The following is a 114,687-nucleotide window of genomic DNA, read 5'->3' on the forward strand; positions in this document are numbered from 1 at the left end:
GTGAATATCTCAGCAGGACTCAGGATAGACAGAGGCCAATGAGTAGAGGGCTGTCCTAAAGACTCTGGACTCTTGGCCCAAAACTGAAAGAGAAGAGGGGAATCCCAAGAGTTGCTGAGATTGAATTTTCCACCAGTCCATATCAGAGTTAAAATTAAGTAGAAAGGAAAAAGAAAAAAAGAAGAAAGAAAGAAAGAAAGAAAGAAAGAAAGAAAGAAAGAAAGAAAGAAAGAAAGAAAGAAAGAAAGAAAGAAAGAAAGAAAGAAAGAAAGAAAGAAAGAAAGAAAGAAAGAAAAGAAAGAAAGAAAGAAAGAAAGAAAGAAAAGGAGGTAAAAGGAAAAAAGGGAGGTAACATTTCTTACATAATTAAGATGTGCGCTGACATTCATTGACATTGTGCTTTATTTACATAGTGATATAGTGATGATATTGTCTTTATACCTCACCAAGAAGGTAGTTTTTTATTCAACATACAGAGCAATCGACCTCAATAATAATAAAGATTTGGTGCCATGACAGAGCATCTACCAGGAACTTTGTCTACATTATTTAATTTTAGCTAATCATCACAACAGCCCTATAATTTTTGTGTTATTATCCCCGTTTTAGAAATGAACATGGCAAGGCTTAGAAAGTTCAAGTAATTTGTCCAAGATCACACATAGAGTAAGTGGGGGAACTGGGATTAGGATCCATGTCCTTCAGGAGCACAGCCTATACCATTTCCCCTAAATCACTCTGTTGCCTGGGATTGTTCATTAGTCAAGACAACACTGCGTCTAGAGATCTTATTGAAAGTTAGGATATTTGGGATTTATTCTGATTCATATTCCTGTTGGGTTCTCAGACATTTCCATAGACTTAGATTCTCATCTTTCTTTTATTTACATTTGTGTCTTCTATTGTGCTAATTCTCTATTTGACCCTGACCACAAACCCATCTCAACTCATGATCTCCTGTCAACACTCTTGGCATCTGACCCCAGGCCCATCCAGGGTTTGCTTTTGTTGTTCTTGCCTGGTGATGAGAATTTACAGAACCCACATTCCACTGTGTGGCCCAGAGGAGACAGTCAGTGCCAAGGCAGCTATTCAGAGAAGGTTGGGATGACCATAGGATGCAGTAATCAGGAAAGTTTCCTGGTTGAGGGAAGTGGAATTGGAAGAGATCATTGAGTAGAAAAGAGAGGGAAGATGTTGTATCTAGGATGGAAAAGGATAAAAACATGAAAATGGGAATGGAGATTTTTAAGTGGACCATACTGGGAGAAATAGGATTGATCATGATAATATTCAGAGATTACTTTGGGTAGCTGTGTTAGGATTAACTGTGGATAATCTGAATGTTTTAAGATTTAAACTTACCTGGCAATGTTGTACCAGACCTTCCCCACATTCCCCTCACCCCTCTAGTCCCTAGCAACCATCATTCCATTCTCTGTCTCCTTAAATTTGATTATTCTAGGAACATCATATAAATGGAATCATATAGTACTCCTTTTTGTGACTGGCTTATTTCTCTTAGCATAATGTCCTCGAGGTTCACATGTGTTGCAGTATGTGCCAGGATTTCCTTCCTTTTAAAGGCTGAATAATATTCCAATGTATGTAAAGAACATGTTTTGTTTATTCATTCATCTGATGGTATTCACTTGGTTGCTTGTGAATAATGCTGCTATGAACATGAGTATACAAATATCTCTTCAAGTCCTTGTTTTCAGTTCCTTTGGGTATACACTCGGAAGTGGAATTACTGTGTCATGTGGTGATTTTATTTTTAATTTTTCGAAGAACCTCCATACTGATTTCCAAAGCAGGTGCACCATTTTCAATTCCCACCAACAATGCACACGAATTTCAGTTTTTTTTCACAGTTACGCCAGCACTTGTTATTTCCTGGTTTTTGAAAGTAGCTACTCTAATGGGTAGGAGGAGGTATCTCTGTGGTTTTGATTTGCATTTCCCTGATGATTAGAGATGCTGAGCATCTTTTCATATGCTTATTGGCCATACGTATATCTTCTTTGGAGAATTCCTTTTCAAGACCTTTGCCCATTTTTTAATCAAGTTGTTTTATTGTTGAGTTTTAAGAGTTCTTTATATATTCTGGATATTAACCCCTTATTAGATATAAAATTTTAAAATGTTTACTCCCATACTGTAGGCTTATCTTTCACTCTGCTGGTTGTGTCATTCGATCCACAGAAGTTTTACATTTTTTTTTAAGATTTTATTTATTAGTGAGAGACATGGAGAGAGAGGCAGAGACATAGACAGAGGGAGAAGCAGGCTCCCTGCAGAGAGCCCGATGTGGGACTTGATCCCAGGACCCCAAGATCAAGTGCTGAGCTGAAGGCAGATGCTCAACCATGGAGCCACCCAGGTGTCCCAAGTTTTACACTTAATGTAGTGTACACAGTACACTTAATGTAGTCCAGTGTATCTATTTTTTCTTTTGTTGCCTATGCATATCCAACAAATCTTTGCCAAATCTAATGTCATGAAGTTGCACCTTGTTAATTTAAAAAGAAATAAATAATCTTTCTGAGGTTTAACTTATATATCATAAAATTCATCCATCACAAGTTCAGTGATCTCTTTTAAACTTATATGCTTGTTCAACCATCATCACCACAATTCAGTTATAGAACCTTTTCACCACTTTGAAATCAACCCTCATGCCAGTTTATACTCAATCCCTGGTCCCATCCTCTGCCCCAGGCAACCACTGATCTACTTTCTGCCTTTATAGATTTTCTAGCACCTTACTAAATTATAAAAGCTAGTTTCAAATGGTCTTTGAAAATAAACTAGCATTTCATAGAATTTAGGGGGAGAGGGAGAGGAGTATCTCACATCATCCTCCATCACACTCCGTATGCTTTTTACACATTCCTTTTCACTGATTTGCCATTTTACTCTCTGCCTTTATTTTTACTTTAATCTCTGTCAAAAGCAAATTTGAAAATTGGTCTTGTTAGGAAGTGGCACACTTAAAATATGTTATTAGAATGTTATTTAGTCCCTAGAGTGTATCTCCTGTCACTGAATCTAATTTCGTTCTAAAATAAGGCATGACATTTCCACTAAGGCACCCAGGTGAGTTATATGCCTGTCCTAATCAACAGCCACCTGTCATGATCCAAACAGGTTTCTAGGTTGTTTATATTCTCTCTTCCTCCCTCCCCAACCCAAGACTGAATCTCTTATCTTCAGTTCTGATCACATGTACTCTGCTCATGCTACCACCTGTACCAGGTGGAATTCAGAAGCCTCAGTTGTTATTTAAACATGCTGTCCTGGAATTCCTCGAGGCTCTGGTATGTGGAGGCCCACACCAGTGTTATTTTCACGTTGAGTTCCTTCTAAAACAAGTTATTCACACACATGGACATGCACATGCACACACTCTTACAGTGTGAAGAAGAAAAAGCAAAAGTTAAAAAAATATAGGAAGTTGTTCTGGTTTAGTTTTGATGAGCAAATAACCTCTCTGATACCAAGTCAAAATCAGAAAAGCCTGGTTAAAAGGAAAAGGACGTAGAACATTAGAGACAGATTTTAAGTCCAACTTCCTGATTCAATGAGGTCAAATTCTGAGCTATGGGTTCTTTTTTTTTTTTTTTTTTTTTTTTTTTAAGCTCAATTTCAGATTAGGAGCTTTGTGTTAGGCTAGTCCATGCGACATGTAGATACTCTCATGAGTTTCAATGGAGGATGATGCCTTTAATAGAGTGAAACCACTTAATTTTAGTGTTGGGGGAATAGGATTAGGACTTGAATCATACCATGTCACAGCAAGATAACAGTGTGGGAGGGTATTATTACAGGTAGAGTTATGTTTGTGGCTTCAGGAGGTACCCATATCGTCTGTGTATATTCAATTCAAAGAAAGCTAAGTAGGGAATAAATGCCTATGTCTAGAGACCAAGGGGTCTCCAGAAAAAGAAAATCTTCAAACCCCAAACCCTAATGATTTGTACCACTATTTAATAGTCCTGAGATCAGTGAACAGGGAAGGCTCCCAAGGACGTTCTCCCAAAGGGGGGATTTATGCTAAGAGAGAAGAACATTGGGCTAGTGGTCTGGTCTGACATTATTACCTACATAATCCCCAGAAGAGTTCTGGACACAGTATATAACTGAAATAAACAATCTCTCCTGGCCTAAGTCTCCAGCACTATGCATAGGCTTTTATGAGCAGCTATGCTTGTTAATATAATAGCAAGCAGTCTCATTGAGTTACCAGGCATAAAATGATATGGAGCAATCATAGCCAAGTATAACACTACAGGGAGACTTCTCTACCTCCCTCCCCTGTACGCTGGTCCTGAGAAGTTACTGCCAAACGATCAGAATGAGGATATCGGGGACCATAAAAGGCTGCTTGTTTTCAACAGAACCCTATGAGATTGGCTTCTTCAGTTGGCTCTCTGGGAAGCCGTTGGCAGTGAGTTTGGCAATGTTTTCTCTCTGGACTGTCTACCCGGACATTTTCTTTGCAATAGCTGAAAAATAAATTATAAAGGTTAAAACATTATGACATAGATTTTTATCTTTAGGTCATATCTAAAGATGAAATCCTCTTGCTATGCAAGAAGAGAATTAACAAAAATATGCTCTATGTGTCCTTGATATAGCAGAGCAACCTGCAGGTGATAATTTAACTTGCATTAGAATTTTTATTCTATATGAAAAAGTCTCCCATCCTTGAAGCAGATGGAATAAAAAGTATTTTATCCCTGTTTCCAAGAAAGAGCAGTGGACAGATTCCTGTGTTTCTAAGACCCAAGTCCTTAATGGTCCTTTAAACTACTGTAGGAAGGAAAAGAAGGTACCATTTAGAAAGGAGGAGAAGGCACATTTTAGGAAGATAAAGCAGGAAAGAAGCCTATATCCTGAGAGGATTCTAAGATTCAAAAAAACAATAGTGATTGTTATTTCAAAGACAGGAAGATGCCTACCTGTGCTTTGGTCAGGTAAAGGACTGTGTGGGAGAATGGCTCTGCAGGCTCTTAAAAATAATGTCAGCATCATTTGGCAATCTTGGGGTCTTTGCAAAGGGTTTTGAATGATCTGAGAGCAAGCATCTTATCCTTTGGTGCCACCCTTACTCAAGCCCCCTACTGCTCACCAGGAAACTGCATAAACATATTTTGCAAATGTCTGAAGCAGCAGAAGCAGACGTACAGTGGAAAACTGGTGGTCCTAGCAGAGCCTAGACAGGAAGGATAGCGGTGGACAGGTATTCATCAAGGCCTCTGGTCACTGAAGTGTGGGATTCTAGCAGACAATGTGTTGTTGCTTAAGCCCCTGGGGATGATCCAGGAAAAAGGATTGGGAAATGTCTTAGTCTGTTTGGGCTGCTGTAACAAAAATATCAACTGGCTGGCTGATAAATAACAGAAATTTATTTCTCACAATTCTGAAGTCTGGGAAGTCCAAGATCAAGGTGCCAGCATATTCAGTCTCTAATGAGGATGCTTTTCCAGATTTAGTGTTTTCACTGTGTCTTCACATGGTGGAAGGGGTAAGCGAGCTCTTGAGAGGATCTCTTTTATAAGGGCATTAGTCCCATTCATGAGGGCTCCACCCTTATGATCTAAGCACCTTTCAAAGGCTCCACCTCCTAAGGTCAATACATTGGTCATTAGATTTCAACATATGAATAGGGGAAGTGAGTATTCACAAACATTCAATCTATAGCAGGAATGCAGAAGTGTGATACTGGATCTCCCTCAATTCTGGCAGGTGGGGCCTACAGCCAGTTGTGTTTCAATCTGAAAAGCATAATGCCCATCATAGGCCATGAAGTACTTCATACCTGTTACATAAACCAAAATGGTCAGATTTGAGGTTTCACAAATATATTAGAATTTATTTAATCGATTCTTGGTTCAGTCAGCATCTAATTAGGAGAAACACAAATAAATGCAAAGGCTCTCCGTGCTCTCAACAAGCTACTATAGCTGACTACCCTGGGGCTGGTACTTACTACAATAAAATGAGGTAAAATCTACCATGAGATATTAAAAGCGAGCTATAGGAGCAGAGCATAGTGGAGCTCTTACTCAGCCCTGGGAAGTCTGGAGGGTTTCCAAAAGGAGGCGACATTTGATTTGAGACTTGATGCATGGGAAGGAGTTGCTGTCTTCTCCCAACGCCAATCCTTTAATGGAGACACCACCAGCCAACACAACTTCCCATCAGGAACATGTCTGTGGAATTCTGTTCTACTGAACCAGAAAATCAACAGCTGGGTTTCCTCTTTCCCAGGTCTCTAACCTCCACTTGACTCCATTTACTGGAACTTCACCCCCAAGCAGCTGCTCAGCAGTCACCTTGACCCCTATACCTTCCTGTCTCCATTCCCCCCCCCCCCCCCCCCCCCCCCGTGGAACCATGCTGGTTCACTCTCTTGGGCCTCTTGACCAAATCAGAGTGGAAGGGTGCTACCAAAAGTTGTTAGGTAGATAAAGAAAACTGGTAGGAAATATTCATGTGTCTATGACATTCCTAGACTTCATTCATTTAACTCTTTCTTATTATGGCCTCTCAACAGGCTATAATTTAGCTTAACTCATATTCACTCAATAGCCTTGCTAAATACTTCACATAGTGTCTTAGTCCATTTGAGCTGCTATAACAAAAATACCATAGACTAAGTGTTTCAAACAATGAGCATTTCTTTCTCACAGTTCTGGAAGCCCTAGCAGATTCAGCCTCTGGTGAGGGTACACCTCCACATTGCAGATTGCTGACTTTTCACTGTGTCTTCACATAGCAAGAACTTAGTGGGGGATCTTTTTTCTAAGGGCATGAATCCCATTCATGAGGATTTCACCTTCATGACCCAATCACCTCCCAAAGGCCCCACTTCCTAATATCATCACCTTGTGAACTATGAGTTTGACATCTGAATCTGGGGAAAGAGACATTGAGTCCACAATAGGCAGTGAAAGAGCGAAAAGATGGGGCTATCAGGTGATAGTGGCTTAGAACATGAGCTCTGAAGCTAGGTTTAGGCTTACATTCTAGTTTCTCCAACAAATTCTCAGGTTTTCCCCAACCTGCTGCCTCCAGATGAGGAGAATGGGTCATTATGCCACTGTTTAGGAGCTACTATTTCTAATGACAATGTGGTAAATCCCTCACATGTATAAGGGTGAAAGATATATTCAGAAATGCTAAAATTATTTATGTAAAGGGCCTAGTACATTCTTGGCACATTGTAAGCATAAATAAATGGCTGACTTAGAGACATGAAATATAAATAGAAAATGTGTCATTGTGGTAGCTATTCTCTCCTGCCTGGGATTTACAGGCATGGGTACTCACATGAGTACTGTACATGTGCTAAAGTTGGTGACAGCTCTATCCCCACAAAACTCTTGGCTAAAATATCAATTAGTGATTTCTCATTCCCTAAACCATTCCAAATCGAATACACTTGCAAAAGAAATTATTTTTTCTCTACTTTCCATTCTAAATTCCCAGGTAATTAATTTTCACTATGGACCTGCCACAAGTAGCCATCTGTTTAAAGAAAAGATAGAGTTCTTTAGTCATGAGCTTAGAGCTCAGTCCACATCAGAGGTGGTTATTGTGAATTTCTCTCTAAAATATTCAAACTGAGCATACATGGAATTAAAATTGGTTTCACTCAAAAACAAAACCTTTATAGGATCGTAGACTATAAACACAAGAAGTGTATGCCTGCTATTTTATGCCTTCCCCACAAATTGCTTCCATCCATGCCTCAAGTGCCAGTGTGTTTTCATGAATTTAAGTTCTAACTGGCAACACAGAGCAGCTGGGGATAAAAGTTGGGTTGTGAGGGGAGGGGGCATTTTGACATCTGCGGCACCTCATAGAAGCTGTGAGACTTGCATTCGAGACCAGCTTCCTGACATATAAGAAGCTAATGAGTGACCAGATTTTCTGCCCAGTGAAGGAGTAGACATCAAGTTCTAAGGTTTTCTCCTTCAACGAATACAAAAAGCAGAACTTCCATAGTTGGGCTAAGGTTGACAGAGGAAAAAAAGAACTACTACAGGCAAATATAACTTGATTAATAGAAGAAAAACTGCAATTTAATGAAGAAGAATTAGGGAGAACTTTGGCAATGTCACTGGTACTATTTCAGAAACCAGGGTTGCTCCCAGATGACAAACATTTTGAATGGATGTAACTATTGAGGTGTAAAATTGTAGATTTGTTTTGGCCAGAAAAGGCAGAGGAGGTATCTCATTTAACACAATTTGTGGTATGAAGGTGGGTTCTTTGTATCTCAAGAAATAAAAAAGGAAAAAAATAAAAATAAAGAAATAGAAAAGAACTTTAAGTAATTGAGGCAGAATTTTTTCCTAAGGAGAGTGATTTATTGTTTTGACATGAAGTGAACAAAGTCGGTATCAAACCCTCTTGACCCCAGGAAAACTGCCATTTCCAAACATACCAACACTGCAAAGGGCACCCACTATTTACATAACAGTCAATAAAATTCAATGCAATCTGTAATGACAAAATAATTTCTCCAGGAACAGAAGCAAACAGCATCAAGGGTGTCAGCTAACTTCCTATGAAAGGTACTATAAAAAGCAAGTTTAATCAGTAATATCTTTAGTATTTAAATAGCCAGAACTAAAGAAAGACAACACTGATGTTGACAAATGTAAAATATATAAACAAGTATGTAACAATATGGGATAAATATTCATACAAAAGTGCATGGAGAGGAGTTATTATAATTCAAGGCCTTCTACCAAGCCTTCAGCAGATGAGGGAAGTTCAGTCAAAGGGAAGTTCAGGCAGCGATAAAACCTAATACACTCTCATAGGAAGGTTGAACCCATATATCATTGTCTAAATCAAGGGCTTCTAAACTTTTTAATCACATGAACCTATGAATAATACAAAATTTAAACACATGTATATTACATATACATGTATATATTTTAGATATTATATATACAAAGGCATATACTTAAATATATAAATATGTGAACATCATGTGCATATGCTATTGTACTAACATATTGTATATATACATAATAAAACATACACAAAATAGAAATTATAAAACAATGAGATAAAGATAACATAAATAATAGTTTATTTTACTTTATTTTATTTATTAATTTAGAAGAAAGTCTTTTTGTTCTCACTCTTAAAAGTCATTAATATCACTAAAGTAGGCAATGTGATTTGATAAATTTGGTTATTTTTTTTAAATCTTGGTTATTTGTGATTCAAACCAATTTTATATACATTATTTCTGTAGTTGATTTTAATGACTATCATAGCTAAAAAGTTAATTTCCAATTATAGAAGGATTTGAAAAGAAAATGGACCTAATTATCTTGCCTACTAAGTCATGGCACTCATTTTTTAACCCAAGCCACCAATTATGCAAAAATTTTGTTTAAATTTGACACAGTATTCAACTAGAATGAGGTCTATAGTGATAGGGGAAGTAAATCCATATTCAGTATAATCTTCTGATCATTTCAAAGTTCATCAGAATTTATGAATTAACCTTTTATTTCTTTGGCTGTTGAAGAACTGGTTCTATAGTTTTAAGAGAAATATTGACTCTACCATTTTTCCCCCACTATTAAGCAGTGCATGAATTATTATCTTCGATCTCAGATGTTTTTGCAGGAATCTTTCTATCCATTCGTCCATTTTATGAAGTAGATAATGAAATGTCTAAATCCACTTAATCAAGTACATGCACACTTCAGTGTGTATGATTACACTGAAATCAAGCAAGAGAGATAGTGATAGCCAGTCCTTTGGGACTGATTAACTACTGCTACTCTTCCCTTAAGAAATCTCAAATACCTGTCTGTACATTTGTGCAAGGACTGGTGCCAATCTGTATATTAAATATCAGTGAAGCTTAATTTCTTTTCTCTATATATTAATTTGAAGTCATAAATTACAATCTTTTTTTCCACACACCAATGAATGGTCTTGTTCACACCCTAATGAGCATGTCCTCCACTTTGAAATGAATGTCTTTTTGTAAAGAACTTGTCTCTTCTCTCCCTAAAAGGGTAGGTAAATGTGTGCTTTATGATCCATGAGCTAATTCTGGGTGTGGGGTTATAGGTTAACAATTGCTAACACTTCTGGTGACTTCAGATCGCTGTGTTAATTTCTTTTTTGTGGAAAGTGCAGCTGAAAATGTCATCATTCATTATTTCGATAGATACTTATTGAGATTCTATTATCTTCCCACTTTCAAATTTTATATAAAACAATCTGAATATTTTAGAACCAAAATTAATAATCTCTAAATAATCTAGACCAGAGATCAGAAACTTTTTCTGGAAAGGACAAGATGGTAAGTATTTATGGCTTTGTTTTCCATATTTGTGGTTGTCGCTGCAAATATTCAATTCTGCCATTTCATTGTAGCATGAAAGCAGCCATAAACAATATGTAAAAGAATGTGCATGGCTGTTATCCAATAAAACTTTATTTATAAAAAAAAGGGTAGCAGGAAAGATTTGGTTTGTGGACCAGTCTGTCAACCCCACATCTCAACAATTGCTTCATTCATCCTCTGATTTGACTATGGTGATATGATTCTATGTAATTTTACATATCTGACTTTTGAGACATGCAATATTCTTTTACTTGAATAAATGAGAAATTTTAGGAAAGCTAGTCATTTTCTTGATGCATATTGAGATGCTTACTTTACTTTACTTTTTTCTGATACCCTTTGTAATTTTTTGTTTGTTTGTTTGTTTCCAGATGCACTAACCAAATGATTTGGTCCCTTATTCTTTACCAAATAGAATTAAATTGACTTAGATCTAGACTGCACCATCTGGCCCAAAAGAACAAAGGTCTCCTTAAATAGTAGCTGCTGGCTAGAATCTCCAAGATGGAGTTTGGTTTTATTTGTAGATAGATGTCTTTAGTATAGATGTCAAATGCTAGAGGCAGGAAAAGAAGAATGTGACTTGCCAAGAAGGTTAACTTTCATTGTAATAAGTAAAAAGCTGCCTAGTGATAACTGCCATGTGCTACAATAGCAGTCATCACTTCAAATTCAGTGTGTCCTGTCCTTTATGACATGTTCAGCCTCAATACCTACCCAGGCTCCCAAACTTGAGTGTCCAGAATTTTCCCTTGGATGTTGGTTAAAATACAATTGTCCATAGGACTTCAGGAGTTGGGTCCATCTGTCACCAAGTGCTTCCAGTGATTGTGACATGGCCAGTTAGAAGAAAACATACATGGTAAAGAACACAAGGTGAATTCACTAAGGTCTAAATACTCCCTTACAAGGCTGGTGTGAAGATCAGTGAAAATATATCTGTAGCTCCTGAATCAGACCTTAGTACAGGCTCAGTAGATCTAAATAATTTCATAATTATTATTACAATATAATTTATATTGTGATATGACTATTATTGTGTGCATAGAGTTATGAAAACTGGAAGCATGGGTTTTGTTTTAAGGGTTTTTTTTTTATGGTGAAAAAATTTATATTTAGATTTAGCCGCTGGACTCGGCTTAGATGATCCCAATTTTGTGGGCAATATCCAAAGCATCAGAGTCAGAAGCCAGTCAAACATTTGTCGTCCTCTCTCCATCAGGCCTGATCGGGTTGTTGATCTTGGCTACATCAATGTCCTAGGGCTTCTTCACAGCCTCTTTGATCTGGTGCTTGTTGGTCTTGACATCTACAAGGAATACAAGTGTGTTGTTGTCTCTTATTTTCTTCATGGCTGACTTGACAGTCAGGGGGAAACTGATGATGGCATAGTGGTCAGGCTTATTTCTCCTGGGGGTGCTCTTTAGATGATATTTGGGCTGCCTTGAAAGACGCAGTGTGTCTTGCGTCTTTGGAATGCAGGTGATGTGTGGATCTTCTTCTTTTTTTTTTTTTTACTTTTTGTGACTGTGGATGCCTTTCAGCGCACCGTTCTCTTGGCTTTCAAAACCTCTGCTTTGGCTTCAGCTTTGGGAGGGGCAGGGGCTTCCTTCTTCCCCCTTAGTGCCATCATCATGAAAGGCATTGGAAAGTGGAAGCATTTAAACAACAATTAAGTGAGAAGGGAAGAAAGGGACTTTTAAGTCTTCAATACCAAATATGGATGTAGTATGAGAGGGTCAGAAACTGTAAAGAGTTAACAACAACAACAAAAAGTCATAACTGCTGAATCATCAGGTAATCATTAAACCAAACTAGAGACAAGTAATGAAGGAAAGAGGAAAAAAAGGCCTTAATGGCTATTTGCTCTCATGTCACAAAACTGAAGCAAAGACCTGTTTATTATCTGGTTCATCTGGGTCTTGGCCATAGTTCTCTGACTCTTTTTGCCTGAATAAACCTGAATTCAAGGCAATAAAATCAAGAAAGCAGTGGGACTCGGGGAAAAAGGAGATTAGCAAACTGTAGCTGAAGACAGAGAGCCTTTCCAGTCTAAAGAGATCATTGCTCACCTCAATAAATCCCCAGATATTGGTTGTTTGGCCATTTGCTTTGCCCTCGGGCAGAGAATACTGTGGCTTACTTTCTGGCCAGTCCTGGTTCTTCCATTCATTCCTTCATTCATTCAATCAATATTTAATGAGCCTCAACAGTATGCCAGGCACTGTTCTAGGCACTGGGTACAGAAAGGAACAAAGCTATAGATAAAGAACCTCCCTGGTAGAACTTGTATTCTAGCACAGAAAAGCAAGAAAAACCAGATGTGATGACTGAGTAAAAGTAGGATATAAAAGGGGATGTGGGATCCCTGGGTGGCGCAGCGGTTTAGCGCCTGTCTTTGGCCCAGGGCGCGATCTTGGAGACTCGGGATCGAATCCCACGTCGGGCTCCCGGTGCATGGAGCCTGCTTCTCCCTCTGCCTGTGTCTCTGCCTCTCTCTCTCTCTCTCTCTCTCTGTGCCTATCATAAAAAAAAAAAAAAAAAAAAAAGGGGGATGTAAGCAGGGTAAAGGAGAGGGTGGGATGTGAGGGGTGGTCAAGGTCAGCTTCCCTGGGAAAGAAAAACCTCAACAAAGACATGAAGGCAATGAGGGCCAGCAGCCATAGTGATAGAGCAGTCTTCGAAGAGAGAACGAGATCTTAGGACAGGAGACTGCCCAACTTCTAAAAAAAAAAAAAAAATGGCAAAGAAGCCATGGAGCTGGAGGACAGCGAAAGCAAAGAGATAATTGATAGGGACCCCAATCACTGTAGAGCCTTGCAGCCCATTTATTATAAGAACTTTGGCCTTTGCTCTTAGAGAAATGAGCAGCTTTGCATGGTTTTGAGCACAGGAATGACGTGATCTCATTTAGGCTTTAACAGGCTCACCCTAGCTGCTGTGTTAAGAGTAAACTATAGGAGAGGAAGCGTAGCTCATACCTGCAGTGATCATGGGGCATAGTTCATTACCTCTGGCAACCGCGCTTTACACAGAGGGAACATTTCACTCGGGAGCAGCTGCTGCCCATGCTAATCCCCTCTTGAGCTTGATCACTGACCCTTAACTGAAGGTTCTGACTTGCTACTCAGTTTTGACCTCTGGCCACCATGCAATCTAATTACATGGTCCCAGCCATCCTACTGTTCTCTCAAATTTGCTTCAGCATCCCCCTGAAAAGTTGCACAAGGTTCAATCTTTTTCATCCAACAACTTCTAGAGCTCATTACTACATTAAAAATCAATTGGTAATTAGAAGCACTTGAAACCTACTTTAAGGATAATAAATGTCATATCTTTAGTTTTCTACTATATGCCGGGTGCTGTGCTGTATGGATATGATTAGTTCATCGTCTCAACCCAGTGAGCTAGTGTGTTATTGTAATGTCTCAGTGGTAGAAAATATGCCTTGAAGACATTAAATACTTAGTAAGAACAGGAGGCAGACTTCAATCCCAGAAAATGGTTCGACTACCCTATAATACATAATTAGCTTTGAGATAAATATATCTCAAAAGCCTGGAAAAGAAAAGTGCTCTGCTGGCTCTTATTCACATTATTCATTAATTTAATATATTCTGTTAATATTGAGAGAACAAAGGAAACTTGGAAATTTGAACCTGGTCCTGACCTCAACATGACAGGAGTAAATGTTGTCTAATTGGACACAGTCCAGACTGGTAGTCACTGGGTTAATAAAAAATTTTTTTAAAAAATGAAATGAAATGAAATGAAATGAAAGCTAAAGTGAGGAAAGATAAGAAATTATACATGCATACCTAAATAATTTTGCTTCAATCATTTCCTTGTCCATTCATCAGTCTTCTGTTGTGTAACATTGTCTTACAGTCTGATTGGAGTGCTGTTACTTTCTTGCATAAAGCATCAACTTTAATCTCCAGTTTCAGCTTCTTTCAGATGAAATTTAAAAATAAATCCAGCTGCAAAGAAACATGAAAATCGACTTCTCTAGATATTTATGAGCATTTTCTAATATTTTATAACGTCTTATTATATTACACAACTCCCCCCCGGCCCTCCCCGCCCCCACCCCATAGATTCTATCCAGAGCACTTGTTTTAGGTCTCATGGAAAGAGCTCTCTTTCTTTTCTCACTCATATTTCTTTGTTTTTCATACTATGTGATAAATTATGTAATTTCAAGAACAAACACAAGTGGCATAAACAGATTTGGAAACAAATTTAGCTGACTCTTGGTGCACATAAAACTCTGATGGGGGCAGATATGCATGGATGCGCTAGAACAGTCCTTTTGGCTCCCAGTACTCTGCGATGGGCATCTTCCAGCATTTTGTACCGAGGGAATGGAGAGCATGGTTACTAAACGGACATTGATAAACTGAGCATCTACGGTGTAGCTTATCGATGTCTGGTAATAAAATCTTATTGGGAATTGGAGAACATAGAAACTGTAAAAAGCATTGAGAAAAAGTAGTTAGCATAATCCAATCATTTAACAGCTGAGAAAATCCAGACCTTGGGAATATCTTCCCAAAACCACTTTGTTAGCAGGAAGCAGAATAGATTTGATATTTCTGTTCATCCCTCCCCACATTGAATGTTTCATTTTGTCACTACTTGAGAAAGTTGCTGAAATGGCTGAATTTCTTCTTTGCTCTAGTCCTCTGTTTTTCAAATAATATGCAAAGAAAAAATTCTCTCACCTGAGACTAATATTTTTATTATCACAAATATTAGAAATATTCTACCTTGAGGTTTGCAATTAAAAATAGACTAGTCTTTTTTTGTGTGTGAATTTTCATTGCCAATGGCATACATTTTTTTTTTTTGAGATTTCAATGTCAAACACAGTATTAGTTTTTGTCTCTTCCAAACATGGAAATTGAGAACCGACTTTTTCATCCCAATGAATTCACAGCAACTCACATTTGAACATTGGTCAGCAACTAGAAAATAACTTGAAATGGGAGAAAAGGGGGGCTGAAATACTAGAAAGACTGAATAAATAAACAAGAAACCAACCGTGCAGCTGACTTTTCCAGATATTTTGCCAAGATGCCTAGGGTCATTGGTAAATGGTTCTCATATAATACCATAAAAAATATCTAACCATAGAAATGTATCAGAAATTGTAGTTATTTACTTTGCAGAAAGTTACAAGGCTTGTACGATGCATGCTCATGTATATTTACAAAAATGGGTCAAATATAATATAATAAAAGTCTAAAAAAAGGAACTCGGTAATTAGAACCAGATTCCATATTCCCATATTTTTAAAATGTATTTTCTTTCTGTTAGAAAAACATCTATAAGGAATCGATTTGGCATAAATAAGTGTGTATCCTTATGAACTCCACCTTCAGACTCGGCCCCAACCTTCCAGTAATAACCAGCTGTTTAGTGCTAAGCCTCATGGTTACTTCCCCCAAAGAGAAATGGTGGGTGCTTACAGTCACCTGTGGGGGAGTACTGGTCCTCCCTTCTTGCTGGGAATCCTCACCTGCCTAGGTAGGATCAGACCGTCACTGACTTGGGAGTCACCTGGGTAGTTGTTCTAATTTACTCCAAAGTTTCCGTGATACTAGACTCCACTGGTTCTTTTTTTTTTTTTTTTTAAGATTTATTTATGATAGACAGTGAGAGAGAGAGAAAGAGAGAGAGAGAGAGAGAGAGAGGCAGAGACACAGGAGGAGGGAGAAGCAGGCTCCATGCCAGGAGCCCGACGTGGGACTTGATCCCGGGACTCCAGGATCAGGCCCTGGGCCAAAGGCAGGAGCTAAACTGCTGAGCCACCCAGGGATCCCCTCCACTGGTTCTTTTCAGACCTCTCTGACTTTCTCTGTTCCCTTACAGATATATTTCTTTCATTTTGTCATTAAATCTTGGCATTCCCCACAGTTTCAGACTTGGCCCAGGGTTCTTCCTTGTCACCCACTCTCTTAAATGATTTCATTCCTGAGAGTGTCTTGACTATTATGCCCTAGGGACTCCCAGATCCGTGCATCCAGCACACTTCTCCCTGGCAAATGAGAACCATGTCAAGCCTCCTTGAACGGCCTCCTTGAATGGGCTCTATCCAAAAGCCTTTGGACATTTCAAATTCCACCTAAGGAAAACTGAACATGGGATTTTTTTTCCTCCTGCAACTCTTCTGTATCCTGTGTTCTTTCTCACTCCTAGAAAAATCAATTACTCAATTCAGAAACTTCTGAGAAATTTCTAGAAATAGAAAATTTCTTTAATTGGACTTTTACCATTTAATTTGGATTTTTACTAGGAGTGTAATTGCAGACTCTTAAGATGACACTAGTTTTATTTAAATTAATAAATTATTGTACTGAACAGGATGACTAAAAGTACACTAATGAATTTAATCCATGAATAGCTTTCCCTAAGCACTACATTACCACTATCACCACCACCACCACCACCACCATGAGCTCTCCATCATCCCTAGTTTTTTTCTTCCAACTAAAGCTTGCAGCAGTGGTCATAATTATGTGTTGAAAATTCCTAATTTGGGTAATCTTGTTAATGCACAGCTACACAAATGCAGCCAATACCACAGAGTACGTGTGCCTATCTAAGAATACAAAAACCAAACAACTGAGTATATAGGTACATATTTATATTTTCATTCTCCAGAACTGAAAAATAAGAAAAGAGGGAAAGGCCAAGGAGAGTTCCAAAAATAAAAAAGGGATCAGGAAGGGAAAAAGGTGAAAAAGTACTGATACATTTTCCACTTACTCTAATTAAATCTAATCACAGCTGACAACTAACTATTGTGTTGTGGGTTTGTAAAGTCAGCTCAAAGACTCCTTTCCTGATTAAATCAAGTACAAGCAGTACAAAAGTCACTAATGATAAAGCAAGCCCCATTAGACTGTTAAAATATAACAAGGATCTTCTTTCACAAATCAGTGTATTTCTATTTAGTCAGAGCCTACCACTCTGAAAATACGTCAGTAATCATTCTTCTGTCTTTCTTGATCTTTTGCTACTTTCTCCAGGGCCTGCAGTCAACTGTGGAGGTGGAACAATGAGGTCTTTCATGTGAAAGAAAAAAAGAAAGCTCCCTGTGTGCAATGCTCTCTCTCCTTTTCTGTGTCCTGTGAACATACTAAAAGAAACAAAAGGGAAGGATCAACACTCTTTCCAGTGGTCAAAAGATATTTTGGAAATAAAGGAAGAAATCCTTGAGAATGGCTTTGTGTCTGTCTGTCTTCCAGTTGACTGTCACTGATGGTATGTGTGAAAGCTTTTCAGTGTCAGAAATCCAAGTCCAGAGAAGAAAAGTGAAACACAGACTTGGGTTTTCTCCTGAAAAGCAGTGAATGACATTTGCTAAGACGACCGAGAGCCCTCGACATTATAGAGGGGAAAAATGCTGGCATCAATGAGATTTTGAATGCTTAGGCAGACAAACATAGACAACCTCCCAAACTTGATCTTACTTATTGCTTTTACAAAATAATTTTATAAGAGGTGCAGTGAGATCCTGGAACTTACATTTAACTTCAGGGTCAGGAGAGAAGCCAAGTAAAATAGAGGGACCTTTGAAAGATTAGAGCTTACAATGAGTTAAGATCTCAGCTGTTCCATGTTCTTCAGAGGAAAGTAAAACCAAAGCCAGACTATGTAGAAGGAGAGCTAGTGTGACCCAAATATCTAATCTCTATGTTGCCTCTAGTGCATAAACTACTCAACAGGCAAAGGACTCAGGAGTCCTTATCTCTGTCACTTTTTAAAAGTACATTACCCTCACTAAATATTTTAGTTTGTTGGGTCTTGCTTTAACATAGTGTTCAAAATTTTAAAATAGTATTCCTTTGTACAACTAAAGAGGTCTAGTGGAATTTTTTCATCATTAACTCATTTTATCCTCACTTCAGCAAGGGTTGGTATTGTGCCCATTATTGATCAGCCAGGAGAAGTGGTATCAATTTGGTTTTGTAAATGGAAAGTCAGAGCAATGGGGAAGCTGAGAGGACTAAGCAAGACTCTGATAGTTTGGAGGTGGTAGTACAGCTAGGACTAAAACCCAGTTCTCAGAGTGTCCAGCATCATGTTAACACATGAATAAATTATATTGAAATAATGTAGAAAGCTACGTTTTATAAGAGGCGGTTTTAAATCAATGTAAGTCATCATAACCCAAAGCAAAAGCAGTTGTCTAAGGATGTTCAACCACATAATCAATATTCAGCCAAGTGTGTTTGGAATGGAAGACAAATGCTGCATGAACGAGTATTCATTGATAAAGAATTATTTACATCTTCATCAATTTTAACTGAGGACTATATTGAGAAAGCAAGGACCTCTGATGAATTCCATTCCCCCAACACTTTAAGTGTTAAAAGCTAATACCAGTTTTAATATTGTTGATTTACAAGCCATAATAAATTTGTTGGACTGCTCTTCCCTGGAGGCTTGTTTAGATGTGACACCAAAGGAACTAATCATAAAGATTCTCTTTGTTCTGAAACTAGTTGGGAAAGCAGAAAGTCACTACAAAGATAAATACATTTGAAGCATGGTGTATATTTTTAGTATTAGAGTTCAATCAACTAAAGAGCACAAGACAATGGAGATTTTCCAGGTTGTATATATTTTAATTTTGCTAATATCTATCAAGTAGTTAGTATCCAGAATGCACCATATCAAGGGGAGAGAAAGTTATCAACTGGATTTCGGAAAAGATGTACAGTGAATTGAACACAAGAATCTAACTTTTCTCTCACTAGAAACCCCTGTAAAATCAAGTAAAGAAAGGGATAGATAGATAGATGATAGATAGATAGATAGATAGATAGATAGATAGATAGATAGATAGTTTTTAAAGGTATATATCCAAGGATAAATGGAGATGATACAACAGCACAATTTTAGAAAGTCAGGAAAGCAGACAGATGAGTGTTAACCATAGGGCCATGTAGGCCCAAGAAGGCCAAAACTAACCAGCAATGAGAAAAGCTAAAAACTGACCCAATCTCCATTTCAAAAAACATAAGTCTCAGAGATTAGCAGCATCAGATACCTCTGGACGTGGGCATTAAGGGGAAGTAAATAAAGAGCCAAAAGAAGAAAGATTGGTTGGAGGCTGTAATGAATCAATATATATCTGTCTCTAGATTCTTTTGGCTATTCCATGGATCTGAGCTATTCTCCTTGCCCACCAACAAGAAGATCAGAAAGGTTAAAACAGAGTCTCTGCTCTGGAGAAAGCCAAGCATAATTGAGGATGTGAGTGGTATTGTGAAAATGCACAGATTAAATGAATAACTACCTGGCTACCAGCTTGCTAGATGATAGGCCTTACACTTCAGGGAGAATATTGGATGATACTTCTCTACATATCAACCAAGTGGAAAGATTTAACATGAGTTTCATGGGTTCCTCCAACAAGAGTCCAGACAAATTACAGGGAAACTAAGTATTCACAGGACCCACTCATGCCCTCAGAGATTCCAGAGATTCCAATCAGGAAATCAGATTCCCCCACTCTGAATCAGGAGCAGTCAAGCAAAGATTACCAGAAATCAGAGGAAAAAAAAATAGTATGGAACACAGAAATGAAAATGAACAGAATGAAAGCCTTGCAGAAAACATGCCAAGTGAAGAGAATTTCAAAAAAGTCTCATTTATGTCCCCAGAGAGGATTTTCATAGATGCAGACTGCTACCAGCTAACTAGCAACAATGAAAAAAGAATAAGATGATATAAAAAAGAATTCTGGGGCACCTAGGTGGCTCAGTCAGTTGAATGACTCCTGATTTCAGCTCAGGTCATGATCTTGTAAGTCATGAGATTGAGAGTGAGCTTAGCATTGGGTTCTGCACTCAGCGGGGAGTCTGCTTGAAATTCTCTCCCTCTTCCCCTCCCCCAATTCATGTGAACTGTGGATGCATCTCTATGCACATGCTGTCTCTTAAATAAATAAATAGTAAATAACAATTCTGAGGGCAAAAAGAACTTCTGGAAAATAAAATTTGATAGCAGTGGGGAAAAAGTCAATAGAAGTTTTGAAAAGAACTGATAAGGAAATCTTCAAGAACATTTTGAGGCCAAGAGGTCCCAGAATGAATGCAGAATGTGACAGAACAATCTAACTGTATTCTAAATATATAGAAACAATCTCATCCAAGGGAAATAAGGAGCAAAGATGCTGACCTTAGTAGCACTGCAAACAAATGGAGTCTGTAAGACTAAAGGCAAAAGGAACTACACATAGCACTGAACACTAGTTGATAAAATTGTTTCCCTTAGGGTGCCCGCTAACAATCATGATACTGTGATACATATATACTGGAACTGAACAACCCGGTAGGTGGATGGGGGATTTGAGGAGCCAGTTTTCTCACTGTTGGAGTGGGAATTTACAGAAAAATGAAGGAAAGAGGCTAGAATGATCCACCTGGTAATGGATTAGAGTTGGAGACATCAGCATGAACTCATGTTTGGGTTAATATACATGCAGATGTTACTTATAGAAATATTTATAGATGCATGTATATATAGGAGTTGGTATACACACATTTTCTTGCTATGCCAGCTAAGAGAGCCAAAAGCAATAATATTCCAGTAGCAACACACAGATTTTGGTTCCCAATACCATTCTCCAGTAAAAGGAACCGGGTATCCTCAGAGAAATGTCTAATTCTAGGGTTGGGATGAGAAATATACAAAGTAAACCAGAAACATCTTACAGTGATGGAAAGTAAGGAAATGCTCAAAAATAATAAACACATATATATACACATATGTACAATATTGGAGGTAAACAAAGGAGTCAACCAAAACCTCTGAATAGCCAAAGCCAGAACAATCTGAGCAATAAAATAAAAAAGTATTTGATTCTAGCCCAAAGTATAAAATAAGTATTCGAGTTCATACTGTTATAAATAAATAACTGAATAAATAAATAAGAGAGAAGAGAATCTCCGATGCAGAAAAATTCCAAATAATTTATGTAGCTACTCTACCCTCAATGAGATGGAGCATAACTCCAATTAAGTGTGAGCTGTGCATACTGACACCTTTTGAAAGAGTACAGTATGGAGAAGGAATAAAATAGTAACTTTACAGTACATAAACATAAGAAATACTATCTCAGATGAACAAAGTTAACACTAAAAGTGATGTCATGTTAATAGTATATACCCTTGATATGATGTCATGAAAGTGGCACTTTAGTTCTGTGCCTCTTCCCAGAAACCCATAACCCCAATCTAATCATGAGAAAAACATCAGACAAATCCCAGCTGAGGGACATTCTACAAAATACTTGATAAGTACTCTTCAACACTGTTGAGAACATCAAAAACAAGAAAAGTTTAAGAAGCTTTCCCAGCCAAGAGGACCCTAAGGAGACATGACTGCTAAATAGAATGTGATATCCAGATGGGATCCTAAAACAGAAAAATGACATCAGATAAAGAAAGACCAAGGAGATCTGAAAAAAAAATATGGACTTAACTTATTATGAATATACCAATATAACTTCATTAATTATAATAAAGGTGCCATATTAACATACAATGTTTAATAGGGGAAACGACGTGCAGAGCCCATGTACTTTTTATATAATATTTTTAATTTTTCCATTAATCTAAAATTATTTTAAAATTAAAAGTCTATTAAAGTATTTTTCAAATTGCAAGATTAAGTAATAAACTATTTCAAAAAATAGAAAAAAATACAGAGATAGGAAACATGAGAGAAAAATAATAAGAGCCCTGAGAAGTTCTAGACATAATGTCCAGTGTTCAACAAATGGTGTTTCAGAAAGAGGGAAGAGAAAATAGAGTTAATAATTATCAAACTGAAAATAGAAGAAAATTTTCCAGTACCAGTGAGACTTCAGATTGAAAAGGCCCATTATGTATGTAGTATACTATATGGAGGGAAATAAAACTTAGATTCATTTACATAATTTTAAAATATCAGAACATGAAAGTTAAAAGGTAAGATTCTACAAGCTTCCATGAAGAGATAGATAAATAAAATAGGTTACTTATAATGAAAAGATAATTTGATTGATAACAATTTCACTGAACACTAGAAAAAAAAATCCTCAAGTAAAATTTTTAATCCTAGAATTTTTAACCTAACCAAACTACTAATAAATGTAAGAGCAACTTAGAAAGTTTATCTCACATGTACCCTTTCTTAGATATTAACTTCTGGGTATGTTCTATAAAATGAATTAATCAACCAAAAAGGACGAAGTCAGTAGATCTTGGACAGGGTAGATTCAACATTGGGAAGTAATGAATGAAAATCTTGGGACAACAGGTTTGCAGCCATTCTAAATAGCAACTAGCCCATGTTGGAACAGGAGGATTCCAGGAGGAAATATTCAAGAAAAGAGAAATCCATGTATTGGTAAAAAGCAGACAGTGAAAGTAAAAGAAAGGCAGTTAGAAACCCTAGGAAAAGCAAAAAAATCTAAACAAGAAAGCAAATATATTTAAATAGACCATGAACAATATTCACATAATTGTCACAATGCGAGCACTATTTACTGGCATTTATCCTTTAAAATCGATCAACAAAGCACAGAGACTTAATTACAATCCCAAAAGAGAAAGCAAATGTTATCAACCTTAATCATATAAAAGATATGGGTGACAACAGTTAGAAAGTTAAAGGAGTGAGGAGAGCTAAAGAGAAGAGTATGTATGATAATGGCCCAATCTTTCAGAGCAGAAAATTAAGAGATGGTACATACAATGGATAGAAAAAAAGTAAAATATTTATTTACTCATTAAACTTACGAAGTTAACCAATAGAGGAATTAAAAAGAGGCACAATTGTTTGGGAAGCAGAGATGGGATGGTAATGTAAGTACACTAAATCTTTTCCCTTTATATAGGAACACAAATAATCTTTAAAACTTACAAATCAGGAAATAACAGTATAAACATACTTTCAGACAAATTGAGATGATACCAAAATAATTAAAATCCAAAACTGTTAAGAATCAGATACACTTTTCTCTAGGGGATGAGACTCAGGGTAGGGAGGCATAAGGCTGTTGTTCTTTGGTATTATTTGAGATTTTTAGCCAGCAAGTGCAAACATTACTCTAATAAAGATAAGAGTTCTTATTAATGACTAAGATGTCATTCCTGCTGTGAGGATTCCGGTACAGAAAACTGGTAACTAAAATGTAAGGGAAAGAGGGAATAACAAAAGGAGAGGATGGAGAGAGGTGACAAAATATTTATTGAGGGTCTACCTTGTGCCTGTCCATTCTGCTGGATTATTTACATTATCTTATTTCAACCTTCTGCCTTTCCAGTGACTTCCCCTTTTTTCCTCTGAACGATGGAGGCTTGAAAAGGTAGGCAATTTATTCAAGATCACAGAGCTTCATGCGTGAGAGCCCGGAATCAAACCCAGGTCTATCAAAGTCTAAACAGATGTACTTTCTCTTTTAGGAGGCGGTCACCTAAAGGCAAGGGATGTTTGGATATCAGTAAGATTTCTAAGATAAAAGCTGCCTTCCTGCCAGAGGAAGTTATAGCCAAGGGCAGGCAAGTTAACCCACAGATCTAGGATACAGCAGGACAAGGCAGGCTCCAGCCCCTGGGTGAGGCCTTCTCCAGAGAAGCAGACTGCTGAGAGCCTCTTTCTGATGTCCGTGTCCTATCTCACACATTCAAAACTTTTAATATCTGGAGAGATGAATGATTCATCTGAACCCATCCCAGGAGTCGTGAAATGTTTCCCTTTGTTGGAGCTAGACACAAGATCAACTAGGAAGAGAGATGGCATCCTGCAGATCCCTACCACAGCCAACCCTTCCGTCTCCCCATTCTACTGCCCTGCCTCCCACGTAGGAGACTTGGGGCAAGGCTAATTTGGTCACATTATTTCTCAGTGGGACCCTCCCTCAGAAATCTTTTTAGGCATTTTTGGCCATTGCATTATTCTTTTCGTTGAAACATTCTGTTAAAACTTCTCATCACCTCCTGAAACTCTCAATCCCCTTTCCTCTTTCTCCTCCTCTCCTCTTTTTGCCCTCTCTTTTCTCTTCCTCCTCCTCCTTCTTTCTCTTCCTCTTCTTCTTCCTCTTTTCTCTCTCTCTCTTTCTCTCTCTCTCACACACAGCTGGTAATCATGCCTACTATTTCTCCAGGAAACACAGACCACTGCTCTCATAAATCCAACCAACACTCACCCATTCTTCCTTTCCTCCCATGTCAGAAGCCTACCCCTCCTCTCAGGCAAAGCTAACGCCTCTACTTTCACTTCTTGTCCTGTTTTTCTGGAATCTGTGTCATCTCTCTCAATCTCTGTTTTCTACTCCTCCTTCTCCAAGAGCACCTTTCCCTTACCTGAAAACATAGCTAAGCTTCCCCCACCAACCTTCCTTTCTTCCCAGTGGCATTCCTTCCTCCACAGACATTTGTGGAGCACCTACCAGGAACCCAACACTGCACCAGTGAAGAATACTTTCGGGCATGAGGCAGGCCTGGCTCCACAGAGCTTACAATCTAGTGGAGGAGGAGATGATAAGTGAACGGTAAATATAACATTACAAATTTCCTAGGAAGGAAACAAATAGGGTGCAGTGAGAGAAAATAAATGGGGGGTGGAGTGCCCATCAAGTCAGGGTACCCAGGAAAGGGCTCTTCTATCACTTCCATGACTGGACTTCAGGCTATCACCTTTAGCCTGGCTTCTAAGGAACCCTTAAACAAGTTCCCTGCTTACAAATTCCACCTTTTGGTTCTTTTCAGATGTTGCTACTGTAGTTGAGTTTCTAAAGCAGATCAAATCTTGTCGGTCCTCTACTGAAGCCTGCAGTGGTTTCTCAATACCTGTAAGCCCTGATGCTTGACCCCAACGTTTAAAAATGCCTGAGTGGTTAAGAAGAGTCTGTGAGATCATGATATAAACAGACCAGTGCTGTGAGGAACGCTTTGTACTGACTTCCCTCTCCAGAGCTCCCGTGGCCTCATTCGTTTTGCCAATCTCTGTTTTAGTTGTTCTGTTGGAGCAGCCATCCAATGGAAAGCTAGAGCAGTGGCATTCTCCTTCATAATCCCTGAGAGCTCCTAAGAAGAGGTTGGGCTATGGAATCTGCAAAGGGGAGAAGGAAGTGACTAAGACTTTGGAAAAAGGAAGGGTGACCCAGAGCAAAGAAAGAGGGCCTAGGAGATGAGCAGCAGGAAAGAGTTGTTAGGGTGGGCTCCGGGACAGACACAGTACAGCCGCCTCTCTTAGCCTCCTACTTCAGGCTATGGCAGGAGACCAGGTTTTAGCGTTCTTCCTTAAACTTCTATTTGGAAAACTAGTCCATTAAAACAAAATAAAACTAAATTTGTTGAATTTCTCATTTGGGCAAGTGAGTTTCTGGGAATTGGCCATTGCGTGGATTTGCTTCAAGAGTCTAGGGGAATTTGACAGTCGGCTTGTCTGACTGATTCTGCCACAGGGAAGTGAGTTATGTGGGTCAAGTTTAATGCCATGGGCAGAGGAGCTTCTACCCTGCTTCCTTTTTAGTGTTCGGGAAGATATTGTGTCATCGGTTGCTTCGGCATCAGCGTGTGGATAGCAGAGGGTGGGCCTAAATTTAGCTCTCCCAAGCTGCCCCAGAAAGGGAGTATGGAACTCAGTTGAAGGCTTGACTGGGAGCTTGTTGGCAGCTCTCTTGATGAAGCAGATGAGGTAACCAGCCAGTGGTGGACCAGAGCTGGCTCACTGGGCAGAGAGCTCACTGTTGCATTGTCAGAAATTTCAAATCAGTTGCTGAACACAGAAGTTATTAAAAATTAAATTGTTCGACCTTACAATTAAATAGGTCCTATTAAACATAAAGGTAATGCAATATTCAAAACGATCACTCCATAGTTATTTTGCTGCATCTTACTATTATCTTGCTCTTGAGATTATTTACTATTTACTATTACTATTGTATCTGTATGGCAGGTCTCTCCCCAACTCCGCATTCGTCGACATCATCTTAGTAGCTTGATATGCCAAGGTATTTAAACTATAGAAGTCTGCAAATACTACCACTCAGGGCCCCTCCCACCCAAGACTAACTGCTAATTGTTTTTGCAACACACCATTGCCTGTGGTCCACACCGCAGGGTAGACTGCCTGCAAGAGAAACTAGAGCAGTCCCGCCGGACCTGTGCATTGCCAAGAAGGCAGGACCAAGTCAACAAGAACGGAGATGGTCCATGAGTTACACCAGCTACAGGCTTTAGACTCAGACACCAGCAGAACACCCTGGAGTAGCACCAGTCCGCCTCAGTGATCCCCATGCAGGAAGCAGCCCAGACCAGCCATGACGTGGCAGAGATCAGCAAGCATCCAGAGGACACCAAAGACCCCCAACCGCCCTCTGCCACCATGGGATCACCTAAGTTTCACCTTCAGATGCCATCTTGGAAAGAAAGAGGGGAAAAAGCAGAAATCTGAAAAACTGAGCACTTTATCCAACAGAGACAAAGAATTTACCTAAAGGAATGCTTTTCTTTATAGAATTGAAGGAAATTCATCTGGTGGGACTGAAATTGTCCTTAGCCCCTAGGCTGGCCAACTTGGGCAGAGGTGATGGAGGGAGGGTGCTCTTTGGTGAAGACAGACCAGTTAGAGAGGAAAGGAGCTATGCTTTGTTGTTTTTGTACGTGTAAGAACAATGTATGTGAATTCATCCTTGCTGCCATGGTGATATTGAGCTTTTATTAAGCAGTAAGTACACTTGGTATCATCCATATGCAGATGAAGAAATGAAGGCTCAGAAATGAAGGCTCATGTAACTTACACAGCATCACACAGCTAGGACACAGAAGGAGACAGGCCTTGAAAGCAAGGTTGGTATGGCTACAGAGATTGAGTCCTTCTGTCCTACTGTCTGTCATCAGCCCTTGCTCTGGCCCTTCTGTCTGTGTACATACTGCCTCATGACTGGGGCAGACCAGGGAGGGGGGCTTCCTCATGGGAAAGCATCTGGAATAGACAGCCTGGAAACCAAGGCAAGTCAGGAAAGTTATTACTTGAGCAGCGGACCATCAAGACTTTGGGGCCTAGGATAAGAAATGAAACATTATTGGAAAGGAAATTGAGGTCTGGAGGTGAGTGCACCCATCATGAGGAAGGTAAGTGGGCTACAGAGCTGGCAGCTACCAGAGCTGGGGAGCAAGTAATGATGAAGGTATGGAGCAGAGAGCCCGGGTGGAGCCAAATCCAGAAACACTGACCAATCAGTCCGTTCATGCAGGCCCAGCTCATCTGGCTGCCAGAGCAGTGGCCGCCTCATGCAAGAGCCAAACCCAGCATGCAACCAGCTTTTCTCCAAAGTGTGATGATTACTCATGCACTCCCTCCCACTGCCCTGCATGCCCCAGGAGTGCTTTCTCCAGCCGCCTCTTATTTGTTTTGAAAAGTGAGTATTTTTATTAGTCTATCAAAGTAATTCATGCAGATAATTTTAGAAATGGACATAATACAGAAGGGCTTATAAGAACAAGCAGCCGTCACCTGGCCCACCCCCTCCCCCTTCCAAGTTCCAATTCTCCACACTTTGCACTCGACCTCTGTAAACTTCCAGATGCCTCATGCCCTCCCCTAGCTCTCATGGAACAGCACAAGCTGGAACCTGTCCCAAGATTCCTCCCCTGGTTTTATTATCTCAGCAAGAGTGGGAGGAGCCAAACATAAAGGCCCCGAGATATAGAGCTTTGGGGAAAACAAATAGACGGAGGTCCAGAGCAGGCGCAGAAGGGAAGGGAGGGGACCTCCCAGGCCTCTTTTGTCTCACTGATTTCCATGGGCGGATGGATGGTTTCTCCCCATTGTCTGGTGCATATTGTGTATTTTTTTCAGCTCCAGGGAATGAGTCAGCATCTCCCTCCTCCTTTACTTCCCATCCACTTCTACAGCAGCTCTCTAGAACAACCTCACTGACTCCCTTTAACATGAAGAACTTCAAACACCAGTTGAATCCAAAGGCACATTTTTGCATCCTGGGAGAAGTTTGTTCTGGGGCCTGGTGCTGTAAAAACTTAAGAATTCCTTTGTCTGCTGTCCTTAAGGACATCATCCGCGCATTCACTCATTCACCAGACATTTGCTAAGCATCCGCTCTGGGTCAGGAACGCGTGCAGCACGATGGACACAGTTTCGTGTGAACTCTGTACCCTCATCTTGCTGTGAACCTAGAGGGAAAGACAGATGAGGAGTGGTGAGAGGGCTCATGAAAACAAGGTGTATGGAAGCATCTGGAAAGACACTGCCCTGCTGACTGAGAAGTTGGGGACAGCTTTCCAGATAGGGGAATCTGAAGTGAGATTTAAAGGCCAAATCTGAGTTACAGGATCTGCAGAAGGCATTGAGAGCCTATAGGGATGCTGAGTGTGGTTGGAGCAATCTTCCTGTGATCAGGACCCAAAATAGCTTATGGATATTCAGAATATCTGAACAAGGTCTGGTTCCTGGATCAAGAGCCTAAATCCTGATTTTTAGACAATGGCACCTGCTCCCAAATTTGGGAATGTTCAGATTTTGCCTGTTACAAACCAGTTCCCCAGTTCACACCCACGTCTCCCCTCAGCTGCATAAGCAACCCTGTAACAGCAGCCAGCCCTCTCTTGGTTCTTCGGGTCTCCTTGGACTTCTGGTTCAGTTTCCTGCTTCTGGAGGCTCATATCCAATATTTGTCGTTCAGATGCTTCCTTTCTTAGCACTCTAAGGCCCTGGGAGAGGAAGTAAAGGGCTTCTAAGCTGCATTCCCACTGTTGCAAGAAAAATATATGAAGGACGAAGCATGTAGGACTCTAGGACACATGGAAGTCCCCCAGAATTCCAGCCAGTCTCCCCCTGAAATTCCACTTTGGTATTTCATCCCTTTGTCTAAATACTTTGGTAGCTATTAAGCTGAGACTCATCCCAGAAGAATAATATTTGACGTATATCAGTTCCAAACTTTTTTATTTTGATGGAAAAGGGACATCATAACACAGGACAATAGAAAAGTGTACATCATTGAAGAGAGGAAACCATTCCAGTCTGAAAGGCTGAAAGATTGAAATGTCACAACTTTACCCAGGATTAGACCTGCCTTTCAAGAGAGAGAAGAGAAAAGAGATGGGAATAGAAGCAGGGGAAAGAGGAGATCACAAAGGCAATGGAAGGAAGGAGCTAAAGGGAAGAGCAGGAATCTGAGCAGGAAGAGAGAGAAATAACATGACACAACCAGGACCACATAAACCAGGACAATTTTTATGGGAAATGTATATTAAAATAAGTACTGAAAGGGGAGAAAGAAGACAAGAGAACAAAGTATGGGTCATACCACACTTGGTCCATAGAGAATCATTTTGGCTTTGGCTGGTTTAAAATAAAGACCAGCCAAAGACCAATCAAATGCACCATTTTCTGCTGTCTCCCACACACACCTCTCAGCCAACCCACAGCCTAAGCACGGCCACTCCAGGAGAGGACAGACTTGTAACTTCCTGAACTTGTTACATGGAGGACAGTTGAGTCCTATTCCTTGTCACAGATAAAATTAAGTCCCCTTTTCAATTTTTGCAAATTCCTTCCGAATCCTTTTGAAATTACTCCTCCACCCCCCACCCCGCCTCATTTTCTCAAGGGAAACAGTCAACTGAACAGGAAGTCCAACTGTTCTTCATGTGGAACAGAAAAGGATATGGTAACTCTGAGAAAAGAAATCATTGCAGAATTAACTCACAGTGTGAAAAATTCTATATGCAAACACATGCGTTCACATGCACACACACACACACACACACACACATTCACACACACATCACCTCTGGGAACCTTGATCTTGAAAACAGTATTTCATTATCTATCCACTAAAAAGACAAATCCCGGGTGCCTGCATGGTTCAGTCAGTTAAGTCGTTGGCTCTTGATTTGAGTTTAGGTCATGATCTCAGGGTCCTAAGACTGAGCCCTGAGTCAGGCTCCACACTCAGAGGTGAGTCTGCTTGAGGTTCTCTCTCTCCCTCTCTCCCCCCTCCCCACTACTCATGCTTGCAGCCATGCTCTCTCGCTCTCTCTCAAAATAAACAAACAAATCTTTAAAGAAAAATGACAAATCCAGTTTTAGGCTAGATGAGGATACAAATTTTCAAAATATCTGTTGGGTACACATTGATGGCCCTTCTCTGCAGATCTCATCAATATAGTGCCCAACAGGGAATTGTAGCTTAGTATTATAGAGATCAACCCACTGGTGAGGAAAAGGTCTGTTCAGATTGTTCACCCAGCATTCAGAAGTTAATCTTTCCAATTCACAAAAAGTGTCAGGGGGGAATGTTCTAGCCATGTGTTTCTCCTGACAAAAATAGAGAAGAAAATAATGCTGTGCCCCAGGAGTTTAGAATAAAGCTGATAAGAACACATTCAGGAATTTTTGAAACACCACTAGGGAGTACTTACAGATTTAATTGTAGGTAGTAAATTTGGAAAGCCATGTTGCCCTGAAACCATTATTTATTTTTCTCTGTAAGCTTTGGAAAGCATTGATTTGGAAATATGGATTTATTTGCCCATAGAGTCTTTTGGAAAACATGTTCTGGTTCTTTTCATGGTCCCAGCCTATCTTTCTGGCTTTATATGGGAGTTAATTTCTTTTTAGCATTATATTCATTTCCTCATCTATAGTATATACAAGGTTCAACTACATCTCTCCAGAGTTTTGTAAATATTCCTACCGAGGCTTTCTGGAGAAGGAAGAACTTTAACTCCTTCCAGAGAAGGCTGATTAGTAAGAAGGACTATGGATCAGTTTAGCAAGAAATAGGTGTTTTCCTTAGACCAAAAGGGAACTAGTTTAACAACAACATGTTAAGGTGTGCATTGAAGAGAACTCTTTTGAGAGATACAATGCCTAACAAATTCTGACACTGACTACTAAGGAATACTTATTGCAGGAGATGTTAAAAAAATTATATTACCATTTTTAAAAATTATTTAAATAGTAAAAAGCTTATAATGATAAAAGTCATAAACTGCACTAGGAAAAAAAGCCACACTGAAGCCATTTCTATCAGAGAAATTTATTGCAAAAATACATAAGAATGGAGGCTCCAATGAGAAATCACTCATTAGCTACATGGCCAGTCCAGGTCCTAGCTCTTCTGATTCTGGTATGTGACTGGCTTCCAGGAGCTTAGGAGGAGTAACTCAATGTGCCAGACTACAAACCAAATGTAAATGCTTCATCTTCTTTTGTTCAATTAACAAAACATTTTTAATTTCCCCAGAAGGAATATGGGTGAATTTTCTAGCACTTGATATGAAGTGACCTTGTTAGTTAGAGAACAGGCAAATATGTCTCCATGTAACAAACCACTTTCCTCCTTGTACAGACTCCTTAGTTAAATTCACTGTCACCTGGAACTGTGGCCTTGATTAAGACACAATGCTTTATCAGTTATATCGGATTCTACAGGAGAGAAATGATTAGAGTCATCTTTCTTTAAAGGTTACTTTGCCATCATAATTGAAAAAGAAAAAAGTAGCAAAAAGGAAAGATATATGCAACACAAGTATAAAGTATTAATGTCCTTAATGTAAAAAGTGCTCTAATAAAAATGCAACTGGAAAAATGGTTTTGGGGGGAGGGGGGGGTCTACCCAGCATGTGAATGCCTGTCTAATGCAGACAAGTATTAATGGTATATAAGCTACCACTTTTTACTAAGAAGCCAGAGCGACCAAAGAATACTCCCTTATCCTACTGGTCACTATAGTTCAGGCATGTGGACCTAAGCTCAATCGATCAGGTGCTTGCTTGTACCAGGGACTCTGAATCTTGAGAATGATGCAAAGACAAGGAGGCAAATGGAGAATTTATTCACAGTAGTATCAAGAGTCCCAAGGTAGTGACATTGAGTTGTACAGATTTCAATAACAGCATATTAACTATCCTGTCCTATGGCATTAGATTTATTGCATTCTACTGCCTGGCTCTCCTTTACCAAGCCTGGTTCTCCAACTTTCTTACTGATCCTCCAAGGTCCTCCATATCCTTCCAGCAAAATCCATTCCTATCTAGGCTAACCAGAGTTAACTATTTTTTTTTAAGTTTTATTTATTTAAGTAATCTTTATACCAAATGTGGGGCTCAGACTCACGACCCCAAAATCAAGAGTTGCACACTCCTTGGACTGAGCTGGCCAGGCACCCCAAACCAGAATTGACTTTTGCAGCTTGCAGCTAAAGATCCCTGACAGAGGAAATGAATAGACAGTTCCCAAGTGAAGCAACATATTGGGAAATTAACATAGAGAAAGATATTCAACTTCACTAATGATCAAGGAATAGTAAATAAAGAACAAAATACACCTTTTCACTGGATTAGCAGTGATTAAAAGAATTGTTGGCAAAGGTGTAGAGAAACAAGCCATTTAATAAACCATTAATATGAACGAGCTTATATGTTGATGCAACTTTTCCAGAAGGCATACTGGAAATGTGCACCAATATTTAAGTATGTATACTCTTTGATCAGCAATTTCACAAATAGTAATTTACCTTAAAGAGATAATTAATTGGCCCATGGCACAGCATTAAATGTTTTCATGACTGCAATGTTTACAATTGGAAAATGGAAACAATCTAACCATTCATCCACAGACAAATTGTTAAATTATGATCAATCTTTTTAAAAGAATATTATTTAGCAGTTAAAAAGTCCAGGTTATATCTATATTTACTGAGAAATATCTTCAAAGCTTTTATGGAAGTGAAGAAAGTTTTCGGAGGCATAAATATTGTGTAATTTCATTTTTTAAAAGTATTTTTCGGCCTAATATGATAGGTAGAATTAGAATTCTAAGAAGTGCCCCAGGACCTCTGCCCTGGCTCTTATACCTGTGATCATGTTACATTACGTGGAAAAAGGGATTTCACTGATGTAATTAAGATTACTTATCAGTTGACTTTGAACTATTCGAAAGGAGATTATCCAGTTGGGCCTGACCTAATCACATGAATTCTTGAATAATACAGCTAATGGCAGAAGGAGAACTCCAAAAATCAAAACTCAGGATGGACTTACTGGCTTAAAGATAGAGGAGACCACATGGAAAGGACCTGATGTCACCTCTAAAAGCTGAGAATGACCCCCAGCCAATGGCTAACAAGGAAACTAGGACCTCAGTCTTACAGTCTTATAACTTCAAGGAAATAAATCATGCCAACAATCCAAAAGAGCTTGGAAGTGGATTTTTCCCTAAAACCTCCAGATAAGATATATATATATATATATATATATATATATATATATATATATATATATCCCCAAGGCTCATGCATCATAGCAGAGTGAGACCCTGAACAATTGGCTCTAATAACATAATCTATACATTATTGAAGTTATTGTTGCCTCTGGACAATGAGATTTTTGAGGGGTGACATTTAGTTTACTTTTTAAACCAATCATTCGTGCTTGTTTTTTCTTCACAAGTATAATCAGAGGAAAATATTTTAATATATGGACAACATAGAACCATGTGATGACCTGGAAGCCACTTGCCTCTCTCTATAGACTTCTCCTGCAGCCTACACAAGAGGAGTTCCTTCCCACTCCAACATGAGAGAAAGTAAGGTTTTCGGTCACTGTCGTTTTGTCTTTTGTTTGTTTTTCTCTAACCCACAACCAGAAAGAATTTCAAGTGTAGAAGAGGACAGGTCTTAGAAGCAAGAAAACTGGGTTCAAATGCAATATTGGCAATCACTATGTCTTTCTAGATGTGTTTCCTCATTTGGGAAAGAAGATACAATAATACCTTATGGAAGGCTGTTGCAAAGATAACCATAACAATGCCTGTGAAAAATATAGCATCATACCAGATGGATAATAAGAGCCAACATATATGGAGTGTTTAGAATTACTCAGCACCTGCCTGGGTGGCTCAGTCAGTTAACTGTCCAACTCTTGGTTTCAGCTCAGGTCATGATCCCATGCCATGGGTCATAGGATCCAGCCCCACATAGGGCCCCATACTCAGTGGGGAGTCTGCTTGAGATTCTTTCTCTCTCTCTCCCTCTCCCTCCACCCCTCCTTCTATTCACGTGTTCTTTCTCTCTCTCTAAAAGAAAGAAGAAAAAGAAGGAAGGAAGGAAGGAAGGAAGGAAGGAAGGAAGGAAGGAAGGAAAGAAGGAAGGAAGGAAGGAGAAGGAAGAAAGAAAGAAAGAAAGAAAGAAAGAAAGAAAGAAAGAAAGAAAGAAAGAAAGAAAGAAAGAAGAAAGAGAAAGAAAGAAAGAAGAAAGAAAGAAAGAAAGAAAGAAAGAAAGAAAGAAAGAAAGAAAGAAAGAAAGAAAGAATTTGCCAACACCATTCTGTGTGCTTTACATGCCTGCTACTGAATCAGAAGCCAAGTTTTAACAGGATCCCCAGGTGACTTGTGTGCATATTCAAGTTTGAAAACTACAGCTCTGTTATTTAATGTTCACATTCATCCTAGGAAGAAGATGCCACATCATTCCCGCTTTACAGACAGGATAAAGTGCCCAAGGTTAGTGAGACACAACCTGATTCCAGACCATCCAGATCCAGAGCTCACAAGCTTAACCATTCTACTGTACTGCCTCTCACACCAAGGGTCTCACCAAAGAAGCTGAATTTCATTGTTAATAACAGAGCCCTTCCTGTTGCCCTCAGCACTGCAGTCTCTGTGTAGAGAGGGCCTGGACCTCATCTCCCAGTTGCAAAGAAGAAAATGAAAGAAAATAACATTTTTAAGCCCTTGCAGTGCTGAGCCAAAATAGATTTAGAACAAGTCCTTGTAATTTCTTCGTCTTTCTGTTTTTCTCTTACCATTTATTATTACCAAATGTAGTCTCCCATGTTAGCATTGGGCTAAATATCTACATCCACAGTGCTTTTCTTCTTACCAAAAGGTCCCACCCAGAGGGAGACAGTTACTGTTGATGGGAACTCCATGCTCAGTGAAATGCACCTCATATTTGGTACATATTCAGTTTGTAAGTAAAGTCAAAGGTGGATAAGATGTATTTAATTTTAACTGCGGACCCAAGGTAGTGATATTTTAAATCTTTGGTTGTTAATGATACCTAACACTTGAATGTCATCTCACATATTGGTTTTTGTATGGACTAAGTACCACAATCCTGACAACCCTAACTACAGATATATTCTGGTCTTACAGATAGGAAAGTGAGGCATCGTTAGTAGGTGAGAGAATTGAGGCCTGAACTTGTGCTTGGGGCACATCCAAATCCAACATGTGTATTGCCATAAAACAGTTACCTTTAATCATTGTCTGTTAAAGTCCAGTCCCAATAATATAACCAATTGGCAGAAGACCGGCATGAATCGCCGAATTCTGAACTTCAATTCTGTTTAAAGAAGCATGGGTTTATTTTAAGTAATATGAGAATAATATGCCCTATGGTCGAGGCTTAACTATTTTCCCTACTGTTATTTTTATATTATTAATTTGCATGCCTCTTTTGTAGATTATGCAGCAAAATGGCATTCATAAAAGCAGCTGGCACACGGGAGAAATGGGATAGGACCTATTTTAAAAGAAACACAAACACTTTAGCCCCAGCGTTTGTCCAATCCATCAAAAATTCTATTTCTCAAATTAAATACAATGAAATCCTTTTAGACATTGTTTCAGAGGTCAAAACAAAACAAAACAAACAAAACAAAACCTTGTGTGTGCTAAATGGGCTAATAGGGCTCTGCTGCATTTGGCTGCCTGTGACTATGTCCCCTTTTTGTCAGTGCATGATAGCAGCAGAGATACAAATTAGTGACATTAACGATGAGGATCTACCATATTCTTTATTCCTTTTGTTAATACCAATATCTTTTCAGATCTATAGGAAAAAAAAATTATTTGCCCCCAAATGGTAACGTCTCTTATCATCATATGCTGTCTCAGTGCTTTCTTGAGCACACAGGGACTTGAGTCTCAGGTGTGCACTTTAGCACTCAATATAGCTTTACTTTGTTTTGTTTTTAAGATTTCACTTATTTATTTGAAAGAGAAAGAGCAGGAGCAGGGGAGGGGCAGAGGAAGAAGCAGACTCCCCGCTGAGCATGGAGCCTATGTTGTGGGGCTCTGATGTGGGGCTTGATCCTAGGACCCTGGGATCATGACCTGAGCAGAAGTGAGATGCTTAACCAACTGAGCCTACCTAGGCACCCCTCAATATAGTTTTTTAAGCAAGTTTCATCCCTATGATGGAGACTCGAGCAGAAAATATTTTCTTTCCACACAAAAATTTCTCAAATTGGAATTTCTAAAGATTCCAAACTCTCTTTCTCAGAAGTAAAAAGAAGTCTAGCATTGAAGGTTGAATACTGCATAATATGTACATAGAAATAATGAGGTTAAGGATCTTTCTGTGTCTTGTTGTGCAGGCTGTCATCCTGCTGGGAGGCATGGGTGTGCCTCACCTTAGGGAGGAGCAAAGCCTAATGAATGTCCCCTTCTCTGTTGTGAAAGGCATGCCATACTTCTTCCACATTGCCAGGGTGGTGCCCCTCCTTTTGCCAACTGGGCATACATGAGAATAGCTATTTCTGAAAGGCCTCTCCAGGATAATGGCTCTCTGTTGCTATGTGGACATGGGAGGAGCACACCCTTCTTTTTCTAGTGGATGGAGAGTAGGTTGCAAAAAGAGAAAATCCCACATATGAGCACACCCTTCTTTTTCTCGTGGATGGAGAGTAGGTTGCAAAAAGAGAAAATCCATGTGCTCTAGTAAGTGCTGTCCATGACAGCTGTTCTTCTCTGCATGCTAATTTCAAAGGTTGCTGATCATCACATAAGGCATGTTCTTATTTACCCATCTCAGTAAGTTCAGCATAGAAAAATTGGGGAGGAAGAACACCGACCAGTATAGAGAAGAATCATAAGAACAAACAAACTACCAAGGGCTCACTCTGGACCAGGCTTTATAAATGCTAATAATAGTAATAATAATAATAATAATAATAGTGACTAGCATCTGTTATGCACATATCATGCACTAGTCACTGTGATGAGTGCTTTCTGAGTATGAACTTTTTTAACTATCACAAGAGAGAGGCTAAGAAGCATGCTCCACATCATACCACCCATCAGTAGCAAGGGGTGGGACTTGAATCCAGACAGGTGGTTCCAGAGCCTGTGCTCATAACCCCTCTAACATTGTCTCATGGAATCCTTACGACATGCCCCACGATTGTTATAACCCCATTATAATCCTCATTAAAAAAAAAAAAAAGACAGACTATATCTTAGAAAGGTAAAGTGTCTTCTTTAGGATTACTGAACTGGTAAATGTGATGACCTGGGACTTAATGACAGGCCCAAATGACACCAAGTTTCAGTTCATTAACCACTTGACAGTTTCATCAGAGAGCTTAAAAATTAAAATGTTAGACTCTATGGCCACATTTGGTGATCTGTGCATCGTGGTTAGAGGCAGAATGTCACAGGGAGGAAAGCTCTCTGGACGTCATTGCCAGTAGTCAGAAAAGTCTAGTGATGACAACTCGTTGTCTTCTATGCAAAAGCTTCACCACTAGGCTTCTTAGAGAGCTAGCAAACAGGTGATCAGAAGAAGAGCTTGCCATTTAGAACCAATGTCTGGCATCTAGTAAACACTGTCATTTATTCCAGATATCTAGTGTTCTCAGCCTTTATCAGAAATCTTTGCAGAGTGTGGGCAGGGAGACAGGGCATACAAACAGCAACACACCTGAATCAAAGCCAACTATTACAAATACAAAGAAAATATCTATGCTACAATGGGTCTTTGTAGAAAGGCCAAGAGATTCAACAGTAACTCCTCCAAAAACCTTGTTCTAGATGAAGGAAAATTAGAAGAGGAAAAAAAAATGGTGGGAAGAAAATTTACTATGAATAGTTAAATTATGGGTGGTTTTATCCTTCTACTGTCTAATATTATCTTTGACTTTCTGTTTTTTTAATAATAATCATATACTACTTTTAAAATAAAAAGTAAATGCTTAAACTTTAAAGAAAGTAGCTGGTTGTAACTTTAAGATGGGAAAAAAAGTCCAGTGATGTAATGGAATTTTTTACTTATCAACGTGGCGCCCTAAAGGGAGTTGCTCAGAGATGCCTAAATTATTCCTAAAGTACATAAATGCTCACTTGGTTATTCGTTTCTAAATAGGCCATGCTTAGATCCACAATGGAGGTCTTCACATGGTTGCCTACCATAGTTTTGCTGGGAAAAGAGAGATGGCGATCCTACTAAAGAGTAGGATTAGAAAACAGAGAGGCTATTTCTTATCCTTAAAATGAAAGCAATAGGGTGAGTCTCTATTATTAGGTCACCTCACCTGGCCTCTTCCATTTAAAAAGCTCCTCCTAGGAGCCACTCAAGCGAACATCATCCGGTGATTTTGGTTTAATTCTTATCCTTAGAGAAAAAATGTGATGAATAACTAGTGATAGTTCTCTGAATTATGCTCCATTCCAAATCATTTTCTTCATTTAATTATCTAATAAATTCACCTAATCATCGGATATTTCACAAAAAGTATTCATCTCTTGGGGCACCTGGGTTGTTTAGTGGGTTAAGCATCACTCTTGGTTTCCACTCAGATCATGATCTCACGATTGGCTCAGGTCATGATCTCATACTCGCATGGGGCTCTGTGCTCAGCATGGAGTCTGCTTGTTTGCCTCTCATCCCTCTGCTCCTCCAACTTGCTCTAGCGCTTTCTCTCTCTCTTTCTCTCTCTCTCAAATAAATAAATCTTTTTTAAAAAGTATTCATTTCTCCAAATTTTTATATACATTCCATTTCAGATGAAAATTTGTGGCATACTATTCATGTTACATATTTCCAAATATCAATCTGAACTCTAAAATCTATTGGTTTAAGTATTTCAGGTCAAACTAAGTATAAACAGAATGTTAAAAAAATATGTTTAAAAAATGAAACTTCCCAAGTTTTCTTATTTGTTATGCATTATATGTCTCACTTAAGGTGAATAATAATAATACACTGGAAATGATGAAACTGGAAAGCAGGCCAAATCTTAACCTGAATAAATCTTCCTTATCAATACACACACACACACACACACACACACACACACACACATACACCCAGATGGACAACTAAAATATTAGTTTGCTAGAGCAATCATAACAAAATATCACAAACTGGGTGGCTTAAACAACAGAAATTTAGTTTTCTTTCTTTTTTTTTAAAAGATTTTACTTATTTATTCATGAGAGATAGAGAAAGAAGCAGAGACACAGGCAGAGGGAAGAGCAGACTCCCTGCAGGGAGCCTGATGCAGGACTCAATCCCAGGACCCTGGGATCACGCCCTGAGCCACAGGCAGACACTCAACCACTGAGCCACCCAGGTGCCCCAGAAATTTGTTTTTCCACAGTCCTGAAGGCTAGAAGTTCAAGATTAAGGTGTCATCAAGTTTTGTTTCTTCTTAGGCCTCTATCCTTAGTTTATATGTGACTACTTTCTGTGTTTGTCCTCACATGATCTTTCCTCTACATTTGCACATTCGTGATCTTTCCACATGTCCTAATATCGTCCTCTCTTAAGGACACAGTCAGATTAGGGCCCACCCTTGGGACCTCACCGTAATTTAATTACCTCTTTAAGGGCTGTGTCTCCAAGTATAGTCACATTCTGACGTACCAGAAGTTAGAGTTTCAACATATGATGAGGGAACAGGGGGAGCCACAATTTAGCCCATGTCATCTGGGAAAGAGAAAACCCACAGTCTTATCCCCATTGTTGAGCCAGTGAGAATTATGACCTATTCACATTCTCCATAATAAAGTAATACTGTGATTACTTAAAAGAATGGTTTTTTAACCTTGTCACTATTGATATTTTGGTCTAAATAATTATTTCTTATGGGCAGTTGTCCCTAGCCTGTAGAACATTGTAGAACATACAGCAGCATGAATGAAATGAATGTGAGAGGATAAATGACTTGCTGAATGGATGATGTAGCTGGTAATTTATAAATCTAAGAGGGCATCCCAAGTCTGTGTTCTACTAATAGGATCAGAATAACACTGTCATACACATACACATACACAAAAATCTTACACACTGACACAATACTTACAAAAAGACCAAGATCTCTCTCCCTGTGAGGACCACACATCTACAATGTAGTTGTCATTTTACAGTTATGAAAAGCTGGATGGCTTAGGGTTGATAGTTGAATAAACAGGGCTGAAATCCCAACTCTGCTATCAATTAGCTGTGTTTTGGGCAAGAAACATGCAAGCCTTTGCTTCCTCACCTGTATAATGTGTACCTCATGGAGGCAAATGTAAGGATTTAACGAGACAGTATATGTTAACTTCTTAGCAAAATGCCTGGCGCATAGGAAAAGCTCAATATAGATGTGCTATTATTTATGTGTCAAGGCAAATAATCCAACAAAACACAATTGCTATGATGTTTCTATACAACCAAGTAACTGCTGTATTAATTTCCTAGGGCTCCCATAGCAAAATACCATAAACTGGATACCTTAAAACAACGTAAAGTTATTGTCTCACAGTTCTGGAGGCCAGAAGTCCAAAAATAAGCTGTCAGCAGGGCCATGCTCCCTTTGAGACACTAAACAGAATCCTTCCTAGCCTCCTCCTAGTTTCTGATGACAGCTATCAATCCATGGTGTTCCTTGGCTTACAGCCGCATCACTCTGATCTCTGCCCATGTCTTAAAACAACATTCTCTTCTGTGTGCCTCTGTGTCCACATTTTCCTCATCTTATAAGGACACCCTGACCCAGGATGGTATCATCTTAACTGACTAAACCTGCAATAACCCTGTTTTCAAATAAAATCACATTCTAAAAGTACTGGGTGTTAGGATCTCACAACTGAACCCATAACACTGGGCCATATTTCTTAGGTCATATTACTTAGAGTCCTGTTCTTCTAATGTCTTTCAGACAGATTTAACGAACACATATTAGTGTTCACTGTGTGCCATTCACAGTTATAAACACTGAGTATATTTCAGTAAACAAATAGGCAGAGACCTCTGGTCTTTTGAGGATCAAATATTTCCTTTTTAGTTTAATTATCTATAAATACATATAATATTTGGGATTATGGGGCTAATAGTCTATGTTAGGCACTGTTGTACATGCGTTACGTTTTTAGATCATCAGAAAAATCCTATGGGGTAGATATTAATGAGATCCCTATTTTACTGAGGCAAGGGTACTTAAACGAGTTGACCAAAGTTCACACAGCTAGTAAGAGGAGCAAAAGTACAATACAAACCAACCAGACTGGCTCAGAGCCCAGGCTCATAAACACTGTACCATACTACAGCCTTTACAGATAAGACACTGACAGACTGGGAAGCACATGCTGAGATTTCTCCATTCTTATTCCCATGATATTAAATATTCTTTAAATACCATGATTTTGCATAGTATCTTCTAACCCACAAAAATCTAACCCTTTATCATCAGGCTTGTATATAAGTAAGCATTCTTGAAATGTTAGGTATAAATCAAATGCTGATAAGTTAAATCATATATCATGCTGGACAAACACATTTTTATAGATAATTTCACTTCATTTTCACATAACCTTTTGTTGCCAATTCGTTCTAATTCTTAAATTCATTTGTTGACAGATACATGACAGATAAATGACAAAATTATGGATAATCCCTCCATAACATTTCTCTCGCCCCCCTCCCCCAACGGCTGAAATACACTAAGAACAATTGCTATTTAAAAGAACTACTAAGAGAATGTTTTTGAAATAAGAGTAAACAGACTTTAAATTAGATATTCTTCTCTGGTATCAGGATCTCAAATGCAGTATTAGCTGAGATTAACAGCATTTATAGCTGCATTAGTTATAGAGAAAAATCTGTCCTAGTAAAGTCAATTACCTCAGGTCCCATACCAAGGCCATGCTGAGGAGTGAGAACAAAAATAGCCCATGGGTACTTTTTAAACATATTTGTGGAAAAATATGACTGTGGAGGGCAAAAACCACCCCACGCCCTGATCCCTGAGACTCCACAAGCTTGGCAACACTCTTCTAACTGTAATTAATTTTATACACTACTTAGAATGATTCAGTTCCCCATTTATGAGAGGAGTGGGAGCCAGAAGATTAGGAAATCTCTATTGTTTTTTTTTTTCTTCTTCTTCTTTGCAAAATTTAGGGAAAGAACCTCATTGGCAAAACTGTTCACATTGGAAGGGCTCCTTCACTCAGCCTCCCACAACACAATGGCTGGCAGCTTGGAACAACATGAAGAAACCCTGGTGGGGAAACCCTGGAAACCCTGCTTTAGGGGAACTTGGAAGGAGCAGACAAGGGACTCTCGTTTTGGTCCTAGTGGCATAATGATACTGAGAATTCTCATAACAGGCTAAAGGATCACACACATGGGGATCAATAAGAAACCTTCTCTACTCTTTATCTCTAAACCCCACTTCCCCATTCTGATAGGAAGATCCTAAGGGTTCAAAACCTTGCTTTCTTTCCTTTATATGCCCAGGGAGTGCCTACATGGGGTGGCGAATGGAACATTACTAAAATCTTCAGGCCAAATTACTAAGATAGCTACAGGCTACATACGTGAATATAATAGAATTCATATAGTATAATAGAACATCCAAAAAATATAAAATGCTAGGCAAAACGCAAAAAGCTCATAGGGGTTTGTAAGTAACATAGGAAAATAGTTGTCATGAAGTGGAAAGAATATCAGCCTGGGCAATTAACAAGTATTTGAATCTTGGAGTCAGCAATTCACCAGTTGTGGGATCTTGGCAAATCCCTTAACCTTTGAGCTAGACTGTCTTCATCATCATATTGTGAAAGGCCCTGAAGAGGGATATATAAAAAAATTAAAACATAAAGCTTTGTCCTCTAAGTAGTTTCTGATTTGAAAGCAGAAATGGCATATAGATGTAAAGTGATAAAGATACAAATAAACAGGAATATGGTGATTGATATGCAGGTATAATAACTATACTTATTGGATTATTTTGAGAAATAAATGCAACAATGTGTGTGGGAGTGCCTAATAAGTCATAAAACAGGTTTTATAGTTTATAGATTTCATGCTATAGCCCCATTTCCAGTAGGCCTGTTTTCTATTTTTGTTGCATGATTTGACTAAAACATTTGTGGTGTCATTCCAATAACAGGTAGTGTTGGAGGAGCCACACTCAATATACATGATTCCCAAGGTGAACTGGGTAAGTACTCCTGTGCTCCTGAGGAGGACTAAGTGCCTCTCTCTTCTCCTGCCTTCCACCTGGAACTGTTACCTCCATACACAAGAACATAGTATATTATCTGGTAAATATACACCACCACCACCTATGGAGTAAAAATCTCTTCCTTCTTGTCAAAGAAAACAAGTTCAAAATCTATGTTTGAAATACTTTTTCCTTGATCAGTTTCACCATAAAGTCTCTTCCATCCCCATTTTTAGTTTTTGGTTTTTTTGTCACCTAGACCACAAAGAGTTTATAGACTAAATGCTCTGAGTTTGAGCTTATAAAACTTGTGGAATATTAACAAGGGAAGGTTCTCACATAACAAACATCACAGATGTGATGAAATGGAGTTCTTCTAAAAGAACTATATATGACCACAGCATGAGTTTTCTTTCTTCAAGTTATATGAGACTGTTTTAAATTTAATTCACTTTTCCTAAGCAAGCATAATGATGTGTTGGATACACAGTGTGAATCCATGAAATTTCAAAAGACCCAGTAGCAGTTGGGCAGAAAAGTGAGTATGAGAGGGTTAATGGGCATTTCAGCCCACAGCTTTTGAGGATATAAACAGGGGATCACTTTGTTTGATCTTATAATGGAAGAGCAGGGGAAAGCCTAATTGTGGAGGGTAAATTCTGTGCCTTAAATAACCATATAACAACAATCTGTGTCAGTACGTGGCATGCAGAAACCAGATTAATTTTGGAACACAGCATGGTAGAAAAGAATCCATTAATTCTCAAGACTCTTAAGCCACCAAAGACTGCTGACACCACTTTTTCTGTGCTGTGATCCTGCCCCCCTGTTGAGAAGCAGTAAATAAATGCCAGCTAGTTAAGCATTGCAGATGAAGTTTGTGGATGAGAACGAGGAGCTAGTATTAAGAGCAAAGAGTCCACAGTTCAATGGCTCTGACTCCTGGTGGGTATTTCAACCATAATTCTGTATTCAGGTAGCTGACAAGAATAATAAGAGTCATTTCAGCTCTGAGGCTTGGTATTCCACTCATAAGTATAATAAATAAGTTGAATGACAGAACCATCTGTAAGACTGACATCTCTATGAAACAAAAATCCAAACCAACCTAAAAAGTTGGCCACTAAAGGGCATTAAGGTCTTGCCTAAAATTTATATAAATAAGGCACAGACTTCACACATAAAAGAAAGGACATCAATATTCAACAAGATTTGGAATGAGTGAGTACATGATGTCCATTGAGGACAAATATTTAGGTCAGGTCACACACACTGAGTATATCTTCCTTTCATGATTAATTAACCCTACAAAACAAGCAACTATAAAATTTCAGTAGCAAACAAACTGTAAAGCACTTATTTTTTACTCAGGCACCTGTTGGGATCCAACTGATATAAGCTGGGCTCTAAGCTTTGGATCTGTCTAGGGCTGGTCTGTCCAGGATCAGTTTCTCATTTCTCTCTTGGACTAGCACAGGCACATTTCAAGCCTTTGCTTACGTCATATCTGCTAACAACTCACTAGTCCAAGTAAGTCATATGACCAAATCTAAAGCCAAGAGTCAGGGAAATCGACTTTGCCCACCATAAGGCCCCAGCAAGGGTATGAATGTATAATTCCTCTGGCAAAGGAAATGAAGAATTGCAACCAATCATTTTGTCTATAACACCATGGATGTCACAAGGAGAAATGGGTGATTTATATCAGGAAACCACTACACTAAAATAAGAAGAACTTTTGATCCTCAGAGCTGGAAAGAACCTCAGTCTAACACCCTCACTTCACAGATGAGGAAATAGAGGTCTCAAAAGAGGAAGTTCTCCCCACACTCATGTAACTGGTTAGTGGTCTACGCAGGTTGGGCCAATTCACGTTCCAATGCACAGCAGCAGATCACACCAGCGGAAGGGGAGGAGCCTTTGTTCTCAAGCCAAAGGGCATCAGTTCCAGTAACAGAGCTTTCCTAAACGTGGTGTATTCTTTATAAAAGTGAAATGTTTCACTGGAACACAAAAGCCCTCGGGCCTCCCGGAAATTTCTATCAAGAATGTGATATTGTATTCATTCAAACAACTGCCAAACTCACATTTTGTATAGCCAGCTATAATGCCTAATTTAAAAAAAATAATCATGTCATCCTGTATGTACTCTGTAATCTTTTTACCCTTCCCCAAAATGGAGCCAGAAGTACCATAAGTCATTGCCAAAGTTATTCTAGTTTGTTATTCCACTACCAGCCAAAGTGTCCTTACAAGTGTCTAGCGCTTCACCCTTCACCTCACGGAACCCACACCAGGAGCCTGACCATCTCTTTCAAGGTCCTCCCACATGACACCCCAAATCAACCCATGTCCCCTTTTTTCTCTACATAGTTTTTTTACCACCACCTCTTCCTCTCCTACTGGTTTGAGATCAGTGATTTGTCCTAATGGTTTAACACCAGGGCCTCACCAGGGCCATGCCAAAGTCAGTGTGCTGAGTGAATGTAGATCTAGTCTTTCCTGTGTAGAACCAAATCCTCTGAACTAAGAGGACAAATAATAAGCAACTCACATAAATGGACACAAAGGGCTGTCACATTTAGAAAATAAAATCCTGCATTTCTCCTACAAGTAGGAAGAGGAGGTTGGGATGTAGCAGGAGACTGTTCCAAAAATCCCTCAGATATTCAAATATTTACAGGTTTGTCCATCAGGAGAAAGAAAAGTCTTAACTGGTAGAGCTCCAGAAAACAGAACTAGGACAGGTAGGTGAAGCTAGGAAGAGAAATTACGTATGCTCAAAATATGGAATAACTGGGTAACAATTAGAGCTATCTAAAAATGGACTAGGCTGCCTCATGTGGCACCAAGTTCCAGGTCACCAATAGCGTCTGAGGAGAAGCAAAGTGACAACTTGTCAGGGAGGGCATTCAGGGGATTCTTTCTGGAGATGGGGGCTGAGAGGCAGTGATGTTAGGAGCTGCTTTCAAGTCCAGGATCCTGATTCCCACCCTCTCACTTCTCTCAGCCTCAGTGAGGCCTCCTGGGAAGTGGTAGTGGTGAAGTTGTTAAGAGGGGCTGGGGCAAGAAAACTTGAGTTCGAATCTCACCTCCAGCACTTACTAGCTAAGTGCCCTGGAGTGAACCACTTAACCTTTCTGAGTCGCCACTTCCTCACCTGTAAAGTGGAGTTTTCTGCTTCTGCTGGTTAGGAGGGATCAAGGAGATGTTACATGGGAAGTGCTTCAAATAGTGCCTGGCAAAGACTAAGTGCTCATCAAATATTAACTTATATGATGATTATGATGACTTAAAGTAGGAGAAAATTAGAGGAGCCAGAGGCCTACCAGAAAGGACACCATGATGATTTGACTACCATCTCCAGCCACAACAGGGTGAACACAGAGGTAAAGGTGGTGTAGACAGGCAAAGGGTAAAGGATCCACCGTGACAGACCCATTAGCATGCAGGGCTGCATGGTCAATGTCATGAAACAACCATGAGGTTTAGATGCCTTTCCCTTTTTGATAGCACTTGTTGATTTATTGCCAAGACTGGAATTCCCCCCATCCTCTGGCACCACCATTATGTTCTCTACTGTCAGTTTGACCAAACCTCCCTGGAAGTATATCCAGCTGCCCATCTCATCCTTCATCTGTACCCCAGACATAGAAACAGTGTATTCACTGGGGCAGAGCAGGAAGAGAAATTTCCAAGAGCTACTGGCAAATGACAAGGAATAAAGGAAACTATATCCAGTGGATTATTTTTGAGACACTTCTTGGTGGTGAGCACACTGGACACCTCTCTGTGAGCCCTCTTGCCCCACATTTACTATTTCATCCCACTGAGCTTTCTGGAGCAACATGTCCTCCTGTTGTCCCAGCCCCAAACCCCTCAGCTTTGAACGGCTCATTTCCCACATGTTCAGCCCACAGCCCCAGCCTGACCTCTCCAATCATATCAATTATGCACTCCACTGCTATGCTGGGCCGACTTGTTCAACAATGTTTAGGTCTGAGCTCCTCGGGGAAAGGACCTTGTCATTTCTACTTTCACTTTGCAAGGTGTCACGTGTATGCCCAGCACTGCATAAACAGTAAGAGCAGGTTAAAGGTGGATTTTCTATGTGTTCAAGTTATTAAATGAAAAATGGTAACTTCTGTTTCTGATTTTAATGCTCTCACCTGCTAACACTCACTTTTATTTTCATATTTGTGGAGACAGGAAATATCTTAGTTTAGTTTAGATCTACTCTACTGTTCTTTTGAGAGGAGAATGGGCTGCCCTTAAGAGTTTAAATTTCAACACCAGATCAGCATGCAAAAGCTTCAAAAGCCTATTTTTCCCTCCAGTAATAATTGACTAACTATACAGTGTTTTTTCTTTACCTCCACATAGTACAAATCTGATCAATGTTTGTTGAATGAGTAAACAAGCAAGAGTCAACGAGGACTCATGGCAAGACTAGGAGAAAAGCTGATTTGGTGATGGTTTTCCCATTTTACCACCAAGGTAAACATTTACCACTGGTAAGTGTCACGGTCATGATCTTAAATCCAGATCTCTTGACTCCAAGTCCTAGCCCAATTTCTTTGATAATTACTTCCCCACATCAGTATTTCCCAAACATCAGTGATTTGCATACCAGATTCAAGATTTTGCCAGGCCTACACATTGTCTGTACAATAGTTTGCTTTGCATTTATTTATCATCTGTACAGTTTATTTTACATTTTCCTTTAACTTAATTCATTTTGATGTATATAACACTAGACAACTGTATTTTTTTTTTAATGTTTGTCCATGTGTACCTCGTATCGGCATACAAATGCTGACATAGAGTCCCTGCCTACTTCAGAACTTGGACCATCTCCCCCTATGGCACCAACCTTACCTTTATAAACCCACACATAACTCTCAGACTTGAAAGCAACTGTCTGTAGCCATTCCACCCTAAATGTTCTCAATCTCGTCTGAAAACAGCTCAGATAAGAAAGAAGAAGTTTCTTTCATGCTTCTGTCACTTTCAAGGCCTTCTGTGAGGCATCTTCCCCTTTGTTGGGCCTTGGAAAGACCAAACAAGCCCTGACATAAGGCTCCCTTTATTAACTGAGAAAAGGAAAAGTATAGTATTTGTGGTTGTGGCTGCTGGGGCTACCTAAGAGCCAGGAGCCAGGCAGTGGGAAGCTCTTCCATCTATCAGGAGAGCTAGCAGTGGGCATTTGAACCATTTACACTTCTCAAAGACTGTCCACATTCTCCCTCTCTCCAACCCTTGTTCCTTGTCATTCTCACTGCACCTTCTCTAGATAAGGTCTTTATCCACTCATGCTTCGGTCCTTGTAAGAGCGTCTTAACTGGTGAACTGCTATTCCAATCTCTTGCTTCTGTCACTTTGTCCACACACCCCAGTTTTCTGCAAGCTACTTTGAGATCACTCCCCTACTCACAGCCTCTCAGTGACCACTTCTCCCAGCCTTATCCCATCTACCCCTTGCTGCTGTTCAAAAGAACATAATTAAAACCCTGGTAAATCAGGGAAAGAGAAGCTCCACAATTTTCCTGCTCATAGTTGGAGTGTAACACACATCTGGGATCTCTTACCCATTCTGCTTAATGGGTAAGCTCAATCTTAGTGATGATTCCAAGAAAGTAAGATTGTTTGTTTTTTTTTTTTTTAAGATTTTCTTTATTTATTCATGAGAGACACAGAGAGAGAGAGAGAGAGAGAGAGAGGCAGAGGGAGCAGCAGGCTCCATGCAGGGAGCCCAACATGGGACTAGATCCCAGGTCTCCAAGATCAGGCCCTGGGCTGAAGGCGGTGCTAAACCCCTGAACCACCTGGGCTGCCTGCCCATAAGACTGTATTTAATAGATAGTTAACTGCCTCAAGTGTGTCCAAGATAGACATTCAGCTGGTTTGTCCCAAAATGCCATTGCTTGTTGTTAGAACATTGAAATATGTCTCCAATAGTTGTTAAATAGCCACTACTCCTAGCCTCCAGGTCTCTTCCCACTGTTCCAGTGGACCTGTCCCATTGTGTACTTATATTCCATTGTGTCCCATTGTGGATCTGTCCCCTGTGCAGTGAAAGCACGGGACAGGGTCCTCACTACTTTTCCCAAACTGTGTCCAGCATCTATTCCAGTAGGTCTGAACCTGAGCCCAACGGGTTAAATATTTTGAATATCACTATTATGGGCTGGATTATCTCCCCAAAACTCACATATTGAAGTCCTAACTCCCAGTACCTCAGAATGTGACTGTTGAGGGAGATATTAAATTACTTATTATTAAATTATAATTTAAAAGGTAATTAAATAAAATTAGGTCTTGTGAATGGGCCCTACTCCAGTATGACTGGTGTCATTATAAGAAAAGGAGACTAAGTCACACACACACACACACACACACACACACACACACACACAGAGAGGAAAGACCATGTGAGGATACAGATAGCTATCTACATGACAAGGGCAGAGGTCTCAGAAGAGAGCAAACCTGCTAACACCTTGATCTCAGACTTCTGGTCTCTAGGACCATAAGAAAATAAATTTATTTTATTTAAGTCACCCAGTCTGTGACACTTAGTGATGGCAGCCCTATTAGCAAATGAACATAATCACCTTTGATCATAATTACAATTGATGAGGTAAGAACTAAAATTTGGAAGCTGGAATCAGAGGTGGAGAGGCCACCACTGATTTCCCAGGATGATTTATTATGCACACTTCAGTGCAACATTCTCAATATGGAATTCTTAGTACAGAATTTTTAGGAAAAAAGAAGGCCTTGAAGCCATAGCTGACTATGATATTGATCTTATAATCTAGGAATTATTTGACATTCACATTTATCTACCTCCCATAATAGAAATAACAACGGTGGATCTCCTCAATTTTATTAGACAGGATTTTTCTCTCTTCCTTTTCCATATTCCTCTGATAACAGTTTATGAACTATTGTTATACTGCTAACATTCCAAAAAAAATATTTTATGTTCCCCTTGTTGGGGCAATTTCAGATAAGGATGAAGTCAGAAGTCACTTTTTGATAATTCTTAATGATATTACTTGTCTCAATTATAGTCTTAATAATAGTTTTATTAGACTTTTCAAACAAATCAATTATTCTCACAAACAGGAATATATTGAAGCAGGAGCTTTGGCATCAAGATGAACTTACATTCAAGGGCTACCTTCGCCCTTGGTCATCTGGGCCTGGATGTATTACCTAACCTCTTCAGGTCTTATCTTTATCATCCATAAAAACATCCTTTGGTATTCATTCAATACCTATGTACTGAGCAATTCATATGTCCCAAGCCTGTATTTGGGGGTAGGGGGTAGGTATACAATGGCGAACAAGACATACAATCTTCCAGGGAAACAAACATCAAGCAAATAATTATACAAGTGATAATTTAATTGAAATTGACACAAATGCTACGAAGGACAATGTAATGAACAAGTATTGAATGAGGATGACATGGCAACTGATCTAGTTGGATGGAGGATGGTAGGGAGGACAGAGAATTCTTTCTAATGAAAGTGACTTTTAGGATGAAATTTGAAGACTAGAGAAATTGGTCAGACAAGAAAGGTGGGAAAGGAAAGAAAGATTGATAACACAAGCAAAGACCTTTTCATTAGAAAGGAACATATATACGTATATGGAATACCGAAAGAACATCAACATGGTAGAGAAAGAGGGGTTTCAGAGGACACTGAAGACATAGGTGGGACATATGTGACGGCTTTGCTAAGGAATTAAGAGTTCATTCTAAGGTCAATGAAAAGCCATTGGTGAATTTTAATCAGGAGCAAGACAAGAAGAAGCTTAAATCTAGGAATCTCATATACCTCAAGACAATGTATGTACAGTGCTTTGCTATTAATTTTATAACAACTTCCAAGTTGTTTATTAGCATTCTCATTTATAGCTGAAGAGTGACTTAGTCAAGGAGTCCATACATGTTTCTTCTGATCTGAAAAAAGAAAAGAGAAAAGAAAGAAAGAAAGAAAGAAAGAAAGAAAGAAAGAAAGAAAGAAGAAAGAAAGAAAGAAAGAAAGAAAGAAAGAAAGAAAGAAAGAAGAAAGAAAGAAAGAAAGAAAGAAAGAAAGAAAGAAAGAAAGAAAGAAAGGAGAGAGAGAGGGAGGGAGGAAGGAAGAAGGGTGGGGAGTAAAGTGGCTCTAGGCAACCAGAGCCAATATTTTTGTTCCTCATTTTATAGACAAAAGAAATTAACAGGTCACAGAAATTAACAAACTTGCCCTAAGCCACAAAACTAAGAAGTGGCAGCTCTAGGTCTCCAACACAGGGAAAAAGTTAAAAGGCTCTAAGAGGTAAGGAAGAGGAGGGGCAAAAAACCATTTTCCTGACTTTATTGAGTATCTACTCTGTGCTAAATGCTTTAACTATGCTATTTAATCCTCAAAACAATCCAGAAAAGAGAGTATAGGTATGTTCTCTATCGAGGTGAGAAAACTGAGTGAGAGATTATATGTCCATGCCAGGATTTGAACACAAGTCTTCTGGATCCTGTTTTGGTGAATTTGCCATTACATTGCATACTCCTTTTGGGATGAGGCAAAGGGTCTATGGTCAATAACCAAATTCCAAAAACTGTTATCTTCATCACGGATGGCAGGAGGAGGGGTGATAAATAATAAATGCATTACCTTAAACCACTGAATAAATCTCCTTTTCTTAAGGTTCCTCTGGGGAAAGGCAAGATATATTATAGAAGGAAAGTCTACTTCCTTTATGATTTATAATCCCAGCTTGATTGGGGAATCTTCTCTAACTCAGACTGAAAAAGATTAATCAATAGCGAGAGAGAGAGAGAGAGAGAGAGAGAGATAAATTTCAGAATCCTGCTGAGAACCCCATCTTACTTCTTTTAAAATCCTATTTACTTTTTACTTTACTGGATGCTAAGCTTACAATTAAGAGCAGGGTTTAGTTACAGTATGTGCAGTAATATGTAAAATGGTTTAAATTACAGCCTGAGGACTCTGACTGCCTGGGTTCAGACTGCCACCCATTCCACTTTGGACACTGTGTCCCCTTTCAGAACAGCTATTTCACAGAGTTATTGGAAGAATTAAGTGAAATAATGTATCCTTAGTATAAAGTAAGCATGGTTATTACAATGTTACCAAATATGGAATTTTTATAGGATTATTTTCTTTCTGTTTTTAGAAGCTATAGCTAAAGTAGGACTCTTCAAAAATTAATTATATCAAGATCACAGCAGTCAGTGTATTGCTCTGAAATCTGCAGGTGGAAATTAGTTGCAAATAAACTCTTGATCTTATCTTTGTAAGTTATTTGATAATACTAAAATAAAAGTCCCAATGAGATTCCCTTAATGATATTGGAAATACATACCCTGAACAACAGAACAAAATCACTAGAGTCTTTAGTGCTTTTGACAAGACATCTGCTTGCAAAATTTCTAAACTATCTTTACCTCTAGTTCTAATAACATGGCCTGATTTTTTTTTTTTTTTAGTTTTTATTTATTTATTTGACAGAGAGAGAACATAAGCAGGGGGAGCAGCAGAGGGAGAAGCGTGTTTCCCACTGAGCAGGGAGCCCAATATGGGGCTCGATCCCAGGACCCTGAGTTCATGACCTGAGCCAAAGGCAGATGCTTAACCAACTGAGCCACCCAGAGGCCTCAATTATGGACTGAATTTTGACATACTTGAATTTGTTGAAATATTAAGTGCTCAACCCTACCTGTCTGATCCTTCGTATCTGTATTAGTTTTCTGTGGCTGCTGTATCAGATTACTACAAATTTAATGGCTTGAAACAACATAAATTTAATATCTTACAGATCTCTAGGTCAGAAGTCTGAAATGGGTCTTTCTGGGTGAAAATGGCCATCTGAGTTCCTTTCTAGAGGATCTGGGGAGAATCTACTTCCTTGCCTTTTCCAGATTCTACAGCTGCCCACCCTTTTTTTTTTTTTTTTTTTTTTTTTTTTTTTTTTTTTTTTTTAGATCATGGTCCCCTTCCTTTGTCTCCAAGGGCAGCAATAATGGGTCAAGTTCTTTTTACAACCTGTCTTGGTCAGTACAGGTGCTACAGTGAAATACTACAGGTTGAATGGCTTAACAGTATATGTTTATTTGCTCCCCAGTTCTGGAGATTGGAAATTCCAGATCAGAGTACCAGCATGGATGGGTGAGAGCTCTTTTTCTGACTTGTAGACAACCATCTTCTCACTGTGTCCTTCCATGGTAGAGGAAGAGAGATCAAGCTCCCTGATGTCTTTTCTTTTTTAAAGATTTTATTTATTTATTTATTTATTTATTTATTTATTTATTTATTTATTCATGAGAGACAGAGAGAGAGAGGCAGAGACATAGGAAGAGGGAGAAGCAGGTTTCATGCAGGGAGCCTGATGTGGGACTTGATCCTGGGACTCCAGGATCACACCCTGGGCCAAAGGCAGGTGCTAAACTGCTGAGCCACCCAGGGATCCCCTTGGTGTCTTTTCTTATAAGGACACTAATTCCATCACAAGGGCCCTACTCTTCTGACCTCATCTAAATCTACTTCCCTCCCAAAGGCCACTGCATTGGGGGGTAGTGTTCCCATAAGAATTTGGGGGAACCCCCTTCAGTCCATGGTACCTTCTATCACTCTGACATCCTCTTCTGCCTCTCTCTTCCACATTTAAGGATGCTTGTGATGACAATGTACTCCCTTGAACAATCCAGGATAATCTCCTTGTTTTATGGTCAGCTGACTAACAACTTTAACTTCAAGTGCAACCTTAATTTTCTCTTGCCATGTAAGGAAACACATTCACAGGCTTCAGGATTAGAATGTGGACATTTTTGGGGGCCATTGTTCTGCCTACCACACTATCATATCAACCATAAATTCATAGAATCTGGACAAGCCAAATAAACTCAAATTGCAAAAGAGTCTAAGGAGTCAGATTCAGTATCCCAAGAGTGTGCCTTAAATTCTTTATGATTTTAAAGTCATATTGCCTTTAAATTTAGAAATGAAGTTGGTGTAATTAATCAAAGAGAAAGGTATTACATATATCATGTGTACATTTATATTTATATAAATATAGATTTATATATGTATGCAATTTATCTATTTGTGTTTATTCATTTATATAGTTGTGATAGATAATTTTATGTTTCAGTTTGGCTAAGTTACAGTACCTAGTTATTTGGTCAAACACCAGTCTAGATGTTGAGGTGAGGGTATTTTTTAGATGCTATTAATTTAAATCAATAGACTTTGAGTAAAGCAAATTATCTCCCTAATGTGGGTAAGACTCATCCAAACAATTGAAGCAAGGACTGAGATTCCCCCAAGAAAGAGAGAATTCTGCTTCCAGACTGCCTTCAGCTCCAAGACTATAACACCAACTCCTACTGGGATTTCTAGCCTGCTGGCAGGCCCTACAAACTTCACACTTGCCAGTCCCAACAAACTCTTAAGTCAATTCCTTAAAATAAATAGACAGGTGACAGATAGATGATTGATAGACAGATGATAGATAGATAGATAGATAGATAGATAGATAGATAGATAATAAAATCGTTTCTCAAAAAAAATGATCCATGTTAATTTAAAGTTGAGAGGAACCTGATATTATCATATTAAAAATGAATGAGGGAAATTCAAGGATAGAGATATATGCCTTTAAGATCATTTCTCTTTCTTTTATAATCAGAGTTACAGCAGTCTTCTTCTTCTTTTTTTTTTTTTTTTTTTGTAATATTTTATTTATTTATTCATGAGAGCCACAAAGAGAGAGGCAGAGACACAGGCAGAGGGAGAAGCAGGCTGACTACAGGGAACCCCACGCGGGACTAGATCCCAGGACCCCAGGATCATGACCTGAGCCAAAGGCAGGCACTCAACCACTGAGCCACCCAAGTGCCCCTACAGCAGTCTTCTTTAAGAGTAACAATAATTGAACTGTTCACTTCCTAGTGAAATCCTTGGTTTCACTCAGGAACCTGGTACAAATGAGTGTCTTGGCTATTGAAGAACAAGAAAGTAATAAAAATAAAATCTCAAACCTAAAATGTGTAAGAAGAATTCAATGATTTCCTAATTGAGTACAGATTGACCCCCTTCAATATTCCACAGAAGTTCCAGAAAGTGCAGTTGTTAAAATTTTGCCTCTTGGAAGAACCATTAGTGTCCCTGGCCTATAAGACCAGAGGGCAGGCGATGCCCTGGAGGAAGCCTGGAAAGGCCAGAAGAGCCACAAGTGAACCATTAGGTCCTATATAAGGAGGTTCTAAACAATCTTGCCACTAGAAACCCCATTATGTTGATGTGTTCTCAAATAACATTTTACGTTGCACAAGACTGGCCTACTCAATTAGAGATGGAGAAAGAGAAAAGAAAACACACTACCACTATTATTTTCAAGTTGTTGACAAAACAGGCATACTGCTTAGTGACTTTCTTTGCCTAGTTACCTGTCATTTTAGTACATTGCCCTAACATTCATTAAGGCTGCAAACCCAAAAGCATTTTTACTGCTAGGTGAACAATGTCCACCTCCAAATCCAAGAAATAGTCTTGGACCTTGCTATAGACTGAATGCTTGTGAATTCACCTGCTGAAATCCCAACCTCCACTGTGAAGGTGTTAGAAGATGGGGCTTTTGGGAGCTGAGCAGGTCCTGAGAGTGGAACCCTCATGAATGGGATTATTGCCCTTATAAGAAATTTTTTTTTTTTTTAATTTATGATAGTCACAGAGAGAGAGGCAGAGACACAGGCAGAGGGAGAAGCAGGCTCCATGCACCGGGAGCCCGACGTGAGATTCGATCCCGGGTCTCCAGGATCGCGCCCTGGGCCAAAGGCAGGCGCTAAACCGCTGCCCCACCCAGGGATCCCGATTATTGCCCTTATAAAAGAGCTTCCAGAGTGTTCCTTCCACCCTCTGTCTTGTGAGGACACAGAGACAACACAGCCATCTACGAACTAGAAAGTACGTCCTCACCAGACACTGAAACTTCCCAGCCTCTGGAACCATGCAAAATCAATGTTTGTTGTTATCAGTTTATGATAATCTCTTACAGCAGCCAAACCAAGTCAGATCCAAACCAGGATTTGGCAAACTTTTTGGTAAAGGGCCAGATAGGAAATATTTTGGGCTTTGGGGACCACTACTCACCTCTATGCTTAGCACAAAAGTAACTGTGATATGTGACAAAATAAGCATGCCAATATTCCAGTGAAATTTTATTTATAAACAATTAAATTTAGATCCTATATAAGTTTTATCTGTCATAAGACATCATTCTTCTTTTTGATTTTCTTAGAGCATTTTAAAATGTTTTTAAAATCATTCTCATCTCATGGGCTGTACTAAAGCAGGCAGCAGGCTAGGTTTGGCCCAGAGAACATAGCATGCTCATGCTTTCCATAAACTACAGATCTTGAAAATGATAAAACCAGTGAGTTATGTTTAGTGGAAAACATTCACCCTATGTGTAAGTACAGAAAACACAATTGTATGGTAATGCATATGGATTATTCTAATTATAGAAATAACTGGTTCTACCAGTTCAGACATTTGCCAGTATTTAAGTTACAAAACCAAAAGTGGCTTTATTCATTCATTCATTCATTCATTCATTCATTTCTTCAGCAATTCCTGAGTGCACATTATGTCCCAGACACTTATGAGGTACAGGGTTCAAGAGCAAACATTTAAAAAAAAACTGAAAATTACTTCATGACACTGCTTTAATCTGCTTAAGATGTTGGATTTTTTTTGAAGTTAAAAATTTTTAGTTTGTAGAAATGGTTGGCTTTTGTTTTTATCATCCAATCCATGCCTTTCAATGATTAACAAAATGAGATCGCATCAGCCTGAGTCAAAGGTATTGTTGACTTAAGTTAAACAAAGAAGAGCTTTTTATGTGAATGACAGTGAACCTCATATGGAATGAGATGAGAAGCTAGTACATATCTTATCATGGGCATCAGGGATGGTTTAATTAGAAATAACTATAATCAAAAAAAATTAAAAAATAAATAAATAAATAAAAGAAATAACTATAATCTTTTCAGCTGGGGAAAGGATACTTTTTTTTTTTTTTTTTTTTTTTTTTTTTTTAATGATAGTCACAGAGAGATAGAGAGAGAGAGGCAGAGACACCGGCAGAGGAAGAAGCAGGCTCCACGCACCGGGAGCCCGATGTGGGATTCAATCCCAGGTCTCCAGGATCGCGCCCTGGGCCAAAGGCAGGCGCTAAACCACTGCGCCACCCAGGGATCCCCAGGAAAGGATACTTTATATTACCTTCCCATCTCTAATAGCATGACATTAATTTTTAGATCCAGTGATTAAAGGTAAGTTTCCACCCTTCAGGAAAATAATGGTCACAATGCATTAATCTTCTGCAAATCAGGAATTGTGGCATTACAGTGACAAGCTGATTATCAAATTATATTTACTGGCTGCCTCCTAATTACCTGTTTAAGAAAATGAGTCTGCTCTTTGTATCTGAGTGTGTTTGAATATGTTTGTAAGATTAGGTATGGTTCAACATTCATCACGGTCCTGTCTATTATAGCAAGAAATTAAAAATAGCTTAAATGTCCATCAGGAAAGGAATAAATAATGTATTATAATATGGCAGTACAATGGAATATGGCCATTACAAAAGATTATTCTAGATCCATAGTCATTATTGAAAAAAGATATCTACAGTACGATAAAGATATTCTTTTTAAAACAGATTACAAAAGAGCATTTATAGTTTAGTCTCATTTAAGGAAGGTCAAACACAGTAGGATACTAAAAAAAATTCTTAAGATGATTTCTGGATGACCATGATTTGGATCATTTGGTTTTTTTTACTAGATTCTTTTCATTTCCTCTGTTGTTTGAATTTTTTTTATGATGGGCATGTATTGGGTATTTGTTTAACCCTTAACAAGTAAATAAACCTTTGCTAATTGATAAAATTAAAAATCAGCAAGATTTTTATGATTAATAAGATAATATAATTTATGATAAATAAATTATAAATAAAGTCAGTAGCAAAAATAGTAACTAAAAATAGTACACGGACATGCCAGGGATGACAAGTTTTTGCTCACACAGCATAGAATTGTAACAGCAAATGAAATTTACGCTTAATGTGAATTTTTTGAGAAACCTAATCCATTCCTACTGTCCTGCTTTAAGCAACACTATTTCCTTTGAGAAGTTTGAAGAATATTATAAGCCCTTTTCCTCTACATGGCAATTGCTTTTTGGAAGCTCAACATCCTAGTGCTGGGAAGTTTAGAGATCAAGTCCAGATCACTCATCCTACAAATGAAAGAACTGAATCACAGAGGTGACATGACCCATATGATGCCCCACAGCTAAGGATTGTCAACATAACCTCTCTCCCTTTCTCGTAATTTACAGAAAGATGTATATGATAAATATGTACAGCTTTGGGTGTCAATCATGCCTCAGTAGTATTTATTTCTTTATTTTTTAAATTTATTTATTTTAAAGAGAGAGTGGTTGGAGGGGAGGAACAGAGGGACAGGGAGAGAGTCTTAAGCAGACTCCATGTTGAGCATGGAGCAGACACCAGGCTCGATTTCATAACCCTGAGATCACGACCCTGAGCTGAAATCAAGAGTCTGATACTTAAGCGCCTGCACCACCCAGGCACCACAGCAAAGTGGTCTCTTAAAAACAAAACAAAAACAACCAAAGTGCTGTCAATCTGATCATCAACTTTCCTGGTCTCCCAGAAGCCCACATGAACCCAACTAAGCTGGAGTTGGGAGTCGTTAACATCATGGCCTCATTGTGTTCCCAAAGCACCGGAGTGGACAAGGCTGTAAGGACAGTTGGTGATGAGACCCAGGCATACATCTGTGAAGCTGACCTGGCAAAAATAAAGAGGTGACATGAGGTCTCAGAGGAGGATTTGGGACAAAGAAACATCCATGTGTTAGCCAGAATCCCAGGCCCAGAGCACATCAGCAATGCTTATAGGATACTTCCAAAGAGGAGTCCTGGTGTGGCATCCGTGGCTTTCATCACTACAGGGGTAGATACAATCCTACAGTGTGTGGAGAGGAGAGAACTTTAATTTAGGGTTTAGGTGGAGGAAAATATTCAGAAAACCAAATAAATCATAATAGCTATCACTTATCGAGAACCTTCTATGCACTTTAACCTTGGCTCTTCAATGGATGCTGTGTTGCCTCCCAGACAAGTTGGATCAGAGCAGTGAGGGGCGGGCTTTGACATCACCCAAGGGAGGGGGTGGAGAAGAAAATATCAAAGGGAAGGTTAACCCTGTTAGGTGGCGCTCCGCAGTTTACAAAGACTAAGACACGACAAACCATTGGACATGGACATGCATTGAAGACATTTTCGCAGTCCTTCTAGAGTGTCATGTTACCGTGAAATCTGACCCTCCTTGGCTAACTGAATTAATTAATAGAACTGAACTGAGTGTATATACAGTAAGTGTATGATTTTCTGGAAGCAAATGATTCATCTGTATGAGGTAAAGAACATTTTCCAGGAAGAGGAGTTGCTATTTAACAAATGCCTTCAGCTTGTCGGAGCAGTTGTAATCATTTATTGACACGTACTAACTCCTTTCTGTGGGGTAAGCCGAGCCTATGGAGTCTATAAACCTGCTTTGTAAGCCATTCCCCTCTTCCACCCCATCCTCTTTCCTAAAGGTATTTCAGAGAGTCTGCAGAAAGGCACAGATAAAATAATCATTGCAAAAGGGATGTGGCTCCAGCAAGTTTCCTTGCAGATTATCTCTGAATGCTTTTTTGTCATGCAGAACTTTACATTCATATAGAGTTGTAAACCTGTTATCATTATTCCCCCTCGAGTGTTTTACTCATTCCCATTTCCTGCTTTTCTCTTATATGCCAAATATACAGATTTCTAAGGGCACTCAAGTGTCTAGTACTAGACCATTCTTACAATTGTAACATCTATATCCATGTACAGGTTAGCAATTGTACATTTTCCAAAAGTGCGTTCCACTAACTTAATATCTTTGATGAGCGCCGTCCAATAGAAATAGATACAAGCCACATACATAATTCAAAATTTCCTAGTGAGGGATGCCTGGGTGGTTCAGCGGTGGAGTGTCTGCCTTCAGCTCAGGGCCTTACCCCAAGGTCCTGGGATCGAGTCCCACATCAGGTTCCCTGCAGGGAGCCTGCTTCTCCCTCTGCCTATGTCTCTGTCTCTCTTTCTGTGTCTTGGATGAATACATAAATAAAACCTTAATAAAATAAAATAAAATAAAATTTCCCAGTTGCCACATTAAAAAAATTTCAAAAGAAACAGGTAAAATAATTTTTCTTAGTATATTTTATTTAACACAATATATTTAAAATACTATCATTTCAACATTGAATCAATGGTTTTAAATTGTTAAGGGTATATTTTACATTTTTGGTACTAAATTTTCAAAATCCAGTGTGTATTTAACACTTACAGCACATCTCAATTCAGACTAGTCACATTTTGTGAGCTCAATAGCCACACATGGCTAGAGGCTGCCATTTCAGACAACACAGATCTAGATCTTGAATGAAAAAATTAAGTGAGATCCAAATTTCAGCTGAGCCTTCTATTAAGATCCTCTCCTTCCTCATCTCCTCCCACTCACCCACCACCACCACCACTACCACATCAAATTAGAAATATAGTTCTTTCTCAGACCAATCTTTCCAATTAACTAGGAATTATGCCTTAAATTTCTTTAAAAAAAGAGTTTATTTATTTATTCATGAGAGACACAGAAAGAGAGGCAGAGACACAGACAGAGGGAGAAGCAGGCTCTCTGTGGGGAGGCTGATGCGGAACCTGATCCCGGGACCCCGGGATCACATCCTGAGCCACCTAGGCATGCTTCTTTAAATTTTTTTTTAAAGATTTATTTATCAATTTGAGAGAGAGAGAGAGAGAGCAGGGGAGGGATAGAGGAAGAGGGAGAGAATCTTCAAGAAAACTCCCCACTGAGCACAGAGCCAGAGGCTGGGCTGGATTACAGGGCCTGGAGATCATGACCTGAGCCCAAGTCAGGACTCAGGAGTCGCTTTACCCACTGAGCCACCCAGGCTCCCCTGCTTTGGATATTTCTGTGTCTCTCTCCCACATTCCACTCTCCCTTATCTCTAATCCCTTCATGTTATGAATGGGAAAAATGGTGTCCAGAGAGGTTGGCAATTGAACCAGGGTCACACAGTGCTTAAGATCTAAATTCAGTTTTAGTGATGACCAGACCAGAGCTCTTCTGATTTCCTCGAGCACATGCCATTTCCCTGCCTCCTCTTTCTGCCTTAGGGTTCAGTCACTCTTCCTTTTAACTCTCTCCAAGAAGGAAGAACTGATCTTACCTTCAGGGACATAAAATTTAGAGGCCCAAACTAAACTAATCTTCTTAGCACAATAGATGGATTTAGGCATTGCCCACGGGTAGCTCAGACCTGGCAACTTCTCTTTTCAGTTCTCAAAGATAAAGGCAATAAACCCTCCCTCTAGGAGAGGAGGTTATTCACCAGCTGACTTCCCAACTAAGCCTTCTGCTGCATACATTCATTTACACTCAGAAGACTGGAAGGCTAGATTCTAAAATGTTATTATGGTAATCTCTTCCAGTGCCACTAGCAGTTGGTTATGGGTTATTTTGTGGTTGGGGAATTTTCTACAATGAATAACATGCATTATTTTTGCAAAGAAATGATACATGTTAATAATAAAGGAATGTGCCTAGTACTTTTTATAAAGGAATTGCCTGATCATCCAGTCTTGGTTTAATTTTCCCAGATCTACAAATAAAAGACTTTAAAAAAAAAAAAAAAAAAACATTTCAGGCAATCATCTAAATATTTTCCAGAGGTAGAAATGCAGACATAATCTGAGGCCCTACTATATAAAAATCACTCATCGGTATAAGATGACTTAAGAGTAATTCAAGCTGAGCACCTAGAGTATTATCTGCAAAACATGACAACACTTGACCACTTTAGGATTTCTTAACTTCACCTTCTCTCAGCCTCCAAAATAAAGAAAAAGAGAGAGAGAGAGAGAGAAATACGATAGGCTATAGCCAGCTTCTAATATTATACTGCCAAAGAAATTAAGCATTTGAAAAAAAATCATTTTGTCCTAGGTAACTTTAAAGCTTTTTCATTGATCATTCTCAATAGATAAAAAAGTAAGATTTCCACACATATCGATCTGTCCTGAATGATTTATACTTCAGCTTTTAACATACAATGTGGAGGTGGAGAAAGAACAAAACCTTGTATTTTCCTAAGACTTTCATGTTCACATTCCAAGTCGCATGAAAATGAAACTGCCTTTCTATAGACAGATAGTATTCATAATTTGTAATTTTTTGGTACAGATGCCCTATTGATGCAAATTTGGTACAAAATACACAGCTATTTAGCCGTGTTATGTTTCACTCAAATCAAATTCCATAACATTTTAGGTTCACTAGTAGGGTTTGCAATATAAAAGAAATGAAAGAGTAAACGTTTCTGTAGTTCAAGTTGAAAAGACCAGGTGCATACTATTTTTCCTTATGTAGGAACATATCTGCAGTTTGGAAGATGCAAAAAAAGTACCAAAAAAAAAAACCCCAAAACAAACAAAAAAACCTTACCAACAATGGGATCAATACTTGGATTTCTTAGTAATCTGGGATTTGTAGATGTAGATTTTGCTCTTTCTGTCTCTTGGGTGTGGAGTACTGATAGCTTTGCAAATAAACTCGAGAACTAAATGTTCCTGTTCTTGAAAAGAACCCTTCAGGATCACCCAGTCCAGTATCTTTCTTCACTTCAGAGGGAACAGCAAGCCTTTTGATTGTGACACAGAACCCTTGGGACCATGACAGTATTATCCAGTTGGTCAGCTGGTGGAACCCCTGTAAGTCAGTGTTTTTTTTGGTGGAAACCCATTAAAATGCTGACATATTTATGTTTGCCCCAGGAATGAGAACTTTTACTAGCAGAAAATATGATTCTATTCCATACATGTTATATTCAACTACAACTATGTCCAGGGAGGGAAAGATTGGTTAAATTAAGCATAATGCATTATTTTGGAGATATTCCTTAACATTTGTACACTACCTACTCATTCGGTCTCCTGAGCTCATCAGCAAATAAGTGGTGTAAGATGGAGGAGGTTTAAGAAAAATTTGGAGATGGTGAACTTAAATGTAGACATTCAAAATTCGTTATCTTTTCTAAAATTAAGATGAGACCATACAAATGCCAAATCATTATGTTGTATACCAGCAATTAATATAATGTTATATACCAGTCATATCTCAATTAAAAAAAAAAGATGACACCAACATCATTTTATGTCTGCCATGGCACATCTGTCTCCCTCCTCCCAGGGAGCCTAGTTTAGTTCTAATTTTGGCTTTTGGACGGCATTGTGGGGTTTTTTTTGTTTTGTTTTGTTTTGTTTTTTTCTTTTTCTTTCTTTTTCTTTTTTTCTTTTTTCTTTTTTCTTTTTAGGATTCTAAGTTGGTTCTTATTTGGTGTAGCAGAGATAAGACATTTGAATGACTATTTTTGTATTGTTTTCAACCCACTATGCTAAAATCATGTGGCTGCTGCATGTACCTTATGTTCCTTAAAAGATGGCTCTAAATGAAAGTGTTTTGAGTGTTTTGAGACTATAAACCTTCTCTTAGTGTTTTTGGGCAATTGCCACAATCAAAACTAATTTTGAAAAGTACTCAATTAAAAGCCAATTAAATGTGGGAAATTACTATTTAAAAAGATTATTGAAGAGTGGACATAATGACTTGTCTTCATTTCAGAAGTGAAGTGCTTTGTATGTAAGAGAACTATCATGACATAATTCTGAGTGGGGGGACAAAAGCTACAGATTTCATTTCATATGTAAAATAAAGGGAAAAAAATAGAAGTCTGGAATAAAATTTAAGTTGTTAACACAGTTTAATCCAGGTGGTAAGGGAAAATCTTTAAATTTTTATTTTATAGATTTCCATATTATTTAATGACTTTTTAAAAATAAATAGGTACAACATTTTTACTTTATAACCAGCAAACTTTAAGAATAATTTTGTTCAATTCTGTTGATCAGGCAAATTAACCACCTGATTGGCAAACCAGCAACTTCTCAAAAAAATTAAGTGCCACCTACAACATTGTTTGCAAATAGAAAATTGTATCAAATCAGTAGAGTGAATCTTTGAAAAGCTGTTGTTTGGTATTCTACTGGCGTCTCTTGGATTAGTCTCCCTACCCAACTGAACCTTAATTGTTTTTCACATGTAGGTCCTCAATAAATATGTATAAGATTGAACATTGAGTTGTCTTTTTTTTAAAATCTACAAAAATAGTAATTTTATATGTTCAACCTAATTATAGCTGCTCAGTGAATCAATGACAATGGTGAAATAAACATGTGAACATGGTTGCCCAGGATAGTGATGACTATGAATCCAAAAGGCAGCAACTAAAATATCAAAGATCTAAACTAAAAAAAGGTACAAGTTTGAGAAGAAGCCAGGGGGTCTCTTAAAACTCAATTTAGTGGGTCAATTCCCTTACCAAACTCCTTAGTTTTCAAATCTGTAAAGGAATAGGTTTTCAAAGTTTCTATTAGCTGAAGGATTTTAAATCTAGGCCAAATAACTGGTAACAAAAAAAAAGAAAAAAACAAACAAAAAAAAAACGTGTTGGTTAGGTATATTTTTCTTTCCTTTTCTCCTGAAGAACAGATAAGAGGATCTAAGCTAAATTTGTCATGATAGAAATTTTTATTTAAAATGTGAACCAGAAGGGTGCCTGGGTGGCTCAGTTGGTTAAGCGTCTGCCTTCCACTCACGTGCTCAGGTCACAATCCCAAGGTCCTGGAATTGAGCCCATGTTGGGCTCCCTGCTCAGCTGGGAGCCTGCTTCTCCTTCTCCCTCTGCCTCTCCCCTCTCGCCCCCGTATCCCGTTTGCTCATGCTCTCTCTCAAATAAATAAATAAAACCTTTAAAAGAAAATGTGGACTGGAAAATAAGTTCTTAAAGAACTGATACATTTTTTTAAGGCAAACTGTGAATTCTCTTCTTGCAGCCCTTTAAAAGTGAGATAGCAATGAACTTGTGTGGCATGACTTGAGTCCAGTTCTGCTTGGAAGCCAGTGGAGAGAGCACTGGTACTCTGAGGTTCTGGCTGCATTATGTGATAAGGAGATTCAAGTGCATCCAAGTTGATTTTTCCCTCTGAAATTCAGCATTTTTTCAATCAGAGAGCGAGTGCAATTTTCACAAGCTTGAACCAGCCTGCATGTAACTATTTTCCTTATTATTAGTATTACTCATAATTAAAACTAGAAAAAAAAACAGTGGCAACATGACCTCCCAGAGGCATTATGCAATTGGGTGGGCGTCAAAGGTAAGGAGGCTTCTTTGGGAAACTAAAAAATGCTGGAGTTTCTCCCATTTCCTGTATTTAAATATAGTTTCAGGAAGAAAAAGTATGACATGAACACATAAGATATTCTAGTCCTGGCTTATTGATATAACATTAGGTTGACCTCTACAATAATACTTATTAGAAATGTCATAATAATAATCATAGACATAATAACTATTTGCAATTATAATGACTGGTTGGACTAGTGCATCCTCCAGGCAAACAAAGCTTTTGGAACAGCACGATCCTCCCCACAAGCTGATACCACATGAATTTGTGCATGTTCAGTTGTTCAAATGGTTTGGGAACTTAGTTTTTTAAAAGTAATTTCAGGATCTAAAGGTTGTTTCCCTCCATTTAAAAGAAAATTGTGTTTGACAAAACCAGTTACAGAGTTACCCATTAATTCATGTAGCAAGTATTTCTTTAGACATCTACCAGGTGCCTGGTACGGTGCTTGGCACAGGACACAGCAATGGAAAAACAAACATGGTTGGATGACTATTTATACCAACTTGCACCGAAACACATTCATTAATGTGACACATCACCCTTGGGGGGAAATATGGATACTTTCAAATGTGATTTTCCGGTTTAGCCTCTGCATTGGCAAAAGGTACAGTTCTGTACACACACAAATTCATAATTTCTTCAGAGTATAAAGAGAATAGACATGTAATTTGGTCTTTGAGAGAGAAGTGTCATTAAAATTGTAATGATGATCTCTACCGTTTATCAAGGGCCCTAATTGGGCCTGTGTTTAACATTAACTCCAATCTTCAAAACAACCCTGAAAGGAGGTGCTTTTCCATTTTGCAGATGGCTGATGTTGAGAAGCCCTTTCCAGGATCAGATCATGATAATTCTGAATGATTTGCAGTTGCAAAGCAGCAGGGGCAGCCTAATTGAAGAAGACAGAATAACACTGACCATTTACTGCATATTTACTTTGTCCACACACTGTTCCAGCCCCTTTCTTTTGATGGTTCTAATTCTCACAACAACCCTGCCGGAGGAATAATCATGCCCCCATATTACAGATGCAGAAACAGACTCACAGAGACTAAGTAATGTACCCTAAATCACACATCCAGTTAACGGCCACCTAGCAGGGTTAGCAACCTGGAGTTGTCCTCTGACTCTCAAACACTTACTCTCTCCTCTCTAAAATAGCCCCATCCTCCACCAACAGCCACCCTTTCAAGGCCTTGGTCCAGGCTCTCCTCTCTGCCTAGAATGGCCTCCCCTGCCTCAGTCCCACACAGTTTTCAAGGTCAAGTGCAGAAATTATTTCTCCAGTCCCAAACACCTTAGGCAGAATGTGTAATCATAGTACATGTATTTGGGAGGTTTTTTTGTTTGTTTGTTTGTTTTTTTGCTGCTATTCTAGCCCTTATCACATAGTATTGTAATTATTTGTAAGTATTTCTCTCCCGGGGAGCTTAAGAAACCCTTAAGAGCAAAAACTGTTTCTTACACACTTTTGAGTTCCCAGCACATACTACACAGCTTGGCACATAGGTTGACACTCCAAGTTAATTGGTGGCAGACCTAATACCTCACGCCAGCGCGCTGTAAATTAAAAGGCCCTCTATGAAAGCGACAAAACTAATCCTCCAGCCTCTACTTGGGAAGCACATTTTTTGCTTGCTTTATTTGCTTGTCTGTTTTAAGGACCCACGGAAGAGTGCGTGCTGACACCTCTCTGCCTCCTGTACTTATTCTTCTAATCGGTCATCCTAGCCTCCCTCCTGCATCTCTCTGCCCTCACAGAAAACTCTGCTTTCTTATATTGCAGGAAACACAAAACAAAACTTTCACAAAATCTGCCTTCATTTTTGCCTGTTTCCTGGTTGACTAAGTTGGACATGCCACACGGGTTTTCCCTGGATTCTCACCACAGAATCTTCTCACTGTTCTTGCCAGAGAGACTGCGGTGACCACAGGGCAGTAAGGCTCCTGGTGCCGAAGGAAGGAGCCCACTGAAAAGTTTAGCCCTGCGAACGCAACAAATGGAGGTGCCCTCATCCTCATCTCCAGATCAATTATTTGATCTGTATTTTCCTGTAAGGAGGTAAGTAAATGCCTAAATTCTTGGGCCCAACCCTTATTATCCCGGGGTTTAATCCAAAAGTTCTCACCTTCTGGCCTGCTCTTGAACCCAAGGGTCTATTTTCGGAAGATGGATGGTAGCTATATGCTCTTCACCAAGATAATCAGGTCACCCCTTTAGATAACTCCATTCTGCTTCAGAAGTGATATCAATATACAATCACCCTGAATGTTTATATGCCAAACAGGCAAAAAGATCTGGCTTTTTTGTGTTTGGGGTTTTTTAAGTCTTTACTGAATAAGGATATTCACAGATAATTGGCAGCACTGTCTGGACAAAGCGTTACAGCTTTGTGGTGTAAAAACGTAGCCTGCATGTCCAAATTAGCTCAAGAAATTTCCCATTTCTGAGAGGGCGGGCTGGCTGCCAGCTCTTTAAGAGAGAAAAACACACCCTCAGAACATGAATCATTACCTAGCACATAAAGTGAGCTCACGCGCACACACACACACTCACACACACACACACACAGACATTTTAAATAATTGCTCAAGACTTTACAAAACATGCCTTCACCATGGTACACATTTTATCAACCGAGATCAGGCTGTCCTCTTTTTCATCCACCCTGTCAGCAACGGTAAGCTATTTACCAAAAGCATTGCTACAGGAGAAGGCTCAAGGCGTCCTGTAAACAGGGGTGCCAAGCAGACAGAGCAGATGAGTCAGAACTGATTTTAGAGTACACACGTGTAGGTTGAACCCAGTGCCTGCAGCTGGTTGTCAGCCCTGTTTTAAAAACAGATTTGTTGACCTTTATGCTTATAACTACTTATCTTCTAACTCCCATACCTGAAATGGAAGCTTCTTCAAGAAAGATCTAATCAATGCTTAGAGCATAGATGGACCAAGATGACTATTCTTTGGAAATGTGCATTGAAAGTTTGAAAAAAATACAGTAGTGAGCTTGCCTAGCTGCAACACAGCTCAGAAGCAGAGACAAGGTGACCTGCCAGAAATGAGACGGGGCAGCTGGGGGGCTCCCATCCATGTCATAAATCAGTGCAATGGGTGTCAATTATTTTTATTGTAAACACTGAAAAGTACTGAGACATTATGATCCGATGAATAGTTTACAATTGAAAAGAGACCAAAATAGTTCCAAAATTCTGATAGTTCCAAAAATCTAAAGGCAAAGGAATCCAGATGTCTCAATATGCTTCCTTAAAAAGCGAGTTTAAAGCACACAATATTTTTTAAAACATACAAGAATAATTGATTGATGGTGCTTCTTAACTGCCTTGAGACAACAGATTCCTCAGAGCAAGCAGTCATATTTATTTCTCTACATAAGCTAGAAAGTCAAAGAGAGCTACCGAGTTGGAACAAGGACTATTTTTCCCTTTATAAAAATTTCTGATTTCATCATAGATGTTATGGTAACCCTGTCCAAGGGTGTGGGAGTTTAATTCATCATATTTTTAGAAGTTAATTTAATAGAGGAGAACCTCAACTTTCAAATCTCCTTTCTTTTAATATTGGAAGAATGTTTGTCTACACTAATTTTTAAAACCTTTTTCTTTTTAAGAGAGCCTTTTTGGAAAGAAAATTTTACATACCTTTTTCCTGCTATCTTTCTTTTTTCTTTTTTCTCTTTAATTGAAGCATAGCTGACATATAATATTAGTTTCAGGTGTACAACGTAAGTGATTCAACAATTATATACATTATGAAATGCTCACCACAATAACTGTGATTCTTTTCAATAGAAACTAATCCAAAAGGAGTAAATGCAAACAAGGAATCAAGAAGTAGGCAGCTTCAGTATTTGAGAAGCAACTTTTTCCTTGTATGGTTTATCAGTGAACTCAGAATGTGTTTAAATTGGCAATTAAAATGATTTATAAGTGTCTTGTCTCTCTGGTGAAAAGTCCTGGGGTAAAATACTAATGAGAATGTCTGATATTAAAGCTATGCTTCACCTTAAATATACTGCAACATCCCTGAAGTGGTGGGTGATGAGGGCATTGTTTCCTTAGGTTAGCTCTTAGAAGCTTCAGGGGCACCTGGGTGGTTCAGTTGGTTAAGCATTTGCCTTCGGTTCAGGTCATGATCCCAGGGTCATGATGTTGAGCCGCACGTCAGGCTCTCTGCTGAGCAGGAAATCTGCTCCTTCTTCTCCCTCTGCCCCTCCTCGCTCCCCCACACTCCTGCTCACTCTCTCTCTTTCTCAAATCAATAAATAAAATATTTTTTAGAAAGAAAGAAGGGAGGGAAGGAAGGAAGGAAGGAAGGAAGGAAGGAAGGAAGGAAGGAAGGAAGGAAGGAAGGAAGGAAGGAAGGAGCTTCATAACCCTGGGTTTTTGTACAGTGGTAGATATTTTCTTTTGTTTGTTTGGTTATTTGACTGGTGATGGTGGTTGTTTGTGATTGTTGCTACTTATGTTAATAACAAATACCTTTAAAATGCAATGAAGTCAGGAAAGATAAAAGGCCAACTTGTGACTATGAACTCTCCTCATGGCCACAGTCCTCAATAACTGTATGAAAAGATGTTGTTCCTGAAACAAAAAGACCTTCGCTCATTATTTCTAGCCTTTTCAAAGTTCTCAAAGGTTGTGTGAAAAGTCACACAGAAAAAAGAAAGGATTTTGGCAACGTTTTATTGAATGCATAAGATAATTTCCATAAATATATAGGGCAAGGCAAAATAATTCATTCCAAAATTAAAATTCTTCAAACTAAGTCAACTCAGCCAGCAAATTTATTTGCTTATAATCTGGGTACCTGGTAATATAGATGTTTTCAAATACAAAAATGTAAATACAATGTGATAGATTTTCTTGATGATGAAATTAGTAAGTATACGTTATTTAAAAAGGAAAAATGTGGAACAGAAAACAATACTTTTACTGTTTATTTTGGTTCTTATTTCCAAATAATATGTTTGTCATTTGGAGATTTTCCTATTAACTTCCTGTGACTGCAGAAGAGAATTTAGCTGGAGTTGGTGCATAAAATACGTCACCCATCAAAAAGGGCATAAAGCATAGATGCATCTGAAGCAAACTGGACTGGCTACTCAGATTAAGTAGAGCCGTTCCAGCCCCCAGAAGCTCCCTACATGCCTTTCTGAGTCATAATTCACTCACTTTCCTTAAATGTAACTCCTGACTTTTGTGGTCTTCATTTCCTTGCTTTTTTTAATACTTTTTGCCATCTGAGAATGCATCACTCCACATGGTAGTTTTGCCTGTTTTTTAACTTTATGTATATGGGATCATGCAGTATATATTCTTCTATATCAGTTTTTTTCTAGCTCAATATTACTTTTATAGGATTCATTCATGTTACAGCGTTTGGTTGTAACTCATATCCATAACTATGTAGTATTCCACTATATAACCATACTTCAATTTATTAATCCATTTAGGTTGTTGCAATGTTTACACTTATAAATAAAATTATAATAATTAAATAGCTTCTAAGCTTTCTTATATGTGTCTCCTGTTACACATTAGCACATATTTCTGTTGGATATATGCCTGAGAGAGAAACTGCTAGGTCATGAGGTACAGTATCTTTAATTCTAGTAAATAAGGTCAAACTGCTTTCCAAATTGGTTGGACTAGTTTCCATGCCCACCAGCAGTTGGATGAGAGTTCCAGGTGCTCAATATACCTGGAAATCCTTGCTATTTTGTCAAACTTTTTAATTTCAGCCATTCTTATGGATGTGTAGCAGCATCTCCTTGCAGTTTTAATTTGCATTTCTCTGAGGACCAATGAGATTGAACACCTTTTGTTATGTTTATTGACCAATTACACATATACTGTTTTAAAGAGGCTGTTTAAAAATGTGCCCATTTTTCTATCAAACTGTGTTTTCTTATTGAGTCATCGGAGTTCTTCACATATTCTGGATATAGACACTTTGTTAATTATGAGTTCTCCAAATAGCTCCATATCTGTGACCTGCCTTTTTGCCATTTCAGATATTTTTAATATTCTTAATTTAGCTATAGTCAAATTCATCAATCCTTACCTTTAAGATTGGGGCACCTTCACGTTCAATATGTTTAAAAATGATTCCTTCCTATTGGGATCATGAATTTATTCTCCCCTATTATCTTCCAAAGCCTCATTGTTTTGCCTTTCATAGTTAAAGCATCTACAGTTTACCTAGAATTGATGTTTTTGTTGATGATGTGATTGGGTTGAGTTTTGCATTTTTCCAGGTAGAGCATTCTCTAACCCAATGCTCTGCTGTGTCACTTCTGTCATCACTGTGTCATTTTTCATCCATTTTCAACAGATTCTCTTGACTTCTCATTTTGTAAAATGAGGGTGTTTGTACCCTTAGCACTGCATCCTCCTCTCCTGCCTAACTTTCATCTCCCAACACCTGTCACCTAGAGCTCTATCTGAACATCATCAAAGCGAGAGTATTAGTGTTTGTTTTTAATCATGATTAACTCTTCCATGCTTTGTGCACAGGTTTATTTTAAAAGCTGAAACCAGTAAACAAATTTTACATTATCATGACTATTCATCACAATATTCATCACAAAGTCAGAAAATGCTCATAATTACATTTCTTGCCTACATTTCTCATGTCACAACCCTTGTGCCACTCAGAGGAAAATGCACAAGCACCAAGGTTAAATACAGCCTCCTGTCTTACACTTTACTAACCACTGAAAAATAGCCAGGTGTTAAATTGTTTAGTATTTGAAACATGACATCCTGGGAAAGTGTTTCTATCTACCTAGAATTTCAGGTTATTCTTTTTTACTTTGTGAATATAAGAGTTACAGGCTTTCCCACCGTGCAATACCTTGCAACTTCTTATTAACAGCAGCTATTATCTGAAACAAATTTCATCTTTCCCTTGAAAATATTTTTTCTACAGGCCTGCCTATATCTGTTGTAAATTAAACCAATTTCCTCCCTTGGTCTACTACATAATTGTCATCCCTGGATGCTGTTTCATTATTCCCCTAAACAAGTTCTGTGTATCCCTGAGAAGAAGCATAATAACTGCAAGATTAGAGGGAACACAGCCGACATAAGACCACCCTCACTTTTGACATCAACTGAAAGTTCTAGGGGTTCTAACAAACCAGGCTCCGGTTTGATAATTCACTAGAAGAACTCATAGAACTCAAGTGAAAGCTATTGCACTCATGGTTAAGAGTTATTGCAGAGAAAGAATAGAGATTACGGTCAGCAGAGGGAAGAATACAGAGCAGAGTCTAGGGAAGTACCCAACTCAGAACTTCCACTGGCCTCTTCCCGTAGAATCAGGACACATTGCTTTTCGAATCTTTTTTTTTTCTTTTTTTTCAAAGATTTTTATTTACTTATTCATTAGAGACAGAGAGAGAGAGGCAGAGACATAGACAGAGGGAGAAGCAGGCTCTGTGCAGGGAGCCTGATGTGGGACTCGATCCCAGGACCCTGGGATCATGACCTGAGCCGAAGGCAGATGCTCAACCACTGAGCCACCCAGGTGCCCCTGGAGACATTATTTCTTTAACAACATCTTTCCCTCTACGATGACTGCTTTGTCTTTCTGGAACACCTACTCCCTGGCTGTTGGACATCTTGGACTAAAGCTCCAGTTCTGAGTCCAAAGCTTCTCAAGGCAACTTGGTGACGTCTATCCTTGCACTTCCTTTCTCTGATATTCTAGAGTGCTGTTTCCTCCTCTTTGCTCCACTTATAAGCCTCTTAAAGCATCTGTTTTCCCTCTTCTCATCTGCTCACAACTACCTACAATTCTTTCCATTGTGGGTGCTGCATATTTTTTGTTTTTCTAATATTATTCTAAATGAGTGAAGGAGAAAGAAATAAGTGTGCTCATCTTGATGTCTTGAACTTGAAGCTACCCTTATGAATTTGAAAGGTATTTTAAAGACAGGTGGCTTTTATAGTCACTATGTTTCCTGTCACTGTATCAGTGGCAGGAGATCCAACAGCAAATGCATTTCCTGTGCCTTGATAACATAATTCAGGGCAAGAGCATCTTAGGAGAATTTCAGACATAGAGCCTTCTATGACACTCCTTTCTTTGCCAAATTACATATACGAGCTACCAAGTTATGACATATCAAAAAAGAAAAAAAATTACTTAAAGGACTTTATTTTTAAAATATATTTTCAAAGCTGCTCTTTTCTGAAGGGAAACAATAGAAATAAAGTATAAACTCTTGCCAGGTTCCAGATGGCAGTGGTGGTATAGAAGAAAGAACACTGGCTTTGGCATCAGAAGACCTGGGTTTGATGCCTGGCTCTACTTTTGTTGTCCTCATAATTTGATTGAGTTACTAAACTTGTCTGAGTCATAAGTTTCTCATCTATAAGCAGAAAGAAAAACACGTGTCTTACCACTGTCATGAGACTGAAAAGAAATAACAGTCATGAAAGAACATTCTAGATTGCAAAGTAAATAGAAAATGAAATACATTCTCCAAATGATTACATTCTCCAGGAGAGGTTTGTGAATTCTTCCAGGGGGGAAAATTTCACATCTCTGTGACCATATTTCTCCAGACAAAGAAAAGGAAAACACACACACACACACACACACACACACACACACTCAAAATCACCTGAATTTCCCTAGGCTTCCACTAGATAGATAAACATAATCATAGAGCCTCAAAAAAGGTATATAACACAAGTTCTTAATTCTGAGTTTATTCACTTCTCCTTGCCTTCAGCAGAGATACTTTCAACATAGATGATATTCAAAGCACTTTAAAGAATTAAAAAAATAGGGATCCCTGGGTGGCGCAGCGGTTTAGCCCCTGCCTTTGGCCTAGGGCGCGATCCTGGAGACCCGGGATCGAATCCCACATCGGGCTCCCGGTGCATGGAGCCTGCTTCTCCCTCTGCCTATGTCTCTGCCTCTCTCTCTCTCTCTCTATGTGACTATCATAAATAAATAATTAAAAAAAAAAAGAATTAAAAAAATATCAATTAGAACTGGTCCTTTCACTCACCAAGCTCCTATTTGGAGATCATACAGCTGCCCTTATATGCACAGTACCACATTGGCTATCACCAGTGACACAAGCCTCATGCAAACTAATGAGAAACAATACTCAGTTGAGTCTTTAAAACTGAATCAGGTTTCAATCACCTAAGATAATTGGAAGGGTATTCCTAGAAAAGGCAACTGCCTTCACCGAGGTTACAGAAAGCAAAGTAAGGCTTTGTTCAATGGTAAGAAGGCTAGGCTGCTTGAAAATAGGTTCTTCATGGAAGACAGGGAGAAGGCCACAATGGAGAGGGCCTCTCACAACAGACTGCTATATGTGGGCTTTATTCTGCAGGCAAGAGGTAGTCTTTGAAGGTTTTCATTATTGAGAGGGGTACATAATAAGAGAGATTAAAATAGCAATAAATAGCAAAAACTAGCAAAAAAAAAGAAAATCCCTACCCCAATGCTATGCCAGAGGTGTTAGTACTATTTGTCAATAGAATAAGCTCTAAACCAGACCTAGAGTCAGCTTAAAATCTATTTCTGCTGTAGAAAAACTGGTATGTTGAAGGTGTGCACAAAATACAGGAAAAAGAAGAGTGCCTGGGTGGCTCAGTTGATTAGGCATCTTGATTTCAGTTCAGGTCATGATCTTGGGGTTGTGAGATCAATCCAGGCATTGGGCTCTGCACTCAGCGGGGAATCTGCTTGAGATTTTCTCTCTCCCTCTTCCCCTCTTTCCATGCTCTCTCTCTCTCTCTCTCTCTCTTTCAAATAAATAAATAAAAATAAAAATTTAAAAATACATATATGTTAAAGAGGCACCTGGCTGGCTCAGTCAGTGAAGCATCTGCCTTCGGCTTAGGCCATGATACCATGATCCTGGGATTGAGCCCCATGTGGGGCTCCCTGCTCAGTAGGGAGTCTGCTTCTCCTTCTCCCTTTGCCCCTACCCCCTGCTCATGCACAGGTGCAGGATCTCTCTCTCTCTCTCTCTTTCTCTCTAAGTAAATAAAATCTTTAAAAAAAAAAAAAAACTCCAAAGAGACATTCAGAAGGCAGTAAAGCAGCTCCTGGAGAAAATAGATCTGCTGGGACAGAGTTGGGAGTTCAGGAGCCAGTGTTTAGCAAAGTAATTAAAAACAAATGAACAGGGTTCTCTTCAGGCGGTTTGATAGGTGGCCTTCATTCAATCCCCTTCAGCCAGTTATTGACAAGAACTTGCCAAAGACGGTGAGAATCTTCATTCCTATGGCGTTCTGAATTGTACTGAATATTCCCAATTGCCTAGCACCAACCCTAGATCACATCACTCCAACAGAATGAAATTAGATGCCTCTCTCAACACGACAAAGATATGTTTGTTTAAATGACAACTGTAGGATCCCCCCAAGGACATGTAAGCCATGTGAAAACTCTGAGCACAGAGCTCACAGCTGTCCGCTTCAACAGTCAACAGTGGACAACTGGTAAGAATCCAAACAATTTTTTATTGTTTAAGTCTTAGGTGCTGCTGTTTTTCTAATAGCCTCCCTGTGAATGATGCAAATTTTATCTCTCAAAATAAGGACTCTTCAGGAAAGACCTTGCATATATTTACAAAGACTTGCATTTGATTTAACTTCTCTCACACTGAAATATAAGGTGATTAAGAGAAAAAAAAAATTTCCTAACATTGTACTACCTTTAAAGGTTATTTTCTAAAACAGTTAAAACATGAAACTCTAACTTTCGTTTATGGCCTTGGCCAGGCTCTGTCCTGGGGTAAGTTGAGTCACCACTAGAATCCAGCCAACTCACTCACCAAGATCATACACCCTTCTTGCAGGTTCCTAAGGGATAGAGATAGAAGTGAAGAGGCAAAGAATGAACATCCCTCACCCCGATTCCTTCAAATGGTGGCTCTCTTTTTTGGTTGTTGTTTTCTGGTGTGTGTGTTTGCTATTTTTTAACTTAGGAAATCCTACCTTTACAAGAAATCTTTGTGGGGGCAGCTAGGTGGTTCAATGGCTGAGCATCTGCCTATGGTCCAGGTCATGATCCCAGAGTCCTGGGATCGAGTCCTACATCAGGCTCCACGCAGGGAGCCCACTTCTCCCCCTGCCTGTGTCTCTGCCTCTCCCTCTGTGTCTCTCATGAATAAATAAAATCTTTTTTAAAAAATCTTTTGAGGAAGCCCACTGTCTAAAGCTGCTAAAGGCAGAGATGTAATTGAAGGATACAGGAGAAGATGTTGGGGAGAAACAGAGGCCTCATCGTGTGCCCTCTCTCATGCTCTCCATCCTCTCCTGGACACAGAATAAAACTATTGACCTTGAAGGTTTCTTAAGTAACTTGGAATTTGATTCATGATCTTCCGGATATCAAAGCATAAAAGCACTGAGTTAGACCAAGCTCCTGGGTGTGAATAATAGAGCAGCCAATTTGACTGCTTCACTCAATCATCAGTCCACAATTACTCACTGTGTATCTATGGAGATGCCAGATGCTGTTGGAAGTGCCAGGGGTATAGCAATCAACAAAAGAGACTAATTTTCTGCTTTCATGGAACTTCCATGATAACAAGGGAAGACACTTCATGAAGACATAAACAAGTACAAATATGTATAATTTTGATAGGATAAGAAAATGGATATGAAGAAAAGTAAGATAGGATAAGTGAACAGTAAAAGGGTATAGAGGTGTATGTGCATGCACGCACATACCATGCTCTCTTATGTGCTGGCCCACAGGAGACTTCCCTCCTAAGGGTGACTTTTAACCAGGGAGTAAATAAAATGAGATGTCTTGGACAAGAGCTGTTCAGATGGAAGAAACAGTAGGTAGAAAGGCGCTGAGGTAAGCGAGTGTTCTAGCATGTTCGAGGAAGAGCAAGGAAGCCAGAGTGGCAGGAACAGTAATGAGAGTGAGAGCAGGAGAAGATGAGATCAGGAGACACCCGCTCCTCTGGGGACGAGGCCAGCTCACCCTTCACTTTGTTCTGCAGGAGGCCCGCTGCCAGTTGGGGATGAGATATATGTCCAATAAATATATTCTGGAGAGAATCAGAAAGTCCATTGTTTTAGTAAAAAGGACCCGTATCTTTAGTTCTTCCATCAAAAAGTCTGAGGTGGCAAATTTTGTAATGTTTTTGTTTGATAAGAGCTCAGAACATTCTGTCTTTATTCAGAGCATCGTTTACCTCCCTACTGACCCAACCTTGGGGACAAAGTGTCCCCAGTGTTTTCAGGGCCACGTCTCTCACCACATCCCCCAAAGTTTGACTCTAAATGTTCTCATTACTCAGATTACATAGTTTGGCATGTACCAAGGAAAGTGGTGACTGGCAAAGGATAAATGCTGTTAAAGGATTAGATGCCTTGGTGCATAAAAATCACTTTTTGTTTTAAATCAGAAAAGAAACAAACTGTTGCAAAACTGATGGCCTCCCACTGTACCCCTGAGCTTGTATCAAATACACTTGTATCAAATACAGTTTTGGTCAAAGATGTCCCTCACTCGGTCACTTGGTGTTGTGTTAAGCACAATTCCAGAGCTAAACTGGTATTGAGAGGTGAAAGTTGGTCGACTCTTTTATTTGTATTTCTGGGAGCTGGCCATTTTTAGCATAATTCCTTAGGGAAGGCAATTTTCAAATGAGGTAGTTTTTATGTCAGGCTTTATAAATCTTACCAAACAGGCCTATGTCTTGTGTTTCTTTTTGTAAGGATGGCCATAGTCCCATCGTTCCCTCTCTTGGCACCCACCATCTGCCAAGAAACATGACTGACTCCTGGTTTGCTGATCCCCTTTGCAATTTGTGACTGAGTTAACAACAACAAAAAAAAGTCATTCTGTTTGCAACTCTAAATATATCAAGATTGTCAGACTGTTCAAGAAAAAAAAAATGCAATCTTTGCTTTGAAAATTTTTTCTTAAAGGGACATTTCATCTTTGTTATAATGAGGTTAATTCCAGATCTCTCCCTCTCACACACACACACACACACACACATACACACACACACACACAGGCCCTAAATCTCTGCAATATACATAATGCAGTAGCTAAGACTGTTGACTGCAATCAAAACAAGGAAGAATTAGATATTCTGCAGGCCCTATTATGGGTAGAGACAGGATATTGCATTTAATTCGCCTGTTATTAAAAGTCAAAAAAGAATAATAACTTTTGCTGTTGGGAGTTTGTGTGGTTTGGTCCCTCTTCAGCATCCTCTGTGTTCTGATATATTAGAATACAACCCAGATGGTAGGGCTTTTCTTTTTTTTCATCCTTTTGTATGTCACAGAGGGTACCCCTATGGAGAGAGAAAGTTAGCAACCTTGACTTTACCATTTACACACAATAAATTTTTTTTTAAATCTAATTTTATTCCTAAAGTTAAATTAGCTAGCGGTAGCACTGAAAATACACTTTCACTATACAAAACGGTTTATGTAGATATTTGCTGCCAGTCATTCACAGTAAGGGTCCTGTCAAACTCCTTGATGACTAGGAGGCTATTCTCCACAACTTTTCCTCAAAACAAACACTACTCAGGCTAGGGTGACTACACCATCTAGGTTTGCCCAGAACTGTGAAGTTGACTGGGACACAGAACTAAAACTGGGAAAGTCTCGGGCAAACCGAGGAATGGATCATCCTGACCTTGGGTCCCCAGGAAGTATGGAACAGATCTTGATTGGGAGCTGTTGACACTGGGCAGAGATGGGACTGCCCTTCTGCCATTTACCACCAGGGTTAAGGCCTCCCTGTCCAGGCCTTTAGGGTGTACCATGTGGACATCCTCGCATTTGTCTGGTACCAACCTTGGACAATTTCCAGTTAGCAAAATGGACATAATAATTGTGCCTACTTCTTAATTCTTCTATGAGAACAAATTAAGTTAATATTAATTGTGTACAGTGAGTACAACAAAACCTGGTACTTAGTCAGTGCCTAACAAATGTTACCTGTTATCATTTTGATCCTTAGCTATGGATGAGGGAAAATGGTGCAGAACTTCACATCACAGCTGCTCTCCGAGGGAATCTTGCACATATTATCTTCCGCAAAGTTAGAAAGAAAGAGGAAGGAAGGAAGGAAGGAAGGAAGGAAGGAAGGAAGGAAGGAAGGGAGGGATGAAGGAAGGAAGGAATAGAGGGAGGAAGGGAGAGAGAAAAAGATAAAGGACACATGATCATCACTTAATAAGATTTATCTGCTTTCTTAAAAATTAATTCTACCCATAAGGACTGACATTTGAGCATAGTCAAAGTTTACACAAAAAATGTTTTCAAAATGCAAGTAATTGGTATTAATACACTGTATTTTCAGAATAAGTTACTGCTCTTATCGGCATTGTTTATCATAGTTGTGAAATGCAAACAACCTGAATATCCATCAGTAGGACAATGATTAACATACTGGTGTTACACTCGCACTCAGCAATTTGTTAAAATGAATAAGGTAGACTTTTATGCATTGACATGAAAAGATCCCCTAGGCATACTATTGCAGAGCTATATAGTATGTAAACAAATCACAAATATGTCTCTAGATATGTGTAAGTACGTGAATGCATAAAAACAAGTTTTTTAGGGGTAGACAAATAAGTACCTAAGGATTATCTGTGGAAAGAGGAGAATGGTTTGGGGGTGGCTTGGATAGGAGACTCACTTTTAGGTTAAAATCATATGTTGCTTAAACTTTATACAAAGAATATATCCATATATTATTAATACTAGCAAATTTTTAAAATAGCATAATAAAACAGCTGCAGGAAAGAACTCCACTCTGAAATTCTTTTGTTATTGTTTTGTTCCTCCTCCTTCTCCTTCTTCCCCAACATCCTTCCAAAACAGGAAAACAAATTTGCTCTAAGTGGCAAAATATCCAGGTTACTGTAGATGAGGTGTTCGGCATATAACTCACTAGCTGATAATGAGGGTTGACTGTAGTTAAGAGTCCACAGGGTTGCACCTGAGTACAAATGAAAGAAATAGCCACATTGTTGAACATGATTTGTCAATAAGCTCTTTAAAAATAAAAGTTGTTAGCTGTTTTTAGCCAATTGACCTTTAAACATGTCATCTTAATAGTCAGGGAATATGTTTTTTTTTTTTTTTAGAGAGATTTTACTTATTTATTCATGAGAATAAGAGAGAGAGAGAGAGAGAGAGAGGGAGAAGCAGGCTCCATGCAGGGAGCCCAACATGGGACTCAATCCAGGGTCTCCAGGATCGCGCTCTGGGCTGAAGGCAGCGCTAAACCGCTAAGCCACCCAGGCTGCCCAGTCAGGGAATATGTTTAAATAGAACACTAAAGCTACATTTTTTCTGAGGTCTTTGCAAGCTAGATAATGGTAATAATCTGGATTAAGTCTTGTATCACAATTCTGGGGAGATTGGAGTGGGTTATCTTGTGAGCACATATGTAGAGACTTTTCTATTAGCAGTATTAGCACAGAACCTGAAGGCTGAGTATGTTGTCTAGGACATGCTGGGGGTGGAGAGCTCAAAAGGACCCTTCAGGTTTCATTCCAAGTATCTAGGCCTAGTTTAAGAAAGGTATTTCCGACACTGGAAAGAACTCGAATTTTGGAATCAACCTGAGCCAGGCTTGACTTCACTCTTCAATAAAACATGTGATTTTTACATCTATTACTTCCTTCCTTCTCCCTCAGCTCTGCCTCTGTCCGAGAACATAATCATCAGTACTTCAAAGGATTATCCCAAGGATTAAATATAAGGTATAGAAAAACACAAAGTAAGCACAAAATAAATACACAAAATATTATTTGCTTACAACTTTTATAGTTCCTTTAATCCTTATGCAGTTACATTGCTGTATTGGTTTTCTTTTTTTTTTTTTTTAATTAATTTACTTTGAATTTCTAGCTTTTTACTCTCTTTCAAAATTCTACTTTAGCCATAAGGTCAAGTGGTTACAAAAGAATAGAACACTTTAAAACATTTAATGAACAGAAATCTATTCATTCAAATATGCACTCAGAAAAATCATGGGGTCTTATAATTGCCAGGGGCTGTAGAAGTCATCTGGTTGAATCTAACCCCTACTGCAGGAATTCATTTCATCTTCCCCTTTCTGAAGGCGACTCAAAAAAGGGCATGCTACTTAACCTCTAGCTAGAAAGGGATGAGGGAAGAGAAGTCTTTTTTCTTTTAATATTTATTATTTATTGCAGGGGTAGGGGCAAAAAGAGAGGAAGAGAGAGAATCTCAAGCAGATTCCATGCTTAGCAGGGTGCCTAATGAGGGGCTTTATCCCAGGGCCCTCAGATCATGACCTGAGCCAAAACCAAGAATAGGATTCTTAGCCAACTGTGCCACCCAGGTGCCCCCAGGGAAGTCTTTTTGAAAGGAAGGAACTGGACTAGAAGAGAAGCCACAAGTGCACCTCTTCCCACCAGAACCATTGCACCAGGTGATCTTCAGTTCTCTGCAGGCAGCAGCTTACAAAGCAATCTATTCTTTGATCTTTGGAAAGCTGAGGGAGATTGATTTAGACCATGTTTCTATAGCCAATGACACGTACAAGAGAGCATTGGATTTTAGAGACGTTGTTTCCCCAAGAGCTCAGTCCCCTTCAAAGACAATAATGATGGGTGCCAAATTTCTTCTGAAGTTCCTTTGTTCCATTGCTAACCAATTTGTAGTCCACAGTTTCAGTCCAGATCTTACTCTAAAATTACATTCTTCTCAAATCTCTGAAACCTTCTGTGATATCCACTGAATTCTATTCCTATTTTGTCCCCCAAGCTCCCTCTTCAATAGCCTTCTTGAGGTTGAGCAAAGACATTTTGTCTTTGCTAATGAGCAAAGACATTACCTTCTGCTATATAATTAGGAAGCTCAAAGCAGTGTTCCATCTAGCATCAGAAGCTTCAAGAAGTCCTCAAACCTGGGTGTAGGCTTAGATACATTTCAGTGATAGTGTGTTGTTAAGAATTACAGTTTTATATTTTTCAATCAGTTAATGGACAAACCTAACAGGTTTTTTTTTTATTTCTCTTTCTTGCTTCCACTTGTTCCATCACTTTTAATTTCTCAATAAAAAGTAAGATTTTTCTCTCTATATTTGTATGTTTCACACTTAAAGCTGGTCACGATGTTGTAAATTACAGTACAGAAGACCTTAGATCAGACATATACCATTAACAAAAGCACCTGTTCTGGGATTCCAAGGTTCTAACTTTATCTTGGCCACTTTGGAGTCCACAGGAATAAATATAAACCCCTCTCTATCCCTAGATCCTCCCATTTATTCACGACTCAACAATAGTAGTGACTAGCTATGAATTTCTCTTCTGATGACATAGCATACCTTTATTTTGGAAAAAGAAACATCCTGAGTTAGATTGAGAAGTGTTTATATATAAAATTTTAAAATAGATATTAATATCTTTGTAAATAAAAAATTCATAAATCAAGCATTTGTAAGCCAAGGAGTGAGTACAGATAACATTTAAATCTATGGAAGTGAGTGAAACCACTCTGAGTATGTCCAATAGAGGGACAAAGAGTGCTCAAGTAGACTTAAGGCATGTCACATTTAGAAATCAGTTAGAGAAGACAGAACCAAACAGATTTGGAAGGAGTTGCCTATTAGGTAGGAAGACACTATCTAATCAAAGTTTCTATTATGGTCACAATTCTGAGATGAGTGATGTACAAGATGTAAAAGGGTGCTTTACATTTTAGTGGGAAATATGATTATGACACAAATTTAAAAAGGAAATACTCCTAGAGAGGCCACAGAATACTGAACCAGAAGACAGAGGCTAGGATTGAAATCCCAGCTTTGACTGTTATTAGGTACATGACATTAGACAGGACATATGACTTTGCCCTGAGCCTCAGTGAATTTCTTTGCAAAAGGAGACTCGAGAATATCGAGATCAATGGGCTGTTGTGAGAATTTATCAAATTAATGCATTTGAACACACATTGTAAATGGAAAAACATTACGTAAACATAAGACACTTGCCTTGGCTCTCTTCCTTGAACTTGCATTCCTCCAGGACAAGGGCCTACCCTACCCACTTCTCTTGTTGATCTTCTGACTGAATCCTGACCTCCCTGATGGTATCTGACTGTTTTCTGAGATCTTCTTCTGTTGTGTGATATCTAAGACCTTAGTTCCAACTGCCCAATGCCAGAACTTTATACATCCTAGTTGCTGGGCTCTCACTGAATTACTCACCTGGTTCCTGACTTTCTGGTCCACCTACCACCCATGAGCCCAAGTTACAATATACTTCAAAGCGTTGTCTCAGAGCCAATCCTGGAGCTAACTACTGAGATTCATACTTAACATTCATCCCTAGTTTGTTCAGTCACAAAGATTTCTTGAAGTTTTTGAGTCCAAAGTACCTTACATGTGTCTTAAAAGGTGATATCTACAGTAAAATATATATGTATATTTTATATATATCTATTAATTCATCAATTACAGTAAAATATATATGTATATTTTATATATATCTATTAATTCATCAATTTCTTTCACCTTCAGTTCTTGATTTACATAAATGATAAAAGCTTTTGTTTATTTAAATTGTCTTAAAAATTGTTTATGGCTATGCTGATAGTATCTGAATTGCGTCTGAAAGTCTCCTCTAATCAGGTAAGATATCCATGCTATTTACTTGAAGATTCTTTGATCCAGTTGTTTTCATTGAAAATAAGTAGGATTTTAAAATTACCAAAAGTCCTTCACAATAATTAAATTGCTACTTGCTTTATCTATTCCTTAAGGGAAAAAATTATCAACCATTAGTTGAGCTGGGTTGAAACCCCATCTATTATTGAATTCACTGATATTTTAATTATGACTTCATTATCAATGATTAAAGAAGAAAAAAATCATAATTAAATAATCTGTTATACTCTGAAATTTTTAATTAGTTGATTTGCTCTAAATATTGCAATCCTTTCAACTAATCATTTTGAAAATAATAAAAATACAATTGAGTCTCTCCACCTTGATCTTTGAGATTTTGGAAAGGGCTTAGGAAACAAAGGAAGGAAGTCCACTATGTGAACATCAAATAATACGCACCAGTTTTTAAAACCGTAGCAAAGACTTTGTGTTTCACCAAGCTCTACTCAAGCACAGAGAGAAAATGTAGTTACCCGTGACAGGGTATTATAATAATGCCAAAGAACCAATTCCTGTCTCCATAATGGGAAGTTACATGTCAAGGTAAAATAACTCCAAGTCTTCTATATTTTAGGACTAATAACTTTGATCGCTATTTTTAAGAGATATCATTTTCTACTTTTTAAGAAACTGAAAATTACATTTGCTCTTCTCCAATCAATTCTCTTTTTTAGCCCATGCCTAGATTACAAAAAAAAAAAAAAAAAGTAAGCAAAACTGCAATAACTTTACCTGGATTCTTAAGCAGAATACAAAGTGTTTCAACGTTCTCATAGGGCATACCAGTTTACTATGGTTTACTACTTTAAAGAAATAAGCCTGGCTTCACCGGCAATGGGGATGAGTAGTGATGAAATTCAGCTTGGGCGAATTTTCAGTGTCCATTGTCATTGTTACATGCTCCCACAACATACTATATCTGTCTTTCAAAATATTTACCTGTTCATAATTATGTACTTATATGATAATATTGTTAATGTCCTTCTCCCCAACATGACGGTAAGGTCCAAGAGAACAAGGCTAAGATCTTTTTTTTTTTCCTGCCTGTTATATTTCGGCACCCACTGACTGGGTGCCTAGAATGTAGTAAGTGTGCAAAAACACTTTCATGGAAATAAATAAATAAATAATTTCAGCAAGTCCTTAGGAATGGACAGGTATCAGTCACCTTGGTATGTCCTATGTAATGAAATTCTACAAAAAAAGGTATTGTTGAACAGTTAACTGATTACACCACATTTTCAGAATGCCCATTTTCCCTGATATCTTGTTGCCAGAGGCTGGTTTCAAGCTTTCTCTGATAACCACAGAATGACAGCCCTTTTGCATACTTATATTAAGAGCATTCTATTAAATATTTTGAGTTTTATAGTTTATCTTTAGAAGTCCATCTGAAAATTTAGAATGGCAGCAACAAAACTCCTTAGAAGCATATTCCCTAATCTGTTACACCAGTAAGATGAGAAAAAGTGGTTTTTTTTTCGGCCCTTTCCCTTCACACAGTATGAACATCAAAAAGATAAATCAACTGGCAGTATAGTAGGAGTAAGTGGTTCTCAAACTTGAGTGTGCATCAGAATCCCATGGAGGACTTAAAACACAGATCACTAGACAACCCCACAGAGTGTGATTCTATAGGTCTGGTGTGCGAGCCTGAGAATTTGTATTTCTCACAGGTGCCCAGATGTTGCTGATGCTGCTGGTCCGGGGATCACACTTTGAGAACAAGTATGGCAGTTGCTGGAGGGGAATCTTGCTAAAATTAGGTTCAATACCAGCCACATTCTTGGTTGAAATAGTCTCTTTAGAGAAAATTATAAATGGTTGGTGGAGAGGATGAATTAGCAGAAAGGGCTACATAACATAGATTATGCAATACATTATTAAAAAATTAATCAGCTTGCTTTATTACTCTTTGGTTGGTAGGGGTTTTTCCCCCCCCAAATATGCTTCTTCAGGAATTTTCTTGTTTCATTTTTTTATAACTAAAATTTGAGGGATCCCTGGGTGGCGCAGCGGTTTGGCGCCTGCCTTTGGCCCAGGGCGCGATCCTGGAGACCCGGGATCGAATCCCACATCGGGCTCCCTGCATGGAGCCTGCTTCTCCCTCTGCCTATGTCTCTGCCTCTCTCTCTCTCTGTGACTATCATGAATAAATAAATAAAATCTTAAAAAAAAAATAAAATAAAATAAAATTTGAGGTGGGGGGTGCGGTGTAGGAGACAGAAATCTCGGAGTTATTTTTGTTCTCAGTAAAAATCACCTCCCTGTCCCTCAGCTCCTCAAGCAGGTCACTCATTCCTTTCAGTCATCATCTGTAAAAATGGATACAACAGTACCTATCTCAGTGACTTCCTGTGAAGATTAAATGAGACCCTAAACAGAGAAAACTCAGCACTGAAAAACAGTTTTTAAATGGTAGCTGCTATGTTTTTACTAATTTCTTCACTCACTCGAGGAAATAAAGTCCAATGATTAGGGGACCTGTGACTGAAACCACCTCCATCTCTAACACGTTAATTGGCCACAGCAATAACCCTAAATCATAAAGGGAAGGCTCAGTTATGTTCTCCGTATTCTCCTTACTGTGGCACAGATTTGGAAATTTTGGCACCGGGCACCAGGACAGCATTCTCCCCAAATCTCACACACACACACACAAAAGAACTACCTGGAGAACTACTTAAAAATACAGGTTCCTGGGGCACCTCGGTGGTTCTGCGGCTGAGTGTCTGCCTTTGGCTCGGGGCGTGATCCGGGGGTCCCGGGATCGAGTCCCACGTCAGGCTCCCTGCATGGAGCCTGCTTCTCCCTCTGCCTGTGTCTCTGCCTCCCTGGGCCTCTCATGAATAAATAAAATCTTAAAAAAAAAAAAAAAAACAGGTTCCTGAGCTCCACCCCAGACCGACCAAAAGCACCTGCAGCGGAGCAGGGGAGCCGCCTGGGAATCTTTCAAAATAATCACTCCAGGTGATTCCTCTGGTCAGCAAGTCTGGGGAAACACAGAAGGGACCTGTGTCGCTCCGTTCTAACGGCGGCTCCTGTAAGCCCTTAAACATCACTTGTACTTTTCAGTAGGGCCACTGCTGACGACCAAAGTTCAGAAGCACTTTCTGTCTTAGTAACTCTGTTCTTTTGAGCTGAAGTCCCCGGGAGGGATCAGCTGTGAGGAGGGTGTTTTGCTGCTGCTGCTGCTGCTGCGGAAGGAGCTCCGGGCCGGCCTGCGCCTCACTCCTCCACGGCCTGATCCCTCCCGGCCGTTGAACTTCCCCCTGCAACTGTGCCCCGGTCCTGGGCTCTGCCTCAGGTCTAGCTTGTTTGTCCCGCAGCTCCAAACGTCTTGAGCAGAACATTGGGTGCTTTCCTAGTTCACGACGCTTTGCTGGAATAGTCGATTTCCAGGGATTTTACAGGCTGGCCAAAACAGTTTGTTCCGAACAACCACGCCGGGGCCGCCCGGGCCAGCCGCCTGGCAGCCAGTCGGCCGAGCGCTTCCTGACTCGGCACCACCACCCGTGACCTTGGGCGGGCCACGAGCGCCGCCTGCCCCGCGGCTGCCCGGCGGCGACCGGGCCTCCGGCGCGCGGGGCGGGGGGGACCCTCGAGCGCCCGAAGGGGCTTCAGGGCAACGGGGCCGGGGAGGCCTCGAAAGCTGGCGAGAGGAGAGGAGCTCTTTTCCTTTTCTCCAGGCAAACCTCTCCCACTCACTCCGGGGCGGGGGCGGGGGCGGGGGAGGGGGAGGGCGGCGGTTAGGGGAGTGAGGAGGAAAAGGAAATGTCGGCCAAGGGCTCGAGACAAAGCGTGAGAACTCAGATGGCGAGAAGCGGGCCTGAGCGAGAAAATCGGAAGGAGGAAGGCTGAGGGCGGACAATCGGGTTAAAAATAGAAACGCGTTCTCCACAGGACTCGCTCCTCGCAGCTCCACCCTGGGGCCGGCGGCCCCGCCAGTGACTCGGCTCCGCGCGACGGGCGGCGGGGGCCGGGCTGGACCGGGCCCGGGACCCGGGGGGCGGGGCGTCGGGCCCGCGACGTCACCGCGCTCCCCGTCGCCGCCGTCGGGGGTTTCGCTGACGCACAGGCCCCGCCCCCCTCCCTCTTCCCCTCACTGCCGAGAGCCCGGCGGGGAGAGCGCGTCAGTCGGCCGGAGCGCGGGACCCGGGTGCACCTGGACTTGAGGCTCGCCCGCTCCCGGGAGCCACGCAACTTCCGCGGCCGTAGCCGAGGCGACGGAGAGCACCACCAGCGGGCCCTCGCGGCGCCCAGGCCTGCCCCCGCGCGTCCCGCTCGCCCTCGGAGTCGGCCCGACCCGCCGCCGGCGGAGGCGTGAGGCGACGACGGGCGAGTGCGGCGAGCAGCGATAGCCGCCGCGGCCTCCGGTCCCCCCTCCGCCGCCTCCGCTGCCCCCCCTCGCTTCCCTCCTCCCACTTCCCGAGCTCCGGCGTGTCCCGGCCACGCTCGGTGCTACTGCAGGAACAAAGGAGGACCCCGCGGCGGCGGCGGCAGCGGCAGCGGCAGCGGCAGCGGCAGCGCCACCTCCGCCTCCGCCCCGCTCCCGGCCCGCGGCGGCCGCTCCGGGGCGCCCGGCTCGTCCCTCCCGGAGGCCTGGGCCCGGCCCCACCGCGCCGGCGTCGCGCGAGCCCGGCTCCTGCGCTCCTGCCCCCGCAGGGTGAGTGGTGCGGGGCGGGGGGAGGGCGCCCGGCGGCTCGTGCCGGGCCGGGGGGTGGGAGTGGGGGGCACCGGGCGGCCGCGGGCCCCTGGCGGAGCCTCCGGGGGCGGGGGGCCAGCCGGCCGGCTCAGGGAGCACAAAGACGGAGGCGTCATCCTGCCGTCGTGGCCCGAGGTCCGGCGCCCCCGGCCCGCCCGCACCGGCCCCCGCTCCGGCCGGAGAACAATGCCCGGCGTGTGGGCTCCGGGCCTCCTCCGCGGCCGCCCCGGCCGCCTTCGGCGCGGCGCCCGGCGTGGGCAGCCGGACCCGGAGAGACAAAGGGGCCGCGGCGGCGGCCGCGCCCCCGGCCCCCTGCTCGCCGCACCCCCTCCCCCCCGCCCCCCAGGTCGCCGCCGCCGCCTCCGAGGAGCCGGTCCGAGCCGGTCGGAGCCGGGGGTCGGCGCGGGCCCGACCCGGCCTGCGGAGCTGCCGTTCTGCATGACTCAGTGGTTTTTGGAGGAGGCCCTGCTGCTGGGCTCTCCCGAGCCAGGCCTCGGCTTAGAGAGGGGCATGGGGGGACCGATGGGGTCCGGGGCTTGTTCGGAAATCCGCTGGAACGTGGCTGGGGGGATCTTCTGTCGTCGTGGTTTTAGTTTTGCCAGCGTCGCTGCGTTTTTCGCCCGAGATCCCTTCCATGAAGGAAATGGAGCACCTTCCCCTTTGTTTCGTGCATTTAGGCTGGTGAACGTGAAATTCTTGCTCGCTTTCCACGCACTCCGTGGAGCTGTGTTTTGAGGAAAGGCCCATGTTATTTTTATTGAATGCCTTCTCAGAATCTGGTCTAAGGACATTAGGATAAAGAAGTGTGTATATAGGTCACACAGCCCCTGGTTTTAAACCTGGCTTTGGGGTAATTTACAGACTTGGAAACAAACTTAAAACTTGATTTTATGTTCCTTATTTTTTTAAAAGTAGGATTTTAGAATTTAATGGGTGAAAACGTTGCAATTTTTATCTTACAAGTTTTTTTTTTTTAATGTTTTCCCCCCAAAAAAATTTTTATTGTAGTTATTCTCTATTTTTTTATCTCAGGCCCGGTATTAAGCCTGGAAAGGAGACTTTAAAATTAATAAGAGTAAATCTTCCTTTTGGCAAAGAGAGAACAGATGCGGAGAGTAAGGACTTGCCCAAGGTCACTGGCTTTTAGTTAGAAGTGAAATAGAGACTGGAACTCCCGTCTCAAGTCCAAGTGAGTAGGCATTCTTACCATCTTCTAACCTATGCACCTGAAAACTAAATTCTATAGGTGCAAAAAGCCTTTGTTTTCTTCATATTTGAGGCTGGAGAGTTTTTCTATTACATGCCTAGGTTTTGGCTTTCTTTAAACTATGAGTTAGAGGAAGCCACAAACTGTAAAAATACACATTTCAGCTATACAAAGTATAAAAATAAACATTTCCTCTGTACCTGATAGAGCTGACCCAGGAATGCACAAGTTTCTAACAACAAAACTTTAAGGTACTAAATAGTAATGATGATTGTTTTTTTTCTAAAATGTTACCAAGCAGGAGGGAAACAGCACCTAATGGCAAACTATCCTCTCCCCCAAATTGCTGCTAAGCCAAAGGATTTAAACATCAGGATTTTTTTCTGCCTGGGTGCTAGTTTTACTGTGCTCGGTTTTTATAAACAACCCTGACCGTTTTGGCTTCGTGAGCGATTAATGATGCATCTTCTTAGTTGAATTTGAGAGATTGTTCGCTGGCCCTCCCTACGTTAAGAAGAAAAAGAAAATTGTAGCAGCCTTAATGGTATATCTTTTTGTTTTGTTTCCCACAATATTAGATCTATGAACGCAGCATCCTTAGTTCTTGAGGTTGTGTAGGAGTTGGCAAGCTCTAAGATATAAATAGAAGCTGATTTCAGAGGCCCCTGTTGACTAGGCTTTATGTGAGAGCCTCCATCCAGCTCAGCCTGTCACATTGCAGCCTTGTGACAGGCTGAAGCGCTCGCCCATGTGATCTAAGCTTCTGAGAAATATTAAGGCAAGCTTTGCACATGTGATGGTGTTCAAAAGCTGGCTTTCTAAGGGGGGAAAAGTCTACAAGATGGGAAGCTGTGGAAAACTGATGTCTTGGGGTCTCTTGTGTCTCCCTTGCAGGCTATTTATAGTGAATTGAAAGTAGTTGTGTTTTCTGAAGAAGGAAAGGTGGGATACTTGACAAGTCCAAGTGGGTAAAATCATTGATGAGATTCCCTCCCTCTTTTTTTGTAAAAAAGATTGTAAGACTTGGATTCACTAATGTTAACATGGGATGACTAAAACTTAGACCGATTTGCTCTTATAAAGCCACTGTCAGATGACTCTGGAGGTTAGTATAGAAACTGAACTAGCAGAATTCTTAAACTGGCTTCAAGGAATGAACTTTGTGCATAGGGCTGATTCCCACACATTTGGGTGGGGGGCATGCAAATAAATGCATACGTAATTTTATTATTTGAAGCATTTTTGCCCGTATTAAAAAATTTTAAAACCCAGCTGAAAATGTTTATTAATAAACTTCATAAGTGATGTTGAAATGTTTACACTACCCTGCTCCAAAATGAGTCAGCTAAATTCCACTTACTATTTAAAGAGACCGTGTCTACTAAATTAGTACTGTGTTTGAAGTAAGTTGTGGTTCTCCATCATCCTCCATATAAACTTGATTGGCTGAAATACTTCTTTTTGCTAACAAAAGGAAAGATTACTATCATTTAACTGAGAAATATTGACAGGATTCTGGCCAGGTGAAAATTGATTAGTCCTCTAACCCCTTTTTATGATTTTGATAAGAAGTGTTAAAAACTTGTTAAAACCTTGTTTTTAGTATTCTAATGCATGGTAGTTGGGAAAAGCCATATGAATTCTAGAAGATGGCAATCTCGAACTTGAAGTACTTACCTGCACTTACTTGAAATGTTCGGAACTCAGCAGATCATAAGTAATCTCTCTTGTCAACATTAAGGCACATTTAAATGACAGTGACCACAAGGTATAGCACACAATCTCCCTTTGATAAAGTGCTCTCAAATACGCTTTTTTTGGGATCCCTGGGTGGCGCAGCGGTTTGGCGCCTGCCTTTGGCCCAGGGCTCGATCCTGGAGACCCAGGATCAAATCCCACGTCAGGCTCCCGGTGCATGGAGCCTGCTTCTCCCTCTGCCTGTGTCTCTGCGCCTCTCTCTCTCACTGTGTGCCTATCATAAATAAATAAAAATTAAAAAAAAAAAAATACGCTTTTTTTGGTACATATATATTTTAAGGTGATACGGAAACTTTCCACAGTTTAAATTTTTCTTTATGTGTATTTTCACTTAGGAAAATTTACTGAATTTAGGATAGCGTTACTATATTTGTGCCAATTTTAAAAGTCTTCCAGAAAAACAAGGTATGCTTGCTGTATGAAATTCTTTCTGATAACCTAGCATTGGATATTAATCGTTATTAAAGGTGTGTTCACATTTGCTTTATTTTGCCATATTGAAATAGAGCTTTCAAAGGTTTCATTTTCTGATGTGAGGAAGACAAGCACTTGTGAAAAGTTCTAATAGAGCCTTTGGCTGGAGAAATATATAGCTGATAATTTGTGCATTTGCAGGTTTCTGGGCACTGGCTTTAAAGTATTCAGACCCAGATTTCACACCTCTAATGCAGAACTTAAAAGGAATTTCATGAGTAGCTGGACCCCTAAATTCTTAAAGAGCTTCATTTGTTGGTGTTGGTGCTAAGGTAACTGGAAACGCTAGATAATCTACCAGCTCTCTTTTCAGTGTTCTGTAACAGTGTTGGCAACATTTTTAAAAGTACAGTTCTACCTCATAGCAGAATTGTTGAATTACTGGTGAGGCCAAGTATGTTATAAGGTATTTTTTAAGAACGCTTTAGAGCTACATCCAACATACAGCCAGTTTAAAGAATCACCAGTAGCCATCAGGAGTTGGTACTTAATTGTGATCATTGTAGGTCTTTTTTCATTTGTAAGTTCCGTTTTATATATTTTTAGCCAGTTGAAGTATCATTTGATATGGTCTTGTCTGTAGTGCAGGAAAGCAGAAAAGTGACTTTAAGAAGCCAATTGCCCAAATTGATTTAAATGTAATTCTGATATCTGGCTGAGTGACCTTTTCAGAAATTGAAACAAAGATCATAGTGATAGAAGAAGTAAAAGACCATTTCTTTAATGCCCATTGTTTCATAAAAGCAACAAATGTTCATAATTTTCTTGGCCTGCTCTTTTTAATGATTACCATAATTTAGGCTTTTGTTAGAGACAAACTTGTTATTTAGAAATATCAAAGGTATACTGGTGGCTATCATACTAATTTAGTGATTTTTACTTTGGTAACATGCTAATTTCTAAAATTTTATTTTTGTTTTGTTTATAGCAGAAAAATATGGCTCAGGAGACTAACCAGACCCCAGGGCCCATGCTGTGTAGTACAGGATGTGGCTTTTATGGGAATCCTAGGACAAATGGAATGTGTTCCGTTTGCTACAAAGAACATCTTCAGAGGCAGCAGAATAGTGGCAGAATGAGCCCAATGGGTAAGTTTCCAAGGAAAAATCCATTTGAAGACTGGTGGACAGAAAATATAGAACCAAGAATTGGGGCCTAAGACTGGGAATCTATGCTGGGAGCCCAAGGAAAGAAGACCTGAGAAAAGCTTGAAACTAAAGCAGCAGCCCAAGTACTTGGCACAGCTACATCAGGAATGAATGACTATCTACAAGCATTTTCTAGTTTTTTTCATTTTCCTTTTTGAGGTTTTGTTTCATACTTATGGTGACTGGATGTGACTCTTTCATAGATGTTTTTGTTTGGATACTCATTTAATTATAGGATTCTGCAACACAGTTGAAGTGCTTAAATCACTAACCTAATTAAATGCAAGTATTTGTAACTTATTAATAGTCTTGATACTGAGTGTTTGTAGTGTTGGTCTTTCTTACAAATCCTTTTTTTAAATAGGAACAGCTAGTGGTTCCAACAGTCCTACCTCAGATTCTGCATCTGTACAGAGAGCAGACACGAGTTTAAACAACTGTGAAGGTGCTGCTGGCAGCACATCTGAAAAGTCAAGGTAAGATTGATCATTTCAGGGTTTTTACAACATTCAAGGAGGAAATAAAGATATCCATGCTATCCATACCATTCTAATTATGAATGTTCATATATAATGAGGACGTTAATACATCAGATGCCCTTGGCTTTGCTGGTGTTCCACAATCTGGGATTCCAGGATTCTTTTAATACCTGATCTTACAGGTCATTGAATAGAAATGTATATTACAACACACTCCATGATACTCTCAAAGATGCTGTGTTGAGAAAGCTGTGCTTTTATTTTCTCATAATTGAGATTTAGGGATTGTAGAGAGTATGGCTCTGCAGACTATATTAGAATGCTACACATGGCATTTTGGCAAAGCTGCCCCTTTTGCCCTGAAATTACAGGCACAGCTAAAAGTTCCCAGTTGGCTATAATAGAATATGGTAACCTATACAAATATGCAGCCTTGAACTGATGAGCCATTTATCAAACTTCTTTATTCTCAACCATGTGTGCTGGGCATCCCATACTCTTAAATTTTTAGATTATTTAGCTCCATTTGACCATGTTGGAAATAATACATAATTTAAAGTTGAACTGACAACTTACTATCTCGCAAAGAAGTACCCTTAACATCTTTAAAAATGTTTGCTTGAACTCAAATAGAAATGTGCCTGTGGCTGCCTTGCCTGTAACTCAGCAAATGACAGAAATGAGCATTTCAAGAGAGGACAAAATAACTACCCCGAAAACAGAGGTGTCAGAGCCAGGTATGCTTTTTGTTTAATACTAGTTCCATTCTGGATTTGGTAGTACAAAGAAGTGTTGGTGAGGGGATTATTTCCTTCCCATCGAAGGATTAAATTGGAGAGAGAGCTATAAAATATAGGCCAAGCAAGAACCACTATCTTTAAAGTCTCTCAAGTATAAAATAGTCTTTCTTCACTCTTCTTTCTTCTCTACCCATACCCCTCTCCTTAGACCCGTCCCACAAATCAGCAAAATTTATAATCTGGAGACTGGAAATGTTAAGAATTTAATGAACTTAAAAGGTAGTTTGTCAATATATTTTAAAGGTCTCTAAATCACTTGAGAAAGTATTACTCGTAAACAGGAAATTATATAGATTTAATTTCAAAACTGTAAAGAAAGCAGTATCAGTCTTGATGTTGTCAGTATTGTAGAAAATATTCAGAACAAAGAACATGTTGAACACTAATAAAAAACTTCCAAATTGAAGAAGTGTAGGATCCCTATCAGATTTTGTGAGAGTTTAAAACTCAGTGTAGAAAGGCTCCCCCCCCCCCCCCCCATTTAGTGCCTTTGAGTCTCTGCTATGTAGCTCTCATGTTGCCAGAGATTGACTTGTTTTGAATTACCTATGCTGGACCCTAGAACAAGTATCTCCATACTCTTTAGGGCATGTAATTCATTTAATCAGTTTATTATTTCCTGCTGCAATGTTGACTGAACACATTAAAACTTTATTGTGAGGAAACAATATTTGTGGATATGTAATCTGCTTTGGAGGTTGGCTTCTGCTAACATCATATAGCAAAGCTTATGTGAACTATAGCAATGTTAATCTGTGAAGTTAAGGTAAAAATTCTTGAGTTCAGCAGGTGAATCTATATTTAACATTTTGAAATGAGTTCAGTCCTTCTGAGAAAGCTGTGACCAAATTAGTGCATTTGTGAGGCTTTTGTTCTGTTTGGGTTGTTTTTTTTTTTTTTTAACACAAAATTACTCTGACCTTGGAATAGTATTCTTGGTTTAAATCTGTAGCTAGCCTCTGTAATTATTCTTTCTTAGGCATTCTATAGTTTGTCCCTCTTTGCCTCTACTGAATCTTTTTCCCTTCTTAACTCCCCTTCCCTGTATGTCCCAGGAATCATTCTTCAGTTTACTTATATAGCCAAGGAAGTGGCTATCTCACATACCCCTCCCCCAAATATTCCCATAGGTTATTCCTCACTATCTTACAATCAGGAAAAATTGTATTGAGGTTGTCATAATAGCTACTAGGATAAGTAGAAGGTAGAATAGTATTCTTTTAGTCTAATATTAAGCTATTACACTCATCCAGTATGTTACTAATATAAATGAATTACATATTGGGAGAGTTTGAGTAAGCTGTCCTGAAACCTATTCAGCTTGCTCTAGATTTTGGATTTATGCTTATAACGTTAGTGCTGGCCTATTGTTTAAGCAATAATTTTAGCACTGCATATTTAAATTTGCTATTCTTTGGGTTTGGATTAATATTAAAACTCCGTGTTTCTGGTATAGTTGAATTTTATAGAAGTAGAATTAAATTTGGTATTTTTTAAATAACTGGTAATGTGGGCTTTAATGTAAACTGTAATTTTTTAATCTTCATATTGACAAGTTTATATGAATTAAAATTTAAAGCCCTTTTAGGTGGAGAAATAGGGACTTGTTTCTAAAGATCATATCTTTCATTGTCTAAATCTCATACCCATTTTAGATCACTACTGCAATGTAAATAAAAGCTGTGCTTTAAAAATTATGGTTTTGCCTGTGGACTCCTTAATAGTCAAAATTTCACAAGTACTTACATAGTCCTAAAGACTGCCTGATCTTTCAAAAAGTTTTCTAAGAACTGTTCAGATTTTCTACATTGACCATATAAAGCACTTGTTAAAATGGCAAAATGAATATTGTAAAATATTGGGATCTGAAGTTAATTAGGGTTTAATGATTTGAGCTTGTTGAAATTTGCTGGATTTATCTTACAGTCTTTTGTATCACTATAAAACCAAAATGACTTTTTATAACCAAGTACCTTAGGAGTTGGCGACTTGATATACTCAGTAATACTGAAGGTGAACTGCCCTAATTAGGAAATTCACGATTAGTCCGTTGCAATATGGGAAAACTGGGCATATGACCAACATCTCCCAAGTCTTTAAAACAGGATTTTGTTCCCTAGTACTAGCTGTTAAGAGTGAGTTTAAAGGAATTTGAATGGAGTAATCATTTTACAGCATTTAGAGAAACAAGTATATGTTGACTGGCAAATTCTCAGATTTGAAGGAAGTTTTGATATTAAAGTAGAAGATTCTATTTAGAACACATGTTTTTAAGAAAGGCTTCATAAATATTTTCACTAAAAATCATACTGTTTCTTTTACATTTATTTTTTTACTAAAATAACTGTTAGCCCGTGAACTCTTAACAAATAGCTCATTTTCACCCTTGTTTTTCAGTTGTCACTCAGCCCAGTCCATCAGTTTCTCAGCCTAGTACTTCTCAAAGTGAAGAAAAAGCTCCTGAGTTGCCCAAACCAAAGAAGAACAGATGTTTTATGTGCAGAAAGAAAGTTGGCCTTACAGGTATTATGGAACATTTTTTTTTTTCTAATTTATTTATTCATGAGAAACACACAGAGACAGAAAGAGAGAGAGAGGCAGAGGGAGAAGCAGGCTCCACGCAGGGAGCCCGATGTGGGACTTGAACCCGGATCTCCAGGGTCAGGCCCTGGGCCGAAGGCGGCGCTAAACTGCTGGGCCACCGGGGCTGCCCCTATTACGGAACATATAAAACAATGCATATTTTATTGGTAGAGTATAATCAGGAGCTCCGTAAGAGACTGGTCAGTCTTAACACCTGTAGCAAAATGCCTGACTTTGAGGAACAAAGTTTCCAGAGTGGACTAGAAAGCAGGCAAGATGTGGGGAGAAATTGGGTTTGATTTCCATTGTTTCTCTAATCCTCTAAAACTCTTTATTAGCTTCAGGCCTTCTGAATTACTTTGCTTTATTGGATTGATAAAAATTCATCCCTTTTGATTCTTTCTTTTCTTTGTTCTGAGGGAAAGGTAGCTGAACTAAACAGTAAGCACAATCTTTGAGCCAGGCAAAAAATGTTAAAATACTTTTTAACTGTACCTTTTAAATCTCAGAACCCTATGGTTCTCTTTCCCTAGTTTTCACTTGAGGAAACATTACCCAGTTTATGTGTGGTAGGAGTTGCATCCAGCTCAGTCTGGCTCCAGACCTAGGTAGTTTCTGCTCTATGGTATCTACAGGACTTACTGGAAGGATAGTTACTTGAATTTCTCACTGTGTCAAGAGACTGAAAGTTCTTTCACAATTGAAAGTGGCAGACTCTTCTTTCATGTTACAGAGAACCATGAAAATCTGGTTCCTTTTCTATAGTGACTGAGGCCTTGCCCCCCCCCCCCCTTAATTACTGCAGATTCCCAAGTGACTCTACTTCCTCTTGTGTATACAGGGTTTGACTGCCGATGTGGAAATTTGTTTTGTGGACTTCACCGTTATTCTGACAAGCACAACTGTCCATATGATTACAAAGCAGAAGCTGCAGCAAAAATCAGAAAAGAGAATCCAGTTGTTGTGGCTGAAAAAATCCAGAGAATATAAATTACTACTTGTGAAGAGACTGAAACTTTGTTTTTATTTTAATATATCGTAGGAAAACATTAAAGAGCAGATGCATGGCCATTTTCCTTTGATGTTCTCCAGAGTTTTACTTTACACTTGTCTGTCTTATAATTGAAATTTTAGGATGTTTGGGTGTTTGTTACAGGCAGAAATGGATAGATACAGCCCTACAAAATGTATATGCCCTCCCCTGAATAAAATTGGATGAAAATCTGCACAGCAAATTGAAATACACAGACGATAGGGACAAAATTTCGTTCCCACGTGCCAAACATAATACATGAAATCTCTGCATGTTTGCAGCATATCTGCCTTTTGGGAATGTAATCAAGGTATAATCTTTGGCTAGTGTTATGTGCCTGTATTTTTTAAAAAATGGTACACCAGAAAAGGACTGGCAGTCTACTTCTACCATAGTTAAACTTCACCCTGTTAATTTCCACAACGTGTTCTTTGGAAGCAGGAGGAAAGCTATAAAGAGGATCAGACCTTTCCATGAAACCAGTATATGGTGCCATATGTAAGCCTGGTTAATTTGTCTTCTAAAAGCTGTCAAATAAGACCTACAAAAGGTAAACATCGCAACTGGTTATCATGAGTAAAGCCATCAGGCCAACAGGGTCTTGAGCTATCTTTGGAGCTTATCATGCTGGCCTGCACCAGAAGATGTCTGCATTACTCTCATTGCTAAAAATGTTGCGTAGCACAGAACTGCACTAGGATTAATTTGTTTACAAGAAGAAATTAAAACTACATTTGGTTTTTTTACATACAGCAGCTCTATCGAATAACATGCATCTGAATTTTAAGTTGCAAAGGTATCTGAAAAGTTAATTTTTCATGTGCATCTTTTGTTGAATGTTTTGGTTCAAGAAAGAATGTTCAAAGCTTTTTTCAAGACTTCAGTTCTTAATGTAACTGTACCCTTCTGCATGGAGAATCATAACCAACATGGCTGCAGTAGACTTCTTAGCGGTATCCAGCACCACTTGCAGAGGGCTGCTTTATCATATTAATTGTACTTGGGTGTAGGACTCTAGTGTTCTTGGGTGTATTGCATGGGCTGCATTATCTACAGCATTGTACAATAACAACTAGAAGAGGCAGTATACTTCACCGATGCTTGTCTGGTAATATCACTTCTGTGTTATAATGGAAGGTTTTTGTGATGTATGAAACTTGTGTTTTTTTATATATAAATGAGTATAGTTAGATTAGTATTGTGGTAATGCCTGTTTTCATCTGTAAATAGTTACGTATGTACACGAGGCACTACTTCTGATTTATTGCAGTGTTCAGTCCTAGTTTTTACTTTAATTAAAGCATTCAGTTTTGCTTTCAATTATTATGTACCTTAGTTCTGAGTTAGATCTGCAGATGTGTACAGATAGTTCATATTTATGTATTGCACATAATCATGCTATTCAGCATTGATGCTATATTGTATTATGTAAATAATAAAAGCCATGTACAGAGGGAAGCTTCCACTTGTCCATTGGGTTTTTAAGCCATAGTTAGCAATCATAAAGGGGAATAGTTAGAAAACGTTTCATATTCAACCTTGTAGTTGTGTATGTAGACTTTGCATGGCTATATTGTAATTTTTTTTAATTGCCATCCCTGAACATGATGTGTTCAAGTGAGAACCATAAGTTGAATTTTGTGAAACTTCAAGTGTGGTACACCATAAGCAGTTTGTTTTTGCAGAAACGAATAGGTACTCTTTAGGATCCCAACCATCTTAGAACTTGAGAAAGGAATGGAATTTTAACAACTATGGGCTACTTTTTCCATTTTATTTTGCTTTACTGGTGACATTTTAGACATGACCATTTGTTTACAAAAACAGGCATAGTTTTATTTCTGTTTTGGGTTTGGTTCTAATGTAGAGATGGGCCCATGGGGTAGCTGAAGCCAAAAGCAGAACCAGAACTTTTCAGTGCTAGAGTTTGAAATTGAAATACCCTGGTTCACTATTATCTGTTACAGTTCTTTGGGTGCTGTTACCTTTGCTCCAACTGGGGGAAATCTATGAGATAACAAATCTCCTGAAATATAAAGGTATTGAAGAAACACAGTTGAGGTGAAAATTACGGTATTAAGAAGGCCAACAATTCTTTTTTTTTCCAAAATTTAACAGTCATTTCCCTCTCAGTGCTACGTCTTGTCAACATTTGCTTGATGGATTAATTTTAAGTCTTACAGTTTTGAATCAAAGTGGTATCTGGGGGATAAAGAAGACTTCGATGGCAAGATGATGGGCCCTTTGTTGGTCTGTAACTTTGTGCAGCATGATACAGTAGTAATAAGGGCTTCCATAATTTTTTAAGCAATATTTGGAACAGATTTGGAGTTGAGGATTTAAATCTGTCAGGAGCATCAGCTGATTGAGGAGAAAGTATAAGGCAGCTAGGAAGATACAGTTCTAGACTTGATTCAAACCTGAATATTCTTCAGGCAAGACTAAGTGGGCTTTACCTTTGGAGTGTACCCTGAGATTTTGAACATTTGAAGTATATACCAATATACCACGTTTCTCTTTATATAGTCCCACCTCTGCACACACCCCAGTCCAAAAATGTTTTTACTAAGGCAGACCATCATAAGATTTAACTGTATGACCTTGGGCTGGTCCTTTGATCTGATCTAGTCTGTGGGCCTTACCTGTAAAAGTAGAGCCTTGGGTTTGATCTGCAGTGGACTTCCACAGCATGAATTTTTGAAGGAAAGAACTTATTTTATGAGTAGTATGGCGTAATGGTTAGGAAGATAGTGAATCCCAGAATCAGGATTTGTGAGTGAGGATGGGGACAGTGGCTGGCACATACTAAGTATGCCCTATTAACTTTTTAAAGACTAACCTTTTAGAGCAGCTTCAGGTTCACAGCAAAATTGAAAGTACAGAGGCTTCCCCTGTCCCCAACCTGTGCATAGCCTCCTCTGTTAACATCTGCCACCTGAGTGGTATATTTGTTAAAACAGTTGAACCTACGTTGACACATGATAAGCACTAGGTCCTAGTTTACAGCTCATCCCTGGTATACACTTTATGAGCTTGGACAAATGTATGGTGATCCGTATCCATCACTGTAGCATACAGAGTGTTTCCACTGCTCTAAAAATCTGTCTGTTCCTCAGCCTCACCCTAACCCCTTCAACTACTGATCTTTTTACTGTCTGTAATTTTGCCTTTTCCAGAATGTCATATGGTTGGAATCATGCAGTATGTAACCTTTCAGAATGGCTTCTTTCACTTAGGAATACACGCGTGAGTTCCCTCCCTGCCGTTCATGGTTTGATAACTCATTTCTTTTTAGTGCTGAATAATAATCTGTTGCCTGGAAGTGCCACAGTTTATCCATCCACTTACTAAAGGATATCTTCTTAGTTGCTTCCAAGCATTGGCAATTATGAATAAAGCTACTTTAAACTGGTGTGTAAGTTTTGTGTGAACATAAAAGCTTCAGCTCTTCTCAGTAAATACCAAGTACGAACAGTAGATAGTGTGATAAGAATATGTTTAGTCTTGTCAGAAACCACCAAACTTCCAAGTGGATGTACCATTTTGCATTCCTATCAGCAATGTATGAACCTGTTGCTCCACGTGCTCACCAACATTTGGTGTTGGTCAGCGTTCTGAATTTTAGCCATTCAAAGAGTCGTGCAGTAGTATCTCATTTTTCATTTGTATTTCCCTGATGACATGATGTGGAGATTATTTCTGTATGCTTCTTTGCCATGTATATATCTTCCTTGAGGTCTTTGGCCAATTTCTAATCAGGTTTTACTGTTAAGTTTTAAGAGTTCTTTCCGTATTTTGACAATAGTCCTTGATCAGACATGTCTTTTGCAAATGTTTTCTCCTAGTCTGTGACTTGTCTTCTCATTTTCTTGAGCTATTACTAATTTTAATGTCCTAGAGTAATGATTTCCAGAACCTGGAAAGACCATTGAAATTCTTAGCAAGTAACTATGAAAGGGTAAATGTCTACTAAATAATATAATGGTAACATGTTAAGCATTGTAAAAATACAGTGTTAAAATTGTATTTTTTGGAGGCAGAAACACATTCAGAGTTCAAAAACTAACTTACCAATATTGCAAAGCCTTGCACATCCTGCCCTATCCCCTTCACTCCAAAGACACTTGTACATTTTAGGCAACTGCCAAAACTTGGAAAGGCTGTTTTATCTCTTCCACGTCATGTAAACACCTGTAAACATCGTGTTCAGAGACTTAATTTAACTCCTCTTTGCTTAATTGTTTGCAAAGTTCTTAGAGTGATTTTTGTCCATTAATATTAGCTGATAATTTTGGAGAGAATGATGGATGTGGTTGCTGGTTGTTAACATTGTGTATGTAGCCTTAAACTGCGTAGAAGGGTTTCAGAGGGGGAAGCAGCTGGTATGGAAAGTGACTTGAAATTTGACAAAGCAGTTTCTTGTGTTTGTACAATCTTTAAAACAAACATACGTGAACAGCAAAATATAAAAATGCCATTTGATACCTTAAGCTATTTCCATATATAAACACTGGTTTTTAATTCATATAAAACCAAAGAGCCCTGTTTGTGTTTCCCCTCAGAGCACATTTCCGTTCTTATTGTAGAAGTGAAAGTTATACTATTTTATAACATAAATGTAGGACTCCTTTTTTTTTTCTGCAACAATGTACTACTTTATTAGCATAGTTAATGATGTTATAAAGTCATACCTCACTTTATACCTAACAGCAAGATGACAAGTTATAGGTCACTTTCTGGTTAGTTAATCTGCCTTGAATATATTTTTTCCTAAAGATTTTGATTGCAGTGATCACCACAGAACCTCAGCTTGTATATATCTGAAAAATTGATAATGTAACCACAGCTGTTCAGGAATTAGGGTATTATCAGTTTACTCAGAAGTTAATAGGAAATCTTAACACATTATAAATTTTAGTTGAGTAGAAGATCTGTTCATTAAGTAGCATTTACTTAAGCACCCTTTAGAGTCAAGAATCAGAAAAAAAATATAAACTAACCTAGATGAGCTCAACTTAAACACTAGTGTTTGAGTCAATTTCTCAAATTGAACATGCGTATAATTCATGGCAAATTAAAAAGTGGTAGTTGATCTTGGCTACGTAATATGCCTTCCCTCTCCCCTCCCTGTCACTAAAAATGTGTTCGAACACGCAAATGAGAACACCATACAAGTATGATTTAGATTTTCTGTTGTGTGGCACCACATCTGCTCTTATAGAAACTCAAGGACTGATAGTACTTAAAAAAAAAAAAAAACTTACTAACCCTGGTGTTTCCACATCTGCTCTTAGGAGAAAAGTACTTCCTTACTAGGGTCATGTTTCTTAAAGGAACCCCTCCCCTAGACGCACCCCATGTGCTTAGTAATATCATCCACAGATTAAAAATATTTGGCCTCTAGTGTTGTCGTGCACTAAAAATTGTCATTGTGAAATGGATTCTACTATAAAAATTATAATACTTAAATACAAATAAGTAATCTGCCACCCCACCCATTAGCCTCTACCATTTGTGTTATATTTAAATGTCTGCTAAAATTACATATGCTTAAACAAGTTTCGTTTTCAGCTATTCTGCAGCTTATTTGTTTGGTTGGCATGAAAATTAGATTGTTTTGAATATCTGGAACAGCATAACCAGTTTTTAGGGGCTAGATTATATCAGGTGACAAAAACGAGACATGAGAGATTTCCTAAATAATGACTCCTGTTAGAAAAAGTGCAGTCGATCGGCATCAAAATATGTATTTATATTCAGGTATCGCCCTTCAGTATTCAAGTGCTAAACATGTTTATTTTGGTCTTTGATTAAAAGAAAGAAGTTTTTAAATAGATTAAAGGTAGCAATTTTTAATAGGGACCAAGAATTTTCTGAACTAAGAAAGGCATCTCTGAGGACCCCTAGTCAGTTGTCCCAGCTAACCAATGATCAAATCTTCCCAGTGATATGCAGGCCTTACACAGAAAGCCAAACTGAATTGAACATAGCACTCAATTACAGCATTTCAAACTTATTCTAAAGTTACTTGTTCAGTAGCATGCATGTGAGCTAAAGACCAGTGGCTGCTTTTTAAAATGAGCTAGATGTATAATATGTAATAGAAACCAGATTAAATGGGTCTATTAAAGTTGACACAAGAGGGTTCTCATGGTTTGCATCTCTGAGGTTATGTTATCCTCATTCGAGAACAGAGAGGGGCAAACAGGTCTTCTATTTGATACTGAGCTTCCCCCATGGCCTGGGCATGCGGAGTGTGACCCAAAAAGTGAGGCAGACATGGTTCTAGTTTTCCAGGAAATCATGAACTAGAACAATGAATGATGTGAATTGCTTAAGTGGCCATGCGGATTCTAGAACTGAGAAAGTAAATTTCTTTTACTTGATTTCTTGGAGGTTATGTGATCAGAATTAGTGTTGGACATCGCCAGGTATAGATCGTTGCTTGAAGCCTCTTCTCCCAAGACTAATACACCTTACAACATTTGCCACTATCTCAGGAGGAGAGTAACAGTTTCAATTCAGGGTGCAAAAGTGTTGGAGTCGATCTTACATACTAGCTTTAAAGTCAGCTTGAGTTTGTGACTCAAAAACTGTGTAACTCTGAAAAACTGACTTAATCTAGAGTTATCTGAATGCCTTCACCGGTGCAAGCTTTTAAGGATTAAAATGATGTTACATGTAACACATTTAGTGTTCAAGCACATTGTGAACACTTGATATAGGCTCCGTATTTTAACATTACTAAAACAGTGAATAACCCCTGCCAGGGACATGGCTCAGCAGATGTCTAAGCAGCCAGATTCTGGTCTGTGCAGTGTAACCACCAGCCATTTTGCAATTGACTAAAATTAATCTGGTGGAGTGAAAACAAAATCCCACCCCTGGTTTCTCTGCAAGGCTGACAACTTTTTTTATTTTTTATTTTTTAAGATTTTACTTATTCATGAGAGACAGAGAGAGACAGAGACACAGGCAGAGGGAGAAAGAGGGTCCCTGCAGGGAGGCTGATGCAGGACTCGATCCCAGGACCCCAGGATCACACCCTGAGCGAAAGGCAGAAGCTCAACCGCTCAGTCACCCAGGTGTCCCAAGGCTGACAACTTTAAAGCGAGGATCCATAAATCCCTGAAATTGCATGCAAAATTTGGTGTCTGTGTTTCTTGGTAGAATTTTCAAATAGATCCATGACTCAAGGAAGACTCCGGATCTAAATGGCCTTTCTGGGAAGATACTTGAGTATTTTAAGAGGGAGTTAGCCGTGATACAAGCCAGGGATACTAAAGCTGCCTGGCTCAGCTGCTGCCTCTCTGAGACAGTATTTCCAAGAAAAGTAGTACCTTTTCTCCTGTTGTTAGCGGCATCGGCACTGTTTCCATTGACTGAGAGAGGAAATGAATTGGTGAGTCACAAATACCGTCCTCCAGTCCGTGTAAAAATAATCTTGCTTTGCCATCTTAGTTTGCTTTTCCCTGATATCCCTCCTACTCCTCTCAAAGCCAGACCAGGGTCTCGAGACATTATAGTTTGCGTGATAAACACTCTCACAAGCCAAGAAATGTGAGTTTCAAGTGTGTCTTCTTAAATAATGATTGTATTAACCTCGTAAGTCCACATGTCCTCTCACAGCCCGGGCTGAATTGTCAGGGTAGTGTTCTGTGTGGTGGAGAGAAACACAACCATCTCTAAGCTGTTATTTCCAAGGCTAAAATAGTACAGAAGTTGAAGTTTTACTCTGAGTCCGTTCAGTACAACAGCATTTTATTACTGGTGCAACCTTTCTCCTGGAACCTGCAGCCTGGGCAGCTATTCCTGAAGGGATATCTCCAAATCCATCTTTGAATCTCTTCCAATGCTCACAGTCCTGACCAGTGCATTGATTCAGACCTGAAAATGGATGACATTTGCCTAACTGAGGCCTAAGGGTGACAACGTAGCCTAAATCTTTTAGCAGAATCCATTCCCAAACCTGTGGATCACCAAAATCAACTGAAGAGTTACACACATACACACACACACATATTTGAATCTTATTTCATTTCCACTGAATCAGAGTATCTGAGAGATTCTGGATTTTTGACAGCTCTCCCATAAATGGTCTTGTTAAGCAGATTTGGAAAACACTGTTCGGAATATACATCTCCTCTCCCACAAACTAGCCCCCTACCATATATGGGTAAACTTGGGTAGTCCAGTGTCTCACTTATTTGAATTACTGTAAATGTAGCTTTGCTGTATCTATACATTTATCCCCATTTCAAAGTGTACATGGTCTCGTTAGAACTTTTGTATGTCTTGTTTCTATCCATGGCTTCTAATGCCATGTTAGAGTATTTGCAGGATGCTAACAGAGGAGCAAACCCATTCTGGTTGTATCCACTGGTTTCTCAATATTTAGTTCAGATGTTTCACCTGGAAAATCCTTCCAAAAAGTAACCACTTACATACATGGTTCTTTGGGATTCAGTGAAACTCGACAATAAAACCCAAACGATACTGTTCCTTTAAGCCTCCAAGCCTATTTACCAATCTCACTTTAAAATTCATTCGTGGCACTTGCTCACTTTTCTACAGCTTCTCTGCCTGAGTGCTCCACCCATCCTACCTACTCGTGCATTGATATTCTTTTAATTTACTAGCCTTGAAGAGAAGCTATTTAAAGTTGTAGTCACCCTTCCCCAGCTCTGGAGAAGGGTTAAGGAAAGGTGGTGGAAATAAAGGATCTTTCTTTCTCTTCATTGTCAAGAAAAAGTGAGCAAGATTCCAGGCCTGGGCTATCACACAGCTCCCAGCATACCCACTGCCAGGGGTCTCTGATGCAACATCAGAATCGTGTTCAAAAGCATTTTCAGAACAGTAGACACCCACTTATTTAAAAGTAAGTATATCAAAGGAAGATATGAATATGTGGTTATCACCGAGTCTGTTTCTTTTTTTTTTTTTTTTTTTTTTTTTTTATGATAGTCACAGAGAGAGAGAGAGAGAGGCAGAGACACAGGCAGAGGGAGAAGCAGGCTCCATGCACCGGGAGCCTGACGTGGGATTCGATCCTGGGTCTCCAGGATCGCGCCCTGGGCTAAAGGCAGGCGCCAAACCGCTGCGCCACCCAGGGATCCCCACCGAGTCTGTTTCATCTCTGCACATGCAACCCAGGGCCACGTGAACGTATGCCCCGGAATGCAAAAGGATTATCAGAATGGCTTTTGGATCCCATGACAGATGGGACAGAATTATTCAGAGAAGTGGGCCTCAGGGTCTTCCCAGGAACAGAGGAAGGGCACCACGCCCCAAGTGAGACAGAGGTGTCCTTGAATGAGAAGTTTGGGCATCCTTAAGTAACTCAAAAAACAATGTGGTAGAAAAAATGGAGGACCTTGAAAATAGACCTGGGTTCCAGTCTTTGCTTCAGTTCTTACTAGCAATGTGGTTCAAGGCAAGTTACTTAATCCCTCTGTTTCCTCAAGTGGGCCCTACAAGACGACTTTTCAGGATTCTTGTTCCAGTTAAATGAAATAACTGGAACTGGATCAGTTCCAAAGAACTGATTACAGCATATAACACAGATTCGGTGCTGATGTTTAAAAATACGAGCACACTCTCTTTGCCATCTCACCTCCACTCTACCCCCCTCACTCCATGCCCACTCCCCACACACTGGCCAAGTTAAGGAAGATCTGAGCTGGAAAGAAGTGAAGGAGACATCAATGTCGAGCTCTCACTAAATTATTGCATAAACAGGACGACTCATCTCCCTCCTGTGGAAGGGAAAGGGCTATAACCATGGAGTGAACTCTAGCAGTGAAGACCCTCAGATTGATATTTATCCAAGCCAGATTGCCTGGTTGCAGGAGGGTCATCAGCTACAGCCCCCGATGGGTGGAGTGGGGGGGCCCAGGGGAGATGCAGACCTCTGGTAGGTGTTTAGAAGGATCTATGAGGCCCCTGCTATAGAGAGCAAATGTGGAGTATGCTGACTGACATACAAGGTGACAGAGTTCTCCTTAAGATGAGAGATGTAATGACTTGGGGGACCTCCTGAGGGAGGTGGGGATGAGCTATTGTATAGGTGACACAGCTGCCTTCAGATAGTAGCCTACTAGCTGAGTTAGTTTTCTCTTCTTGGAGCCTTTTGACCTGAGTATTTGCTATGTGCTGGGCCATCAGGTGATTTGGCCACAGCCCCTCAGTGGTGACCAACAATTCAACTTCAGTGTAACCTATTGTTGTAAATTACCTGTAGGTGACTCCCCACACTCCTGTGGATGGAATTGAACTAGATTTATGTGCCAAACCAGGGCCAACTTGTTAAAAAAAAAAATTCCTCTCATCTTTCCTCTCTTAGGGAAATGCATCACAGTACATAAATATTTGAACATGACAAATTTAATGTGGCATTTTCCACCGTTACTACAAAAATTGAGTGACTGAGATTCAGAGTCCCATCATTTGAAATCAGCAGTTCGTCATTTGCTTAACAAAGCTGGGTCCATAATGAAACCTTAAAAAGCCCTGAGTTACACAGTCACAGAGTCGGGACCCCATTATTACATCATCATGGTTCTTCTGGAATGAGCTGACAATGATCTGGTCTCACATTTAGCATAGGTAACCAAAGGACAGGTCCAAAAACAGACAGTGATCAGTATTATTTATCTGACTGTGTTTTCCAGCACATACACGGGGCTTTGCTGACAGTTGCTGTTCCTCATGAATGGTTTCTAGTTAGTGGCTATCTAAGTTGGACATTGCAGGGATCCCTGGGTGGCGCAGCGGTTTAGCGCCTGCCTTTGGCCCAGGGCGCGATCCTGGATACCCGGGATCGAATCCCACGTCGGGCTCCCGGTGCATGGAGCCTGCTTCTCCCTCTGCCTATGTCTCTGCCTCTCTCTCTCTCTGTATGACTATAATAAATAAATAAAAATTAAAAAAAAAATAATAATTTAAAAAAAAAAAAAAAAAAAAAAAAAAAATAAGTTGGACATTGCAGCTCCAACCCAAAATAACCCTGTTTTTTTTTTTTTTAAGATTTTATTTATTTATTCCTGAGAGACACAGAGAGAGGGGCAGAGACGCAGCAGAGGGAGAAGCAGGCTCCATGCAGGGAGCCCAATGCAGGACTCGATCCCAGATCCTGGGATCATGCCCTGAACCAAAGGCAGACACTCAAATGCTGAGCCACCCAGGTGTCCCCAAAACAACCCTTTTTATTTCACATCAAACACCAATTTGCATCATGAAGAACTGGTTTTTACTTACCCTTGTTTTCCTGATATGAAGCGATTTCCAAGAATTAGTGGCCATTGTACACTTTTTAGCCTGTTCACAACATTCTAAAACAAACAGATCTTAACAAATACTAATTCATCAATGATCTTTTCCTTAAGACTTTGGGGAAAACAAATGGGGTGTTTCCTGGACCATAATATTTTATAATATCATTAATACCTTAATATCTTGAAAGATCCCTGTTGAGCCGAAGTTTTTGTTGAAATGAACTGACTATTGGATGAAGAATAAGAAGTGATAATACAGAACATAATTTTTGATGTTATATTTGTTCTTTTTGAGTTGGGGAGTCAGAAGGACAAGAATGTCCACCCCTCCAGTTAAACTCTAAATATCTATGTACATGCCTTTTACCTCCACTCATTTGCAAGCATCTTGTGCCCATCTTTGTATCACTCATGTCTAGTGGTGCCTTGTACACAGTAGGAGCCTAAAGATGGTATCTATCTCTTCAAGTCCAGATTCTTTAGAAGTCAACTGTACCCATTCCATTAGGGCTACTGTAACAAATCACCACAAACTCTGCCTTAAAACAATGGAAAGTTATTCTCCCACAGTTCTTGAAGAATCTGAAGTCAAGAAGTCAGCAGGATTGATTCCTTCTGGAGGCTCTGAAGGAGAATCCATTCTGTGCTTCTCTTCTAGCTTCTAATAGTTGCCAAAAATCCTTGACATTCCTTGGCTTATAGCTGTCTCTCTCCCATCTCTGCCTCAGACTTCAAATGGCTTTTCCGCCCCCTATGTGTTTATGTGTCTCTGTATCCACAGTCCCTCTCCTTTCTCTTATAAAGATGACCGTCATTGGATTTAAAGTCCATCCTAAGCCAGTACGATCTGGTTTTAATTGATTACATCTGTAAAGACCCTGTTTCTAAATAAGATCATATTCACAGGCACGAGGGATTAGGACTTGAGTGCATTTTTTTGAAAGACATTATTCAACTCACTGCATAAAGGACATAATGAAGACTGGAATATGTACCCAAGGAGTCTTGCTTTAATTATTATAATATGTAGAAAAAAAACAATGCTGTTGATTATGGTCCAGATATGTTTTTACATGAATAGTTACCAAGATTTTATTAACAGTCTTTCCACGGATAAAAATTATGTTGATGCGTGCTATTTCCTTGACATAAAAGATTCAGTAAAGAAACAAATAGCTCTCTCTGAGAAGCACCATGATGATTCTAAACACATTTCTTAATGTTTAGTGAGAAATACTGAGAATAGTGAGAAATATTGGCACTTGTTTTCAATGTCAATATGTATTTTGAAAATTTCAGAGGAAAACAATCTCTGTGGCAGAAACAATGCTGAGTTCCCCCCCACACACACCCCACCTCACCCCAGACCTTCCTGCCCAGCACTCAGGAAGGCAAGTATTCCCAGGGTTCCTTGCAGTAAGCCCCTGCCAGGGTCTGACCAATGAACTGTGGGCGGAACTGGTGCAAACCACTTCTAAGTTTGGCCCTTGAAAACATGCTACTTAAGTCTCCCTTCCACCCCCTTCCCTGCTAGGTCTCTGAGATCACATTTTCCAGTGGCATAAATACCAAAGGGAGAAGGGCTATGTGGCCACACTGCAGTGGGACATGCGCAAGGGACGAAGTTGCCCTGTGTTACTGGCCCTTGGCCCGGGCACTTAGGCAAGCTGTGGATCGTGTGAGCTTGTAACATCCTCCAGCTGTAAGGAAACCCAGTTATGTGTGTGTAAAGCCCCCAGAGTACAGAGACTGGCTGCGACGATGTATTGATCTTTGCACCTGCACCACGTTTCCAAGTGCCTGGTTCGTTGTGATGTTTTTCTTTACATCAGGAACTGATCATCCTCAAAAATCAGTATCCACAGTTTTTTCTGGCTTCAACTATTCATATGGAAAACTCATTATTTTGCACCTCAGTTTTTAACCAAATAAAAGAGAAAACTAAGCAGCAACAATGAAAACAGTAAGTGCCTCCCATGTGTCAAGTTCTCTACCATTACACAGATAGAATGTACGGGCTTTATAACATAATTATGTTTTAGAAAAGATAATGAGCATACACCCCAGATTTGGGAAAATAGCTAACAAAGTCCAGAACCATCCTGCAATATCCATCAATCTTTTTTTTTTCATAAAAACGTTATCAACATATAGGAAAAAAAATCACCTACAAGAAACCTCATCAATTCAGAAAAATTTTTTTAAGATTCTATTTATTTATTCATCAGAAACACAGAGAGAGAGGCAGAGACACTGGCAGAAGGAGAAGCAGGCTCCTCGCAGGGAGCCCCATGTGGGACTCAATCTCAGGAGCCGAAGGCAGAGGCTCAATCACTGAGCCACCCAGGTGCCCCTAGAAAATATTCTTAAAGGAAGGGAAAGGCTTCAGTTGCCCAACACCGACCTGACTGAGCAGCATCTGTGCCATGACCAGCCGGACCCAGAATGAAGCAGGAGAATTTATAACTGGACGTCTTAGCAAATACCACATCCAGCTGTGACAGGTGGGACAAATGGGGGAGGAGGCTTGGTGGCGTGTACAGATAGGGGAATTTTAACCAAAATGACTAGAGAAATAGGAAGAACAATTATAACTGACAGGTCTGAACAGCCTGCTCAGATAAGCTAAAAATGAGTCAGATCTTCAGTTTGATGACAACTTTGACAAGAATTTTGGAAGTGACAAGGAAAGGAAAGCTTTGTGCATCTAGATCAACACAACTGTTGACGGAGCCCCCGAGGGGTGGATGCATTTAGCAAATGATTGTTTTATGTGCATTTTACCTTTCAAATGCTTCAAGAAATTGAGGATAAAAATAAAACTTCATGTTCACATTCTTGAAGTGAAGACACTTCTTTAGAATTTGGTAAATCCCTCCAAATGTAAGTCCAGAATTGGTGGAAGTGAGAATGGTTTGTCAAGTGTGTGGCAAAGGTTTTAAAGACTGCTCCGTCTGCAAACAAATTCTGCAAATTCCTTTGGAAAAACACAGAGGAACTCCTATGCTGATTACAGCTTATTCTTTTTTGTTTTAATTTTTAATTTCAATTTAATTAACAGATGTGTAATCATTAGTTTCTGAGGTAGAACTCAGTGATTCATCAGTTGCATACAACACCCAGTACTCATTACTTGAAGTGCCCTCCTTAATGCCATCCCCTAGTTACCCCATCTCCCCACCCATCTCCTTTCCAGTGACCCTCACTTTGTTCCCTAGAATTAAGGGAGGGTTTGCCTCCCCCTGTTTTGCCTCCCTCTCTGATTTCCTCTTATTTTATTTTTCCTTCCCTTCCCCTATGTTCAGCTGTTTTGTTTCTTAAATTCCTCATCTGAGTGAGATCATATGATAACTGTCTTTCTCTATTGGACTTATTTCACTTAGCACAACACCCTCTAGTTCCATCCATGTCATGGGAAATGGCAAGGTTTCATTCTTTTTTTTTTTTTTTTTTTTTTTTTTTTTTGGTTTCATTCTTTTTGATGGCTGAGTAGTATCTCATTGTATACATACACCACATCTTCTATATCCATTCATCTGTCGATGGACACTTGGGCTCTTTTCATAGTTTGGCTGCTGGGGACATTGCTGCTATAAACATCGGGGTGCATGTGGCGCGTCAAATCACTATGTTTGTATCATTTAGATAAATACCTAGTAGTGCAATTGCTAGGTCATAGGGTAGCTCTATTTTTAGCTTTTTGACTTCCATACTGTCTTCCAGAGTGGCTGCACCAGTTTGCATTCCCACCAACAGATTACAGCTCATTTTTATCCAGCCCCCAACATCTGCTTTTTCCCCTCTACTAAACTGCTATTAAATCAACTTCTTTCAAAATATTCTGTAATTTAGACTTGCCTTTTTCTATTTTGGCATTAATAACATTTAACTAAACACATTAATTTTTAAAAAATGAGTGTACATGTCCCCAGCATTGAAAAATAATATTACCAGAAACTGGAAATTTCAAGGGTAACTAGGGGTTACCAGGGTAACCCCTAGGTTTCTAGGGTTTCCAGAAACTGGAAATTTCAAGGGTAACTAGGGGTGGATCATTGGAGTGGGGGAAGCCTCTAAAGGTCACCTAACCTTCAGTTCAGGTCATGATCTCGGGGTCCTGAGATTGAGTCCCTCATGGGGCTTTCCGCTCAGCAGGGGGTCTGCTTCTCTCTCCTCCTCCTCCTCTTTCCCCCTGCTCCTCCCCACTGCTCATTCTCTCTCTTTCAAATCAATCAATCAATAAAATCTTCAAAAAAAAAAAATAAGTTACCAAGAGAAAACTTCCCTAAGAGGGGTCAGGAAGGATTTTGACAATACTAACCTGACAGAAATCTTGTGGAGGCAGTCCAGGGTGACCAGACAGCACTGTGGGGGGCACGAGGCATCGAGAGTGGGAGAGTCTGTCTAAACCAACTTAGCAGGA

General features: G+C 39.5%; 1 protein-coding gene and 3 long non-coding RNA genes across 5 annotated transcripts; 2 read left to right on the forward strand and 2 right to left on the reverse strand.

Annotated features, from left to right (window-relative positions):
- Window positions 1-22,723: 22,723 nt before the first annotated feature.
- Window positions 22,724-74,928, reverse strand: LOC144319317 (uncharacterized). Its single transcript, XR_013385183.1, has 4 exons — window positions 72,199-74,928; window positions 70,614-70,715; window positions 63,313-67,002; window positions 22,724-28,596 (listed from the first exon to the last, which is right to left on the reverse strand). It is a non-coding gene; the product is annotated as an uncharacterized LOC144319317 (long non-coding RNA).
- Window positions 67,548-87,684, forward strand: LOC144319324 (uncharacterized). Its single transcript, XR_013385192.1, has 2 exons — window positions 67,548-68,175; window positions 86,481-87,684. It is a non-coding gene; the product is annotated as an uncharacterized LOC144319324 (long non-coding RNA).
- On the reverse strand, window positions 78,184-88,798 carry LOC144319280 (uncharacterized). Of its 2 annotated transcripts, XR_013385156.1 has the most exons (4): window positions 87,476-88,798; window positions 81,055-81,102; window positions 80,094-80,186; window positions 78,184-79,438 (listed from the first exon to the last, which is right to left on the reverse strand). It is a non-coding gene; the product is annotated as an uncharacterized LOC144319280 (long non-coding RNA). The 2 variants fall into 2 exon arrangements; XR_013385158.1 differs by lacking the exon at window positions 81,055-81,102 and having other exon boundaries at window positions 87,476-88,797.
- A 123-nt stretch (window positions 88,799-88,921) lies between these two features.
- Window positions 88,922-100,449, forward strand: ZFAND5 (zinc finger AN1-type containing 5). The gene is made up of 6 exons (XM_077907126.1): window positions 88,922-89,470; window positions 93,877-94,036; window positions 94,461-94,572; window positions 95,209-95,312; window positions 97,773-97,898; window positions 98,800-100,449. Exons 2-6 carry the CDS (start codon window positions 93,886-93,888, stop codon window positions 98,946-98,948), a joined length of 642 nt encoding a protein of 213 aa, XP_077763252.1. The 5' UTR covers window positions 88,922-89,470; window positions 93,877-93,885; the 3' UTR covers window positions 98,949-100,449.
- The last annotated feature ends 14,238 nt before the right edge of the window (window positions 100,450-114,687 follow it).

This window comes from Canis aureus, chromosome 1 (assembly GCF_053574225.1).
Source record: "Canis aureus isolate CA01 chromosome 1, VMU_Caureus_v.1.0, whole genome shotgun sequence".
NCBI classification, from domain to species: domain Eukaryota; kingdom Metazoa; phylum Chordata; class Mammalia; order Carnivora; family Canidae; genus Canis; species Canis aureus.

Excerpts from the sequence above, each read along its gene's own strand:
- ZFAND5 (XM_077907126.1), top strand. The coding sequence starts at position 93,886 with ATGGCTCAGGAGACTAACCAGACCCCAGGGCCCATGCTGTGTAGTACA. Across the intron at positions 94,573-95,208 it reads AGCACATCTGAAAAGTCAAG|AAATGTGCCTGTGGCTGCCT; the intron begins GTAAGATTGATC and ends GAACTCAAATAG. Across the intron at positions 97,899-98,799 it reads AAAGAAAGTTGGCCTTACAG|GGTTTGACTGCCGATGTGGA; the intron begins GTATTATGGAAC and ends TTGTGTATACAG.